Source organism: Petromyzon marinus, unplaced genomic scaffold (assembly GCF_048934315.1).
Source record: "Petromyzon marinus isolate PM22_M1 ecotype Great Lakes invasive population unplaced genomic scaffold, UKy_Petmar_22M1.pri1.0 PM_Scaffold_215, whole genome shotgun sequence".
NCBI classification, from domain to species: Eukaryota; Metazoa; Chordata; class Hyperoartia; order Petromyzontiformes; family Petromyzontidae; genus Petromyzon; species Petromyzon marinus.
The window spans coordinates 11,074-153,623 of record NW_027423186.1 but is presented as its reverse complement, the minus strand read 5'-3'; the positions used below and the strand labels follow the sequence as shown (position 1 = coordinate 153,623).

The following is a 142,550-nucleotide window of genomic DNA, read 5'->3' as shown; positions in this document are numbered from 1 at the left end:
ACACACAGTACATTCACATACACACATACCACACGCACACACATACACATGACACTCACATTCACACATTCACATACACATACACACATTCATACACATACACGCACACACATACACACATACACACACACTCACATTCACACATTCACATACACATACACACACATACACTCACATACACACATTCACACATTCATACATTCACATATACACATACACACATACACATACACTCACATTCACACATTCATATACACATATACACATACACACTCATACACACACTCACATACACACATACACATACACTCACATACACACACTCACATACACACACACTCACATTCACACATACACATACACACACATACACATACACTCACATACACACACACATTCATACACTCACATACACACATACACACACACTCACATACACACATTCACATACACACACACATTCATACACTCACATACACACATACACACACACTCACACACACACATTCATATACACATACACACACGCACACACATACACATACACTCACATTCACACATTCATATACACATATACACGCACACACATACACGCACATACACACATACACTCACATACACACATTCATACACACACACGCACACTCATACACATACACTCACACACACACATACACTCACATACACACATTCATATACATACATACACACACACACATACACACACTCACATACACACATTCATACACACATACACATACACTCACACACACACATACACTCACATACACACATTCATATACATACATACACACACACACATACACACACTCACATACACACATTCATACACACATACACATACACTCACACACACACATACACTCACATACACACATTCATATACATACATACACACACACACATACACACACTCACATACACACATTCATATACACACATACACACACACTCACATACACACACGCACTCACATACACATACACTCACATACACACATACACATACACTCACATACACACATTCATACGCACACACATACACATACACTCACACACACACATACACTCACATACACCATTCATATACATACATACCACACCACACATACACACACTCACATACACACATTCATATACACACATACACCACACACTCACATACACACACGCACTCACATACACATACACTCACATACACACATACACATACACTCACATACACACATACACATACACTCACACACACACATTCATATACACACATACACACATTCATATACATACACATACACACACTCACATACACACATACACATACACTCACATACACACATACACTCACATACACACATTCATATACACACATTCACATACATACACACACACTCACACACACACATTCATATACACTCACATACACACATTCATATACACTCACATACACACATTCACATACACACATTCACATACACACATACACACACACTCACATACACATACACTCACACACACACATTCACATACATTCACATACACATACACTCACATACACACATACACTCACACACACACATTCATATACACACACACACTCATACACACACACACATACACTCACATACATACATTCATACACACATACACTCACACACACACACATTCATACACACACATTCATACACACACACACATACACACTCACACACACACATTCATATACACATACACACACACTCACATACACACACTCACATACACACATACACATACACTCACATACACACACACATTCATATACACATACACTCACACACACACATTCACACACACACACTCACATACACGCACACACATACACATACACTCACACACACACATTCATACATTCACATATACACATACACACATACACTCACATACACACATTCACACACACACATACACTCACACACACACATACACTCACACACACACATTCATATACACACTCACATATACACTCACATACACACATTCATATACACATACACTCACACACATTCATATACATACACACATTCACATACATACACATACACTCACACACACATTCACACACACACTCACACATTCACATACACTCACATACACACATTCATATACACACACACTCACATACACATACACTCACACACACACATTCATACACACACTCACACATTCACATACACTCACATACACACATTCATATACACACACTCACATACACATACACTCACACACACACATTCATACACACACTCACACATTCACATACACTCACATACACACATTCATATACACACACACTCACATACACATACACTCACACACACACATTCATACACACACTCACACATTCACATACACTCACATACACACATTCATATACACACACACTCACATACACACATTCATATACACATACACTCACACACATACACTCACATACACACATTCATACACACACATACACACACACACATACACATACACTCACATACACATTCATATACACACATTCATACACACATACACATACACTCACATACACATTCATACATTCACATATACACATACACACATACACATACACTCACATACACACACACTCACATACACACATTCATATACATACACATACACACACTCACATACACTCACATACATACATTCACATACACTCACACACACATACATACACTCACACACACTCACATACACACATTCACATACATTCACATACACACACTCACATACACACATTCATATACATACACACACTCACATACACACATTCATATACATACACACACATACACTCACATTCACATACACTCACATACACTCACATACACACATTCATACACACTCACACATACACACACTCACATACACACATTCACATACACTCACACACACACATTCACATACATACACACATTCACATACACACATTCATACACACATTCATATACACACATTCACATACATACACACTCACATACACACATTCATACACACACGCACACACATAACAACAACAACAACCGCCATTCGCCACTAAGTGGCGGTGACGTCACCACGACGCTTGTGCCAGGCTATGTGCACCCTGAGGCCACGTGAAGTGTCGAACGCCCGCTGGCAGGAGGTCACGGGGCAGACCCAGCAGGTGCCACGGGTCGACTGACTGAGATGACTGGCTGATGCACCACCTGTGCGCCCTACTGTGCCAACCTGCTGTGCTTTAGCCACCCGGCGCTCCGCTCGCTGTTGTGAGCGTCGCTCCTCCGCCCTCCGTTGTTGTTGGAGGGCGACTGCCTCCAACTGCCCAGTAGCATCCTTCACGAGCCTCCTCTACAGAGGCCGATCTTGACACCGCTGGTACCAGTCATCGGCAAGTCCACTCAGCTCCACGTCCTCCTGTACCACATCACTCCATCTCTTCTCTAGCCCGTGCCGCGCCCGCTTAGCCCCCTCGATCCGGCCAAACAAAAGCTGTTTCGGCATGCGGTGGCTGGGCATGCGGGCTACATGACCCAGCCATCGCAGCCTTGCCTGCCGGAGGAGCTCACCGATGGGACCCTGCCCAGATCTTTCAAGGATTTGTGAGCTCCTCACACAATCCAGTCTGGTTAAACCCAGGATGGATCGTAGGCAGGCCAGCCTAAATGTTTCTAACCGGCGAAGATGTTCCATTAGGGGGGTCCACGTTTCGCAAGCGTAGAGAAGGGAGGGAATGACCGTGGCCGAGAAGACCTGAAGCTTAGTGCGGAGCGACAGACCAGGTAGCTTCCACACAGCGTTACGCAACCGATGAAAAGATATTGCCGCTCGACTGATTCGGAGTGAGACCTCCGCTGTTAAACTGGAGCCAGTCATAAGCACACTGCCCAGGTATGGGAAACTCTCCACTCTCTCCACAACTGCCCCATCACCGATTGGGAGTTGTGGGGGTGGAGTGTCCGATGGTACAAAATACCCAGGCAGGTGCTTAGTTTTGGTGGGGCTGATGGTATGGCCCCACCTATTAGTGGCACGCTCCAGTCTCAGCAGCAGCGTCTCCAACTCCTCCTCTGACTGAGCAGCTATTACCAAGTCATCAGCATACATAACGTGGTTGAGCAATAGGGAGCCATCCCTTGACCGCACCCGGGCATCGATTAGCCTCCCATTATATCTGTACCATATGGAGATTCCCCCGGTATAGCTATTGAAGGCTTCACGAACTACGTGGTCAAAATAGATGTTAAATAATGTGGGAGCCAGAGGACATCCCTGTCGCACCCCAAGGTGTACAGGGAATGGCTCTGACTCCCGGCCACGTAGTTTTACCCAGGCCCGCTCACCATCATGAAGGTCCTTAATGATCGTGAGCAGAGGGTCAGGTACTCCAAAAGCACGAAGAACGACCCAGAGCCCAGGCCTACTGATGGTATCATAGGCCTTGACCAGGTCAATAAAGCAGAGATGTAGGTCTTGTTGCAATTCCCTACACCTCTGCTGTAGCAGACGGACAGAAAATATGGCATCTGTGCAGGACCGCCCTTTCCTGAAACCGCATTGGGGCTCCGCAAGCCTCTCCTCAGCGTGCCTGGCAAGGCGATGCTGAATAATCCTTGCCAGGACCTTTCCCGGCACACTGAGGAGTGAGATGCCCCTGTAGTTGTTACAGTCTGTGCGGTCCCCCTTCTTAAAAAGGGGGACCACCAGGGCATCCTTCCAATCCTGCGGAACCCGTCCAGTGGTCCAGACTGTTGTTATGATGTCATATAGGGCAGTCTGTGCACAAACGCCACCCTCCCTCAGCATTTCGCTTGGGAGATCATCTCTGCCCGCTGCCTTTCCTGGTCTCAGACTCCGGATCGCCTTCAATACTTCCTCAGCAGATGGCACCTCAGCCAGCCACTCACAGGGGGTGACTTCATTCAATATTTGAGGCACTGCAGCCTCAGCAGGGTCATCCTCACTTTGTGCCACGATGTTTTCCTGGCTGAGGGATTTTCCCTCCCCCAGGACCTCACAGAAATGCTCAGCAAATCTGCGAACCTGTTCCTGGGGGTCGGAAATTGGATCACCGTTTTTTCCCCTAATGATGGTAATAGGTGTGGCGCTGCAGGTTACTTTTTTGATGGAGTTAAATAGAGATTTGTGATCACGGGCCACTGAGGCAGACTCCATCTCCTCAGCAACCCGCGACCACCACCCATCCTTGCAGCGCCTCACGGCTCTCCGAACCTCCGAGCGAAGGCTGCGGTAAGCCTCCTCATTCTCTGACGTGGGATTCTGTAGCCGATGACAGTGGGCCTGTCGCTTTTTCTCAACCATCCTGAACAACTCCTCTGTCATCCAGGGTGTCTGGGGAGGTCTGGACCGCGTACCCAAAGCAGCCATTGCAGCTGCATGAGTCACAGTCCTAAACCTCGCCCATTTACCCTCGACATCAGGAGGAGTCGGGGACGATGCCAATCCCAGCCGCAAGCGATGATGAAATTCTCGCTTGCAACTTTCATCAGATAACTGAGACCAGGCCACTTTAGGTTGGAATGGGGTCCTGGGTGTACACCCACCACCGGAGTGGAAGAATGGCAGGCGCATCTTACAGATGACTAGTCGATGGTCAGAGGGCAGATCAGCTCCACGGTAGGTCCTGGTGTCAAGGACATGGGCTCGCATTCGCTGGTCCGTCACTATGTAGTCCAGCAGATGTTCTTGCTTGGACCCGGCATGCATCCATGATGTTGTGTGGATGCGCCGATGCCGGAACAGCGTGTTGGTAATTACAAGCCCATGGGCTGCACAAAAATCTAGCAGCCTCCTACCGTTGTTATTGAGCTGATCTGGCCCATGCCCTCCAATCACTCCAGACCAGGTGCCAGTATCATGACCAACTCGGGCATTGAAGTCACCCAACATGATGACTCTATCCCGAGGGGCCACTTTAGCCAGCACCTGTGACAGGAGGTCATAGAAGGCATCTGACTCATCGGCCTTGCCTGCATCCCTCCACGGATGTTCGTCTTCGGTGGGGGCATAAGTAACCACGACCACCACTCCTCGCCTATGGTTGATGGGAAGGCGAGCCCAAAGTAGCCTGGGGCTTACAGCTTCCCACACCTCACCGCCACGCTCACACGCCCCCTTCATTCTTTTGTTCAAAAGAAGACCCACACCCTGTTGTTTGGCAGTCTGCTGCCCCGAGTAGAGGACTGTCCACCCCTCATGGTGGCAGGAGCCAGAGCCGGTCCACCGGATCTCCTGAATGCCGCATAGATCCAGGCGGTACCGGTCCAGCTCCCGACAGAGGAGTGGCAGCCTCTCCTCTGCAGTGAGCGTTCGAACATTCCACGTGGCCACCCGTAGTGGCTTTTCGTTGTTTCTGGAGTAGCCCCGAGGGTAGTTATTCAATCTCCTGGCTCCGCCAATTGGGGTTTGGCCAGGAGACATCATAGACGCCTGGCCCCCCGGGGCCTCCGGCACAAGCTTAGTTGTTACATATTTCAGTTTAATTCGTGGTTTCGTGGTAATTAATTGAAGGTGGAGGGGTTACCAGCCCCTCGCACCCGTCCAGAGCCCCCGTTTAGCCCCTGTGGTGGACACATATGCCATGAGGGGAGGAGCCAATCAAAATTGGATCTCCCCCCACAGCGCTGTCCACGACAGAGTTGCCTGTCCGGCACCGCGAGGAGGTAGGGGGTTGTTTTGCCGGACACACATACACATACACTCACATACACACACTCACATACACACACACTCACATACACACACACTCACATACACACATTCATATACACACATTCACACACACTCACATACACACACTCACACACACACACACAACAACAACAACAACCGCCATTCGCCACTAAGTGGCGGTGACGTCACCACGACGCTTGTGCCAGGCTATGTGCACCCTGAGGCCACGTGAAGTGTCGAACGCCCGCTGGCAGGAGGTCACGGGGCAGACCCAGGTGCCACGGGTCGACTGACTGAGATGACTGGCTGATGCACCACCTGTGCCCCCTACTGTGCCAACCTGCTGTGCTTTAGCCACCCGGCGCTCCGCTCGTTGTTGTGAGCGTCGCTCCTCCACCCTCCGTTGTTGTTGGAGGGCGACTGCCTCCAACTGCCCAGTAGCATCCTTCACGAGCCTCCTCCACAGAGGCCGATCTTGACACCGCTGGTACCAGTCATCGGCAAGTCCACTCAGCTCCACGTCCTCCTGTACCACATCACTCCTGTACCACATCACTCCATCTCTTCTCTAGCCCGTGCCGCGCCCGCTTAGCCCCCTCAATCCGGCCAAACAAAAGCTGTTTCGGCATGCGGTGGCTGGGCATGCGGGCTACATGACCCAGCCATCGCAGCCTTGCCTGCCGGAGGAGCTCACCGATGGGACCCTGCCCAGATCTTTCAAGGATTTGTGAGCTCCTCACACAATCCAGTCTGGTTAAACCCAGGATGGATCGTAGGCAGGCCAGCCTAAATGTTTCTAACCGGCGAAGATGTTCCATTAGGGGGGTCCACGTTTCGCAAGCGTAGAGAAGGGAGGGAATGACCGTGGCCGAGAAGACCTGAAGCTTAGTGCGGAGCGACAGACCAGGTAGCTTCCACACAGCGTTACGCAACCGATGAAAAGATATTGCCGCTCGACTGATTCGGAGTGAGACCTCTGCTGTTAAACTGGGGCCAGTCATAAGCACACTGCCCAGGTATGGGAAACTCTCCACTCTCTCCACAACTGCCCCATCACCGATTGGGAGTTGTGGGGGTGGAGTGTCCGATGGTACAAAATACCCAGGCAGGTGCTTAGTTTTGGTGGGGCTGATGGTAAGGCCCCACCTCTTAGTGGCACGCTCCAGTCTCAGCAGCAGCGTCTCCAACTCCTCCTCTGATTGAGCAGCTATTACCAAGTCATCAGCATACATAACGTGGTTGAGCAATAGGGAGCCATCCCTTGACCGCACCCGGGCATCGATCAGCCTCCCATTATATCTGTACCATATGGAGATTCCCCCGGTACAGCTATTGAAGGCTTCACGAACTACGTGGTCAAAATAGATGTTAAATAATGTGGGAGCCAGAGGACATCCCTGTCGCACCCCAAGGTGTACAGGGAATGGCTCTGACTCCCGGCCACGTAGTTTTACCCGGGCCCGCTCACCATCATGAAGGTCCTTAATGATCGTGAGCAGAGGGTCAGGTACTCCAAAAGCACGAAGAACGACCCAGAGCCCAGGCCTACTGATGGTATCATAGGCCTTGACCAGGTCAATAAAGCAGAGATGTAGGTCTTGTTGGAATTCCTCTGCTGTAGCAGACGGACAGAAAATATGGCATCTGTGCAGGACCGCCCTTTCCTGAAACCGCATTGGGGCTCCGCAAGCCTCTCCTCAGCGTGCCTGGCAAGGCGATGCTGAATAATCCTTGCCAGGACCTTTCCCGGCACACTGAGGAGTGAGATGCCCCTGTAGTTGTTACAGTCTGTGCGGTCCCCCTTCTTAAAAAGGGGGACCACCAGGACATCCTTCCAATCCTGCGGAACCCGTCCAGTGGTCCAGACCGTTGTTATGATGTCATATAGGGCAGTCTGTGCACAAACGCCACCCTCCCTCAGCATTTCGCTTGGGAGATCATCTCAGCCCGCTGCCTTTCCTGGTCTCAGACTGCGGATCACCTTCAATACTTCCTCAGCAGATGGTACCTCAGCCAGCCACTCACAGGGGGTGACTTCTTCCAATATTTGAGGCACCGCAGCCTCAGCAGGGTCATCCTCACCTTGTGCCACGATGTTTTCCTGGCTGTGGGATTTCCCCTCGCCCAGGACCTCACAGAAATGCTCAGCAAATCTGCGAACCTGTTCCTGGGGGTCGGAGATTGGATCACCGTTTTTTCCCCTAATGATGGTAATAGGTGTGGCGCTGCAGGTTACTTTTTTGATGGAGTTAAATAGAGATTTGTGATCATGGGCCACTGAGGCAGACTCCATCTCCTCAGCAACCCATGACCACCACCCATCCTTGCAGCGCCTCACAGCTCTCCGAACCTCCGAGCGAAGGCTGCGGTAAGCCGCCTCATTCTCTGACGTGGGATTCTGTAGCCGATGACAGTGGGCCTGTCGCTTTTTCTCAACCATCCTGAACACCTCCTCTGTCAGCCAGGGTCTCTGGGGAGGTCTGGACCGCGTACCCAAAGCAGCCATTGCAGCTGCATGAGTCACAGTCCTAAACCTCGCCCATTTACCCTCGACATCAGGAGGAGTCGGGGACGATGCCAATCCCAGCCGCAAGCGATGATGAAATTCTCGCTTGCAACTTTCATCAGATAACTGAGACCAGGCCACTTTAGGTCGGAATGGGGTCCTGGGTGTATACCCACCACCGGAGTGGAAGAATGGCAGGCGCATCTTACAGATGACTAGTCAATGGTCAGAGGGCAGATCAGCTCCACGGTAGGTCCTGGTGTCAAGGACATGGGCTCGCATCCGCTGGTCAGTAACTATGTAGTCCAGCAGATGTTCTTGCTTGGACCCGGCATGCATCCATGATGTTGTGTGGATGCGCCGATGCCGGAACAGCGTGTTGGTAATTACAAGCCCATGGGCTGCACAAAAATCTAGCAGCCTCTTAGCGTTGTTATTGAGCTGATCTGGCCCATGCCCTCCAATCACTCCAGACCAGGTGCCAGTATCATGACCAACTCGGGCATTGAAGTCACCCAACATGATGACTCTATCCCGAGGGGCCACTTTAGCCAGCACCTGTGACAGGAGGTCATAGAAGGCATCTGACTCATCGGCTTTGCCTGCATCCCTCCACGGATGTTCATCTTCGGTGGGGGCATAAGTAACCACGACCACCATTCCTCGCCTCCGGTTGATGGGAAGGCGAGCCCAAAGTAGCCTGGGGCTTACAGCTTCCCACACCTCACCACCACGCTCCCACGCCCCCTTCATTCTTTTGTTCAAAACAAGACCCACACCCTGTTGTTTGGAAGTCTGCTGCCCCGAGTAGAGGACTGTCCACCCATAATGGTGGCAGGAGCCAGAGCCGGTCCACCGGACCTCCTGAATGCCACAGAGATCCAGGCGGTACCGGTCCAGCTCCCGACAGAGGAGCGGCAGCCTCTCCTCCGCAGTGAGTGTTCGAACATTCCACGTGGCCACACGAAGCGGCTTTTCGTTGTTTCTGGAGGAGCCCCAAGGGTAGAGATTCAGTCTCCTGGCTCCTGACCTAGACACACACACACATAAACACACACACACAGACACACACATAGACACACACACACATAGACACACACACACACATAGACACACACACACATAGACACACACAGACACACACACATAGACACACACACAGACACACACACACATAGACACACATACACACACATGAACACACAGACACACACACACAGACACACACACAGACATAGACACACACACAGACACACATAGACACACACACATCGACACACACACACATAGACACACACAGACATAGACACACACACAGACATAGACACACACACAGACATAGACACACACACAGACACACACACACATAGACACACACACAGACACACACATATACACACACAGACATAGACACACACATAGACACAGACATAGACACACACATAGACACAGACATAGACACACACACAGACACACACACAGACACACACACACATAGACACACACACACAGACACACAGACATAGACACACACACACACACATAGACACACACACACATAGACACACAGACACACACACATAGACACACACACATAGACACACACAGACATAGGCACACAGACACACACAGACATAGACACACACACAGACATAGACACACACACAGACACACACACAGACACACACACAGACACAGACACACACACAGACACACACACACATAGACACACACAGACATAGACACACACACAAACACACACACATAGACACACAAACAGACACACACACAGACACACACACACATAGACACACAGACACACACACAGACACACACACACACATAGACACACACACAGACACACACAGACACACATAGACACACACACAGACACACACATAGACACACACACACAGACACACACATTCATCCTCTCCCCCCCTCCCCCACCTCTCCGCCACTACGGCATGCCGCCAGTAGGAGCAGCAGCAGCAGCAGCAGGAGGAGGAGTAGCAGGAGGTGGTGGAGGTGGTGGTGGTGGTGCAACAGTGATGAAGTCTCAGCAGGTGAACCTCCTGAAACCACAGCTGCTGAAGCAACAACAACAACAGCAACAACAACAACAGCAACAACAACAACAGCAGCAGCAGCTGCTGGCTGTTGCTGGTGGTGGTGGCGTTGGTGGTGGCACAGCGGCACACTTGCAGGCGGTGGCGCAGCTGCAGCTGCAGGCGGTGGGCAAGGGTGGAGCAGCAGCAGCAGCAGCAGCACGCACGGCGCACACCACCACACTCGCCACGCTCAAGGTGATGGTGGTGGTGGTGGTGATGGTGGTGATGGTGGTGGTGGTAGTGGTGGTGGTGGTGATGGTGGTGGTGATGATGATGGTGGAGGTGGTGGTGGTGGTGGTGATGGTGGTGGTGATGGTAGAGGTGGTGGTAGTGGTGGTGGTGGTGGTGATGGTGGAGGTGGTGGTGGTGCTGGTGATGGTGGTGCTGGTGATGGTGGTGATGGTGGTGGTGGTGATGGTGATGGTGGTGATGGTGGTGGTGGTGATGGTGGTGGTGATGGTGATGGTGGTGATGGTGGTGGTGGTGATGGTGGTGGTGGTGATGGTGGTGGTGGTGATGGTGGTGGTGGTGATGGTGGTGGTGGTGATGGTGGTGGTGGTGATGGTGGTGGTGGTGGTGATGATGGTGGAGGTGGTGGTGATGGTGGTGGAGGTGGTGGTGGTGGTGGTGGTGATGGTGATGGTGGTGGTGGTGATGGTGGTGGTGGTGGTGGAGGTGGTGATGGTGGTGGTGGTGGAGGTGGTGGTGGTGGAGGTGGTGATGGTGGTGGTGGTGGTAGTGGTGGTAGAGGTGGTGGTGGTGGTGGTGGTAGTGATGGTGGTGGTGATGGTGATGGTGGTGGTGGTAGTGATGGTGGTGGTGATGGTGGTGGAGGTGGTGGTGGTGGAGGTGGTGATGGTGGTGGTGGTGGTAGTGGTGGTAGAGGTGGTGGTGGTGGTAGTGATGGTGGTGGTGATGGTGGTGGAGGTGGTGGTGGTGGTGATGGTGGTGATGGTGGTGGTGGTGGTGATGGTGATGGTGGTGGTGATTGTGATGGTGGTGATGTTGGTGGCTGGGGGAGGGGTGTGTAGTGAGTGAGTGACCCCCTCTACCCCTCTCTGCCCCCCTCTGCCCCCCTCTGCCCCCCCCCCCGCCCCTCCCCCCAGGTGGCAGCAGCAGGCCAGCAGCTGGCTCTGGCTCCACACAAGGCGGTGGCATTCACTGTCACCACCACCGCCACCACCACGCTGAGCCCCCCTGCCGGTGGTGGTGCCGGTGGTGGTGCCGGTGGTGCCGGTGGTGGTGGTGGTGGTGCTGTGAGCCAGGGGGGGGGCTCCCTGAAGGGGGGCCCGCCGACCCCCACTGCTGGGGGGGGGGCGGTGACCGTGGGGGGCCCCCAGGCGCTGCCCACTCAGCTGCAGCTTGCACAGGTAGACACCCAGACACTCACTCAGACACTCACTCAGACACCCACTCAGACACTCAGACACTCACTCAGACACTCACTCACTAAGACACTCACTCAGACACTCACTCAGACACTCACTCAGACACTCACCCAGACACTCACTCAGACACTCACTCACTCAGACACTCACTCAGACACTCACTCAGACACTCACCCAGACACTCACTCAGACACTCAGACACTCACTCAGACACTCACTCACTAAGACACTCACTCAGACACTCACTCAGACACTCACTCAGACACTCACCCAGACACTCACTCAGACACTCACTCACTCAGACACTCACTCAGACACTCACTCAGACACTCACCCAGACACTCACTCAGACACTCACTCACTCAGACACTCACTCAGACACTCACTCACTCAGACACTCACTCACTCAGACACCCACTCGCTCAGACACTCACTCACTCAGACACCCACTCACTCAGACACTCACTCAGACACTCACTCACTCAGACACTCACTCACTCAGACACTCACTCACTCGCTCAGACACTCACTCACTCAGACTCTCACTCAGACACTCACTCAGACACTCACTCAGACACTCACTCAGTCACTCACTCAGACACTCACTCACTCAGACACTCACTCAGACACCCACTCACTCAGACACTCACTCACTCAGACACTCACTCACTTAGACACTCACTCACACACTCAAACACTCACTCAGACACTCACTCACACACTCAGACACTCACTCAGACACTCACTCAGACACTCACTCACTCCTAGACACTCTCTCCCCGTGTCTCTCTACCCGTGTCTCTCCCCGTGTCTCCCCCCGTGTCTCCCCCCGTGTCTCCCCCCGTGTCTCCGTGTCTCCGTGTCTCCGTGTCTCTCCCCGTGTCTCCCCCCGTGTCTCCGTGTCTCCATCGTGTCTCCATCGTGTGTCTCTCTCTCCGTGTCTCTCCCCGTGTCTCTCTCCGTGTCTCTCTCCGTGTCTCCGTGTCTCTCTCCGTGTCTCCGTGTCTCTCCCCGTGTCTCCCCCATGTCTCCGTGTCTCCCCCCGTGTCTCTCTCCGTGTCTCCCCCCGTGTCTCTCCCCGTGTCTCCGTGTCTCTCTCCGTGTCTCCCCCCGTGTCTCTCTCCGTGTCTCTCTCTCCGTGTCTCCCCCCTTGTCTCTCTCCGTGTCTCTCTCTCCGTGTCTCCCCCCGTGTCTCTCTCCGTGTCTCCATCATGTCTCCATCGTGTGTCTCTCTCCGTGTCTCTCTCCGTGTCTCCCCCCGTGTCTCCCCCCGTGTCTCTCCCCGTGTCTCCCCCCGTGTCTCCGTGTCTCTCCCCGTGTCTCTCTCCGTGTCTCCCCCCGTGTCTCTCTCCGTGTCTCCCCCCGTGTCTCTCTCCGTGTCTCCCCCCGTGTCTCTCCCCCGTGTCTCTCCCCGTGTCTCCATCGTGTGTCTCTCTCCGTGTCTCCGTGTCTCTCCCCGTGTCTCTCTCCGTGTCTCTCCCCCGTGTCTCTCCCCGTGTCTCCATCGTGTGTCTCCCTCCGTGTCTCTCCCCGTGTCTCCGTGTCTCTCCCCGTGTCTCTCCGTGTCTCTCCCCGTGTCTCTCCCCGTGTCTCTCTCTGTGTCTCCGTGTCTCTCCCCGTGTCTCCCCGTGTCTCTCCCCGTGTCTCCCCCCGTGTCTCTCCCCGTGTCTCTCCCCGTGTCTCCATCGTGTGTCTCTCCCCGTGTCTCTCCCCGTGTCTCCCCCCGTGTCTCTCTCCGTGTCTCCCCGTGTCTCTCCCCGTGTCTCTCCCCGTGTCTCCATCGTGTGTCTCTCCCCGTGTCTCTCCCCGTGTCTCCCCCCGTGTCTCTCTCCGTGTCTCTCCCCGTGTCTCTCTCCGTGTCTCTCCCCCCGTGTCTCTCTCCGTGTCTCTCCGTGTCTCCCCCCGTGTCTCTCTCCGTGTCTCTCTCCGTGTCTCTCTCCGTGTCTCCCCCCGTGTCTCTCTCCGTGTCTCCGTGTCTCCATCGTGTGTCTCTCTCTCCGTGTCTCTCTCCGTGTCTCCCCCCGTGTCTCTCTCCGTGTCTCTCTCCGTGTCTCTCTCCGTGTCTCCCCCCGTGTCTCTCTCCGTGTCTCCGTGTCTCTCCGTGTCTCTCCCCCGTGTCTCTCCGTGTCTCTCTCCGTGTCTCCAGGTGTCCAAGTTGTCTCAGCAGGCTGCAATGCTCCAGCTGGTGTCTGCATCGACTCAGCACGTAAGTCCGCACACAGACACAGACAAAGCTCCCCCAGGTAGCCTCTAGCAGGACTGTAGGGGCAAGTGCTGTTAGCTAGCGAGTAGCAGCAGCAGTGTCTATGTACTACACACACCACACACAGACAAAGCTACTCCAGGTAGCTTCTAGCAGGAATGTAGGGGCAAGTGCTGTTAGCTAGCGAGTAGCAGCAGCAGTGTCTATGTACTACACACACCACACACAGACAAACCTCCCCCAGGTAGCCTCTAGCAGGCTGTAGGGGCAAGTGCTGTTAGCTAGCGAGTAGCACCACCTATGATGTACACAGACACAGACAAAGCTCCCCCAGGTAGCCTCTAGCAGGGCTGTGGGGGCAAGTGCTGTCAGCTCGCGAGTAGCACCACCTATGATGTACACAGACACAAACAAAGCTCCCCCAGGTAGCCTCTAGCAGGGCTGTAGGGGCAAGTGCTGTTAGCTAGCGAGTAGCACCACCTGTGATGTACACAGACACAGACAAAGCTGCCCCGTGTCTCCCTCTCCTCCTCCTCCTCAGGGACAGACCCACACCATCGCTCTCTCCCAGGGCTCCCAGCCTCTGATCGTCTCGCACAGCCGCTCCATACAGCAGCTCAACCAGCAGATCCTGCACGTTCAGCAGCAGCAGCAGCAGCAGCTACAACAGCAGCAGCTGCAGCAGCAGCAGCAGCTACAACAGCAGCAGCAGCAACAGCAGCTGATAGCCAGCCTGACTCCTCCGCAACAAATCCATACACCTCCATTACAGCTGCAGCTGCAGCAGCAGCAGCAGCAGCAGGCTGACTCAGAAGCTCGGGCTCAAGGGGTGACAGCTACAGCAGCTACAGCAGCTGCACCTGCAGCTACACCTGCAGCTACAGCAGCTACACCTGCAGCAACAGCAGCAGCGGCGGCGGCAGCAGCAGCAGCACGCGTTCGTAACAACAGCAAGTCGTGACGATGATCACTCACTCGGATCCTGCATGTGCAGCTACAGCAGCTACAGCAGCTACAGCTGCTACAGCAGCAGCTACAGCTGTTACAGCAGCTACATTGGCGTGAGAACACATTCCTGCCGGAGGGAGCCGGTGGGGAACGTTGGGTTGAGTTTTATAAGGGCACCACGGGGTGACCAGCCCCTCCCCAACCAGGCCCACCCCTAGCTGCTACAGCTGCTACAGCAGCTACAGCAGCTGTAGTAGCTGTAGCAGCTACAACAGCTACAGCTGCTACAGCAGCTACAGCTGCTACAGCTACAGCTGCTACTGCTACAGCAGCTGTAGTAGCTGTAGCTGCTACAACAGCTACAGCTACAGCTGCTACAGCTACAGCTGCTACAGCTACAGCTGCTACAGCTACAGCTGCTACAGCTACAGCTGCTACAGCTACAGCTGCTACAGCTGCTACAGCTGCTACAGCTACAGCTGCTACAGCTACAGCTGCTACAGCTGCTACAACTGCCACGCAGTCGTACTGACAGTGTGTCGTGAGGACCCGCTTCAGTTAGGCCCGTGGACCGAAACGTCGGGCCCACGTCCCGTAACCTCGGTGGCTACCCTCGCCCACGCTGGGGCAACGCAGGCAGAGTGCCACTCTGATGACCCCTCACCCCTGCCCCCCCTGCCCCTCCCCCCTGCCCCCTGCCCCTAGCCCCCCTGCCCCCCCCCTCCCCCCCGTATCCCCTTAATTACTGTCCAAGGCACCGCTGTGAACAGTGGGGACCCTCCAGACCCCCTCCCACCCTACCCAGGGACCGCGGACATTTTACACCCCCACCCCCCCGCACAGCCAACCCTTGCTGGGTACACTTTGACTTTAGACCCCTGACTGCGCTTTGTAAACTTGCAGTAGTGATAGTGGTAGTAGTGGTGGTAGTAGTGATAGTGGTAGTAGTGGTGGTAGTGGTAGTAGTAGTAGTGGTGGTAGTAGTGGTAGTAGTAGTGATAGTGGTGGTAGTTATAGTGGTAGTAGTAGTGCTAGTAGTAGTAGTGATACTAGTAGTGATAGTAGTAGTAGTGGTAGTGATACTAGTAGTAGTGGTGGTAGTGGTAGTGGTGGTAGTGGTGGTAGTAGTGGTGGTAGTGATAGTAGTAGTGGTGGTAGTAGTAGTGGTGGTAGTAGTGGTGGTAGTAGTGGTGGTAGTAGTGATAGTGGTAGTAGTGATAGTGGTAGTAGTAGTGGTAGTAGTGATAGTGGTAGTAGTAGTGGTAGTAGTAGTGGTAGTGATAGTGGTAGTAGTAGTGGTAGTGATAGTGGTAGTAGTAGTGGTAGTGGTGGTAGTGGTAGTAGTAGTGCTGGTAGTAGTGGTGGTAGTAGTGGTAGTGGTAGTAGTGGTGGTAGTAGTGGTGGTAGTGGTAGTGATAGTGGTAGTAGTGGTGGTAGTAGTAGTGGTGGTAGTGGTAGTAGTGGTAGTGGTAGTGATGGTGGTAGTAGTGGTAGTAGTGGTAGTAGTAGTGATAGTAGTGATAGTGGTAGTAGTGATAGTAGTGGTAGTAGTAGTGGTGGTAGTAGTGGTAGTAGTAGTAGTGGTAGTAGTGATAGTGGTAGTAGTAGTGGTAGTAGTAGTGGTAGTAGTAGTGGTGGTGATAGTGGTGGTGGTAGTAGTGTTAGTGGTGGTAGTAGTGGTAGTAGTAGTGGTAGTAGTGGTAGTAGTAGTGGTAGTGATAGTGGTAGTAGTGATAGTGGTAGTAGTAGTAGTAGTGATAGTAGTAGTGGTGGTAGTAGTAGTGGTGGTAGTAGTAGTGGTAGTAGTAGTGGTAGTAGTGATAGTGATACTAGTAGTGATAGTGGTAGTAGTAGTGGTGGTAGTAGTAGTGGTAGTAGTGATAGTGATACTAGTAGTGATAGTGGTAGTAGTAGTGGTGGTAGTAGTGGTGGTAGTAGTAGTGGTAGTAGTAGTGGTAGTGATAGTGGTAGTAGTAGTAGGGATAGTAGTAGTGGTGGTGGTAGTAGTGGTAGTAGTGATAGTGATACTAGTAGTGATAGTAGTAGTGGTGGTAGTAGTAGTGGTAGTAGTGATAGTGATACTAGTAGTGATAGTGGTAGTAGTAGTGGTGGTAGTAGTAGTGATAGTAGTGGTAGTAGTGATAGTGGTAGTAGTGGTAGTAGTGATAGTGGTAGTAGTGGTAGTAGTAGTGATAGTGGTAGTAGTAGTGGTGGTAGTGGTAGTAGCAGTGATAGTAGTAGTGGTAGTAGTGATAGTGGTAGTAGTAGTGGTGGTAGTAGCAGTGGTGGTAGTAGTAGTGATAGTAGTAGTGGTAGTAGTGATAGTGATACTAGTAGTGATAGTGGTAGTAGTAGTGATAGTGGTAGTAGTAGTGGTAGTAGTAGTGGTGGTAGTAGTGGTAGTGATAGTGGTGGTGGTAGTAGTGGTGGTAGTAGTGGTAGTAGTAGTAGTAGTGGTGGTAGTAGTAGTGATAGTAGTGGTGGTAGTAGTAGTGATAGTAGTGGTGGTAGTGCTAGTAGTTGTAGTGGTAGTAGTGGTGGTAGCAGTGGTAGTAGTAGTGATAGTGGTAGTAGTGGTGGTAGTAGTAGTGGTGGTAGTAGTGGTAGTAGTAGTGGTGGTAGTAGTGGTGGTAGTAGTAGTGGTGGTAGTAGTGGTGGTAGTAGTAGTGGTAGTAGTGGTAGTAGTGATAGTAGTGGTAGTGGTAGTAGTGGTGGTAGTAGTAGTAGTTATAGTAGTAGTAGTTATAGTAGTAGTTATAGTAGTAGTGGTGGTAGTGGTAGTGGTAGTAGTGGTGGTTGTGGTGATGGTGGTAGTTGTGGTGATGGTGGTTGTGGTGATGGTGGTTGTGGTGATGGTAGTTGTGGTGGCTGTGGTGTTGGTGATTGCTGTCGTGGTTATATTCTAAACGCCCCTTCCCCTGTGTCGTCTGTGTGGTTGTGGTTGTGGTTGTTGTTGTGGTTGTTGTTGATGTTGTGGTGGTTGTTGTGGTTGATGTTGCTGCCCCGTCGACGTGCCCCCCCCCCCCTCATCGCAGTCTTGAAGGCACTGGGGGCGCCTGAATGCCCCCGGGGCACCTGAATGCCCTCAGGGCGCCTGAATGCCCCCGGGGCACTGGGGACGCCTGAATGCCCCCGGGGCACTGGGGACGCCTGAATGCCCCCGGGGCACCTTCACGCTGTTGAGGCGGCCGCGTTGTTAAGTCGGTAGCATAAATAAATAAATAAAGGCGCCCTCGGTTCGCTCGGCAGTGGAACGACTCCTTGGTGGTGGTGGTGGTGATAGTGATGGTGGTGACAGTGGTGGTGGTGATAGTGATGGTGGTGACAGTGGTGGTGGTGATAGTGATGGTGGTGACAGTGGTGGAGGTGGTGGTGATGATGGTGGTGGTGGAGGTGGTGGTGATGATGATGATGATGGTGGTGGTGGTGATGATGATGGTGGTGGTGATGATGATGGTGGTGGTGATGATGATGGTGGTGGTGATGATGGAGGTGGTGATGATGGTGGTGGTGATAGTGATGGTGGTGGAGGTGGTGGTGGTGATGATGGTGACAAAGATGATGATGATGGTGGTGGTGGTAATGATGGTGGTAGTGATAGTGATGGTGGTAGTGATAGTGATGGTGGTGGAGGTGATGATGATGGTGGTGGAGGTGGTGATGGTGGTGGAGGTGATGATGTTGATGGTGATGATGGAGGTGTGGTGATGATGATGGTGGTGATGATGGAGGTGTGGTGATGATGGTGGTGATGGTGGTGATGATGATGGAGGTGGTTATGGTGGTGATGATAGTGATGGTGGTGTTGGTGGTGGTTATGATCTTGACACCGCTGGTACCAGTCATCGGCAAGTCTACTCAGCTCCACCTGTACCACATCACTCGATCTCTTCTGTAGCCCGTGTCACCCACTCAACCACTCACCCACTCACTCAACCACCCACTTATCCACTCAACCACCCACTCATCCACTCAACCACCCACTCATCCCCCCACTCACCCACTTATCCACTCACCCACTCATCCACCCACTCATCCACTCACTCATCCACCCACTCAACCACCCACTTACCCACTCACCCACCCACTTATCCACCCACTCACTCAACCACCCACTTTCCCACCCATTCACCCACTTACCCACTCAACCACCCACTCACCCACCCACTCACTCAACCACTCAACCACCCACTTACCCACTCAATCACTCAACCACCGACTCACCCACCCACTCATCCACCCACTCATCCACTCATTCATCCACCCACTCAACCACCCACTTACCCATCCACCCACTCACCCACCCATTTATCCACCCACTCACCCACCCACTCATCCACTCACTCAACCACCCACTTACCCACCCACTCAATCACCCATCCACCCACTTATCCACCCACTCACCCACCCACTTATCCACTCAATCACTCAACCACCCACTTACCCACTCACCCACCCACTTATCCATCCACTCACCCACCCACTCACCCACTCAACCACCCACTTACCCACCCACTTACCCACTCGCCCATCCACTCATTCACCCCCCCCCCCCACTCACCCCCCACTCATCCACCCACCCACTCAGCCACCCCCTCACCCACCCACTCACCCACTCACCGACCCACTCACCCACTCAATCACTCAACCACCCACTTACCCACTCACCCACTCAATCACTCAACCACCCACTTACCCACCCACTTCCCACTTACCCACTCAACCACCCACTTATCCACTCAATCACTCAACCACCCACTTACCCACTCACCCACCCACCCACTCATCCACTCACTCATCCACTCACCCACCCACCCACTCATCCACTCACTCATCCACTCACTCAACCACCCACTCGCCCACCCACTCATTCACCCCCCCCACTCACCCCCCACTCATCCACCCACCCACTCACCCACCCCCTCACCCACCCACTCACCCACTCACTCACCCACCCACTTAGGCAGATCCTCTGCGTGCCAGGAGTCAGAGTGACTCTGTGTGATTGTCTCCAAGCAAACAGACAGGATGGTCCAAATGTCAGGACACATCGGGGTTGTTGTTATACAGCCCATTGGCATACAGGGTATGTGTAGGTGTGTGTCGTTGCCGCCGCTGGAGAGACAAAGGCGGCCGGGCGTGGCGGTGCTGGGCACCCACCCCATCTGTGTGTGCCACAGTGCCGGTAGCCTTCATAGGTGCTCGCTAACAGCACTTGCCCCCTACAGCCTGTTAGAGGCTACCTGGTGGAACTTTGTCTGTGTGGTGTGTGTAGTACATAGACACTGCTGCTGCTACTCGCTAGCTAACAGCACTTGCCCCTACAGCCCTGCTAGAGGCTACCTGGGGGAGCTTTGTCTGTGTGTGGTGTGTGTAGTACATAGACACTGCTGCTGCTACTCGCTAGCTAACAGCACTTGCCCCTACAGCCCTGCTAGAGGCTACCTGGGGGAGCTTTGTCTGTGTGTGGTGTGTGTAGTACATAGACACTGCTGCTGCTACTCGCTAGCTAACAGCACTTGCCCCTACAGTCCTGCTAGAGGCTACCTGGGGGAGCTTTGTCTGTGTGTGGTGTGTGTAGTACATAGACACTGCTGCTGCTATTCGCTAGCTAACAGCACTTGCCCCTACACCTCTAGAGGCTACCTGGGGGCGCTTTGTCTGTGTGTGGTGTGTGTAGTACATAGACACTGCTGCTGCTACTCGCTAGCTAACAGCACTTGCCCCTACAGCCTGCTAGAGGCTACCTGGGAGAGCTTTGTCTGTGTGTGGTGTGTGTAGTACATAGACACTGCTGCTGCTACTCGCTAGCTAACAGCACTTGCCCCTACAGCCTGCTAGAGGCTACCTGGGGGAGCTTGTGTGTGGTGTGTGTAGTACATAGACACTGCTGCTGCTACTCGCTAGCTAACAATACTTGCCCCTACAGCCTGCTAGAGGCTACCTGGGGGAGCTTTGCCTGTGTGTGGTGTGTGTAGTACATAGACACTGCTGCTGCTACTCGCTAGCTGCTGCTGCTACTCGCTAGCTAGCAGCACTTGCCCGTACAGCCCTGCTGGAGGCTACCTGGGGGAGCTTTGTCTGTGTGTGGTGTGTGTAGTACATAGACACTGCTGCTGCTACTCGCTAGCTTACAGCACTTGCCCCTACAGCCCTGCTAGAGGGTACCTGGGGTAGCTTTGTCTGTGTGTGGTGTGTGTAGTACATAGACACTGTTGCCGCTACTCGCTAGCTAACAGCACTTGCCCCTACAGCCTGCTAGAGGCTACCTGGGGGAGCTTTGTCTGTGTGTGGTATGTGTAGTACATAGACACTGCTGCTGTTACTCGCTAGCTAACAGCACTTGCCCCTACAGCCCTGCTAGAGGCTACCTGGGGGAGCTTTGTCTGTGTGTGGTATGTGTAGTACATAGACACTGCTGCTGCTACTCGCTAGCTAACAGCACTTGCCCCTACAGCCCTGCTAGAGGCTACCTGGGTGAGTTTTGTCTGTGTGTGGTGTGTGTAGTACATAGACACTGCTGCTGCTACTCGCTAGCTAACAGCACTTGCCCCTACAGCCCTGCTAGAGGCTACCTGGGTGAGCTTTGTCTGTGTGTGGTGTGTGTAGTACATAGACACTGCTGCTGCTACTCGCTAGCTAACAGCACTTGCCCCTACAGCCCTGCTGGAGGCTACCTGGGGGAGCTTTGTCTGTGTGTGGTGTGTAGTACATAGACACTGCTGCTGCTACTCGCTAGCTAACAGCACTTGCCCCTACAGCCCTGCTAGAGGGTACCTGGGGTAGCTTTGTCTGTGTGTGGTGTGTGTAGTACATAGACACTGCTGCTATTCGCTAGCTAACAGCACTTGCCCCTGCAGCCCTGCTAGAGGCTACCTGGGGGACCTTTGTGTGTGGTGTGTGTAGTACATAGACACTGCTGCTGTTACTCGCTAGCTAACAGCACTTGCCCCTACAGCCCTGCTAGAGGCTACCTGGGGGAGCTTTGTCTGTGTGTGGTATGTGTAGTACATAGACACTGCTGCTGCTACTCGCTAGCTAACAGCACTTGCCCCTACAGCCCTGCTAGAGGCTACCTGGGTGAGCTTTGTCTGTGTGTGGTGTGTGTAGTACATAGACACTGCTGCTGCTACTCGCTAGCTAACAGCACTTGCCCCTACAGCCCTGCTAGAGGCTACCTGGGGGAGCTTTGTCTGTGTGTGGTGTGTAGTACATAGACACTGCTGCTGTTACTCGCTAGCTAACAGCACTTGCCCCTACAGCCCTGCTAGAGGCTACCTGGGGGAGCTTTGTCTGTGTGTGGTGTGTGTAGTACATAGACACTGCTGCTGCTACTCGCTAGCTAACAGCACTTGCCCCTACAGCCCTGCTAGAGGCTACCTGGGGGAGCTTTGTCTCTATCTGTGTGCTGAGCCCGGACGCAACTGTAGCCACGCCTACCCTCAGTTCACTTCCGGCCGGGGTGGGAGGGGGGCGGAGCCTGGTGGGATAGGGGGCGGGGCCTGGTGTGATTGGGGGTTGGTCGGGTAGGGGACGTGGGTGACTGGTGAGGGGGGCGGGGCTTGGTGTGGTAGGGGGCGGGGCTTGGTGTAGTAGGGGGCGGGGCTGATGATCATCACCACAATCACTTCCATCCCCAGCACCACCACTACCATCACCGACACCATCATAGTCGGGTAGGATGTTTGTGTGTCTGTCTGTGTGTGTGTGTCTGTGTGTGTGCCTGTGTGTGTGCGCCTGTGTGTGTCTGTGTGTGTGTCTGAGTGTGTGTCTGTGTGTGTGTCTGTGTGTGTCTGTGTGTGTGCCTGTGTGTGTGTCTGTGTGTGTGTCTGTGTGTGCGTGTGTGTGTGTCTGTGTGTGTGCCTGTGTGTGTGTCTGTGTGTGTGTCTGTGTGTGTGTGTGCCTGTGTGTGTCTGTGTGTGTGTGTGCCTGTGTGTGCCTGTGTGTGTAGTGTGTGTGTGCCTGTGTGTGTAGTGTGTGTGTGTGCCTGTGTGTGTGTCTGTGTGTGTGTCTGTGTGTGTGTGTATGTCTGTGTGTATGTCTGTGTGTGTGTCTGTGTGTGTCTGTGTGTGTCTGTCTGTCTGTGTATGTGTCTGTGTGTGTGTGCCTGTGGTTAGCGCGCTGCGCTATGAACCTGGCGACCCGGGTTCGATTCCCGCTCACGGCCAACACCAGTGACGATTATCTGAACCGGTCCCGGGCCTCCCCTAGGTCGACTCAGCCTCAATTGAGTACCTGGTGCGGTGTGTAAACATCGCCACTAGGGAGACAAAGGCGGTCGGGCGTGGTGCTGGCCACCCACCCCCTCGTGTACCGTTCCGGCCTTCATAGGTGCTCGCTAACAGCACTTGCCCCTACAGTCTGTTAAGGCTATATGGGGGATCTTTGATCTTTGATGTCTGTGTGTGTGTGTATGTCTGTGTGTGTGTGTATGTCTGTGTGTGTGTGTCTGTGTGTATGTCTGTCTATGTTTATGTCGGTGTGTGTGTATGTGTCTGTGTGTGTGTCTGTGTGTGTGTGTCTGTGTGTGTGTCTGTGTGTGTGTGTGTCTGTGTGTATGTCTGTCTATGTTTATGTCGGTGTGTGTGTGTCTGTGTGTGTGTGTAAAAACAACCCCCTACCTCCTCGCGGTGCCGGACGGGCAACTCTGTCGTGGACAGTGCTGTGGGGGGAGGTCCAATTCCGATTGGCTCCTCCCCTCATGGCGTCTGTGTCCACCACAGGGGCTAAACGGGGGCTCTGGACGGGTGCGAGGGGCTGGTAACCCCTCCACCTTCAATTAATTACCACGAAACTACGAATTAAACTGAAATATGTAACAACTAAGCTTGTGCCGGAGGCCCCGGGGGGCCAGGCGTCTATGACGTCTCCTGGCCAAACCCCAATTGGCGGAGCCAGGAGATTGAATATCTACCCTCGGGGCTCCTCCAGAAACAACGAAAAGCCACTACGTGTGGCCACGTGGAATGTTCGAACGCTCACTGTGGAGGAGAGGCTGCCACTCCTCTGTCGGGAGCTGGACCGGTACCGCCTGGATCTCTGTGGCATTCAGGAGGTCCGGTGGACTGGTTCTGGCTCCTGCCACCATGAGGGGTGGACAGTCCTCTACTCGGGGCAGCAGACTGCCAAACAACAGGGTGTGGCTCTTCTTTTGAACAAAATAATGAAGGGGGCGTGGGAGCGTGGCGGTGAGGTGTGGGAAGCTGTAAGCCCCAGGCTACTTTGGGCTCGCCTTCCCATCAACCGGAGGTGAGGAGTGGTGGTCGTGGTTACTTATGCCCCCACCACCGAAGATGAACATCCGTGGAGGGATGCAGGCAAAGCCGATGAGTCAGATGCCTTCTATGACCTCCTGTCACAGGTGCTGGCTAAAGTGGCCCCTCAGGATAGAGTCCTCATGTTGGGTGACTTCAATGCCCGAGTTGGTCATGATGCTGGCACCTGGTCTGGAGTGATTGGAGGGCATGGGCCAGATCAGCCCAATAACAACGGTAGGAGGCCGCTAGACTTTTGTGCAGCCCATGGGCTTGTAATTACCAACACGCTGTTCCGGCATCAGCGCATCCACACAACATCATGGATGCATGCCGGGTCCAAGCAAGAACATTTGCTGGACTACATAGTGACGGACCAGCGGATGCGGGCCCATGTCCTTGACTCCAGGACCTACCGTGGAGCTGATCTGCCCTCTGACCATCGACTAGTCATCTGTAAGATGCGCCTGCCATTCTTCCACTCCGGTGGTGGGTGTACACCCAGGACCACATTCAAACCCACAGTGGCCTGGTCTCAGCTAGCTGATGAAAGTTGCAAGCGAGAATTTCATCATTGCATTCTGGACCCTGACGATGCCTGTTGCTGCTTTCTATGTGGAGTCTACATCTCTCTCTCATCATCATCATCACGGTGGCTATCAGATGTTAACTACCTCACCTGGTATACAGGAGGTCGTGGGTTTAATACCAACCCTGACGATGCCTGCTGCTGTTGCCTATGTGGAGTCTGCGTCTGTCTCTCTGTCTGTCTCTCTGTCTGTCTCTGTTTGTCTCTGTCTCTCTCTCTCTGTCTCTCTCTCTGTCTCTCTCTCTGTCTCTTAGAGTGGGTATCTATTAGTCTATGGGTCTCTGTGGATCTGTGTGGTTCTTTATGGGTCTCTGTGAGTCTCTGATTATGGGTTTCTATGGGTCTCTGTGAGTCTCTGAGTATGGGTTTCTATGGGTCTCTGTGAGTCTCTGTGGGTCTCTATGCTTCTATATGGGTCTCTGTGAGGCTCTTGGAGTGGGTATCTGTGGGTCTGTGTGGTTCTTTATGCGTCTATGGGTCTCTGTGAGTCTCTGAGTATGGGTCTCTATGGGTCTCTGTGAGTCTCTGAGAATGGGTCTCTATGGGTCTCTGTGGGTCTCTGGTTGTATTTATGAGTCTATGGGTCTATGTGAGTCTCTGTGGGTCTCTTTATTGCTCTATGGGTCTCTAGATTTCTGTGGGCCTCTATGAGAATGGGTCTCTATGAGTCTCTGTGGGTCTCTATGAGTATGGGTCTCTATGGGTCTCTGTGGGTCTCTGTGGGTCTCCGTGTGTCTCTGTGCGTTCAGATGATTTGTCTGCTGCTATAAATCCCCAACGTGGTAATGACATGGGCGGCTCGGGGTTAGCGTCGGGGTAGGAGCGTTCGGTCTCACGAAGGAGTCGTGGGGAGACCATCACCAGCATCACCTCTACCACCACCACCATCATCACCATCACCTCTACTACCACCATCACCTCTACCACCACCATCACCTCTACCACCACCATCACCTCTACCACCACCACCACCATCACCTCTACCACCACCACCACCACCATCACCTCTACCACCACCACCACCATCACAACCATCACCTCTACCACCACCACCTCTACCACCACCACCACCATCATCACCACTATCACCATCACAACCATCACCATCATCACCACCATCACAACCACCACCTCTACCACCACCACCACCATCACCACCACGTGACGCGATGCGGGCGGAGATGGTGGACTCAGGGTGGAGATGGTGGACTCAGGGTGGACATGGTGGACTCAGGGTGGAGATGGTGGACTCAGGGTGGAGATGGTGGACTCAGGGTGGAGATGGTGGACTCAGGGTGGACATGGTGGACTCAGGGTGGAGATGGTGGACTCGGGGTGGAGATGGTGGACTCAGGGTGGAGATGGTGGACTCAGGGTGGAGATGGTGGACTCGGGGTGGAGATGGTGGACTCGGGGTGGAGATGGTGGACTCAGGGTGGAGATGGTGGACTCAGGGTGGAGATGGTGGACTCAGGGTGGAGATGGTGGACTCAGGGTGGAGATGGTGGACACAGGGTGGAGGTGGTGGACTCAGGGTGGAGATGGTGGACTCGGGGTGGAGATGGTGGACTCGGGGTGGAGATGGTGGACACAGGGTGGAGGTGGTGGACTCAGGGTGGAGATGGTGGACTCAGGGTGGAGATGGTGGACTCAGGGCGGAGATGGTGGACTCAGGGTGGAGATGGTAGACTCAGGGCGGAGATGGTGGACGTAGGGTGGAGATGGTGGACTCGGGGTGGAGATGGTGGACGTAGGGTGGAGTTGGTGGACTCGGGGTGGGGATGGTGGACTCGTGGTGGGGATGGTGGACTCGGGGTGGAGATGGTGGACGTAGGGTGGAGTTGGTGGACTCAGGGAGGAGATGGTGGACTCAGGGTGGAGATGGTGGACTCAGGGTGGAGTTGGTGGACTCAGGGAGGAGATGGTGGACTCAGGGTGGAGATGGTGGACTCAGGGTGGAGATGGTGGACTCAGGGTGGAGATGGTGGACTCAGGGTGGAGTTGGTGGACTCAGGGTGGAGATGGTGGACTCAGGGTGGAGATGGTGGACTCGGGGTGGAGATGGTGGACTCAGGGTGGAGTTGGTGGACTCAGGGTGGAGTTGGTGGACTCAGGGTGGAGATGGTAGACTCAGGGAGGAGATGGTGGACTCAGGGTGGAGATGGTGGACTCAGGGTGGAGATGGTGGACTCGGGGTGGAGATGGTGAACTCAGGGTGGAGATGGTGGACTCCGGGTGGAGATGGTGGACTCAGGGTGGAGATGGTGGACGTAGGGTGGAGATGGTGGACTCAGGGTGGAGATGGTGGACGTAGGGTGGAGATGGTGGACTCAGGGTGGAGATGGTGGACTCAAGGTGGAGATGGTGGACTCAGGGTGGATATGGTGGACTCAGGGTGGAGATGGTGGACTCAGGGCGGAGATGGTGGACTCAGGGTGGAGATGGTGGACTCAGGGTGGAGATGGTGGACTCAGGGTGGAGATGGTGGACTCAAGGTGGAGATGGTGGACTCAGGGTGGAGATGGTGGACTCAGGGTGGAGATGGTGGACTCGGGGTGGAGATGGTGGACTCGGTGTGGAGATGGTGGACTCGGTGTGGAGATGGTGGACTCAGGGTGGAGATGGTGGACTCGGGGTGGAGATGGTGGACTCAGGGCGGAGAAGGTGGACTCAGGGTGGAGATGGTGGACTCGGGGTGGAGATGGTGGACTCAGGGTGGAGATGGTGGACTCAGGGTGGAGATGGTGGACTCAGGGTGGAGATGGTGGACATAGGGCGGAGATGGTGGACTCAAGGTGGAGATGGTGGACTCAGGGTGGAGATGGTGGACTCAGGGTGGAGATGGTGGACTCAGGGTGGAGATGGTGGACTCAGGGTGGAGATGGTGGACACAGGGTGGAGGTGGTGGACTCAGGGTGGAGATGGTGGACTCGGGGTGGAGATGGTGGACTCGGGGTGGAGATGGTGGACTCGGGGTGGAGATGGTGGACACAGGGTGGAGGTGGTGGACTCAGGGTGGAGATGGTGGACTCAGGGTGGAGATGGTGGACTCAGGGCGGAGATGGTGGACTCAGGGTGGAGATGGTAGACTCAGGGCGGAGATGGTGGACGTAGGGTGGAGATGGTGGACTCGGGGTGGAGATGGTGGACGTAGGGTGGAGTTGGTGGACTCGGGGTGGGGATGGTGGACTCGTGGTGGGGATGGTGGACTCGGGGTGGAGATGGTGGACGTAGGGTGGAGTTGGTGGACTCAGGGAGGAGATGGTGGACTCAGGGTGGAGATGGTGGACTCAGGGTGGAGTTGGTGGACTCAGGGAGGAGATGGTGGACTCAGGGTGGAGATGGTGGACTCAGGGTGGAGATGGTGGACTCAGGGTGGAGTTGGTGGACTCAGGGTGGAGATGGTGGACTCAGGGTGGAGATGGTGGACTCGGGGTGGAGATGGTGGACTCAGGGTGGAGTTGGTGGACTCAGGGTGGAGTTGGTGGACTCAGGGTGGAGATGGTAGACTCAGGGAGGAGATGGTGGACTCAGGGTGGAGATGGTGGACTCAGGGTGGAGTTGGTGGACTCAGGGAGGAGATGGTGGACTCAGGGTGGAGATGGTGGACTCAGGGTGGAGATGGTGGACTCAGGGTGGAGTTGGTGGACTCAGGGTGGAGATGGTGGACTCAGGGTGGAGATGGTGGACTCGGGGTGGAGATGGTGGACTCAGGGTGGAGTTGGTGGACTCAGGGTGGAGTTGGTTGTACTCAGGGTGGAGATGGTAGACTCAGGGAGGAGATGGTGGACTCAGGGTGGAGATGGTGGACTCAGGGTGGAGTTGGTGGACTCAGGGAGGAGATGGTGGACTCAGGGTGGAGATGGTGGACTCAGGGTGGAGTTGGTGGACTCAGGGAGGAGATGGTGGACTCAGGGTGGAGATGGTGGACTCAGGGTGGAGTTGGTGGACTCAGGGAGGAGATGGTGGACTCAGGGTGGAGATGGTGGACTCAGGGTGGAGATGGTGGACTCAGGGTGGAGATGGTGGACTCGGGGTGGAGATGGTGGACTCGGGGTGGAGATGGTGGACTCAGGGTGGAGTTGGTGGACTCAGGGTGGAGTTGGTGGACTCAGGGTGGAGATTTCGTCGTTTGAATAAGGCGGTCGGGGGGGGTGATAGCATCCGGTCGGCTTCTGACGTGCGGGTTTACGGAACTCGTGACCTTTCAGTGACCCTTCAGTGACCCTTCAGTGACCCTTCAGTGATCCTTCAGTGACCCTTCTGGTAACCCTTCTGCTGACCCTTCAGTGACCCTTCTGTGACCCTTCTGGTGACCCTTCAGTGACCCTTCAGTGACCCTTCAGTGATCCTTCAGTGATCCTTCAGTGACCCTTCAGTGACCCTTCTGGTGACCCTTCAGTGACCCTTCTGGTGACCCTTCAGTGACCCTTCTGGTGACCCTTCAGTGATCCTTCAGTGACCCTTCTGGTAACCCTTCTGCTGACCCTTCAGTGACCCTTCTGTGACCCTTCTGGTGACCCTTCAGTGCCCCTTCAGTGACCCTTCAGTGATCCTTCAGTGATCCTTCAGTGACCCTTCAGTGACCCTTCTGGTGACCCTTCAGTGACCCTTCTGGTGACCCTTCAGTGACCCTTCTGGTGACCCTTCAGTGATCCTTCAGTGACCCTTCAGTGACCATTCTGGTGACCCTTCAGTGACCCTTCAGTGACCCTTCTTGTGACCCTTCAGTGACCCTTCAGTGACCCTTCAGTGACCCTTCAGTGACCATTCTGGTGACCCTTCAGTGACCCTTCAGTGACCATTCTGGTGACCCTTCAGTCACCCTTCAGTGACCATTCTGGTGACCCTTCAGTGACCCTTCAGTGACCCTTCTGGTGACCCTTCAGTGACCCTTCATTGACCCTTCTGTGACCCTTCAGTGACCCTTCAGTGACCCTTCTGGTGACCCTTCAGTGAACCTTCAGTGACCCTTCAGTGACCCTTCTGGTAACCTTTCAGTGACCCTTCAGTGACCCTTCAGTGACCCTTCAGTGACCCTTCTGTGACCCTTCTGGTCACCCTTAAGTGACCCTTCTGTGACCCTTCTGGTGACCCTTCAGTGACCCTTCATTGACCCTTCTGTGACCCTTCAGTGACCCTTCAGTGACCCTTCTGGTGACCCTTCAGTGAACCTTCAGTGACCCTTCAGTGACCCTTCTGGTAACCTTTCAGTGACCCTTCAGTGACCCTTCAGTGACCCTTCTGTGACCCTTCTGGTCACCCTTAAGTGACCCTTCTGTGACCCTTCTGGTGACCCTTCAGTGACCCTTCAGTGACCCTTCAGTGACCATTCTGGTGAGCCTTCAGTGACCCTTCAGTGACCCTTCTGGTCACCCTTCAGTGACCCTTCAGTGACCCTTCAGTGACCCTTCAGTGACCCTCCTGGTAACCCTTCTGGTCACCCTTCAGTGACCCTTCAGTGACCCTTCAGTGACCCTTCAGTGACCCTTCTGGTGACCCTTCAGTGACCCTTCAGTGACCCTTCTGTGACCCTTCTGGTGACCCTTCAGTGACCCTTCAGTCACCCTTCAGTGACCATTCTGGTGACCCTTCTGGTGACCTTTCAGTGACCCTTCAGTGACCATTCTGGTGACCCTTCTGGTGACCCTTCAGTGACCCTTCAGTCACCCTTCAGTGACCATTCTGGTGACCCTTCTGGTGACCTTTCAGTGACCCTTCAGTGACCCTTCAGTGACCATTCTGGTGACCCTTCAGTGACCCTTCAGTGACCCTTCTGGTGACCCTTCAGTGACCCTTCAGTGACCCTTCAGTCACCCTTCAGTGACCATTCTGGTGACCCTTCTGGTGACCTTTCAGTGACCCTTCAGTGACCCTTCAGTGACCATTCTGGTGACCCTTCAGTGACCCTTCAGTCACCCTTCAGTGACCTTTCAGTGACCCTTCAGTGACCCTTCAGTGACCATTCTGGTGACCCTTCAGTGACCCTTCAGTCACCCTTCAGTGACCTTTCAGTGACCCTTCAGTGACCCTTCAGTGACCATTCTGGTGACCCTTCAGTGACCCTTCAGTGACCCTTCAGTGACCCTTCAGTGACCCTTCAGTGACCCTTCCTCCCAGGGTAAACTCGCCGCGTCTGCGGTCTAAATGTCGTGTGCCGTCTCGAGTAGTCCCAGAGCCCCCCACCCCCACCACCCCCCCACCACCCCCCCCACCACCACCACCCCCCCACCACCACCCCCCCACCACCACCACCACCACCCCCCCCCCACCAAACAGTCACAGCGTCGAGGATTTCCCCTTTGCATGGACTCCTCTGTGCCCACCTCTCGCTGTGTCCTCGCGAGAGGCGGTGGTCTCCGGGGACGTTCCCGAAGCCTCCGACGGCGACGTTTAGCAGCGGCTCGGCGAGAGGCCCCACGTGGCCACGGCCTCGGCCCGGCCCACGATTGGTCCAATTCGTCATCCGGCTCCTCCCACCGGCCCGTTTGAGGCCGGGCTGAGCGGCCGCCCATCGCTTCCGGGAGGCGAGAGGACGGATCGGGTGGTGGGTGGGTGGGTGGTGGTGGTGTTGGGCGATCTTTGTCCGTGTGCGTCTCTCACCCGTGTCCCGTCTGCAGGAGCGAGGGACGGGCGATGTCTCTGCGCTGGCTGTGCCTGTCCGCCTCCGCCGCTGTCTGCCTCGCTTTGGGGGTGCTCTCCCTCGTCTACTTCAGGCAGATCATGCGGCGGGAACTTGAAAAGGTGAGAAGGGTCGGTGGCCCCCGTGTCTCTCTCCCGTGTGTCTCTTGTCTCTCTCTCGTGTCTCTCTCTCTGTCTCTCTCTGTCTCTCTCTCGTGTCTCTCTCTCTGTCTCTCTCTCTGCCTCTCTCTCTCTGTCTCTCTCTGTCTCTCTCTCGTGTCTCTCTCTCGTGTCTCTCTCGTGTCTCTCTTGTCTCTCTCTCTCATGTCTCTCTCTCTTGTCTCTCTCTCTGTCTCTTGTGTGTCTCTCTCTCTCTTATCTCTCTCTCTTATCTCTCTCTTATCTCTGTCTCTGTCTCTCTCTCGTGTCTCTCTCTCGTGTCTCTCTCGTGTCTCTCTTGTCTCTCTCTCGTGTCTCTCTCTCTTGTCTCTCTCTCTGTCTCTTGTGTGTCTCTCTCTCTCTTATCTCTCTCTCTTATCTCTCTCTCTCTTATCTCTGTCTCTGTCTCTCTCTCGTGTCTCTCTCTCTGTCTCTCTCTCTGTCTCTCTCTCGTGTCTCTCTCTCATGTCTCTCTCTCTTATCTCTCTCGTGTCTCTCTCTCTCGTGTCTCTCTCTCGTGTCTCTCTTTCTGTCTCTCTCTCTGTCTCTCTCTCGTGTCTCTCTCTCGTGTCTCTCTCTCGTGTCTCTCTCTTGTGTCTCTCTTTCTGTCTCTCTCTCTGTCTCTCCCTCGTGTCTCTCTCTCGTGTCTCTCTCTCTTATCTCTCTCGTGTCTCTCTCTCTCGTGTCTCTCTCTCGTGTCTCTCTCTCTGTCTCTGTCTCTCTCTCTCTCTGTCTCTCTTTCTCTGTCTCTTTCTCTCGTGTCTCTCTCTCGTGTCTCTCTCTCGTGTCTCTCTCTCGTGTCTCTCTCTTTTTCTGTCTCTCTCTCTCTCGTGTCTCTCTCTCTCATCTCTCTCTCTCTCATCTCTCTCTCTGTCTCTCGTGTCTCTCTCGTGTCTCTCTCTCTCTCTCTGTCTCTCTGTCTCTCTCTCTCGTGTCTCTCTCTCTCTGTCTGTCGTGTCTCTCTCTCTGTCTCTCTCTCTGTCTCTCTCTCTGTCTCTCTCTCTCTCTCTGAGCGTGCTGGGGGGAGTCCGCGCCCAGGTGGAGCTCCCGAGCTCTCTCCTGGCGCACACTGGAGGCCCGGCTCTTTTCAGCGTCGCCATACCGAGAGAGGCTCCGCGGAGAAACTCGCAGCGGCTCCTTCCCCTCTTCCTTTCACTCCCCTTCTTTAGTTTTATTTCCTTTCATTTGGCTCACCGAGCCCGGCGAGCGATAGACCGCGGGCGATCGGCACGTGAGCGTTTCCCCGGCGTCGTCACCGGCGCACGGCGCGGGTGGTGGTGAGGACGGCAGAGGCAGCGGCAGCGGCACCGGGACGGAGAACCTCGCGAGGAGTGAACGGCGTGGTCACCGTTCACTCACCACGCTACGTCACACTACGTCACACTACGTCACACTACGTCACAATACGTCACACTACGTCACACTACGTCACACTCACCACGCTACGTCACACTCACCACACTACGTCACACTACGTCATGCTACGTCACACTACGTCACACTACGTCACACTACGTCACACTACGTCACACTCACCACACTACGTCACACTACGTCACACTACGTCACACTACGTCACACTACGTCACACTCACCACACTACGTCACGCTACGTCACACTACGTCACACTACGTCACACTACGTCACACTACGTCACACTCACCACACTACGTCACACTACGTCACAATATGTCACACTACGTCACACTCACCACACTACGTCACACTACGTCACACTCACTACACTACGTCACACTACGTCACACTACGTCACGCTACGTCACACTACGTCACACTACGTCACACTCACCACACTACGTCACACTACGTCACACTACGTCACGCTACGTCACACTACGTCACACTACGTCACACTACGTCACACTACGTCACGCTACGTCACACTACGTCACACTCACCACACTACGTCACACTACGTCATGCTACGTCACACTACGTCACACTACGTCACACTACGTCACACTCACCACACTACGTCACACTACGTCACAATATGTCACACTACGTCACACTCACCACACTACGTCACACTACGTCACACTCACTACACTACGTCACACTACGTCACACTACGTCACGCTACGTCACACTACGTCACACTATGTCACACTCACCACACTACGTCACACTACGTCACACTACGTCACGCTACGTCACACTACGTCACACTACGTCACACTCACCACACTACGTCACACTACGTCACACTACGTCACACTACGTCACACTATGTCACACTCACCACACTACGTCACACTACGTCACACTACGTCACACTACGTCACACTACGTCACACTCACCACACTACGTCACACTACGTCACACTCATCACACTACGTCACACTCACCACACTACGTCACACTACATCACACTACGTCACACTACGTCACACTACGTCACACTCACCACACTACGTCACACTACGTCACGCTACGTCACACTACGTCACACTCACCACACTACGTCACACTCACCACACTACGTCACACTACGTCACACTACGTCACGCTACGTCACACTACGTCACACTACGTCACAATATGTCACACTACGTCACACTACGTCACGCTACGTCACACTACGTCACACTACGTCACACTATGTCACACTACGTCACACTACGTCACACTACGTCACACTCACCACACTACGTCACACTACGTCACGCTACGTCACACTACGTCACACTACGTCACACTACGTCACACTACGTCACACTACGTCACGCTACGTCACACTCACCACGCTACGTCACACTACGTCACACTACGTCACACTACGTCACACTACGTCACACTACATCACACTCATCACACTACGTCACACTCACCACACTACGTCACACTACGTCACACTCACCACACTACGTCACACTACGTCACGCTACGTCACACTACGTCACACTACGTCACGCTACGCCACACTACGTCACACTACGTCACACTACGTCACGCTACGTCACACTACGTCACACTACATCACACTACGTCACGCTACGTCACACTACGTCACACTCACCACACTACGTCACACTACGTCACACTACGTCACACTACGTCACACTACGTCACGCTACGTCACACTACGTCACACTCACCACACTACGTCACACTACGTCACACTACGTCACACTACGTCACACTACGTCACGCTACGTCACACTACGTCACACTACGTCACGCTACGTCACACTCACCACACTACGTCACACTACGTCCCGCTACGTCACACTCACCACACTACGTCACACTATGTCACACTACGTCACACTACGTCACACTACGTCACACTACGTCACACTACGTCACACTCACCACGCTACGTCACACTACGTCACACTACGTCACACTCACCACACTACGTCACACTACGTCACACTCACCACGCTATGTCACACTACGTCACACTACGTCACACTACGTCACGCTACGTCACACTCACCACACTACGTCACACTACGTCACACTACGTCACGCTACGTCACACTACGTCACACTACGTCACACTACGTCACACTCACCACACTACGTCACACTACGTCACGCTACGTCACACTCACCACACTACGTCACACTACGTCATGCTACGTCACACTACGTCACACTACGTCACACTACGTCACACTACGTCACACTCACCACACTACGTCACACTACGTCACACTACGTCACACTACGTCACACTACGTCACACTCACCACACTACGTCACGCTACGTCACACTACGTCACACTACGTCACACTACGTCACACTACGTCACACTCACCACACTACGTCACACTACGTCACAATATGTCACACTACGTCACACTCACCACACTACGTCACACTACGTCACACTCACTACACTACGTCACACTACGTCACACTACGTCACGCTACGTCACACTACGTCACACTACGTCACACTCACCACACTACGTCACACTACGTCACACTACGTCACGCTACGTCACACTACGTCACACTACGTCACACTACGTCACACTACGTCACACTACGTCACGCTACGTCACACTACGTCACACTCACCACACTACGTCACACTACGTCATGCTACGTCACACTACGTCACACTACGTCACACTACGTCACACTCACCACACTACGTCACACTACGTCACAATATGTCACACTACGTCACACTCACCACACTACGTCACACTACGTCACACTCACTACACTACGTCACACTACGTCACACTACGTCACGCTACGTCACACTACGTCACACTATGTCACACTCACCACACTACGTCACACTACGTCACACTACGTCACGCTACGTCACACTACGTCACACTACGTCACACTCACCACACTACGTCACACTACGTCACACTACGTCACACTACGTCACACTATGTCACACTCACCACACTACGTCACACTACGTCACACTACGTCACACTACGTCACACTACGTCACACTCACCACACTACGTCACACTACGTCACACTCATCACACTACGTCACACTCACCACACTACGTCACACTACATCACACTACGTCACACTACGTCACACTACGTCACACTCACCACACTACGTCACACTACGTCACGCTACGTCACACTACGTCACACTCACCACACTACGTCACACTCACCACACTACGTCACACTACGTCACACTACGTCACGCTACGTCACACTACGTCACACTACGTCACAATATGTCACACTACGTCACACTACGTCACGCTACGTCACACTACGTCACACTACGTCACACTATGTCACACTACATCACACTACGTCACACTACGTCACACTACGTCACACTCACCACACTACGTCACACTACGTCACGCTACGTCACACTACGTCACACTACGTCACACTACGTCACACTACGTCACACTACGTCACGCTACGTCACACTCACCACGCTACGTCACACTACGTCACACTACGTCACACTACGTCACACTACGTCACACTACATCACACTCATCACACTACGTCACACTCACCACACTACGTCACACTACGTCACACTCACCACACTACGTCACACTACGTCACGCTACGTCACACTACGTCACACTACGTCACGCTACGCCACACTACGTCACACTACGTCACACTACGTCACGCTACGTCACACTACGTCACACTACATCACACTACGTCACGCTACGTCACACTACGTCACACTACGTCACACTACGTCACGCTACGTCACACTACGTCACACTCACCACACTACGTCACACTACGTCACACTACGTCACACTACGTCACACTACGTCACGCTACGTCACACTACGTCACACTACGTCACGCTACGTCACACTCACCACACTACGTCACACTACGTCCCGCTACGTCACACTCACCACACTACGTCACACTATGTCACACTACGTCACACTACGTCACACTACGTCACACTACGTCACACTCACCACGCTACGTCACACTACGTCACACTACGTCACACTCACCACACTACGTCACACTACGTCACACTCACCACGCTATGTCACACTACGTCACACTACGTCACACTACGTCACGCTACGTCACACTCACCACACTACGTCACACTACGTCACACTACGTCACGCTACGTCACACTACGTCACACTACGTCACACTACGTCACACTCACCACACTACGTCACACTACGTCACGCTACGTCACACTCACCACACTACGTCACACTATGTCACACTACGTCACACTACGTCACACTACGTCACACTCACCACGCTACGTCACACTACGTCACACTACGTCACACTCACCACACTACGTCACACTACGTCACACTCACCACGCTATGTCACACTACGTCACACTACGTCACACTACGTCACACTACGTCACACTACGTCACACTACGTCACACTCACCACACTACGTCACGCTACGTCACACTACGTCACACTACGTCACGCTACGTCACACTACGTCACACTACGTCACACTCACCACGCTACGTCACGCTACGTCCCGCTCGTCACACTACGTCACACTACGTCACACTACGTCACACTACGTCACACTCACCACGCTACGTCACACTCACCACACTACGTCACACTACGTCACACTACGTCACACTCACCACACTATGTCACACTACGTCACACTCACCACACTACGTCACACTACGTCACACTCACCACACTACGTCACACTACGTCACACTACGTCACACTACGTCACACTCACCACGCTACGTCACACTACGTCACACTACGTCACACTACGTCACACTACGTCACGCTACGTCACACTACGTCACACTACGTCACACTACGTCACACTCACCACGCTACGTCACACTACGTCACACTACGTCACACTACGTCACACTACGTCACACTACGTCACACTACGTCACGCTACGTCACACTCACCACACTACGTCACACTACGTCACACTCACCACACTACGTCACACTACGTCACACTCACCACACTACGTCACACTACGTCACACTCACCACACTACGTCACACTACGTCACACTACGTCACACTCACCACACTACGTCACACTACGTCACACTACGTCACACTCACCACACTACGTCACACTACGTCACACTCACCACACTACGTCACACTACGTCACACTACGTCACACTCACCACACTACGTCACACTACGTCACACTACGTCACACTCACCACACTACGTCACACTACGTCACACTACGTCACACTACGTCACACTCACCACACTACGTCACACTACGTCACACTACGTCACACTCACCACACTACGTCACACTACGTCACACTACGTCACACTCACCACGCTACGTCACACTACGTCACACTACGTCACGCTACGTCACACTACGTCACACTACGTCACACTCACCACACTACGTCACACTACGTCACACTACGTCACACTACGTCACACTACGTCACACTACGTCACACTACGTCACACTACGTCACGCTACGTCACACTCACCACACTACGTCACACTACGTCACACTACGTCACACTACGTCACACTACGTCACGCTACGTCACACTCACCACACTACGTCACACTACGTCACACTACGTCACACTCACCACACTACGACCTGCAGGGGGCTCTGTGTCGGTGTCGTGCGTCTCCACGTGGCCCCCGTGCACGAGGGGGCCCCAGCTCGTGTCTCTACGGCGCCGCCTGCCTGCGGGCTTAGGGGACGGGAGCCCCGAGCCCGACGCCGCCCTAGACCACACGCTAGGCGGTCCGTGCACGGGGTGGGCGCCTGCACGGTCGGCCTGCGGTGCTACGGGGGTGTGGCGGAGCGGGACGCCTGCCGCGGAGCAGCCGGAGCAGCGACGGCAGCCAAAGGGCACAGCAGCAGCAGCAACATCAGCAGCGGCAGCTGTTGTTGTTGCTGCTGCTGTTGCTGCTGCTGCTGCTGCCGCAGCAGCTGCTGCCGCAGCAGCAACAACAACAACAGCAGCAGCAGCAACAGCAGCAGCAGGAACAGCAGCAGCAGCAACAGCAGCAGCAGCCGCAGCAACAGCAGCAGCAACAACAACAGCAGCAGCAGCAACAGCAGCAGCAGGAACAGCAGCAGCAGGAACAGCAGCAGCAGCCGCAGCAACAGCAGCAGCAACAACAACAGCAGCAACAGCTGCAGCAGCAGCTGCAGCAACAGCCGACGCAGCAGCTGCAACATCAGCAGCAGCTGCAACATCAGCAGCAGCAACAGCAGCAGCAACAGCCGACGCAGCAGCTGCAACATCAGCAGCTGCAGCTGCAGCTGCAGCTGCTGCAGCACCAGTGGCGGGGGCAGCGAGAGGACCTCGTCGTCCCAGAATCCGGCTGCGAAGTTCCGATGCTGGAGGACGAGCAAGGTGGCTCCAAGGTGGCTCCAAGGTGGCTCCAAGGTGGCTCCAAGGTGGCTCCAAGGTGGCTCCAAGGTGGCTCCAAGGCGGCTCCAAGGTGGCTCCAAGGTGGCTCCAAGGTGGCTCCAAGGTGGCTCCAAGACGGCTCCAAGGTGGCTTCAAGGTGGCTCCAAGGTGGCTCCAAGGTGGCTCCAAGGTGGCTCCAAGACGGCTCCAAGGTGGCTTCAAGGTGGCTCCAAGGTGGCTCCAAGGTGGCTCCAAGGTGGCTCCAAGGTGGCTCCAAGGTGGCTCCAAGGTGGCTCCAAGGTGGCTCCAAGGTGGCTCCAAGGCGGCTCCAAGGTTGCTCCAAGGTGGCTCCAAGGTGGCTCCAAGGTGGCTCCAAGGTGGCTCCAAGGTGGCTCCAAGGTGGCTCCAAGGTGGCTCCAAGGTGGCTCCAAGGTGGCTCCAAGGTGGCTCCAAGGTGGCTCCAAGGTGGCTCCAAGGTGGCTCCAAGGCGGCTCCAAGGTGGCCCCAAGGTGGCTCCAAGGTGGCTCCAAGGTGGCTCCAAGGTGGCTCCAAGGTGGCTCCAAGGTGGCTCCAAGGTGGCTCCAAGGTGGCCCCAAGGTGGCTCCAAGGTGGCTCCAAGGCGGCTCCAAGGTGGCTCCAAGGTGGCTCCAAGGCGGCTCCAAGGTTGCTCCAAGGTGGCTCCAAGGTGGCTCCAAGGCGGCTCCAAGGTGGCTCCAAGGCGGCTCCAAGGTTGCTCCAAGGTGGCTCCAAGGTGGCTCCAAGGTGGCTCCAAGGTGGCTCCAAGGTGGCTCCAAGGTGGCCCCAAGGTGGCTCCAAGGTGGCTCCAAGGTGGCTCCAAGGCGGCTCCAAGGTGGCTCCAAGGTGGCTCCAAGGTGGCTCCAAGGTGGCTCCAAGGTGGCTCCAAGGCGGCTCCAAGGTTGCTCCAAGGCGGCTCCAAGGTGGCTCCAAGGCGGCTCCAAGGTGGCTCCAAGGCGGCTCCAAGGTTGCTCCAAGGTGGCTCCAAGGTGGCTCCAAGGTGGCTCCAAGGTGGCTCCAAGGTGGCTCCAAGGTGGCTCCAAGGTGGCTCCAAGGTGGCTCCAAGGTGGCTCCAAGGTGGCCCCAAGGTGGCTCCAAGGTGGCTCCAAGGCGGCTCCAAGGTGGCTCCAAGGCGGCTCCAAGGTGGCTCCAAGGCGGCTCCAAGGTGGCTCCAAGGTGGCTCCAAGGCGGCTCCAAGGCGGCTCCAAGGTGGCTCCAAGGTGGCTCCAAGGTGGCTCCAAGGCGGCTCCAAGGCGGCTCCACCCCGGCCCAGCCCCGAAAGCGAAAGGCCGGGGCCGGCCCCTCAGGAGCGGGAAGCGTCGGGACCCCCTCCAAGCGGCGCCGTCGTCGCCGGCGCGCCGGAGGGCCGCGCGGACGCCACAGCGGCGACGACGATGGGGAGCGACGACGACGACGACGACGACGACGATGGGGAGCCCGAGCCACGGGACGAGATGGGGGGCGACGACGGCGACCTCCGCGAGCCCGGACCCGGCCCCGGCCGCGCCGGAGTCACGGACCGCCACCGCCACTGCCACCACCGCCACCGCCGCCACCGGGGAGCCACCCGCCTCGAGCCGGGGGAGACCCCGGCCACCGAGGGGCACGACGGAGGCGACGACCGCCGAGCTCCCTGAGAGCCCGCCGGCTCGCACGCCGGGCCGGCGTGACGGGGACTCGAGGCCCAGGAGACCACCGGGGCTGCCCGCGGGACGCCTTCGGGCGGCGACGCGTCCGGGCCTAGGGCTGCTTCCCCCGACGGCGGCGGAGGAGGAGGAGGAGGAGGAGGAGGAGGAGGAGGAGGAGGAGGAGGCGGCTTGCCGTGCCGAGGGCGAAAGCGGCCTCGAGGGAGACGGACGGGATGAAGCTGCTCGTCCGGAAGCTCGGACGCCCGCGGGGCCCCGGCACCACGTGAATAATCGTCGCGACGGCTGGGGGCGTCAAGACGGTGCCGGTGCGGTGGCCAAGGGCGGCTCGGCCGCCCCTCTGCGTCGACGCCGAAGGGGCCAACTCGATCATCGGCGAGGCCAGCGTCGTTCCGACCGGGTTCCCGGACCACCACCTGGTGACCGTGCGCCTTACACCCCACCCACCCCCCCCCCACCCCACCCACCCCACCCACCCACCCCCCCAGCGCGGCCCCGACCGGAGGCTCGACCTGCAACCGCTGGAGAACGCGGACTTGAAGGGCGCCTCCCGGGCCTTCTGGAGGGGCTGGGTAGCGCGGGAGGGCGCGTTTGAATCCCCGCCGGCGGTTCACGAACCTGCACGCCGCAGCTAGGAGGGGGAGCAGGAGGAGCGGCTGCCGGGGGGAGCTGCCGGGGGGAGCTGCCGGGGCTCGTCCCAGCCTGGGAGCAGCCAGCGGCTGTTACGATCGGTGTCGGACCAAGAAGCCCCGCAGGGCCTTCAGCAACGGTGAAAATGCAGCAAATGTTGCAGATGGATGCGCCCACCAAACAGGGGCAACCGGTGACCAGGGACCTCATGTCCAGCCTGCAGGCCCCGAGCGGTGAGGTACACTCCGAGCGACGGGAACCATCGCCCGGGGTCGTCAGGAGGTTCTATGAAACGTTGCCGACGTCAGAAGGTCCTCGGGGGGGGGGGATTGCTCGCGAGGGACTGCTAAGGGGATGTGCCCAGACTGCCCCCCCTCCCCCACCCCACCGAGGTGGGGCAGCTGGCAGGGTTAGGGGCCTCGCTAGAGGGAAGGCGCCCGGGAATGGTGGCCTGGGACCCTCCCTGGGCGAGGTGTTGAACGTCAGTCTGACGAGGGGGCAGTTGCCGCGGAGCTTGCAGACGAGCGGTGGTTACCCTGCTGCCTAAGAAGGGGGGCGGCCGGTGTCCGTGCAACGCGCGGACTTCGAGATTATCGCGAAGGAGCTGAAGATGATCCAGCCAGAGCGGACGTGCTGCGTCTCGGGGCACACCACCCATGACGGTATCGGGGTGGTCAGGGACGTCACCGACCCGGCGGACACCCATTGGAAGGGGAGCGGGCCTCCCTCTTCCTTGATCGGGGGAAGGCGTTCGATGATGAGGTCGACCACGGCCATATTCGCGCCGGTGCTGCGAGCCTTTGGGGTTGGCGGAGGGCTTGCCGCCCACGTGAGGCTCCTGCAGACTAACGTTGCCGGCCTCGTGAAGCTGAGCAACGGGCCCCCGCGCCCCGCTGGGGGTCACGAGGGGGGTTAGGCAGGGCCGACCCCGCGCGCCCTGCGTAGGGCCGCTGTTAATGAGGCTCCGGCGGTCCCTGCCTCCGCGAGAGGGCCTCCCTCCGCGAGAGGGCCTCCCTCCGCGAGAGGGCCTCCCTCCGCGAGAGGGCCTCCCCCCGCGAGAGGGCCTCCCTCCGCGAGAGGGCCTCCCTCCGCGAGAGGGCCTCCCTCCGCGAGAGGGCCTCCCTCCGCGAGAGGGCCTCCCACCGCGAGAGGGCCTCCCTCCGCGAGAGGGCCTCCCCCCGCGAGAGGGCCTCCCTCCGCGAGAGGGCCTCCCTCCGCGAGAGGGCCTCCCACCGCGAGAGGGCCTCCCACCGCGAGAGGGCCTCCCTCCGCGAGAGGGCCTCCCTCCGCGAGAGGGCCTCCCTCCGCGAGAGGGCCTCCCTCCGCGAGAGGGCCTCCCTCCGCGAGAGGGCCTCCTCCGCGAGAGGGCCTCCTCCGCGAGAGCGACCCGGGCAGAGTGCGAGGCGCCGTGCCCGGGGCCGCGGGGCGAGCGCCTTGGCGCTCCCAGGGGCACAGAAGGCACCGAGCACCTGGTGCACCTGGGCAACCCGGCCCACCGTGAAGAAGAACCGGGACGACCCAACAACAAAAACAACAACGACAACGACAACAACAACAACGACAACAACAACAACAACGACAACAACAACAACGACAACAACAACGACAACAACGACAACAACAACAACAAAAACGACAACGACAACGACAACAACAACAACGACAACAACAACAACAACGACAACAACAACAACGACAACAACAACGACAACAACAACAACAACGACAACAACAACAACAACGACAACAACAACAACAAAACAACAACGACAACAACAACAACAACAAAACAACAACGACAACAACAACAACAACAAAACAACAACGACAACAACAACAACAAAAACAACGACAACAACAACAACAAAAACAACAACAACGACAACAACAACAAAAACAACAACGACAACAACAACGACAACAATAACAACGACAACAACGACAACAACGACAACAACAACGACAACAATAACAACGACAACAACGACAACAACGACAACAACGACAACAACAACAACAACAACAACAACGACAACAACGACAACAACGACAACAACAACAACAACAACAACAACGACAACGACAACAACGACAACAACGACAACAACAACAACAACAACAACGACAACAACAACAAAAATAACAACGACAACAACGACAACAACGACAACAACAACGACAACAATAACAACGACAACGACGACGGGCGGTTAGAGTCCGACATTGTTGTTGTTGTTGTTATTTCGCTCCAGATTTGCCCCTAAATTCCATAGTAATGCGTTAATTAATCTGGAGGGATGGTGGTGGGGTGGTGGTGGAGGGATGGTGGAGGGATGGTGGTGGGATGGTGGTGGAGGGATGGTGGAGGGATGGTGGTGGGATGGTGGTGGAGGGATGGTGGAGGGATGGTGGTGGGATGGTGGTGGAGGGATGGTGGAGGGATGGTGGTGGGATGGTGGTGGAGGGGTGGTGGAGGGGATGGTGGAGGGATGGTGGTGGGGTAGTGATGGGATGGTGGAGGGGTGGTGGAGGGGTAGTGGTGGGGTGGTGGTGATGGGGTAGTGATGGGATGGTGGAGGGGTAGTGATGGGATGGTGGAGGGGTGGTGGTGGTGAGGCGTTCCCCCTGTCCGGTCGAGTCCTCTCCGCCCCGTTCTTCCCTCCCGGTGTGACTCTCTTTTACCTCTCACGAGGGTGGGTGGGTGGGTGGGTGGTGGGTGTGTTGAGGCTTTCGAAGTGAAACATTTCATCATCTTCTTTGGTTGATTCGGTAAAGTCACCACCACCACCACCACCACGTGGAACGAGAATAAAACAACAAATTGATAAAATAAAATAACACTATAAAATCCTCGCGACGTTTCGGCCACGACACAAGCGGCCTTCATCAGGTGGGGGGGACGAGACTGTCTGGAGGACAGCCGCTGGAGCGAACGCAGCCACGCTCAGATCCTCCGCGACCTTTAAGCTGCGTGAGATGAAAAATCGTGGTGAGAATTTTTACTGCGCCATTCTATTTGATCAATGTATTGTTTTACTCTCATGCCACGTGTTTTTTTTACCGGAAGAGCCAAAGAAGATGATGAATCCTTGCAGTCGCGAAAGATTCAAATCGAAATTTAATGCATTTTATTTCACCTCGTACAGCCTGACCCCGTACCACTTTTGTAGCTGTGATTCTGCACGTGACTCAAGCTATGCTTGCAGCAGTGTGGCGATTTCTATTTTTATTTTTAACAGGGGTTGCCTGCATATGCCAATTCTCATCACGTGCTGTTGGAAGACAAAGGCGGTTGGGAAACTCTCTATCTCTCTTGGTTGTGTAAGACCGACCTATTTCGCCTCATCTCTTCAGGATAACCCTCGGTTCAATGCCCCGTAATTAATTGCTCGGTTGATATTTCGCCAGATTCGCGATTTGACGTGATCATCACCACGTATTTCCTAGGGTTTTATTAACCATCTTCCGTCCTCGTCTGTGTCCGGTGGACACGTGCGGTTACGCCCGAGTTTGACCTTTGACGTCCTGAGGTTTAGCGGTATAACCAAGTTTCGGTGGAGCTTCCTGACTGCTGGAATTCTCACATTCCTTGCGTTTGTGTTAAGTCACGTAGACGGCAAGAGTGTAATAGAATTTTAGCGTTAATAGCGTGCATGAGAAGCGATAACCCACTCTGTGGATTGCGGTCCGGTTCTTTCCCTTTGCCACCGTGGCGGGCGTGTTTACGGTCTATGGCGTCGACCCATTTTGCCGCTAAGCTCTGAACTTGAACCGTTGCAATCAGGGAAACGAGGGGGGGAAATTTATCGTAGAATTTGCCTGTGCTGGTGGCGCCTCTGGTTGTCTGTGCTCTTCAAACGGGGGGGGGGGGGGCCTTTGAGGCTGCGGATATTTCCTCCGTTCTCTTTGGTTTTTGAGGATTGTTGTCCTTTGCGCCTTATCTCCGTCCCTCGGTTGTGTGTGGGGATGGCAGCTGATGTGAGTCGTGGGGGCGCTTCGTAGCCCCCACCCCCTTGGGCCCCAAGCGACGTCACGATTGATTGAGAAAAATTGTATTGGCAAATTCATTCTTAATGTCAATTTGTCAAAAGGCCTCTATATATATACAACACTCTCTCCGTGTCTCTCCGTCTCTCCGTGTCTTCCTCTACCCGTGTCTCCCTCCGTGTCTCTCTCTCTCTGTTTTTCTCTCCCCGTGTCTCTCTCCGTGTCTCTTTCTCCACGTCTCTCCCTCTCTCCGTGTCTCTCCCCGTGTCTCTCTCTCTCCGTGTCTCTCTCTGTGTCTCTCCCTCCACGTCTCTCCCTCCGTGTCTCTCTCTCTCCGTGTCTCTTTCTCCACGTCTCTCCCTCTCTCCGTGTCTCTCCCCGTGTCTCTCTCCGTGTCTCTCTCCGTGTCTCTCCCTCCGTGTCTCTCTCCGTGTCTCTCCCTCCGTGTCTCTCTCCGTGTCTCTCCCTCCGTGTCTCTCTCTCTCCGTGTCTCTCCCTCCGTGTCTCTCTCTCTCCCTCCGTGTCTCCCTCTCTCCGTGTCTCTCTCTGTGTCTCTCCCTCCACGTCTCTCCCTCCGTGTCTCTCTCTCCGTGTCTCTCCCTCCATGTCTCTCTCCCTCCGTGTCTCTCCCTCCGTGCCTCCCTCCGTGTCTCCCTCCGTGTCTCCCTCTCTCTGTGTCTCTCTCTGTGTCTCTCCCTCCACGTCTCTCCCTCCGTGTCTCTCTCTCCGTGTCTCTCCCTCCATGTCTCTCTCCCTCCGTGTCTCTCCCTCCGTGCCTCCCTCCATGTCTCCCTCCGTGTCTCTCTCCCTCCGTGTCTCTCCCTCCGTGCCTCCCTCCGTGTCTCTCTCCCTCCGTGTCTCCCTCTCTCCCTCTCTCTGTGTCTCTCTCTCTCCGTGTCTCCCTCTCCCCCTGTGTCTCCCTCTCCGTGTCTCTCCCTCCGTGTCTCTCCCTCCGTGTCTCTCTCTCTCCGTGTCTCTCCCTCCGTGTCTCTCCCTCCGTGTCTCTCCCTCCGTGTCTCCCTCTCTCCGTGTCTCGCCCTCCGTGTCTCTCTCTCCGTGTCTCTCTCTCCACGTCTCTCCCCGTGTCTCTCTCCGTGTCTCTCCCTCCACGTCTCTCCCTCCGTGTCTCTCTCTCTCCGTGTCTCTCCCTCCGTGCCTCCCTCCGTGTCTCTCTCCCTCCGTGTCTCCCTCTCTCCCTCTCTCTGTGTCTCTCTCTCTCCGTGTCTCCCTCTCCCCCTGTGTCTCCCTCTCCATGTCTCTCCCTCCGTGTCTCTCCCTCCATGTCTCCCTCCGTGTCTCTCCCTCCGTGTCTCTCCCTCCGTGTCTCTCCCTCCGTGTCTCTCCCTCCGTGTCTCCCTCTCTCCGTGTCTCGCCCTCCGTGTCTCTCTCTCCGTGTCCCTCTCTCCACGTCTCTCCCCGTGTCTCTCTCCGTGTCTCTCCCTCCACGTCTCTCCCTCCGTGTCTCTCTCTCTCCGTGTCTCTCCCTCCGTGCCTCCCTCCGTGTCTCTCTCCGTGTCTCTCCCTCCACGTCTCTCCCTCCGTGTCTCTCTCTCCGTGTCTCTCTCCCCACGTCTCTCCGCGTCTCTCTCTGCGTGTCTCTCCCTCCACGTATCTCCCTCCGTGTCTCCCTCTCTCCGTGTCTCTCTCTCCGTGTCTCTCCCTCCACGTATCTCCCTCCGTGTCTCCCTCTCTCCGTGTCTCTTTCTCCACGTCTCTCCCCGTGTCTCTCTCCGTGTCTCTCCCTCCATGTGTCTCCCTCCGTGTCTCCCTCTCTCCGCGTCTCTCTCTCCGTGTCTCTCCCTCCACGTATCTCCCTCCGTGTCTCCCTCTCTCCGTGTCTCTTTCTCCACGTCTCTCCCCGTGTCTCTCTCCGTGTCTCTCCCTCCATGTGTCTCCCTCCGTGTCTCCCTCTCTCCGCGTCTCTCTCTGTGTCTCTCCCTCCACGTCTCTCCCTCCGTGTGTCTCCCTCCGTGTCTCTCTCTCCGTGTCTCTTTCCCCACGTCTCTCCGCGTCTCTCTCTCCGTGTCTCTCCCTCCACGTCTCTCCCTCCGTGTCTCCCTCTCTCCGTGTCTCCCTCTCCCCATGTCTCTCTCCGTGTCTCTCCCTCCGTGTCTCCCTCCGTGTCTCCCTCTCCGTATCTCTCCCTCCACGTCTCTCCCTCCGTGTGTCTCCCTCCGTGTCTCTCTCTCCGTGTCTCTCTCTCCGTGTCTCTCTCTCCGTGTCTCTCTCCCCACGTCTCTCCGCGTCTCTCTCTGCGTGTCTCTCCCTCCACGTATCTCCCTCCGTGTCTCCCTCTCTCCGTGTCTCTTTCTCCACATCTCTCCCCGTGTCTCTCTCCGTGTCTCTCCCTCCACGTGTCTCCCTCCGTGTCTCCCTCTCTCCGCGTCTCTCTCCCCACGTCTCTCCCTCCACGTCTCTCCGCGTATCTCTCTCCGTGTCTCTCTCTCCGTGTCTCTCTCTCCACGTCTCTCTCTCCGTGTCTCTCTCTCCGTGTCTCTCCCTCCGTGTCTCCCTCTCCCCGTGTCTCTCTCCGTGTCTCCCTCTCCCCATGTCTCTCTCCGTGTCTCTCCCTCCACGTCTCTCTCCGTGTCTCTCCCTCCACGTCTCTCCCTCCGTGTCTCCCTCTCTCCGTGTCTCCCTGCAGCGTCTGTCCCTGCGGGAGGACGGAGGGGAGACGTTCCGGGCCTGGCATGATGTCCCAGTGCCGTTCTACTTGAGCGTCTATCTCTACCACGTGGACAACCCGGAGGACATCGTCCAGCGCGGGGATAAGCCACGGGTGACCCAGCGTGGACCCTACACATACAGGTAGACACACAGCACAGAGAGACACAGCACAGTGAGACACACATACAGGTAGACACACAGCACAGAGAGACACAGCACAGTGAGACACAGCACAGTGAGACACACAGTGAGACACACATACAGGTAGACACACAGCACAGTGAGACACAGCACAGTGAGACACACAGCACAGAGAGACACAGCACAGTGAGACACACATACAGGTAGACACACAGCACAGAGAGACACAGCACAGTGAGACACAGCACAGTGAGACACACAGTGAGACACACATACAGGTAGACACACAGCACAGTGAGACACAGCACAGTGAGATACACATACAGGTAGACACACAGCACAGAGAGACACAGCACAGTGAGACACAGCACAGTGAGACACACAGTGAGACACACATACAGGTAGACACACAGCACAGTGAGACACAGCACAGTGAGACACACAGTGAGACACACATACAGGTAGACACACAGACACAGTGAGACACAGCACAGTGAGACACACAGTGAGACACACATACAGGTAGACACACAGCACAGAGACACACAGCACAGTGAGACACACAGCATAGTGAGACACAGCACAGTGAGACACACATACAGGTAGACACACAGCACAGAGAGACACAGCACAGTGAGACACACATACAGGTAGACACACAGCACAGTGAGACACAGCACAGTGAGACACACAGTGAGACACACAGTGAGACACACAGACACACAGTGAGACACACAGACACACAGTGAGACACACAGTGAGACACACAGACACAGTGAGACACACAGTGAGACACACAGACAAAGTGAGACACACACAGTGAGACACACAGTGAGATACACAGACACAGTGAGACACACAGCACAGTGAGACACACAGTGAGACACACAGACACAGTGAGACACACAGTGAGACACACAGTGAGACACACAGACACAGTGAGACACACAGACACAGTGAGACACACAGTGAGACACACAGTGAGACACACAGCACAGTGAGACACACAGTGAGACACACAGACACAGTGAGACACACAGTGAGACACACAGTGAGACACACAGTGAGACACACAGACACAGTGAGACACACAGACACAGTGAGACACACAGACACAGTGAGACACAGCACAGTGAGACACACAGTGAGACACACAGTGAGACACACAGACACAGTGAGACACACAGTGAGACACACAGTGAGACACACAGACACAGTGAGACACACAGACACAGTGAGACACACAGCACAGTGAGACACACAGTGAGACACACAGAGAGACACACAGACACAGTGAGACACACAGACACAGTGAGACACACAGTGAGACACACAGCACAGTGAGACACACAGTGAGACACACAGACACAGTGAGACACACAGCACAGTGAGACACACAGTGAGACACACAGTGAGACACACAGACACAGTGAGACACACAGTGAGACACACAGTGAGACACACAGACACAGTGAGACACACAGCACAGTGAGACACACAGCACAGTGAGACACACAGTGAGACACACAGACACAGTGAGACACACAGCACAGTGAGACACACAGTGAGACACACAGTGAGACACACAGACACAGTGAGACACACAGTGAGACACACAGTGAGACACACAGACACAGTGAGACACACAGCACAGTGAGACACACAGTGAGACACACAGTGAGACACACAGCACAGTGAGACACACAGTGAGACACACAGCACAGTGAGACACACAGTGAGACACACAGTGAGACACACAGACACAGTGAGACACACAGTGAGACACACAGTGAGACACACAGTGAGACACACAGCACAGTGAGACACACAGTGAGACACACAGTGAGACACACAGTGAGACACACAGACACAGTGAGACACACAGTGAGACACACAGTGAGACACACAGACACAGTGAGACACACAGCACAGTGAGACACACAGTGAGACACACAGTGAGACACACAGCACAGTGAGACACACAGTGAGACACACAGCACAGTGAGACACACAGTGAGACACACAGTGAGACACACAGACACAGTGAGACACACAGTGAGACACACAGTGAGACACACAGACACAGTGAGACACACAGTGAGACACACAGCACAGTGAGACACACAGTGAGACACACAGACACAGTGAGACACACAGCACAGTGAGACACACAGTGAGACACACAGTGAGACACACAGCACAGTGAGACACACAGTGAGACACACAGTGAGACACACAGCACAGTGAGACACACAGTGAGACACACAGTGAGACACACAGTGAGACACACAGACACAGTGAGACACACAGTGAGACACACAGTGAGACACACAGCACAGTGAGACACACAGTGAGACACACAGTGAGACACACAGTGAGACACACAGTGAGACACACAGACACAGTGAGACACACAGTGAGACACACAGTGAGACACACAGCACAGTGAGACACACAGTGAGACACACAGTGAGACACACAGTGAGACACACAGACACAGTGAGACACACAGTGAGACACACAGTGAGACACACAGCACAGTGAGACACACAGTGAGACACACAGTGAGACACACAGTGAGACACACAGACACAGTGAGACACACAGTGAGACACACAGCACAGTGAGACACACAGTGAGACACACAGACACAGTGAGACACACAGCACAGTGAGACACACAGTGAGACACACAGACACAGTGAGACACACAGTGAGACACACAGCACAGTGAGACACACAGACACAGTGAGACACACAGTGAGACACACAGTGAGACACACAGACACAGTGAGACACACAGCACAGTGAGACACACAGTGAGACACACAGTGAGACACACAGACACAGTGAGACACACAGACACAGTGAGACACACAGTGAGACACACAGTGAGACACACAGACACAGTGAGACACACAGACACAGTGAGACACACAGTGAGACACACAGACACAGTGAGACACACAGACACAGTGAGACACACAGACACAGTGAGACACACAGTGAGACACACAGTGAGACACACAGACACAGTGAGACACACAGACACAGTGAGACACACAGTGAGACACACAGACACAGTGAGACACACAGTGAGACACACAGTGAGACACACAGTGAGACACACAGCACAGTGAGACACACAGTGAGACACACAGCACAGTGAGACACACAGTGAGACACACAGTGAGACACACAGTGAGACACACAGACACAGTGAGACACACAGTGAGACACACAGTGAGACACACAGTGAGACACACAGTGAGACACACAGCACAGTGAGACACACAGTGAGACACACAGTGAGACACACAGTGAGACACACAGACACAGTGAGACACACAGTGAGACACACAGTGAGACACACAGTGAGACACACAGACACAGTGAGACACACAGTGAGACACACAGTGAGACACACAACACACACAGACCAGTGTGTATTTGTGTGTGTCTGTGTGTGTGTTTGTATCTGTGTGTGTGTGTGTCTGGGTGTGTGTGTCTGTATGTGTCTGTGTGTGTGTGTGTCTCTGTGTGTGTCACTGTGTCTGTGTGTGTGTGTCTATGTGTGTGTGTCTGTGTATGTGTCACTGTGTCTGTGTGTGTGTCTGTGTGTGTGTCTGTGTGTGTGACTATGTGTGTGTGTGTGTCTGTGTATGCATCACTGTGTCTGTGTGTATGTCTGTGTGTGTGTGTCTGTGTGTGTCTCTGTCTGTGTGAGTGTGTCTCTGTCTGTGTGTGTGTCTATGTGTGTGTGTGTCTGTGTGTGTCTCTGTCTGTGTGAGTGTGTCTCTGTCTGTGTGTGTGTGTGTCTATGTCTGTGTGTCTGTGTGTGTGTGTCTCTGTGTGTGTGTCTGTGTGTGTGTGTCTGTGTGTGTGTGTCTATGTGTGTGTGTGTCTGTGTGTCTATGTGTGTGTGTCTATGTGCTGTGTGTCTGTGTGTGTGTCTCTGTGTGTGTGTCTGTGTGTGTGTGTCTATGTGTGTGTGTGTCTGTGTGTCTATGTGTGTGTGTCTATGTGTGTGTGTCTATGTGCTGTGTGTCTGTGTGTGTCTATGTGTGTGTGTCTATGTGCTGTGTGTCTATGTAGAGAAGAGAGACACAAGGTCGATCTCCGCTTCTACGACCTCCCCGCGGTGTCTTTCCGTGAGCGTCGAGTTTACCAATTCTGTCCGGAGTTGTCCGTCGGTTCGGAGAGAGACTCCATCACCACTCTCAATATACCAGCACTGGTGAGCTCACCACTCACTCACCACTCACTCACTCACCACTCACTCACAACTCACTCACCACTCACTCACCACTCACTCATTCACTCACCACTCACTCACTCACTAACACACTCACTCACCACTCACTCACTCACCACTCACTCACCACTCACTCACCACTCACTCACTCACCCACTCACTCACTCACCACTCACTCACTCACCACTCACTCACCACTCACTCACTCACTCACCCACTCACTCACCACTCACTCACCACTCACTCACCACTACTCACTCACCACTCACTCACCACTCACTCACCACTCACTCACTCACTCACCCACTCACCCACTCACTCACTCACCACTCACTCACCACTCACCACTCACTCATTCACTCACCACTCACTCACTCACCACTCACTCACCACTCACTCACTCACCACTCACTCACCACTTACCACTCACTCACCCACTCACCACTCATTCAGCACTCCCTCACCACTCACTCACCACTCACTCACCACTCACCACAAACTCACCACTCATTCAGCACTCACTCACCACTCACTCACCACAAACTCACCACTCACTCACCACTCACTCACCACTCACTTGGTGTGTGTCTGTGTATCTGTGTGTCTCTGTGTGTCTGTGTCTCTGTCTGTATGTCTCTCTGTGTCTCTGTGTCTCTGTGTCTGTGTGTCTGTGTGTCTGTATGTCTCTGTGTGTCTGTGTATCTCTGTGTGTCTGTGTCTCTGTGTCTCTCTGTCTCCGTGTGTCTGTGTGTCTGTGTATCTGTGTCTCTGTGTGTCTGTGTGTGTCTGTGTCTCTGTGTATCTCTGTGTGTCTGTGTCTCCGTGTGTCTGTGTGTCTCTGTGTGTCTCTGTGTGTCTGTGTGTCTGTGTCTCTGTCTGTATGTCTCTCTGTGTATCTGTGTGTCTCTGTGTCTCTGTGTTTCTGTGTCTCTGTGTGTCTCTGTGTGTCTGTGTGTCTGTGTGTCTCTGTGTGTCTGTGTCTCTGTGTCTCTGTGTCTCCGTGTCTCTGTGTGTCTGTGTGTCTGTGTCTCTGTGTATCTCTGTGTGTCTGTGTCTCCGTGTGTCTGTGTGTCTGTGTATCTCTGTGTGTCTGTGTCTCCGTGTGTCTGTGTCTCTGTGTGTCTCCGTGTGTCTGTGTGTCTCTGTGTCTCTGTGTCTCTGTCTGTATGTCTCTCTGTGTATCTGTGTGTCTCTGTGTCTCTGTGTTTCTGTGTCTCTGTGTGTCTCTGTGTGTCTGTGTGTCTGTGTGTCTCTGTGTCTCTGTGTGTCTCTGTGTCTCTGTGTGTCTGTGTATCTGTGTGTCTCTGTGTGTCTGTGTGTCTGTATGTCTGTGTCTCTGTGTCTCTGTCTCCGTGTGTCTGTGTCTCTGTGTCTCTGTGTCTCCCCGTGTCCCCGTCCGTGTCTGCCGCAGGCGGCCGCGATGCTGTCCGAGCGTCTGTCCCCGCGCCTGCGCTTGGCTGTGTCCTTGCTGCTGTCCGCAGTGGGCGAGGGCTCTGCCGTGGTCTCGCTGGCCGTGGGAGACTTCCTCTGGGGATACTCCGACCCTCTGGCCCGGGCGCTTCACTCGCTCAGCCCCACGCTGTGGCCCTCGCCGCGGTTTGGACTCCTCGCTGGGGTGAGGAGAGCTCGCACGTCGCTCGCCCATCGCTCGCTCACTCGCTCACTCGCTCACCCACTCACCCATCACTCGCACGTCGCTCGCTCGCTCGCACGTCGCTCGCTCACTCGCTCACTCGCTCACTCGCTCACCCACTCACCCATCGCTCTCACGTCGCTCGCTCGCTCGCACGTCGCTCGCTCACTCGCTCGCTCACTCCTCGCTCGCTCGCACGTCGCTCGCTCACTCGCTCGCTCACTCGCTCGCTCGCTCACCCACTCACCCATCGCTCTCACGTCGCTCGCTCGCTCGCACGTCGCTCGCTCACTCGCTCGCTCACACCTCGCTCGCTCGCACGTCGCTCGCTCACTCGCTCGCTCACACGTCGCTCGCTCGCTCACTCACCCATCGCTCACTCACACGTCACTCGCTCACCCACTTACCCATCGCTCTCATGTCGCTCGCTCGCTCACTCGCTCACTCGCACGTCGCTCGCTCGCACGTCGCTCACCCATCGCTCGCTCGCACGACGCTCGCTCACCCACCCACTCACTCACCCATCGCTCGCTCACTCGCTCGCTCACCCATCGCTCGCTCACTCGCTCACTCTCACGTCGCCCGCTCGCTCGCACGTCGCTCACCCGCTCGCTCGCTCACCCATCGCTCGCTCACTCACACGTCGCTCGCGCACTCACACGTCGCTCACCCATCGCTCGCACGTCGCTCGCTCGCTCGCTCGCTCACCCGCTCACCCATCGCTCGCTCACTCGCTCACTCACACGTCGCTCGCTCACCCACTCACCCATCGCTCTCATGTCGCTCGCTCGCTCGCACGTCGCTCACCCGCTCGCTCGCTCACCCATCGCTCGCTCGCTCACTCGCTCACTCACACGTCGCTCGCTCGCTCTCACGTCGCTCGCCCACCCACCCACTCGCTCACCAATCGGTCGCTCACCAATCACCCACTCACTCACCAATCTGTCACTCACTCTCCGTGTCTCTCTCCGTGTCTCTCTCCCCGTGTCTCTCCCCGTGTCTCTCTCCCCGTGTCTCTCCCCCGTGTCTCTCCCCGTGTCTCTCCCCCATGTCTCTCCCCGTGTCTCTCCCGGTGTCTCTCCCTGTGTCTCTCCCCGTGTCTCTCCCCCCCGTGTCTCTCCCCCCCGTGTCTCTCCCCCGTGTCTCTCCCCGTGTCTCTCTCTCCGTGTCTCTCCCCCGTGTCTCTCCCCGTGTCTCTCCCGGTGTCTCTCCCCCGTGTCTCTCCCCCGTGTCTCTCCCCGTGTCTCTCCCCATGTCTCTCCCCGTGTCTCTCCCCCGTGTCTCTCCCCGTGTCTCTCCCCCGTGTCTCTCCCCCCCGTGTCTCTCCCCCATGTCTCTCCCCGTGTCTCTCTCCCCGTGTCTCTCCCCCGTGTCTCTCCCCGTTTCTCTCCCCCGTGTCTCTCCCCGTGTCTCTCCCCCGTGTCTCTCCCCCGTGTTTCTCCCCGTGTCTCTCCCCGTGTGTCTCCCCGTGTCTCCCCGTGTCTCCCCGTGTCTCTCTCCCCGTGTCTCTCCCCCGTGTCTCTCCCCGTGTCTCTCTCCCCGTGTCTCTCCCCCGTGTCTCTCCCCCGTGTCTCTCCCCCGTGTCTCTCCCCGTGTCTCTCCCGGTGTCTCTCCCCCGTGTCTCTCCCCCGTGTCTCTCCCCGTGTCTCTCCCCGTGTCTCTCCCCGTGTCTCTCCCCCGTGTCTCTCCCCGTGTCTCTCCCCCGTGTCTCTCCCCCCCGTGTCTCTCCCCCATGTCTCTCCCCGTGTCTCTCTCCCCGTGTCTCTCCCCCGTGTCTCTCCCCGTGTCTCTCCCCCGTGCCTCTCCCCCGTGTCTCTCCCCGTGTCTCTCCCCGTGTGTCTCCCCGTGTCTCTCTCCCCGTGTCTCTCTCCCCGTGTCTCTCCCCCGTGTCTCTCCCCGTGTCTCTCCCCGTGTCTCTCCCCGTGTCTCTCCCCGTGTCTCTCCCCGTGTCTCCCCGTGTCTCTCCCCGTGTCTCTCTCCCCGTGTCTCTCCCCATGTCTCTCCCCCGTGTCTCTCTCCCCGTATCTCTCCCCCGTGTCTCTCCCCATGTCTCTCCCCCGTGTCTCTCCCCGTGTCTCTCCCCCGTGTCTCTCCCCGTGTCTCTCCCCCGTGTCTCTCCCCCGTGTCTCTCCCCCGTGTCTCTCCCCATGTCTCTCCCCCGTGTCTCTCCCCGTGTCTCTCCCCGTGTCTCCCCGTGTCTCTCCCCGTGTCTCTCCCCGTGTCTCTCCCCGTGTCTCTCCCTGTCGCGATAGTTCAACAACTCTGACTCTGGGGAGTTTGTAGTGGAAACCGGCGTCACGGACATCAGCCAGGTCCACCGAGTGGTCTCGTGGAACGGCATGACCAAGGTACCGCCCCCGTGTCTCCCCGTGTCTCTCCGTGTCTCCCCGTGTCTCCACGTGTCTCCCTTGTCTCTCCGTGTCTCCCCTGTCTCTCCGTGTCGCTCCACGTGTATCCCGGCGTCTCCCCGTGTCTCCCCGTGTCTCTCTCCCCGTGTCTCTCTCCCCGTGTCTCTCCCCCGTGTCTCCCCTGTCTCTCCGTGTCTCTCCGTGTCTCCACGCGTCTCCCCGTGTCTCCCCGTGTCTCTCTCCCCGTGTCTCTCCCCGTGTCTCTCCCCCGTGTCTCCCCTGTCTCCCCGTGTCTCCCCCGTGTCTACCCCGTCTCTCCCCATGTCTCTCTGTGTCTCCCCCGTCTCTCCCCGTGTCTCCCCGTGTCTCCCCCGTGTATCCCCCGTGTCTCCCCGTGTCTCCCCCGTATCTCCCCCATGTCTCTCTGTGTCTCCCCCGTGTCTCTCTCTGTCTCCACGTGTCTCCCCCGTGTCTCTCTGTCTCCCCATATCTCTCTGTGTCTCCCCGTGTCTCCCCCGTCTCTCCCCGTGTCTCCCCATATCTCCGCGTGTCTCCCCGTGTCTCCCCCGTGTCTCTCCCCCGTATCTCCACCGTCTCTCCCCGGTGTCTCCCCCGTGTCTCCCCCGTGTCTCCCCCGTGTCTCCCCGTGTCTTCCCCATGTCTCCCCGTGTCTCTCTGTGTGTCTCCCCGGTGTCTCCGCGTGTCTCCCCGTGTCTCCCCGTGTCTCTCCCGTGTCTCTCCCGTGTCTCCCCCGTGTCTCTCTGTGTCTCCCCGTGTCTCTCTGTGTCTCCCCCGTGTCTCTCTGTGTCTCCGCGTGTCTCCCCGTGTCTCCCCCGTGTCTCTCTGTGTCTCCCCGTGTCTCTCTGTGTCTCCCCGTGTCTCCCCCGTCTCTCCCCGTGTCTCCCCCGTGTCTCCCCGTATCTCCGCGTGTCTCCCCATGTCTCCCCCGTGTCTCTCCCCCGTGTTTCCACCGTCTCTCCCCGGTGTCTCCGCGTGTCTCCCCGTGTCTGTCCGTGTCTCCCCGTGTCTCCGCGTGTCTCCCCGGTGTCTCCCGCGTGCAGCTGCCCTACTGGCGCTCTGCACGCTGCAACCAAATATCTGGCACGGCGGGGGAGATGTGGCCACCCCTGGTGAACCAGAGCCTGCCTCTCACCTTCTTCAGTCCAGACACGTGCAGGTAGACACGGGGGAGAGAGACACGGGGAGAGAGAGACACGGGGAGAGAGAGACACGGGGAGAGACACGGGGAGAGACACGGGGAGAGACACGGAGAGAGAGACACGGCGGGGGAGATGTGGCCACCCCTGGTGAACCAGAGCCTGCCTCTCACTTTCTTCAGTCCAGACACGTGCAGGTAGACACGGGGAGAGACACGGGGAGAGAGAGACACGTGGAGAGAGAGACACGGGGAGAGACACGGGGAGAGACACGGGGAGAGACACGGGGAGAGACACGGAGAGAGAGACATGGCGGGGGAGATGTGGCCACCCCTGGTGAACCAGAGCCTGCCTCTCACTTTCTTCAGTCCAGACACGTGCAGGTAGACACGGGGAGAGACACGGGGAGAGAGAGACACGTGGAGAGAGAGACCCGGGGAGAGAGACACAGGGAGAGAGAGAGACACGGGGAGAGAGAGAGACACGGGGAGAGAGAGACACGGGGAGAGAGACACGGGGAGAGACACGGGGAGAGACACGGGGAGAGACACGGAGAGAGAGAGAGACACGGGGAGAGAGAGACACGGGGAGAGAGACACGGGGGGAGATGTGGCCACCCCTGGTGAACCAGAGCCTGCCTCTCACCTTCTTCAGTCCAGACACGTGCAGGTAGACACGGGGAGAGAGAGACACGGAGAGAGAGAGACACGGGCAGAGAGAGAGACACGGGGGGAGAGAGACACGGGGAGAGAGAGAGACACGGGGAGAGAGAGAGACACAGGGAGAGAGAGAGACACGGGGAGAGAGACACGGGGAGAGAGACACGGGGGGAGATGTGGCCACCCCTGGTGAACCAGAGCCTGCCTCTCACTTTCTTCAGTCCAGACACGTGCAGGTAGACACGGGGGAGAGAGACACGGGGAGAGACACGGGGAGAGACACGGGGAGAGAGACACGGGGAGAGAGAGAGACACGGGGAGAGAGAGAGAGACACGGGGGGAGACACGAGGAGAGAGAGACACGGGGAGAGAGAGAGAGAGACACGGGGAGAGAGAGAGAGACACGGGGAGAGAGAGACACGGAGAGAGAGAGACACGGGGAGAGAGAGACCCGGGGAGAGAGACACAGGGAGAGAGAGACACGGGGAGAGATACACGGGGAGAGAGAGAGACACGGGGAGAGAGAGACACGGGGAGAGAGACACAGGGAGAGACACGGGAAGAGACACGGGGAGAGACACGGGGAGAGAGACACGGGGAGAGAGAGACACGGGGAGAGACACGGGGGGAGACACGGAGAGAGAGAGACATGGGGGGAGAGAGACACGGAGAGAGACACGGGGAGAGAGACACGGGGAGAGAGAGACACGGGGACAGACATTGGGGGAGAGAGACACGGAGAGAGAGAGACACGGCGGGGGAGATGTGCCCACCCCTGGTGAACCAGAGCCTGCCTCTCACTTTCTTCAGTCCAGACACGTGCAGGTAGACACGGGGGAGAGAGAGACACGGAGAGAGAGAGACATGCGGAGAGAGAGAGACATGGCTGGAGACACGGGGAGAGAGAGACACGGGGAGAGAGAGACACGGGGAGAGAGAGAGAGCCACGGGGAGAGACACGGGGAGAGAGAGACATGGGGAGAGAGAGACACGGGGAGAGACACGGGGGAGAGAGAGACACGGGGACAGACACGGGGAGAGAGAGACACGGGGAGAGAGAGACACGGGGGGGAGACACGGGGGAGAGAGAGACACGGGGACAGACACGGGGAGAGAGAGACACGGGGGAGAGAGAGACACGGGGACAGACACGGGGAGAGAGAGACACGGGGAGAGAGAGACACGGGGGGGAGACACGGGGGAGAGAGAGACACGGGGACAGACACGGGGAGAGAGAGACACGGGGGAGAGAGAGACACGGGGACAGACATGGGGAGAGAGAGACACGGAGAGAGAGAGACACGGCGGGGGAGATGTGGCCACCCCTGGTGAACCAGAGCCTGCCTCTCACTTTCTTCAGTCCAGACACGTGCAGGTAGACACGGGGAGAGAGAGACACGGAGAGAGAGAGACATGCGGAGAGAGAGAGACATGGGGGGAGACACGGGGAGAGAGAGACACGGGGAGAGAGAGACACGGGGAGAGAGAGAGAGCCACGGGGAGAGACACGGGGAGAGAGAGACATGGGGAGAGAGAGACACGGGGAGAGACACGGGGGAGAGAGAGACACGGGGACAGACACGGGGAGAGAGAGACACGGGGAGAGAGAGACACGGGGGGGAGACACGGGGGAGAGAGAGACACGGGGACAGACACGGGGAGAGAGAGACACGGGGGAGAGAGAGACACGGGGACAGACACGGGGAGAGAGAGACACAGGGAGAGAGAGACACGGGGGGGAGACACGGGGGAGAGAGAGACACGGGGACAGACACGGGGAGAGAGAGACACGGGGGAGAGAGAGACACGGGGACAGACATGGGGAGAGAGAGACACGGAGAGAGAGAGACTAGGGGGGGAGATGTGGCGACCCCTGGTCAATCAGAGCCTGCCTCTCGCCTTCTTCAGTCCAGACACGTCCAGGTAGACATGGGGAGAGAGACACGGGGAGAGAGAGACACGGGGAGAGAGAGACACGGGGAGAGAGACACGGGAAGAGAGAGACACGGGGAGAGAGAGACACGGAGAGAGAGAGACACGGAGAGAGAGACACGGGGAGAGAGAGAGACACGGGGAGAGAGAGACACGGGGAGAGAGAGACACGGGGAGAGAGAGACATAGAGAGAGAGAGACAAGGGGAGAGAGAGACACGGCGGGGGAGACACGGGGGAGAGAGACACGGGGAGAGACACGGGGAGAGAGACACGGGGAGAGACACGGGGAGTGACACGGGGAGAGAGAGACACGGGGAGAGAGAGAAAGACACGGGGAGACTGAGACACGGGGAGAGAGAGACACGGGGAGAGAGAGACACGGGGAGAGAGAGACACGGAGAGAGAGAGACACTTAGAGAGAGACACGGGGAGAGACACGGGGAGAGAGAGACACGGGGAGAGAGAGAGAGACACGGGGAGAGAGAGACACGGAGAGAGAGACACAGAGAGAGACACGGGAAGAGAGAGACACGGGGAGAGAGAGATACGGGGAGAGAGATACGGGGAGAGAGAGAGACACGGGGAAAGAGAGAGACACGGGGAGAGAGACACGGGGAGAGACACGGGGAGAGACACGGGGAGAGAGAGACACGGCGGGGGAGATGTGGCCACCCCTGGTCAATCAGAGCCTGCCTCTCGCCTTCTTCAGTCCAGACACGTGCAGGTAGACACGGGGAGAGAGAGACACGGGGAGAGAGAGACACGGGGAGAGACACGGGGGAGAGAGACACGGGGAGAGAGAGAGACACGGGGAGAGAGAGACACGGGGAGAGAGAGACACGGGAAGAGAGAGAGACACGGAGAGAGAGACACGGAGAGAGACACGGGGAGAGAGAGAGACACGGCGAGCGAGAGAGACACGGGGAGAGAGAGACACGGGGAGAGAGAGAGACACGGGGAGAGAGAGACACGGAGAGAGAGAGACACGGGGAGAGAGAGACACGGAGAGAGAGAGACACGGGGAGAGAGAGACACGGAGAGAGAGAGACACGGGGAGAGAGACACGGGGAGAGAGAGACACGGGGAGAGAGAGACACGGGGAGAGAGAGACACGGGGGGGAGAGACACGGGGAGAGAGAGACACGGAGAGAGAGAGACACGGGGAGAGAGATACACGGGGAGAGATAGAGACACGGAGAGAGAGAGACACGGGGAGAGAGAGACACGGGGAGAGAGAGACGAGAGAGAGAGACACGGGGAGAGAGAGACACGGGGAGAGAGAGACACGGGAAGAGAGACACGGAGAGAGAGACACGGGGAGAGAGAGAGACACGGGGAGAGAGAGAGACACGGGGAGAGAGAGACACGGGGAGAGAGAGAGACACGGGGAGAGAGAGAGAGACACGGGGAGAGAGAGAGAGAGACACGGGGAGAGAGACACGGGGAGAGAGAGACACGGGGAGAGACACGGGGAGAGAGAGACACGGCGGGGGAGATGTGGCCACCCCTGGTCAATCAGAGCCTGCCTCTCGCCTTCTTCAGTCCAGACACGTGCAGGTAGACACGGGGAGAGAGACACGGGGAGAGAGAGACACGGGGAGAGAGAGACACGGGGAGAGACACGGGGGAGAGAGACACGGGGAGAGAGAGAGACACGGGGAGAGAGAGACACGGGAGAGAGAGACACGGGAAGAGAGAGAGACACGGAGAGAGCGACACGGGGAGAGAGAGAGAGACACGGGGAGAGAGAGACACGGAGAGAGAGAGACACGGGGAGAGAGAGACACGGCGGGGGAGACACGGGGGAGAGAGACACGGAGAGAGAGAGACACGGGGAGAGAGAGACACGGCGGGGGAGACACGGGGGAGAGAGACACGGGGAGAGACACGGGGGAGAGAGACACGGGGAGAGACACGGGGAGAGAGAGACACGGGGGGGAGAGACACGGGGAGAGAGATACACGGGGAGAGAGAGACACGGGGAGAGAGATACACGGGGAGAGAGAGACACGGGAAGAGAGAGAGAGACATGGAGATAGAGAGACACGGAGAGAGAGACACGGAGGGAGAGAGACACAGGGGGAGAGAGACACGGGAGCTCTTTGTAACCCCCCACCCCCCCGTGCCCCCCCCCGTGCCCCCCCCCCAGGACCCTGGATCTGTGGTTCTCTGAGTGCCGCTGGCCGGGCGGTGTCCCCGTGTGGAGGTTCCGTGTGGACCCGTCGCTGTTCGCCAACGGATCCTCCTACCCCCCCAACGAGGGCTTCTGTCCCTGCATTCAGTCGGGGGCGCTCAACCTCAGCTCCTGCCGCTCCGGTGGGGGGCAGGGGGGGCATGGGGGGCAGGGGGGGGGCAGGGGGGGGGCAGGGGGGGGGCAGGGGGGGGTGACGTGGTCGTGGCCATGGAGTCATTTTCTGATGATGATGATGAGGGCCTCAATGTCTCTCCCCGTGTCTCTCTCCCCCGTGTCTCCCCCCGTGTCTCTCCCCGTGTCTCTCCCCCCGTGTCTCCCCCCGTGTCTCTCCCCGTGTCTCTCTCCCCCGTGTCTCCCCCCGTGTCTCTCCCCGTGTCTCTCCCCCCGTGTCTCCCCCCGTGTCTCTCCCCGTGTCTCTCTCCCCCGTGTCTCCCCCCGTGTCTCCCCCCGTGTCTCTCCCCCCGTGTCTCCCCCCGTGTCTCCCCACGTCTTTCCCCGTGTCCCTCTCCCCGTGTGTCTCTCCCCGTGTCTCTCCCCGTGTCTCTCCCCCGTGTCTCCCCCCGTGTCTCTCCCCCGTGTCTCTCCCCATGTCTCCCCATGTCTCCCCGTGTCTCTCCCCGTGTCTCTCTCACCGCATCTCCCCGTGTCTCTCCCCGTGTCTCCCCCGTGTCTCTCCCCCGTGTCTCCCCCCGTGTCTCTCCCCCGTGTCTCTCCCCATGTCTCCCCATGTCTCCCCGTGTCTCTCCCCGTGTCTCTCTCACCGCATCTCCCCGTGTCTCTCCCCGTGTCTCCCCCGTGTCTCTCCCCGTGTCTCCCCCCGTGTCTCCCCGTGTCTCTCTCCCTCCCCCGTGTCTCCCCCCGTGTCTCTCTCCCCGTATCTCCCCCCGTGTCTCCCCCCGTGTCTCTCCCCATGTCTCCCCCGTGTCTCCCCGTGTCTCTCTCCCTCCCCCCGTGTCTCCCCCCGTGTCTCCCCCTGTCTCTCCCCGTGTCTCTCTCCCTCCCCCCGTGTCTCCCCCCTTGTCTCTCCCCGTGTCTCCTCCGTGTCTCCCATGTCTCTCTCCCTCCCCCCGTGTCTCCCCTCCCCCCGTGTCTCCCTCCCCCCGTGTCTCCCTCCCCCCGTGTCTCCCTCCCCCCGTGTCTCCCCCCGTGTCTCCCTCCCCCCGTGTCTCCCTCCCCCCGTGTCTCCCTCCCCCCGTGTCTCCCCCGTGTCTCCCTCTCCCGTGTCTCTCCCCGTGTCTCCCCGTGTCTCTCTCCCTCCCCCCGTGTCTCCCCGTGTCTCCCCCCCCGTGTCTCCCCAGGTGCTCCGGTCTTCGTGTCTCAGCCACATTTCTTCCAGGGCGATCCGTCGTTGGTCTCCGCCGTGATAGGACTCCCCCGTGTCTCTCCCCCCGTGTCTCCCCCGTGTCTCCCCCGTGTCTCCCCGTGTCTCTCTCCCTCCCCCCGTGTCTCCCCGTGTCTCCCTCCCCCCGTGTCTCCCCAGGTGCTCCGGTCTTCGTGTCTCAGCCACATTTCTTCCAGGGCGATCCGTCGTTGGTCTCCGCCGTGATTGGACTCCGACCAGACGCCAAACTCCACGAGACGTTCGTGGACGTTCATGCGGTGGGAGACACGGGGGGGGGAGACACGGGGGGGGAGACACGGGGAGACATGGGGGGAGGGAGAGAGACACGGGGGGAGACACGGGGTGGTGGGAGACACGGGTGGGAGACACGGGGGGAGACACGGTGGGAGACACGGGGGGAGACACGGGGGGAGACATGGGGGGAGGGAGAGAGACACGGGGGGGAGACACGGGGTGGTGGGAGACACGGGGGGGAGACACGGGGGGAGACACGGTGGGAGACACGGGGGAGACACGGGGGGAGACATGGGGGGAGGGAGAGACACGGGGGGAGAGAGACACGGGGGGAGAGACACGGGGAGACACGGGGGTGACACGGGGGGGAGACACGGGGGGAGACACGGGGGGGGAGACACGGGGAGACACGGGGAGACACGGGGAGACACGGGGGGAGACACGGGGGGAGACACGGGGGGGGGAGACACGGGGGGAGACACGGGGGGAGACACGGGGGGGGGAGACACGGGGGGAGACACGGGGGGGGAGAGACACGGAGGGAGACACGGGGAGACACGGGAGACACGGGGAGACACGGGGGGAGACACGGGGGGAGACACGGGGGGAGACACGGGGAGAGACATGGGGGGGGGGGAGACACGGGGGGGAGACACGGGGAGACACGGGGGGAGACACGGGGGGGAGACACGGGGAGACACGGGGGAGAGACACCGGGGGAGACACGGGGAGACACGGGGGGAGACACGGGGGGAGACACGGGAGGAGACGCGGTGGGAGACACGGGGGGAGACACGGGGGGAGAGAGACACGGGGAGACATGGGGGGAGACACGGGGAGACATGGGGGGAGGGAGAGAGACACGGGGAGACACGGGGGAGACATGGGGAGAGACACGGGGGGAGACACGGGGAGAGACACGGGGGGAGACACGGGGAGACACGGGGGGAGACACGGGGGAGACACGGGGGGAGACACGGGGAGAGACACGGGGAGACACGGGGAGACACGGGGAGGAGAGACACGGGGGGAGACACGGGGAGAGACACGGGGGGGGGGAGACACGGGGGGGAGACACGGGGGGAGACACGGGGGTGAGACACGGGGGGGAGACACGGGGGGAGACACGGGGGAGACACGGGGAGACACGGGCGGAGACACGGGGGGAGACACGGGGAGACACGTGGAGACACGGGCGGAGACACGGGGAGACACGGGGGGAGACACGGGGGGAGACACGGGGAGACACGGGCGGAGACACGGGGAAACACGGGGGGAGACACGGGGGGAGACACGGGGGAGAAACGGGGAGAGAGACACGGGGAGACGCGGGGGGAGAGACACGGGGAGAGACACGGGGGAGAGAGAGACACGGGGGGGGGAGACATGGGGGGAGACACGGGGGAGAGACATGGGGAGATACGGGGGGAGACACGGGTAGAGGCACGGGGAGAGACACGGGGGGAGAGAGAGACACGGGGAGACACGGGGAGAGAGAGACACGGGGGAGAGAGAGACACGGGGAGAGAGAGAGACACGGGGAGAGAGAGAGACACGGGGAGAGAGAGAGACACGGGAGAGAGAGACACGGGTAGAGAGAGACACGGGTAGAGAGAGACACGGGTAGAGAGAGACACGGGGAGAGAGAGACACGGGGAGAGAGAGACACGGGGGGAGACACGGGGGGGAGAGAGACACGGGGAGAGAGAGACACGGGGGGAGACACGGGGGGAGAGAGACACGGGTAGAGAGAGACACGGGTAGAGAGAGAGACACGGGTAGAGAGAGACACGGGTAGAGAGAGACACGGGGAGAGAGAGACACGGGGAGAGAGAGAGACACGGGGAGAGAGAGAGAGACACGGGTAGAGAGAGACACGGGTAGAGAGAGACACGGGGAGAGAGAGACGGGGAGAGAGAGACATGGGGGGGAGACACGGGGAGACACGTGGGGAGACACGGGGGGGGGGAGACACGGGGGGAGACACGGGGGGGGACACGGGGGAGACACGGGGGGAGACGGGGGGAGACACGTGGGAGACACGTGGGGAGACACGGGGGAGACACGGGTGGAGACACGGGGAGAGACACGGGGGGAGACACGGGGAGAGACACGGGGGGAGACACGGGGGGGAGACACGGGGAGACACGGGGAGAGACACGGGGAGACACGGGGAGACACGGGGGGAGACACGGGGGGGTGGGAGACACGGGGGGGTGGGAGACACGGGGGGGGAGACACAGGGAGACATGGGGGGAGACACGGGGGGAGACACGGGGTGGTGGGAGACACGGGGGGGAGACACAGGGAGACACGGGGGGAGACACGGGGGGGGGGAGACACGGGGGGAGACACGGGGGGAGACACGGGGGGGTGGGAGACACGGGGGGGAGACACGGGGAGACACGGGGGGAGACACGGGGAGACACGGAGGAGACACGGGCGGAGACACGGGGGGAGACACGGGGGGGGGAAGACACAGGGGGGAGACACGGGGAGACACGGGGAGACACGGGGGGGGGAGACACGGGGAGACACGGGGGGGAGACACGGGGAGACACGGGGGGGAGACACGGGGGGAGACACGGGGGGAGACACGGGGAGACACGGGGAGACACGTGCGGAGACACGGGGGGGAGACACGGGGTGGTGGGAGACACGGGGGGGAGACACAGGGAGACACGGGGGGAGACACGGGGGGAGACACGGTGGGAGACACGGGGGGGGGGGAGACACGGGGGGAGACACGGGGAGACACGGGGGGGTGGGAGACACGGGGGGGAGACACGGGGAGACACGGGGGGAGACACGGGGGGAGACACGGGGAGACACGGAGGAGACACGGGGGGAGACACGGGGGGAGACACGGGGGGGGGAAGACACGAGGGGGAGACACGGGGAGACACGGGGAGACACGGGGGGGGGAGACACGGGGAGACACGGGGGGAGACACGGGGAGACACGTGGGGGAAACACGGGGGGAGACACGGGGGGAGACACGGGGAGACACGGGGAGACACGGGGAAACACGGGGGGAGACACGGGGAGAAACGGGGAGAGAGACACGGGGAGACGCGGGGGGAGAGACACGGGGAGAGACACGGGGGAGAGAGAGACACGGGGGGGAGACACGGGGGGAGACACGGGGGAGAGACATTGGGAGATACGGGGGGAGACACGGGTAGAGGCACGGGGAGAGACACGGGGGGAGAGAGAGACACGGGGAGACACGGGGAGAGAGAGACACGGGGAGAGAGAGACACGGGGAGAGAGAGAGACACGGGGAGAGAGAGAGACACGGGGAGAGAGAGACACAGGGAGAGAGAGACACGGGTAGAGAGAGACACGGGTAGAGAGAGACACAGGGAGAGAGAGACACGGGGGGAGACACGGGGGGAGAGAGACACGGGGAGAGAGAGACACGGGGGGAGACACGGGGGGAGAGAGACAAGGGTAGAGAGAGACACGGGTAGAGAGAGAGACACGGGTAGAGAGAGACACGGGTAGAGAGAGACACGGGGAGAGAGAGACACGGAGAGAGAGAGACACGGGGAGAGAGAAACACGGGGAGAGAGAGACACGGGTAGAGAGAGACACGGGTAGAGAGAGACACGGGTAGAGAGAGACATGGGGAGAGAGAGACACACGGGGAGAGAGAGACACGGGAAGAGAGACACGGGGAGAGAGAGAGAGACACGGGGAGAGAGAGACACGGGGAGAGAGAGACACGGGGGGAGAGAGACACGGGTAGAGAGAGACACGGGGAGAGAGAGACACGGGGGAGAGAGAGACACGGGGGGAGAGAGACACGGGGAGAGAGAGACACGGGGAGAGACACGGGTAGAGAGAGACACGGGGAGAGAGAGACACGGAGAGAGAGACACGGGGAGAGAGAGACACGGGGAGAGAGAGACACGGGTAGAGAGAGACACGGGGAGAGAGAGACACGGAGAGAGAGAGACACGGAGAGAGAGAGACACGGGTAGAGAGAGACACGGGGAGAGAGAGAGACACGGGGAGAGAGAGACACGGGGAGAGACACGGAGAGAGAGACACGGGTAGAAAGAGACACGGGGAGAGAGAGAGACACGGGGGAGAGAGAGATACGGTGAGAGAGAGAGACACGGGGAGAGAGAGAGACACGGGTAGAGAGAGACACGGGGAGAGAGAGAGACACGGGGAGAGAGACACACACGGGGAGAGAGAGACACGGGGAGAGAGACACGGGGAGAGACACGGGTAGAAAGAGACACGGGGAGAGAGAGAGACACGGGAAGAGAGAGAGACACGGGGAGAGAGAGAGACACGGGGAGAGAGAGACACGGGGAGAGAGAGACACGGGGAGTGACAGTGGTAGAGAGAGACACGGGGAGAGAGAGACACGGAGAGAGAGAGACACGGGGAGAGAGAGACACGGGGAGAGAGAGACACGGGGAGAGAGAGACACGGGTAGAGAGAGACATAGAGACACGGGTAGAGAGAGACATGGGGAGAGAGAGACACGGAGAGAGAGAGACACGGGTAGAGAGAGACACGGGGAGAGAGACACACACGGGGAGAGAGAGACACGGGGAGAGAGAGACACGGGGAGAGACACGGAGAGAGAGACACGGGGAGAGAGAGAGACACGGGGAGAGAGAGAGACACGGGTAGAGAGAGAGACACGGTGAGAGAGAGAGACACGGGGAGAGAGAGAGACACGGGGAGAGACAGACACGGGTAGAGAGAGAGACACGGTGAGAGAGACACACGGGTAGAGAGAGAGAGACACGGGTAGAGAGAGAGACACGGTGAGAGAGACACGGGGAGAGAGAGAGACACGGGGAGAGAGAGAGACACGGGGAGAGAGAGAGACACGGGGGGTAACATCATTATCCACGTGTCTCCCCCCCCGTGTCTCCCCCCCCCCCCCCCCCGTGTCTCCACAGGAATCTGGTGTCCCAGTCAACGTCTCCATCCGTCTCCAGATCAACCTCCACATACACTCTGTTACAGGCATAGCGTATGTCATCATCATCAACATCACTACCATCATCATCACTACCATCATCATCACTACCAGATCAACCTCCACATTCACTCTGTTACAGGCATAGCGTATGTCACCATCATCATCATCACTACCATCACCATCACTACCATCACCATCACTACCATCACTACCATCACCATCACTACCATCATCACTACCATCACCATCACTACCAGATCAACCTCCACATTCACTCTGTTACAGGCATAGCGTATGTCACCATCACTAACATCATCATCACTACCATCATCATCACTACCATCATCACCACTACCAGATCAACATCCACATACACGCTGTTACAGGCATAGCGTATGTCATCACTACCATCATCATCACTACCATCACCAGCATCATCATCACTACCAGATCAACCTCCACATACACTCTGTTACAGACGTAGCGTATGTCACCATCATCAACATCATCACCATCATCATCATCACTATCATCATCACTATCATCACCATCACTACCATCACCATCACTACCAGTACTACCATCATCATCATCACTACCAGATCAACCTCCACATACACTCTGTGACAGGCATAGCGTATGTCACCATCACTACCATCACCATCACTACCATCACTACCATCATCATCACTACCATCACTACCATCATCATCACTACCAGATCAACCTCCACATACACGCTGTGACAGGCATAGCGTATGTCACCATCACTACCATCACCATCACTACCATCACTACCATCATCATCACTACCACTACTACCATCATCACTACCATCATCATCACTACCAGATCAACCTCCACGTACACTCTGTGACAGACAGCGTATGTCATCATCATCATCATCACTATCATCACCATCACTACCATCATCACTACCATCATCATCATCACTACCAGATCAACCTCCACATACACTCTGTGACAGGCATAGCGTATGTCACCATCACTAACATCACCATCACTAACATCACCATCACTACCATCATCATCACTAGCATCACTACCAGCATCATCATCACTACCAGATCAACCTCCACATACACTCTGTGACAGGCATAGCGTATGTCACCATCATCATCATCAACATCACTACCATCATCACTACCATCACCATCACTACCATCACTACCATCATCATCACTACCATCACTACCATCATCATCATCACTACCAGATCAACCTCCACATACACGCTGTGACAGGCATAGCGTATGTCATCACTACCATCACTACCATCACTACCATCATCACTACCATCACCATCACTACCAGTACTACCATCACCATCACTACCATCACTACCATCATCATCACTACCAGATCAACCTCCACATACACGCTGTTACAGACATAGCGTATGTCACCATCACTAACATCACCATCACTACCATAACTACCATCATCATCACTACCATCACTACCATCATCATCACTACCAGATCAACATCCACATACACGCTGTTACAGGCATAGCGTATGTCATTACTACCATCACCATCACTACCATCACTACCATCACCATCATCAACATCATCACTACCATCACTACCAGTACTACCATCATCATCACTACCAGATCAACATCCACATACACGCTGTTACAGACATAGCGTATGTCATCACTACCATCACCATCACTACCATCACCATCACTACCATCATCACTACCATCATCATCACTACCAGATCAACTTCCACATACACGCTGTTACAGGCATAGCGTATGTCATCACTACCACTGCCATCTCCCACGTGTCTCCCCACGTGTCTCACCACGTGTCTCTCCACGTGTCTCCCCACGTGTCTCACCACGTGTCTCACCACGTGTCTCACCACGTGTCTCCCCACGTGTCTCACCACGTGTCTCTCCACGTGTCTCCCCACGTGTCTCACCACGTGTCTCACCACGTGTCTCACCACGTGTCTCACCACGTGTCTCACCACGTGTCTCCCCACGTGTCTCCCCACGTGTCTCCCCACGTGTCTCACCACGTGTCTCACCACGTGTCTCACCACGTGTCTCACCACGTGTCTCACCACGTGTCTCACCACGTGTCTCACCACGTGTCTCACCACGTGTCTCACCACGTGTCTCACCACGTGTCTCACCACGTGTCTCACCACGTGTCTCACCACGTGTCTCTCCACGTGTCTCCCCACGTGTCTCACCACGTGTCTCACCACGTGTCTCCCCACGTGTCTCACCACGTGTCTCACCACGTGTCTCACCACGTGTCTCACCACGTGTCTCCCCACGTGTCTCACCACGTGTCTCACCACGTGTCTCACCACGTGTTTCACCACGTGTCTCACCACGTGACTCACCACGTGTCTCACCACGTGTCTCACCACGTGTCTCCCCACGTGTCTCACCACGTGTCTCACCACGTGTCTCACCACGTGTCTCACCACGTGTCTCACCACGTGTCTCACCACGTGTCTCCCCACGTGTCTCACCACGTGTCTCACCACGTGACTCCCCACGTGTCTCCCCAGGCTGACAGGTCGCATCAAGCCGGTTTTGTTTCCTCTGATGTGGTTCTCTGAGGTGAGCATCACCACAACCACCACCACCACCATCACCACCATCAACATCACCACCACCACCACCACCATCATCACCACAACCACCACCACCATCACCATCACCACCACAACCATCACCACCACCATCACCACCACCATCACCATCCGCCACCACCATCACCATCACCACCACCATCACCACCATCACCACCATCACCACCATCACCACCAACATCACCACCACCACCATCACCACCACCACCAACACCATCACCACCACCATCACCACCACCACCACCACAACCATCACCACAACCATCACCACAACCATCACCACCACCATCACCACCACAACCATCACCACCACCATCACCACCACAACCATCACCACCACCACCACAACCATCACCACCACTATCACCACCACAACCATCACCACCATCACCACCACCACCATCACCACCCCCACCATCACCACCATCACCATCATCACCACCACCACCACCACCACCACCCCCACCAACACCACCATCACCACCACAACCATCACCACCACCATCACCACCACCATCACCATCACCACCACCATCACCACCATCACCACCACCACCACCACCACCACCACAACCATCACCACAACCATCACCACCAAAACCATCACCACCATCACCACCAACATCACCACCATCACCATCACCACCACCATCACCACCACCATCACCACCATCACCACCACCATCACCACCATCACCACAACCATCACCACAACCATCACCACCACCATCACCACCACCACCACCATCACCACCACCATCACCACCACCACCAACACCATCACCACCACCATCACCACCACCACCAACACCATCACCACCACCATCACCACCACAACCATCACCACAACCATCACCACAACCATCACCACCACCATCACCACCACAACCATCACCACCACCATCACCACCACAACCATCACCACCACCACCACAACCATCACCACCACTATCACCACCACAACCATCACCACCACCACCATCACCACCACCACCATCACCACCCCCACCATCACCACCATCACCATCATCACCACCACCACCACCACCCCCACCACCACCACCACAACCATCACCACCACCATCACCACCACCATCACCATCACCACCACCATCACCACCATCACCACCATCACCATCACCACCACCATCACCACCACAACCATCACCACCATCACCACCACAACCATCACCACAACCATCACCACCAAAACCATCACCACCATCACCACCATCACCACCATCACCATCACCACCACCATCACCACCACCATCACCACCATCACCACCACCATCACCACCATCACCACAACCATCACCACAACCATCACCACCACCATCACCACCACCACCACCACCATCACCACCACCACCAACACCATCACCACCACCATCACCACCACCACCAACACCATCACCACCACCATCACCAACACCACCACAACCATCACCACAACCATCACCACCACCATCACCACCACAACCATCACCACCACCATCACCACCACAACCATCACCACCACCACCACAACCATCACCACCACTATCACCACCACAACCATCACCACCACCACCACCATCACCACCACCACCATCACCACCACCATCACCACCACCATCACCATAACCACCACCACCACCACCACAACCATCACCATCACCACCATCACCACCATCATCATCACCACCACCACCATCACCACCATCACCACCACTATCACCACCACCATCACCACCACCATCACCACCACCATCACCACCATCACCACCATCACCACCAACATCACCACCACCACCATCACCACCACCACCAACACCATCACCACCACCATCACCACCACCATCACCACCACCACCACCACCACAACCATCACCACAACCATCACCACCAAAACCATCACCACCATCACCACCATCACCACCAACATCACCACCATCACCATCACCACCACCATCACCACCACCATCACCACCATCACCACCACAACCATCACCACAACCATCACCACCAAAACCATCACCACCATCACCACCATCACCACCATCACCACCAACATCACCACCATCACCATCACCACCACCATCACCATCATCACCACCACCATCACCACCACCATCACCACCATCACCACAACCATCACCACAACCATCACCACCACCATCACCACCACCACCACCACCATCACCACCACCATCACCACCACCACCAACACCATCACCACCACCATCACCACCACCACCAACACCATCACCACCACCATCACCACCACAACCATCACCACAACCATCACCACAACCATCACCACCACCATCACCACCACAACCATCACCACCACCATCACCACCACAACCATCACCACCACCACCACAACCATCACCACCACTATCACCACCACAACCATCACCACCACCACCATCATCACCACCCCCACCATCACCACCATCACCATCATCACCACCACCACCACCACCACAACCATCACCACCACCATCACCACCACCATCACCACCACCATCACCACCATCACCACCATCACCATCACCACCACCATCACCACCACCACAACCATCACCACAACCATCACCACCAAAACCATCACCACCATCACCACCATCACCACCATCACCACCAACATCACCACCATCACCACCACCACCATCACCACCATCACCACCACCATCACCACCATCACCACAACCATCACCACAACCATCACCACCACCATCACCACCACCACCATCACCACCACCATCACCACCACCACCAACACCATCACCACCACCATCACCACCACCACCAACACCATCACCACCACCATCACCACCACCACCACCACCACAACCATCACCACAACCATCACCACAACCATCACCACCACCATCACCACCACAACCATCACCACCACCATCACCACCACAACCATCACCACCACCACCACAACCATCACCACCACTATCACCACCACAACCATCACCACCACCACCACCATCACCACCACCACCATCACCACCACCACCATCACCACCACCACCATCACCACCACCATCACCATAACCACCACCACCACCACCACAACCATCACCATCACCACCATCACCACCACCATCATCATCACCACCATCATCATCACCACCACCATCATCACCACCACCACCACCATCACCACCATCACCACCATCACCACCACTATCACCACCACCATCACCACCACCATCACCCTCACCACCATCACCACCATCACCACCATCACCACCAACATCACCACCACCATCACCACCACCACCATCACCACCACCACCATCACCACCACCATCACCATCACCACCATCACCACCACCACCATCACCATCACCACCACCCTCACCACCACCACCACCCTCACCATCATCACCACCACCACCATCACCACCACCATCACCACCACCACCATCACCACCACCATCACCACCATCACCATCACCACCACCACCAGCACCACCACCACCATCATCACCATCACCACCATCACCACCACCACCACCATCACCACCACCATCACCACCATCACCACCATCACCACCACCACCATCACCACCACCATCACCACCATCACCATCACCACCACCACCAGCACCACCATCACCACCAAAACCATCACCACCATCACCACCAACATCACCACCATCACCACCATCACCATCACCACCACCATCACCACCACCATCACCACCATCACCACCACCATCACCACCATCACCACAACCATCACCACAACCATCACCACCACCATCACCACCACCACCACCATCACCACCACCATCACCACCACCACCAACACCATCACCACCACCATCACCACCACCACCAACACCATCACCACCACCATCACCACCACAACCATCACCACAACCATCACCACCACCATCACCACCACAACCATCACCACCACCATCACCACCACAACCATCACCACCACCACCACAACCATCACCACCACTATAACCACCACAACCATCACCACCACCACCATCACCACCACCACCATCACCACCCCCACCATCACCACCATCACCATCATCACCACCACCACCACCACCACCCCCACCACCACCACCACAACCATCACCACCACCATCACCACCACCATCACCATCACCACCACCATCACCACCATCACCACCATCACCATCACCACCACCATCACCACCACAACCATCACCACCATCACCACCACAACCATCACCACAACCATCACCACCAAAACCATCACCACCATCACCACCATCACCACCATCACCATCACCACCACCATCACCACCACCATCACCACCACCATCACCACCATCACCACAACCATCACCACAACCATCACCACCACCATCACCACCACCACCATCACCACCACCATCACCACCACCACCAACACCATCACCACCACCATCACCACCACCACCAACACCATCACCACCACCATCACCACCACCACCACAACCATCACCACAACCATCACCACCACCATCACCACCACAACCATCACCACCACCATCACCACCACAACCATCACCACCACCACCACAACCATCACCACCACTATCACCACCACAACCATCACCACCACCACCACCACCATCACCACCACCACCATCACCACCACCACCATCACCACCACCATCACCATAACCACCACCACCACCACCACCACAACCATCACCATCACCACCATCACCACCATCATCATCACCACCATCACCACCATCACCACCATCACCACCACTATCACCACCACCATCACCACCACCATCACCATCACCACCACCATCACCACCATCACCACCAACATCACCACCACCACCATCACCACCACCACCAACACCATCACCACCACCATCACCACCACCATCACCACCACCACCACCACAACCATCACCACAACCATCACCACCAAAACCATCACCACCATCACCACCATCACCACCAACATCACCACCATCACCATCACCACCACCATCACCACCACCATCACCATCACCACCACCATCACCACCATCACCACCACAACCATCACCACAACCATCACCACCAAAACCATCACCACCATCACCACCATCACCACCATCACCACCAACATCACCACCATCACCATCACCACCACCATCACCATCATCACCACCACCATCACCACCACCATCACCACCATCACCACAACCATCACCACAACCATCACCACCACCATCACCACCACCACCACCATCACCACCACCATCACCACCACCACCAACACCATCACCACCACCATCACCACCACCACCAACACCATCACCACCACCATCACCACCACAACCATCACCACAACCATCACCACAACCATCACCACCACCATCACCACCACAACCATCACCACCACCATCACCACCACAACCATCACCACCACCACCACAACCATCACCACCACTATCACCACCACAACCATCACCACCACCACCATCATCACCACCCCCACCATCACCACCATCACCATCATCACCACCACCACCACCACAACCATCACCACCACCATCACCACCACCATCACCACCATCACCATCACCACCACCATCACCACCACCACAACCATCACCACAACCATCACCACCAAAACCATCACCACCATCACCACCATCACCACCATCACCACCAACATCACCACCATCACCATCACCACCACCATCACCACCACCATCACCACCATCACCACCACCATCACCACCATCACCACAACCATCACCACAACCATCACCACCACCATCACCACCACCACCATCACCACCACCATCACCACCACCACCAACACCATCACCACCACCATCACCACCACCACCAACACCATCACCACCACCATCACCACCACCACCACCACCACCACAACCATCACCACAACCATCACCACAACCATCACCACCACCATCACCACCACAACCATCACCACCACCATCACCACCACAACCATCACCACCACCACCACAACCATCACCACCACTATCACCACCACAACCATCACCACCACCACCACCACCATCACCACCACCACCATCACCACCACCACCATCACCACCACCATCACCACCACCATCACCATAACCACCACCACCACAACCATCACCATCACCACCATCACCACCACCATCATCATCACCACCATCATCATCACCACCACCATCATCACCACCACCACCATCACCACCACCACCACCATCACCACCATCACCACCACCACCATCACCACCACCACCATCACCACCACCACCACCATCACCACCATCACCACCACCATCATCACCACCACCATCACCACCACCACCATCATCACCACCACCATCACCATCACCACCATCACCACCACCACCATCACCACCACCACCACCCTCACCACCATCATCACGTGACGTGTGTAGTCTGGTCACATGACCTTGCCGGAGCTGTCCATGCTCTGGCGATCTCTGGTGCTCACCCCGCTGGTGGTGGAGGTGGTGAGCATCCTGCTGGTCCTCACCGGGGCCACGCTCACCCTCGCCCTGCTGCTAACCGCCGCTCACCAGCGCCGGAGCCGCTCACCGCCCGGGGGAGGGGACGGGAAGAGGTGAGCGGTGACCGCTCACCAATCACTCACCAATCACTCACCACTCACTCACTCACTCACCACTCACTCACTCACCCACTCACCCACTCACTCACTCACCAATCACTCACCACTCACTCACTCACCACTCACTCACCACTCACCACTCACTCACCACTCACTCACTCACTCACCACTCACCACTCACTCACCACTCACTCACTCACTCACCACTCACTCACTCACCACTCACTCACTCACCACTCACTCACTCACCACTCACTCACCACTCACTCACTCACTCACCACTCACTCACTCACTCACCACTCACTCACTCACCACTCACTCACTCACCACTCACTCACTCACCACTCACTCACCACTCACTCACCACTCACTCACCTCTTACTCACCACTCACTCACCACTCACTCACCACTCACTCACCACTCACTCACTCACCACTCACTCACCACTCACTCACCACTCACTCACTCACCACTCACTCACTCACTCACCACTCACTCACTCACCACTCACTCACCACTCACTCACTCACTCACCACTCACTCACTCACCACTCACCACTCACTCACCAATCACTCACTCACCACTCACTCACCACTCACTCACCAATCACTCACTCACCACTCACTCACCACTCACTCACCACTCACTCACTCACTCACCACTCACTCATTCACTCACTCACCACTCACTCACCACACACTCACCACTCACTCACTCACCACACACTCACCAATCACTCACCACTCACTCACTCACTCACCACTCACTTCCACTCACTCACCACTACTCACCACTACTCACCACCACTACTCGCCACTACTCACCACCACTCACCACTACTCACTCACTCACCACTACTCACCACTCACTCACCACCACTCACTACTCACCACTACTCACCACTACTCACCACTCACTCACCACTACTCACCACTACTCACTCACCACTACTCACCACCACTCACCACTACTACTCACCACTACTCACTCACCACTACTCACCACTACTCACCACTACTCACTCACCACTACTCACCACTACTCACCACTACTCACCACCACTACTCACTACTACTCACCACTACTCACTCACCACTCACTCACCACTCACTCACCACTCACTCACCTCTTACTCACCACTCACTCACCACTCACTCACCACTCACTCACTCACTCACCACTCACTCACTCACCACTCACTCACTCACCACTAACTCACCACTCACTCACCACTCACTCACTCACCACTCACTCACTCACTCACCACTCACTCACCACTCACTCACTCACTCACCACTCACTCACTCACCACTCACCACTCACTCACCAATCACTCACTCACTCACTCACCACTCACTCACCACTCACTCACCACTCACTCACTCATTCACTCACTCACTCACTCACCACTCACTCACCACACACTCACCACTCACTCACTCACCACACACTCACCAATCACTCACCACTCACTCACTCACTCACCACTCACTTCCACTCACTCACCACTACTCACCACTACTCACCACCACTACTCGCCACTACTCACCACCACTCACCACTACTCACTCACTCACCACTACTCACCACTCACTCACCACCACTCACTACTCACCACTACTCACCACTACTCACCACTCACTCACCACTACTCACCACCACTACTCGCCACTACTCACCACCACTCACCACTACTCACCACTCACTCACCACCACTCACTACTCACCACTACTCACCACTACTCACCACTCACTCACCACTACTCACCACTACTCACTCACTCACCACTACTCACCACTACTCACTCACCACCACTCACCACCACTCACCACTACTCACTACTACTCACCACTACTCACCACCACTCACCACCACTCACCACTACTCACCACTACTCACCACCACTCACCAATACTCAGCACCACTCACCACCACTACTCGCCACTACTCACCAATACTCACCACCACTCACCACCACTACTCACCACTACTCACCACCACTACTCACTCACTCACCACTACTCACCACTGCTCACCACCACTCACCACCACTCACCACCACTACTCACCACCACTCACCACTACTCACCACTACTCACCACCACTCACCACTACTCACCACTACTCACCACCACTCACCACTACTCACCACTACTCACCACCACTCACCACTACTCACCACTACTCACCACCACTACTCACCACTACTCACCACCACTCACCACTACTCACCACTACTCACTCACCACTACTCACCACTACTCACTCACTCACCACTACTCACCACTACTCACCACTACTCACTCACCACATCTCACTCACCACTACTCACCACTACTCACTCACCACCACTCACCACCACTCACCACTACTCACCACTACTCACCACTACTCACTCACTCACCACTACTCACCACTCACTCACCACCACTCACCACTCACTCACCACTACTCACCACTACTCACCTCTGCTCACCACTACTCACCACCACTCACCACTACTCACCACTACTCACTCACTCACCACTACTCACCACTACTCACCACCACTCACCACTACTCACCACTACTCACCACTACTCACTCACTCACCACTACTCACCACTCACTCACCATCACTCACCACTCACTCACCACTACTCACCACTACTCACCACTACTCACCACCACTCACCACTACTCACTCACCACTACTCACCACTACTCACTCACTCACCACTGCTCACCACTACTCACCACTACTCACCACCACTACTCACCACCACTCACCACCACTCACCACTCACCACTACTCACTCACTCACCACTACTCACCACTACTCACCACTACTCACCACGACTCACCACCACTCACCACCACTCACCACTACTCACTACTCACCACTACTCACCACTACTCACCACCACTCACCACCACTCACCACTACTCACCACTACTCACCACCACTCACCAATACTCAGCACCACTCACCACCACTACTCACCACTACTCACCATTACTCACCACCACTCACCACCACTACTCACCACTACTCACCACCACTACTCACTCACTCACCACTACTCACCACTGCTCACCACCACTCACCACCACTACTCACCACCACTCACCACTACTCACCACTACTCACCACCACTCACCACTACTCACCACTACTCACCACCACTCACCACTACTCACTCACCACTACTCACCACTACTCACTCACTCACTCACCACCACTCACCACTCACTCACCACTACTCACCACCACTACTCACCACTACTCACCACCACTCACCACTACTCACCACTACTCACTCACCACTACTCACCACTACTCACCACTACTCACTCACTCACCACTACTCACCACTACTCACCACTACTCACTCACCACCTCTCACTCACCACTACTCACCACTACTCACTCACCACCACTCACCACCACTCACCACTACTCACCACTACTCACCACTACTCACTCACTCACCACTACTCACCACTCACTCACCACCACTCACCACTCACTCACCACTACTCACCACTACTCACCACTACTCACTCACTCACCACTACTCACCACTACTCACCACTACTCACTCACCACTACTCACCACTACTCACTCACTCACCACTACTCACCACCACTCACCACTACTCACCACTGCTCACCACCACTCCTCACCACTACTCACCACTACTCACCACTACTCACTCACTCACTCACCACTACTCACCACTATTCACCACTATTCACTCACTCACCACTACTCACCACTACTCACTCACTCACCACTACTCACCACTACTCACCACCACTCACCACTTACTCACCACTACTCACCACTACTCACCACTACTCACTCACTCACCACTACTCACCACTCACTCACCACCACTCACCACTCACTCACCACTACTCACCACTACTCACTCACTCACCACTACTCACCACTACTCACCACCACTCACCACTACTCACCTCACCACTACTCACCACTACTCACTCACTCACCACTACTCACCACTACTCACCACTACTCACCACCACTACTCACCACCACTCACCACTCACCACTACTCACTCACTCACCACTACTCACCACCACTCACCACTACTCACCACAACTCCTCACCACTACTCACCACTACTCACCACTACTCACCACCACTCACCACTACTCACCACTACTCATGACTACTCACTCACCACTACTCACCACTACTCACCACCACTCACCACTACTCACCACTACTCACCACTACTCACCACGACTCACCACTACTCACCACTACTCACCACTCACTCACCACCACTCACTACTCACCACTACTCACCACTCACTCACCACTACTCACCACTACTCACTCACTCACCACTACTCACCACTACTCACCACCACTCACCACTACTCACTCACCACTACTCACCACTACTCACTCACCACTACTCACCACTACTCACCACTACTCACCACCACTCACCACCACTACTCACTACTACTCACCACTACTCACTCACCACTCACTCACCACTCACTCACCACTCACTCACTCACCACTCACTCACTCACTCACCACTCACTCACTCACCACTAACTCACCACTCACTCACCACTCACTCACTCACTCACCACTCACTCACTCACTCACCACTCACCACTCACTCACTCACTCACCACTCACTCACTCACTCACCACTCACTCACCAATCACTCACTCACTTACTCACCACTCACTCACCACTCACTCACTCACTCACCACTCACTCACTCACCACTCACCACTCACTCACCAATTACTCACTCACCACTCACTCACCACTCACTCACCACTCACTCACTCACTCACCACTCACTCATTCACTCACTCACTCACCACTCACTCACCACACACTCACCACTCACTCACTCACCACACACTCACCAATCACTCACCACTCACTCACTCACTCACCACTCACTTCCACTCACTCACCACTACTCACCACTACTCACCACCACTACTCGCCACTACTCACCACTACTCACCACTACTCACTCACTCACCACTCACTCACCACCACTCACTACTCACTCACCACTACTCACCACTACTCACCACTCACTCACCACTACTCACCACCACTACTCGCCACTACTCACCACCACTCACCACTACTCACCACTACTCACCACTCACTACCACCACTCACTACTCACCACTACTCACCACTACTCACCACTCACTCACCACTACTCACCACTACTCACCACCACTCACCACTACTACTCACCACTACTCACTCACCACTACTCACCACTACTCACCACCACTCACCACTACTCACTACTCACCACTACTCACCACTACTCACCACCACTCACCAATACTCAGCACCACTCACCACCACTACTCACCACTACTCACCAATACTCACCACCACTCACCACCACTACTCACCACTACTCACCACCACTACTCACTCACTCACCACTACTCACCACTACTCACCACCACTCACCACCACTACTCACCACTACTCACCACCACTACTCACCAACACTCACTCACCACCACTACTCACCACTACTCACCACTACTCACTCACCACTACTCACTCACTCACCACTACTCACCACTACTCACCACCACTCACCACTACTCACCACCACTACTCACCACTACTCACTCACCACTCCTCACCACTACTCACCACTGCTCACCACCACTCACCACCACTACTCACCACCACTCACCACTACTCACCACTACTCACCACCACTCACCACTACTCACCACTACTCACCACTACTCACCACCACTACTCACCACTACTCACCACCACTCACCACTACTCACTTACTCACCACTACTCACCACCACTACTCACCACTACTCACTCACCACTCCTCACCACTACTCACCACTGCTCACCACACCACTCACGACCACTTACTCACCACCACTCACCACTACTCACCACTACTCACCACCACTCACCACTACTCACCACCACTCACCACCACTCACCACTACTCACCACCACTACTCACACCACTACTCACCACCACTCACCACTACTCACCACCACTACTCACCACCACTCACCACCACTCACCACTACTCACTCACCACTACTCACCACTACTCACTCACTCACCACTACTCACCACTACTCACCACTATTCACTCACTCCACCAACACTCACCACTACTCACCACTACTCACCACTACTCACACACTCACTCACCACTACTCACCACTCACTCACCACCACTCACCACTCACTCACCACTACTCACCACTACTCACTCACTCACCACTACTCACCACTACTCACCAACACTCACCACTACTCACTCACCACTACTCACCACTACTCACCACTATTCACTCACTCACCACCACTCACCACTACTCACCACTACTCACTCACTCACCACTACTCACCATTCACTCACCACCACTCACCACACACTCACCACTACTCACCACTACTCACTCACTCACCACTAGTCACCACTACTCACCACTACTCACCAACACTCACCACTACTCACTCACTCACCACTACTCACCACTACTCACCACTACTCACTCACCACTACTCACCACTACTCACTCACTCACCACTACTCACCACCACTCACCACTACTCACCACTACTCACCACCACTACTCACCACTACTCACCACTACTCACCACCACTCACCACCACTCACCACCACTCACCACCACTCACCACTACTCACTCACTCACCACTACTCACTCACTCACCACTACTCACCACTACTCACCACCACTCACCACCACTCACCACTCACCACTACTCACTCACTCACCACCACTCACCAACACTACTCACCACTACTCACTCACTCACTCACCACTACTCACCACCACTCACCACTACTCACCACCACTCCTCACCACTACTCACCACGACTCACCACTACTCACCACCACTCACCACTACTCACCACTACTCACCACTACTCACTCACCACTACTCACCACTACTCACCACTACTCACCACCACTCACCACTACTCACCACTACTCACCACTACTCACTCACTCACCACCACTCACCACTCCTCACCACTACTCACTCACCACTACTCACCACTACTCACCACTACTAACCACTCACCACTACTCACCACCACCACTCACCACTACTCACCACTACTCACCACTACTCACTACTACTCACTCACTCACCACTACTCATCACTACTCACTCACCACTCACTCACCACTACTCACCACCACTCACCACTACTCACCACCACTCACCACCACTCACCACCACTCACCACTACTCACCACCACTCACCACTACTCACCACTACTCACCACGACTCACCACCACTCACCACTACTCTCCACCACTCACCACTACTCACCACTACTCACCACTACTCACCACGACTCACCACGACTCACCACTACTCACCACTACTCACCACTACTACTCACCACCACTACTCACCACACACTCACCACTACTCACCACTACTCACCACCACTACTCACCACTCACTCACCACTACTCACCACTACTCACCACTACTCACCACCACTCACCAACACTCACCACTACTCACCACCACTCACCACCACTCACCACTACTCACCACCACTACTCAACACCACTCACCACTACTCACCACCACTCACCACCACTCACCACCACTCACCAATACTCACCAACACTCACCACCACTCACCACTACTCATCACCACTCACCACCACTACTCACCACCACTACTCACCACCACTACTCACCACTCACCACTACTCACCACTACTCACCACCACTCACCACTACTCACCAACACTCACCACTACTCACCACTACTCACCACTACTCATCACTACTCACCACTACTCACCAACACTCACCACTACTCACCACTACTCACCACTACTCACCAACACTCACCACTACTACTCACCACTACTCACCACTACTCACCACTACTCACCACCACTCACCACTACTCACCACCACTCACCACTACTCACCACCACTCACCACCACTACTCACCACCACTCACCACCACTCACCACTACTCACCACCACTCACCACTACTCACCACTACTCACTCACTCACCACTACTCATCACTACTCACCACCACTCACCACTACTCACCACCACTCACCACTACTCACCACCACTCACCACCACTACTCACCACCACTCACCACTACTCACCACTACTCACCACCACTCACCACCACTCACCACTACTCACCACCACTCACCACCACTCACCACTACTCACTCACTCACCACTACTCACCACTACTCACCACTACTCACTCACTCACCACCACTCACCACGACTCACCACCACTCACCACTACTCACCACTACTCACCACCACTCACCACCACTCACCACCACTCACTCACTCACCACTACTCACTCACTCACCACTACTCACCACTACTCACCACCACTACTCACCACCACTCACCACCACTCACCACTCACCACTACTCACTCACTCACCACCACTCACCAACACTACTCACCACTACTCACTCACTCACCACTACTCACCACCACTCACCACTACTCACCACCACTCCTCACCACTACTCACCACGACTCACCACTACTCACCACCACTCACCTCTACTCACCACTACTCACCACTACTCACTCACCACTACTCACCACTACTCACCACCACTCACCACTACTCACCACTACTCACCACTACTCACTCACTCACCACCACTCACCACTACTCACCACTACTCACTCACTCACCACTACTGACCACTACTCACCACTCACCACTACTCACCACCACCACTCACCACTACTCACCACTACTCACCACTACTCACTACTACTCACTCACTCACCACTACTCTCCACTACTCATCACTACTCACTCACCACTCACTCACCACTACTCACCACGACTCACCACCACTCACCACTACTCACCACCACTCACCACCACTCACCACTACTCACCACCACTCACCACTACTCACCACTACTCACCACTACTCACCACTACTACTCACCACCACTACTCACCACTACTCACCACCACTACTCACCACCACCACTCACCACTACTCACCACTACTCACCACCAGGTAGTCTACTCACTCACCACTACTCACCACTACTCACCACCAGGTACTCTACTCACTCACCACTACTAACCACTACTCACCACCACTCACCACCAGGTAGTCTACTCACTCACCACTACTCACCACTACTCACCACTACTCACCACCACTCACCAACACTCACCACTACTCACCACCACTCACCACCACTCACCACTACTCACCACCACTCACCACTACTCACCACTACTCACCACCACTCACCACTACTCACCACCACTACTCACCACTACTCACCACTACTCACCACTACTACTCACCACCACTCACCACCACCGCTGTGTGTGTCTGTGCGCAGTGCGAGTGAGACAACACCACTGCTGCAGGGCTGAAGGAGACACGGAGAGAGACACGGAGACACGTGGAGACACGGAGACACACGGAGACACAAAGAGAGACACACGGAGACAGAGAGTGAGACAGAGAGACACACAGAGACACGGAGAGAGACATGGAGACACACGGAGACACACGGAGACATGGAGACACACGGAGACACGCGGAGACACGGAGAGAGACACGGAGACACACAAAGAGACGTGGAGACACACGGAGACACAGAGAGACACGGAGAGACACAGAGACACGTGGAGAGACACGGAGAAACGGAGACACACAGAGAGACACGGAGACACACGGAGACACGAGGAGAGACGAGGACACACACGGAGACACGGAGAGACACGGAGACACACAGAGAGACACGGAGACACACGGAGACACAAGGAGAGACGAGGAGACACACGGAGACACAGAGAGAGACACACGGAGACAGAGAGAGAGACAGAGAGACATGGAGAGAGACACGGAGACACACGGAGAGAGACACGGAGACACCCGGAGACACGTGGAGAGACAGAGAGACATGGAGAGACACGCGGAGACACGGAGACACGCGGAGACACGTGGAGACATGGAGACACGTGGAGAGACACGGAGAGAGACAGAGACAGAGAGAGACACGGAGAGAGACAGAGACAGAGAGAGACAGAGAGACGCGGAGACACGTGGAGAGACGCGGAGACACACGGAGACACACAGAGAGACACGGAGACACACGGAGACACAAGGAGAGACGAGGAGACACACGGAGACACACGGAGACACAGAGAGAGACACACGGAGACAGAGAGAGAGACAGAGAGACATGGAGCGAGACACGGAGACACACGGAGAGAGACACGGAGACACCCGGAGACACGTGGAGAGACATGGAGAGACACGCGGAGACACGGAGACACGCGGAGACACGTGGAGACATGGAGACACGTGGAGAGACAGAGACAGAGAGAGACACGGAGAGAGACAGAGACAGAGAGAGACAGAGACAGAGAGAGACAGAGAGACGTGGAGACACGTGGAGAGACACGGAGACACACGGAGACAGAGAGAGACACGGAGAAACACGGAGAGAGACAGAGACAGAGAGAGACAGAGAGAGACAGAGAGAGACAGAGACAGAGACAGACAAAGAGAGACAGAGAGACGCGGAGACACGCAGAGACACGTGGAGAGACACGGAGACACGTGGAAACACACGGAGACACACGGAGACACGAGGAGAGACACGAGGAGAGACACGGAGACACAGAGAGAGACAGAGAGACACGGAGAGAGACACGGAGAGACACAGAGAGAGACAGAGAGACGCGGAGACACGCGGGGAGACGCGGAGACACGTCGTGAGAATTCTATTGTTTTAAATTTTTATTATTTTATTGTTTCCCTTCTACGTGGTGACTTTACTGAAAGAGCCAAGAGTGTGATAGGACACCCCTCCCGCTGATATACCCCTCCTGTTGATATACCCCTCCTGTTGATATATCCCTCCTGTTGATATACCCCTCCTGTTGATATACCCCTCCTGTTGATATACCCCTCCTGTTGATATACCCCTCCTGTTGATATACCCCTCCTGTTGATATACCCCTCCTGTTGATATACCCCTCCTGTTGATATACCCCTCCTGTTGATATACCCCTCCTGTTGATATAATCCTCCTGTTGATACACCCCTCCTGTTGATTTACCCCTCCTGTTGATACACCCTGCCGCTGATACACCCTGCCGCTGATACACCCCTCCTGTTGATATACCCTGCCTCTGATATACCCCTGCCGCTGATATACCCCTCCTGTTGATATACCCCTCCTGGTGATATACCCCTGCCGCTGATACACCCCTGCCGCTGATACACCCCTCCTGTTGATATACCCCTCCTCGCTGATACACCCCTCCTGTTGATATACCCCTGCCGCTGATATACCCCTGCCGCTGATACACCCCTCCTGTTGATATACCCCTCCTGTTGATATACCCCTGCCGCTGATATACCCCTGCCGCTGATACACCCCTCCTGTTGATATACCCCTCCTCGCTGATAAACCCCTCCTGTTGATATACCCCTGCCGCTGATATATCCCTCCTGTTGATATACCCCTGCCGTTAATATACTCCTCCTGTTGATATACCCCTCCTGTTGATACACCCCTCCTGTTGATACACCCCTCCTGTTGATATACCCCTGCCGCTGATACACCCCTCCTCGCCACGAGTCCTCACTGAAGCTGCCGCACTCGTTCATCCCAAATCGTCACCCCCATCGCCTGACACCTCAGCGCTAACCCCCTGCCCCAACACACACACACACACGTACACACACACACACGTACACACACACACAGACACACACATGTACACACACACATGTACACACACAAACACGTACACACACACGTACACACACAACAACAACAACCGCCATTCGCCACTAAGTGGCGGTGACGTCACCACGACGCTTGTGCCAGGCTATGTGCACCCTGAGGCCACGTGAAGTGTCGAACGCCCGCTGGCAGGAGGTCACGGGGCAGACCCAGGTGCCACGGGTCGACTGACTGAGATGACTGGCTGGTGCACCACCTGTGCCCCCTACTGTGCCAACCTGCTGTGCTTTAGCCACCCGGCGCTCCGCTCGTTGTTCTGAGCGTCGCTCCTCCGCCCTCTGTTGTTGTTGGAGGGCGACTGCCTCCAACTGCCCAGTAGCATCCTTCACGATCCTCCTCCACAGAGGCCGATCTTGACACCGCTGGTACCGGTCATCGGCAAGTCCACTCAGCTCCACGTCCTCCTGTACCACATCACTCCATCTCTTCTCTAGCCCGTGCCGCGCCCGCTTAGCCCCCTGAATCCGGCCAAACAAAAGCTGTTTCGGCATGCGGTGGCTGAGCATGCGGGCTACATGACCCAGCCATCGCAGCCTTGCCTGCCGGAGGAGCTCACCGATGGGACCCTGCCCAGATCTTTCAAGGATTTGTGAGCTCCTCACACAATCCAGTCTGGTTAAACCCAGGATGGATCGTAGGCAGGCCAGCCTAAATGTTTCTAACCGGCGAAGATGTTCCATTAGGGGGGTCCACGTTTTGCAAGCGTAGAGAAGGGAGGGAATGACCATGGCCGAGAAGACCTGAAGCTTAGTGCGGAGCGACAGACCAGGTAGCTTCCACACAGCGTTACGCAACCGATTAAAAGATATTGCCGCTCGACTGATTCGGAGTGAGACCTCTGCTGTTAAACTGGAGCCGGTCATAAGCACACTGCCCAGGTATGGGAAACTCTCCACTCTCTCCACAACTGCCCCATCACCGATTGGGAGTTGTGGGGGTGGAGTGTCCGATGGTACAAAATACCCAGGCAGGTGCTTAGTTTTGGTGGGGCTGATGGTAAGGCCCCACCTCTTAGTGGCAAGCTCCAGTCTCACACACACACACGTACACACACACGTACACACACGTACACACACACACCTGCTTGTCCTCCATTGCACCCGCTCAACTGCGTACACTGCGTACATCTCTACAGTAGTGTCAGATACTATCTGACTACTATGGAATCAGTAGTATTATTACTATTGCGTCAGGAGCATCTACTGACTATAGTAGTATTTACTGACTATAGTCGTATATACTGACTCTATAGTAGTATATACTGACTCTATAGTAGTATCTACTGACTATAGTAGTATATACTGACTCTATAGTAGTATATACTGACTCTATAGTAGTATCTACTGACTCTATAGTAGTATCTACTGACTATAGTAGTATTTACTGACTATAGTAGTATATACTGACTCTATAGTAGTATCTATTGACTCTATAGTAGTATATTCTGACTCTACAGTAGTATCTACTGACTCTATAGTAGTATCTACTGACTCTATAGTAGTATATACTGACTATAGTAGTATCTACTGACTCTATAGTAGTATCTACTCTCACTACAGTAGTATCTACTGACTCTACAGTAGTATCTACTGACTCGATAGTAGTATCTACTGACTCTATAGTAGTATCTACTGACTCTATAGTAGTATCTAGTGACTCTATAGTAGTATCTACTGACTCTATAGTAGTAACTACTGACTCTACAGTAGTATCTACTGACTCTACAGTAGTATATACTGACTCTATAGTAGTATCTACTGACTCTACAGTAGTATCTACTGACTCTAAAGTAGTACCTACTGACTCTATAGTAGTATCTACTGACTCTACAGTAGTATATACTGACTCTACAGTAGTATCTACTGACTCTATAGTAGTATCTACTGACTCTACAGTAGTATCTACTGACTCTATAGTAGTAACTACTGACTCTATAGTAGTATCTACTGACTCTATAGTAGTATCTACTCTCACTACAGTAGTATCTACTGACTCTACAGTAGTATCTACTGACTCTATAGTAGTATCTACTGACTCTATAGTAGTATCTACTGACTCTATAGTAGTATCTACTGACTCTAAAGTAGTACCTACTGACTCTATAGTAGTATCTACTGACTATAGTAGTATCTACTGACTCTACAGTAGTATATACTGACTCTATAGTAGTATCTACTGACTCTACAGTAGTATCTACTGACTCTATAGTAGTAACTTCTGACTCTACAGTAGTATATACTGACTCTATAGTAGTATCTACTGACTATAGTAGTATCTACTGACTCTACAGTAGTATATACTGACTCTACAGTAGTATCTACTGACTCTACAGTAGTATATACTGACTCTATAGTAGTATCTACTGACTCTATAGTAGTATATACTGACTAGTAGTATTTACTGACTATAGTAGTATCTACTGACTCTATAGTAGTATCTACTGACTCTATAGTAGTATCTACTGACTCTAAAGTAGTACCTACTGACTCTATAGTAGTATCTACTGACTCTACAGTAGTATATACTGACTCTACAGTAGTATCTACTGACTCTACAGTAGTATATACTGACTTTATAGTAGTATCTACTGACTCTATAGTAGTATATACTGACTAGTAGTATTTACTTACTATAGTAGTATATACTGACTCTATAGTAGTATCTACTGACTCTATAGTAGTATCTACTGACTCTATAGTAGTATCTACTGACTCTAAAGTAGTACCTACTGACTCTATAGTAGTATATACTGACTCTATAGTAGTATCTACTGACTCTATAGTAGGATCTACTGACTATAGTAGTATCTACTGACTCTACAGTAGTATCTACTGACTCTACAGTACTAACTAGTGACTCTATAGTAGTATATACTGACTCTATACTAGTATCTACTGACTCTACAGTAGTATCTACTGACTCTACAGTAGTATATACTGACACTATAGTAGTATCTACTGACTCTATAGTAGTAACTAGGGACTCTATAGTAGTAACTAGTGACTCTATAGTAGTATATACTGACTCTACAGTAGTATATACTGACTATAGTAGAATCTACTGACTCTATAGTAGAATCTACTGACTCTATAGTAGTATCTACTGACTCTACAGTAGTATCTACTGACTCTATAGTAGTAACTAGTGACTCTATAGTAGTATATACTGACTCTACAGTAGTATATACTGACTATAGTAGAATCTACTGACTCTATAGTAGAATCTACTGACTCTATAGTAGTATCTACTGACTCTACAGTAGTATCTACTGCCTCTATTATAGTATCGAATGTCCTCAATTGTAGTAGCTACTGATTCTATGGTATGTAGGGTGTTTGTTGATTGTGTAGTGTTTATAATGACTAATAAACTTCTTATGAGGCACACTCTGTTTATTGTTATACTTCTTTTGACACAGTCCTTAACACACAGAGGGGTATACGGTCCCTTCACCTGATACCCTAGGAAGCTAAAGCCTCCGGACTTAGCGTGACCTACACACATGTCTCTTGATACCTAAGGAGGTACTTAGCGTGACCTACACACAGTTCTCTTGATACCTAAGGAGGTACTTAGCGTGACCTACACACAGGTCAACTTGATACCTGAGGAGGTACTTAGCGTGACCTACACACAGGTCTCTTGATACCTAAGGAGGTACTTAGCGTGACCTACACACAGTTCTCTTGATACCTAAGGAGGTACTTAGCGTGACCTACACAAAGGTCTCTTGATACCTAAGGAGGGACTTAGCGTGACCTACACACAGGTCTCTTGATACCTAAGGAGGTACTTAGCGTGACCTACACACAGGTCAACTTGATACCTAAGGAGGTACTTAGCGTGACCTAGACACAGGTCGCTTGATACCTAAGGAGGTACTTAGCGTGACCTACACACAGGTCTCCTTGATACCTAAGGAGGTACTTAGCGTGACCTACACACAGGTCAACTTGATACCTAAGGAGGTACTTAGTGTGACCTACACACAGGTCAACTTGATACCTAAGGAGGTACTTAGCGGGACCTACACACAGGTCTCTTGATACCTAAGGAGGTACTTAGTGTGACCTACACACAGGTCAACTTGATACCTAAGGAGGTACTTAGCGTGACCTACACACAGGTCGCTTGATACCTAAAGAGGTACTTAGCGTGACCTAGACACAGGTCAACTTGATACCTAAGGAGGTACTTAGTGTGACCTACACACAGGTCTCTTGATACCTAAGGAGGTACTTAGTGTGACCTACACACAGGTCTCTAGATACCTAAGGAGGTACTTAGCGTGACCTACACACAGGTCTCATGATACCTAAGGAGGTACTTAGCGTGACCTACACACAGGTCTCATGATACCTAAGGAGGTACTTAGCGTGACCTACACACAGGTCTCTTGATACCTAAGGAGGTACTTAGCGTGACCTACACACAGGTCAACTTGATACCTAAGGAGGTACTTAGCGTGACCTATACACAGGTCTCTTGATACCTAAGGAGGTACTTAGTGTGACCTACACACAGGTCAACTTGATACCTAAGGAGGTACTTAGCGTGACCTACACACAGGTCTCTAGATACCTAAGGAGGTACTTAGCGTGACCTACACACAGGTCAACTTGATACCTAAGGAGGTACCGCCTCCAGACTCAGCGAGACCTACACCCAGGTCTCTTGATACCTAAGGAGGTACTTAGCGTGACCTACACACAGGTCTCGTGATACCTAAGGAGGTACTTAGCGTGACCTACACACAGGTCTCGTGATACCTAAGGAGGTACTTAGCGTGACCTACACACAGGTCTCTTGATACCTAAGGAGGTACTTAGCGTGACCTACACACAGGTCAACTTGATACCTAAGGAGGTACTTAGCGTGACCTACACACGTCTCTTGATACCTAAGGAGGTACTTAGCGTGACCTACACACAGGTCTCTTGATACCTAAGGAGGTACTTAGCGTGACCTAGACACAGGTCTCTTGATACCTAAGGAGGTACTTAGCGTGACCTACACACAGGTCAACTTGATACCTAAGGAGGTACTTAGCGTGACCTACACACAGGTCAACTTGATACCTAAGGAGGTACTTAGCGTGACCTACACACAGGTCTCTTGATACCTAAGGAGGTACTTAGCGTGACCTACACACAGGTCAACTTGATACCTAAGGAGGTACTTAGCGTGACCTACACACAGGTCTCTTGATACCTAAGGAGGTACTTAGCGTGACCTACACACAGGTCAACTTGATACCTAAGGAGGTACTTAGCGTGACCTACACACAGGTCAACTTGATACCTAAGGAGGTACTTAGCGTGACCTACACACAGGTCTCTTGATACCTAAGGAGGTACTTAGCGTGACCTACACACAGGTCAACTTGATACCTAAGGAGGTACTTAGCGTGACCTACTCACAGGTCTCTTGATACCTAAGGAGGTACTTAGCGTGACCTACACACAGGTCTCATGATACCTAAGGAGGTACTTAGCGTGACCTACACACAGGTCAACTTGATACCTAAGGAGGTACTTAGCGTGACCTACACACAAGTCTCTTGATACCTAAGGAGGGACTTAGCGTGACCTACACACAGGTCTCATGATACCTAAGGAGGTACTTAGCGTGACCTACACACAGGTCAACTTGATACCTAAGGTGGTACTTAGTGTGACCTACACACAGGTCTCATGATACCTAAGGAGGTACTTAGCGTGACCTACACACATGTCTCTTGATACCTAAGGAGGTACTTAGCGTGACCTACACACAGGTCTCTTGATACCCTAAGGAGGTACTTAGTGTGACCTACACACAGGTCAACTTGATACCTAAGGAGGTACTTAGCGTGACCTACACACAGGTCGCTTGATACCTAAGGAGGTACTTAGCGTGACCTACACACAGGTCTCATGATACCTAAGGAGGTACTTAGCGGGACCTACACACAGGTCAACTTGATACCTAAGGAGGTACTTAGCGTGACCTACACACAGGTCTCTTGATACCTAAGGAGGTACTTAGTGTGACCTACACACAGGTCTCCTGATACCTAAGGAGGTACAGCCTCCTATCTTGGCGGGACTTACTCACACGTCTACCGCTATCCTAGAGTCCTCCGGCTGGGACCTAGGGGAGGCTGTCTGACCCACCGCTGGCCCGGCGGGTCCTGACCGCTGGATGTGCCGAGCCTTAGCCCTCAGAAGGGCCGGAAGGCTGGGCCCAGGGTCCTGGCTGTCTTGGGCCCGGGCTTCCGTCTTCGTGTAGGGAGAGAACTCACCCTTCTTATATACCCGTTCGTGGACAGGTGTAACCAATCACACACTCACACGTGGAACCGTCTGATTGGTTCTTACCCAACTGTGGCTGCGATCCACTTCACCTCGTCTGACCCCACCCGTTACTCACACACAGAGAGAGGTGACGCTGTACTGACCCTTTCATTACCCGGTGGCAATGCAGGTTACCAAACAGTGAGTAGTTAACACCTATAATAATATGGGTTTTCCCCCTTTTTTCTGGCAACAAAACTGAAGCCTTTTTACGAGGATTCATTTTTACTGCATTAACCACAATGCCCGCAGTCAAAATGCAAACAAAACACACACTATGATATACTATGATAAAATGATGATGATGCATTGTCCTTGAGACTGATTGGTCCACATCAGAGACGGCTTTCCTCTTGAGCCTCGACCCAATTAGTGCTCGACCAGATGACACCAGAAGGCGTCACACAGCTCAAAGACAATGCCACTAATCAAAGTAATGAGGGCTCGGGGTGAGAATCTACATCATCATTAGACTTCCTTAGCCAGTACCAAAATGTAATGATAGGATTTTCTCCCTTTTTTCTGGCAACAAATCCGAAATCTTCTTACGAGGATTCATGTTTACTGTGTTAACCACAATACCCACAGTCAAAATGCCAAAAAACACCACACTATGATAATAAATGTCCTTGAAACTGATTGGTCCACACCAAGGGACGCCTTCTGGCGTCATCCGGTCGAGCACCAATTGGGTCGAGGCTCAAGAGGAAAGCCGTCTCTGGTGTGGACCAATCAGTTTCAAGGACATTGCCCAATTTCTTGTCATAGTATATCATAGTGTGTGTGTTTTGTTTGTATTTTGACTGCAGGTATTGTGGTTAACACAGTAAACATGAATCCTCGTAAGAAGATTTCGGTTTTGTTGCCAGAACAAAGGGGGAAACCCCTATAATTATTATTATATTTTGGTACTGGCTAAGGAAGTCTAATGATGATGTAGATGCTCACCCCGAGCCCTCATTACTTTGATTAGTGGCATTGTCTTTGAGCTGTGGTGACGCCTTCTGGCGTCATCCGGTCGAGCACCAATTGGGTCGAGGCTCAAGAGGAAATCCGTCCCTTGGTGTGGACCAATCAGTCTCAAGGACAATGCATCATCATCATTTTATCATAGTATATCATAGTGCGTGTGTTTTGTTTGTGTCTGCATTTTGACTGCAGGTGTTGTGGTTCATGCAGTAAACGTGAATCCTCGTCAAAAAAAAGGTTTTAGTTTTGTTGCCAGAAAAAAGGGGGGAACCCCCCCCCTATTATTACATGTTGGTACTGGCAAAGGGGGGCCTAATGATGTAGTTAACACCTCTACACTACGATACACTACACTGCTGTAATAGATTTGTGTGTCTCGAGAGATCAATTCTATTTTAAATTTCGATTTAAAGCTTTCGTGACTGCAATGATTCATCTTCTTTGGTTCTTTCGGTAAAGTCACCACGTAGAATGAGAATAAAATAATAAATTGATAAAATAAAATAACGCAATAATATTCTCAGCTCCAGCGCTGTCCTACCAGACAGTCTCGTCCCTTCACCTGATGAAGGCCGCTTGTGTTGTGGCCGAAACGTCGTGAGAATATTATTGTGTTGTTTTATTTTATCAATTTATTATTTTATTCTCATTCTACGTGACTTTACCGAAAGAACCAAAGAAGATCAATTCTAGATTTGAAGCTTTCGTGACTGCAAGGATCCATACTCTTTGGTTCTATTGGGTAAAGTCACCACGTAGGTAAAAAAATAAAATAACAAAAATCACGACGTTTCGACCACAACACAAGCGGCCTTCATCAGGTGAAGGGACGAGACTGTCCGGAGGACAGCGTTGGAGTGAAAAAAGTCAAGAGCAGGTCGCCTCCTTTAAGCTGTGAGTGGCTAAACAGAAAAAAACGCCTTGACAAAGGAATTAACATAAAATGTACAGCTGTGCAAACTCGCAAATAGAATCAAAGATACATTAGCACCACCGTGAGAGTTTGGGATGCCACTAATTGAATGAATATACTGTACCATTAAACATTCATTTAACGTTTGGTTCGATTTAGAACATCTTTCCAATGGTTGCTTAATTTGAAGCCATCTTCTCGTTTGAAATTGTGTCTGCGTTTGTAGATCTGAATTGCCTCGTGAACAAATCTCTGATAAAAGCCCGTGGGTTTGTAAAGAACCTTGGTACTGGAGAAAATTATATCGTGATCACCCACAGCGTTGTAACAGTGATCAGCCACGGCAGAAGAATTCGTTTTGCCGTGTTTCAAATCTGATTTGTGCTCGCGAATTCGGTCAGAGACATGTCGCTTTGTCTCCCCGATATAGCAATCACCGCAGGTACAACTCAATTTGTAAACCCCAGGGTACTGTAAGTCAGGAATGACATCCTTCACGGATGGGATCAGATCACGAATTTTGTGTACTGTATTGAACCGGACCTGGATCTTGTGTTTGTTTAGAATTTTGGAAATCTTTTTAGTAACGCCTGCTATATATGTGGTAGTGTGATGGTTTTGACCGGAGTATCAAGTGGTTGTTTCTGTATGGAGGGAGAGACAGCTTGGCGGATGGTACGGTCAGAGTATCCATTCCTTTTGAGGGCCAGGTGTACATGTTTTAATTCACTGGTCAGGTGGTGTTGGTCCGAAATGCAATGAGAGATCATTGTCGGGCCTTACGGCGTCAGCGGCGTTTCCATCGCAACACAACGCCCCCTGGCGGTGGTGGTGGTGACGGTGACGAGCGCTTTGCTTTGCGATCGAAACGTCGAATTATCTAATTGTTAAATTTTTATTTAAAGCTTTCGTGACTGCAGCAATTCATATTCTTAGTTCTTTCGGTAAAGTCACCACGTTGAAGGGAAACAACAAAATAATAAAATATATATAAAACAATAAAAATTCTCACGACGTTTCGACCATAACTCAAACGGTCATCTTCAGGTGTGTTGGTACAACAGGCGTGTTGGTACAACAACAGGCGTGTTGGTACAACAACAGGCGTGTTGGTACAACAACAGGCGTGTTGGTACTACAACAGGCGTGTTGGTACTACAACAGGCGTGTTGGTACAACAACAGGCGTGTTGGTTTTTCACATCTGAAGACGACCGTTTGTGTTATGGTCGAAACGTCGTGAGAATTTTTATTGTTTTATATACATTTTATTATTTTGTTGTTTCCCTTCAACGTGACTTTACCGAAAGAACTAAGTATATATCTAATTGTTATTTTCCTTTGGCTCTCGAGTCGAAGTGTCCGTGACTGCGGCCGGCGATCACGCAATTTGTGCTGTTGCCAGCTACACCTGAGCTTGCGTTGCCTCCGAAACGTCGTGCAATTTAATTTCGTTGTTTTCCATCGCTGTGCCGCTTAACTTTGATGTTTGACTTTCAATTTTTTTTTACTCCAACGTGGCTTTTTCCAAAGTCACGAAAGCTTTAAAGTCGTCACCGTCATCGGGAGAATTGTTAGAATATTCGTGTGGGATTAAGTTATAAAGGGGGGCCCCCTAAATTAAAATTAAAAATAAAACCCCCCACTTTAATGTTTAACAAAAACAATGTTTTCACTTGCACCGTAAAGTAATTGTACTTAGGAATAGGTTTTACCCTTTTAACTGGCACAAAAACTAACACCTTTTTTTCAAGGCATCGTGTTTGCAATAGCCACAACACAAGCAGTCAAAATGCAAACAAAAAGAGACAACTCTGATAATAATATTGGCACTGTCCTTGAATTTGATTGGTCCACACCCGAGACGGCTTTTCTTAGAGCCCTTTAGTCTCTCCACTGGTGTTGGACCAGAAGACGCCACAAGGCGTACAACTCAAAAACAGCGCACCATCAGAGTATTGAGGGCTCGGGGTGAGCCTTTACATTATGAGACCTCCTTTGCCAGTAACAAGATATAGGAATAGGTTTTACCCTTTTAACTGGCACCACAAAAACTGACACCTTTATTCAAGGCATCGTGTTTGCAATAACCACAACACAAGCAGTCAAAATGCAAACAAAAAAAGACAACTCTGATAATGATATTGGCACTGTCCTTGAATTTGATTGGTCCACACCCGAGACAGCTTTGACAGTGCGCTGTTTTTGAGTTGTACGCCTTGTGGCGTCTTCTGGTCCAACACCAATGGAGAGACTAAAGGGCTCTAAGAAAAGCCGTCTCGGGTGTGGACCAATCAAATTCAAGGACAGTGCCAATATTATTATCAGAGTTGTCTATTTTGTTTGCATTTTGACTGCTTGTGTTGTGGTTATTGCAAACACGATGCCTTGTATAAAGGTGTCAGTTTTTGTGCCAGTTAAAAGGGTAAAACCTATTACTATATCTTGTTTCTGGCAAAGGAGGTCTCATAATGTAAAGGCTCACCCCGAGCCCTCAATACTCTGATGGTGCGCTGTTTTTGAGTTGTACGCCTTTTGGCGTCTTCTGGTCCAACACCAATGGAGACTAAAGGGCTCTAAGAAAAGCCGTCTCTGGTGTGGACCAATCAAATTCAAGGACAGTGCCAATATTATCATTTTGACTGCTTGTGTTGTGGTTATTGCAGACACGATGCCTTGAATAAAGGTGTCAGTTTTTGTGCCAGTTAAAAGGGTAAAACCTATTACTATATCTTGTTTCTGGCAAAGGAGGTCTCATAATGTAAAGGCTCACCCCGAGCCCTCAATACTCTGATGGTGCGCTGTTTTTGAGTTGTACGCCTTTTGGCGTCTTCTGGTCCAACACCAATGGAGACTAAAGGGCTCTAAGAAAAGCCGTCTCTGGTGTGGACCAATCAAATTCAAGGACAGTGCCAATATTATCATTTTGACTGCTTGTGTTGTGGTTATTGCAGACACGATGCCTTGAATAAAGGTGTCAGTTTTTGTGCCAGTTAAAAGGGTAAAAACTTATTCCTACATCTTGTTTCTGGCAAAGGAGGTCTCATAATGTAATTGTACTTTTTTAATTTGCTACACGCCGAGATGATAGGACACTTTTGATCTAAAGCTTTCGTGACTGCAGGGATTCATATTCTTGGTTCATTCGGTAAAGCCACCGCCACGTAGAAGGGAAACAATAAAATAATAAAAATATAAAACAATAAAATTATTATTCTTGGTTCTTTCGGTAAAGTCACCACCGCCACGTAGAAGGGAAACAATAAAATAGTAAAAATATAAAACAATAAAATTATTATTCTTGGTTCTTTCGGTAAAGTCACCACCACGTAGAAGGGAAACAATAAAATAATAAAAATATAAAACAATAAAATTATTATTCTTGGTTCTTTCGGTAAAGTCACCACCACGTAGAAGGGAAACAAAATAATAAAAATATAAAACAATAAAATTATTATTCTTGGTTCTCTCGGTAAAGTCACCGCCACGTAGAAGGGAAACAATAAAATAATAAAAATATAAAACAGTAAAATCCTCACGACGTTTCGATTGCAACGCAAGCAACCATCATCAGCAGGTGTGAAAACTACAGCAAGACAACTTTGAAAAAAAAGTGGCGGTTTTTTTTGTTTGTTAAAGGTTATAGCACCACGGACATTAAGTTGGGAAAAAAAATCGCCAATTTTTTTACATTTTCCTGATGATGGGTGTGTTGTGTTGCAGTCGAAACGTCGTGAGAATATTTATTGTTTAATATATATATTTTTTATTATTTTATTGTTTCCCTTCTTCGTGGTGGTGACTTTACCGAAAGAACCAAGAATATGAATCCCTGCAGTCACGAAATACTTTAAATCGACAGTTATGATTGTTATTGTTATTATTCTTGTTATTGTTATTATTACGAGGCTTAGCAATGGAGGTGTCCAGCCTTCGTTAGGCCCCGAGGCGGCCATCTTACTCAGGGTAGTGGGCCCGCCCCCCCGTGGAATCGACAAAACAGCGACCCCATGGCTGGTTGGACCGCCGCAAGATATCGGATTTAAAGCAAACCCCTCTACCCCACGCCTCCCTACCTAACATGGCCGACTCAGATCGCACATTCACACCCCTCCCACCCCCATGTAAGATGTCCGCCAGCAGTGACGCAAACCTCACCTAACATGTCCGCCACAAATGACGTAATCCCCATGTAAGATGTACGCCGCTCGTGATGTATGTGCCACGCAAGATGTCCGCCACAAATGTCGCCATCCCCACGTAAGATGTCCGCCAGCGGTGACGTGACCGCCCACGTAAGATGTCCGCCAGCAGTGACGTGTTCCCCACGTAAGATGTCCGCCACCGATGACATAACCCCCATCGAACATGTCCGCCACCATTAACGTTTATTTTTTCCCGTTCACGAAACAAACCAAAATCCTTTACGCGCCAAATTGACGATTTAATAATCATTCACCACCCACCTCCTCCTCCTCCCCAGAAGATTATCTCTATTTAATCTGTAATGTTTACGATAAATTATTAAATTATTCACAGATTTAACTCCGTTTCCGCCTCTCTCGCGGCGCTTCCGGTGGCCGTGGTCGCCATGGAGACCGTGGGGGCGGAGCGGGGGGACGGTGGTTGCCAAGGAGACCGTGGGGGCGGGGGCGGGTGGGGGGGTGGTCGCCATGGAGACCGCACGGGGGGTGGGGGGGAGGGGCTGTTGTGGTGGTGGTCGCCATGGAGACCGCGCCGGTGGCGTTGCACTCGAAGTGCACCCAGCCTGGCACCGCCACTCAGTGGTGACTGGGTGAGTGACTGTGTGGGTGACTGTGTGGGTGACTAGGTGAGTGACTGTGTGGGTGACTGTGTGGGTGACTGTGTGGGTGACTGTGTGGGTGACTAGGCGGGTGACTGTGTGGGTGACTGTGTGGGTGACTAGGCGGGTGACTGGGTGAGTGACTGTGTGGGTGACTGTGTGGGTGACTAGGCGGGTGACTAGGCGGGTGACTAGGCGGGTGACTGGGTGAGTAACTGTGTGGGTGACTGTGTGGGTGACTGTGTGGGTGACTAGGCGGGTGACTAGGCGGGTGACTAGGCGGGTGACTGTGTGGGTGACTGTGTGGGTGACTAGGCGGGTGACTAGGCGGGTGACTGTGTGGGTGACTAGGCGGGTGACTAGGCGGGTGACTGGGTGAGTGACTGTGTGGGTGACTGTGTGGGTGACTGTCTGGGTGACTAGGTGAGTTACTGTGTGGGTGACTGTGTGGGTGACTAGGCGGGTGACTAGGCGGGTGACTAGGCGGGTGACTGTGTGGGTGACTGTGTGGGTGACTAGGCGGGTGACTGTGTGGGTGACTGTGTGGGTGACTGTGGGTGACTGTGGGTGACTGTGTGGGTGACTAGACGGGTGACTGTGTGGGTGACTAGGCTGGTGACTGTGTGGGTGACTGTGTGGGTGACTGTGTGGGTGACTAGGCGGGTGACTAGGCGGGTGACTGGGTGGGTGGCTAGGCGGGTGACTAGGAGGGTAACTAGGCGGGTGACTTTGTGGGTGACTGTGTGGGTGACTGTGTGGGTGGCTAGGCGGGTGACTGTGGGTGACTGTGTGGGTGACTAGACGGGTGACTGTGTGGGTGACTGTGTGGGTGACTGTGTGGGTGACTAGGCGGGTGACTGTGTGGGTGACTGGGTGGGTGACTGTGTGGGTGACTGGGTGGGTGGCTAGGCGGGTGACTAGGCGGGTGACTGTGTGGGTGACTGTGTGGGTGACTGTGTGGGTGACTAGACGGGTGACTGTGTGGGTGACTAGGCTGGTGACTGTGTGGGTGACTGTGTGGGTGACTGTGTGGGTGACTAGGCGGGTGACTAGGCGGGTGACTGGGTGGGTGGCTAGGCGGGTGACTAGGAGGGTAACTAGGCGGGTGACTTTGTGGGTGACTGTGTGGGTGACTGTGTGGGTGACTAGGCGGGTGACTGTGGGTGACTGTGTGGGTGACTAGACGGGTGACTGTGTGGGTGACTGTGTGGGTGACTGTGTGGGTGACTAGGCGGGTGACTGTGTGGGTGACTGGGTGGGTGACTGTGTGGGTGACTGGGTGGGTGGCTAGGCGGGTGACTAGGCGGGTGACTAGGCGGGTGACTGTGTGGGTGACTGTGTGGGTGACTAGGCGGGTGACTGTGTGGGTGACTGTGTGGGTGACTGTGGGTGACTGTGTGGGTGACTGTGTGGGTGACTAGACGGGTGACTGTGTGGGTGACTAGGCTGGTGACTGTGTGGGTGACTGTGTGGGTGACTGTGTGGGTGACTAGGCGGGTGACTAGGCGGGTGACTGGGTCGGTGACTGTGTGGGTGACTGTGTGGGTGACTAGGCGGGTGACTGTGTGGGTGACTAGGCTGGTGACTGTGTGGGTGACTGTGTGGGTGACTAGGCGGGTGACTGTGTGGGTGACTAGGCGGGTGACTGTGTGGGTGACTGTGTGGGTGACTGTGTGGGTGACTAGGCGGGTGACTGTGTGGGTGACTAGGCGGGTGACTGTGTGGGTGACTGTGTGGGTGACTGTGTGGGTGACTAGGTGGGTGACTGTGTGGGTGACTAGGCGAGTGACTAGGTGGGTGACTGTGTGGGTGACTAGGCGGGTGACTTTGTGGGTGACTGTGTGGGTGACTAGGTGGGTGACTGTTTGGGTGACTAGGCGGGTGACTGTGTGGGTGATTGTGTGGGTGACTGTGTGGGTGAATGCGTGGGTGACTAGGCTGGTGACTGTGTGGGTGACTAGGCGGGTGACTAGGCGGGTGACTGTGTAGGTGACTAGGCGGGTGACTAGGCGGGTGACTAGGCGGGTGACTGTGTGGGTGACTGTGTGGGTGACTAGGCGGGTGACTAGGCGGGTGACTGTGTGGGTGACTGTGTGGGTGACTAGGCGGGTGACTGTGTGGGTGACTGTGTGGGTGACTGTGTGGGTGACTAGGTGGGTGACTGTGTGGGTGACTAGGCGGGTGACTAGGTGGGTGACTGTGTGGGTGACTAGGCTGGTGACTGTGTGGGTGACTGTGTGGGTGACTGTGTGGGTGACTAGGCGGGTGACTAGGCGGGTGACTGGGTCGGTGGATAGGCGGGTGACTAGGAGGGTAACTAGGCGGGTGACTTTGTGGGTGACTGTGTGGGTGACTGTGTGGGTGGCTAGGCGGGTGACTGTGGGTGACTGTGCGGGTGACTAGACGGGTGACTGTGTGGGTGACTGTGTGGGTGACTAGGCGGGTGACTGTGTGGGTGACTGGGTGGGTGACTGTGTGGGTGACTGGGTGGGTGGCTAGGCGGGTGACTAGGCGGGTGACTGTGTGGGTGACTGTGTGGGTGACTGTGTGGGTGGCTAGGTGGGTGACTAGGCGGGTGAATAGGTGGGTGACTAGGCGGGTGACTGTGTGGGTGACTAGGTGGGTGACTGTGTGGGTGACTGTGTAGGTGACTAGGCGGGTGACTGTGTGGGTGACTAGGCTGGTGACTGTGTGGGTGACTGTGTGGGTGACTAGGCGGGTGACTGTGTGGGTGACTAGGCGGGTGACTGTGTGGGTGACTGTGTGGGTGACTGTGTGGGTGACTAGGCGGGTGACTGTGTGGGTGACTAGGCGGGTGACTGTGTGGGTGACTGTGTGGGTGACTGTGTGGGTGACTAGGCGAGTGACTAGGTGGGTGACTGTGTGGGTGACTAGGCGGGTGACTTTGTGGGTGACTGTGTGGGTGACTAGGTGGGTGACTGTTTGGGTGACTAGGCGGGTGACTGTGTGGGTGACTGTGTGGGTGACTGTGTGGGTGAATGCGTGGGTGACTAGGCTGGTGACTGTGTGGGTGACTAGGCGGGTGACTGTGTAGGTGACTAGGCGGGTGACTAGGCGGGTGACTAGGCGGGTGACTGTGTGGGTGACTGTGTGGGTGACTAGGCGGGTGACTAGGCGGGTGACTGTGTGGGTGACTGTGTGGGTGACTAGGCGGGTGACTGTGTGGGTGACTGTGTGGGTGACTGTGTGGGTGACTAGGTGGGTGACTGTGTGGGTGACTAGGCGGGTGACTAGGTGGGTGACTGTGTGGGTGACTAGGCTGGTGACTGTGTGGGTGACTGTGTGGGTGACTAGGTGGGTGACTGTGTGGGTGACTGGGTGGGTGACTGTGTGGGTGACTAGGCGGGTGACTAGGCGGGTGACTGGGTGGGTGACTGTGTGGGTGACTGTGTGGGTGACTAGGCGGGTGACTAGGCGGGTGACTGTGTGGGTGACTGTGTGGGTGACTAGGTGGCTGACTGTGTGGGTGACTAGGCGGGTGACTGTGTGGGTGACTGTGTGGGTGACTGTGTGGGTGACTAGGTGGGTGACTGTGTGGGTGACTAGGCGGGTGACTAGGTGGGTGACTGTGTGGGTGACTAGGCGGGTGACTGTGTGGGTGACTGTGTGGGTGACTAGGTGGGTGACTGTGTGGGTGACTAGGCGGGTGACTAGGTAGGTGACTGTGTGGGTGACTAGGCGGGTGACTGTGTGGGTGACTGTGTGGGTGACTAGGTGGGTGACTGTGTGGGTGACTGTGTGGGTGACTGTGTGGGTGACTAGGCGGGTGACTGTGTGGGTGACTGTGTGGGTGACTGTGTGGGTGACTGTGTGAGTGACTGGGTGGGTGACTGTGTGGGTGACTGTGTGGGTGACTAGGCGGGTGACTGTGTGGGTGACTGTGTGCGTGACTGTGTGGGTGACTGTGTGAGCGACTGGGTGGGTGACTGTGTGGGTGACTGTGTGGGTGACTGTGTGGGTGACTAGGCGGGTGACTGTGTGGGTGACTGTGTGGGTGACTGTGTGGGTGACTGTGTGAGCGACTGGGTGGGTGACTGTGTGGGTGACTGTGTGGGTGACTAGGCGGGTGACTGTGTGGGTGACTGTGTGGGTGACTGTGTGGGTGACTGTGTGGGTGACTAGGCGGGTGACTGTGTGGGTGACTAGGCGGGTGACTAGGCGGGTGACTGTGTAGGTGACTAGGCGGGTGACTGTGTGGGTGACTGTGTGGGTGAATGTGTGGGTGGCTGTGTGGGTGACTGCGTAGGTGACTATACCGAGTGACTATGGGTGACTGTGTGGGTGACTATGGGTGAATATGAGTGACTATACCGAGTGACTATGGGTGACTATACCGAGTGACTATACCGAGTGACTACGGGTGACTATACCGAGTGACTATGGGTGACTAGTGCCCCCTCCCCCCCCCCTAGCCCATGGACGAGTCCCTGCACAGGATGGTGCTGGAGGGCCACACTGCCGCCCTGCGCCGCCTGGCGGACGCCGTTGCCGGGCCCACCGTGCCCACCGGGGCCACCGTGCCCACCGGGGCTGTGCCCGCCGTGCCCGCCGTGCCCACCGGGCCCACCGGGGCCGCCGGGGCCGCGTGCGTCCGCGACGGCCACGGCAAGTCGCCCCTCGACCTCGCGGCCATCTTGGGGCGCGACGACGTCATAGCCCAGCTGCTGAGGCTGGGGGCGGAGCCTAATGCGCGCAGCACGAGGGGTGTGTACCACGTGTCTCTGTGTGTGTGTGTACCACGTGTCTGTGTGTGTGTGTGTACCACGTGTCTCTGTGTGTGTGTGTACCACGTGTCTGTGTGTGTACCACGTGTCTCTGTGTGTACCACGTGTCTCTGTGTGTGTGTGTACCACGTGTCTCTGTGTGTGTACCACGTGTCTGTGTGTGTGTACCACGTGTCTCTGTGTGTGTGTACCACGTGTCTCTGTGTGTGTGTACCACGTGTCTCTGTGTGTGTGTGTACCACGTGTCTGTGTGTGTGTGTGTACCACGTGTCTCTGTGTGTGTGTACCACGTGTCTCTGTGTGTGTGTGTACCACGTGTCTCTGTGTGTGTGTGTACCACGTGTCTCTGTGTGTGTACCACGTGTCTGTGTGTGTACCACGTGTCTCTGTGTGTACCACGTGTCTCTGTGTGTGTACCACGTCTGTGTGTGTACCACGTGTCTCTGTGTGTACCACGTGTCTCTGTGTGTGTACCACGTGTCTCTGTGTGTGTACCACGTGTCTCTGTGTGTGTGTACCACGTGTCTCTGTGTGTGTGTGTAACACGTGTCTCTGTGTTTGTACCACGTGTCTGTGTGTGTACCACGTGTCTCTGTGTGTGTACCACGTGTCTCTGTGTGTGTGTACCACCTGTCTCTGTGTGTGTACCACGTGTCTCTGTGTGTGTACCACGTGTCTCTGTGTGTGTGTACCACGTGTCTCTGTGTGTGTGTACCACGTGACTCTGTGTGTGTACCACGTGTCTCTGTGTGTGTGTACCACGTGTCTCTGTGTGTACCACGTGTCTCTCTGTGTGTGTACCACGTAACTCTGTGTGTGTACCACGTGTCTCTGTGTGTGTGTACCACGTGTCTCTGTGTGTACCACATGTCTGTGTGTGTGTGTGTACCACGTGTCTCTGTGTGTGTGTACCACGTGTCTCTGTGTGTGTGTACCACGTGACTCTGTGTGTGTACCACGTGTCTCTGTGTGTGTGTACCACGTGTCTCTGTGTGTACCACATGTCTGTGTGTGTGTGTACCACGTGTCTCTGTGTGTGTGTACCACGTGTCTCTGTGTGTGTGTACCACGTGTCTCTGTGTGTACCACGTGTCTCTGTGTGTGTGTACCACGTGTCTCTGTGTGTACCACGTGTCTCTGTGTGTGTGTACCACGTGTCTGTGTGTGTGTGTGTGTACCACGTGTCTGTGTGTGTACTACGTGTCTCTGTGTGTGTACCACGTGTCTCTGTGTGTGTGTACCACGTGTCTGTGTGTGTGTGTGTACCACATGTCTGTGTGTGTGTGTACCACGTGTCTGTGTGTGTACCACGTGTCTCTGTGTGTGTGTGTACCACGTGTCTCTGTGTGTGTGTACCACGTGTCTCTGTGTGTGTTTACCACGTGTCTCTGTGTGTACAACGTGTCACTGTGTGTACCACGTGTCTGTGTGTGTGTGTACCACGTGTCTCTGTGTGTGTACCACGTGTCTGTGTGTGTGTGTGTACCACGTGTCTCTGTGTGTGTGTACCACGTGTCTGTGTGTGTGTGTACCACGTGTCTCTCTGTGTGTGTACCACGTGTCTCTGTGTGTGTACCACGTGTCTGTGTGTGTGTGTGTATCACGTGTCTGTGTGTATACCACGTGTCACTGTGTGTACCACGTGTCTCTGTGTGTGTACCACGTGTCTATGTGTGTGTACCACGTGTCTCTGTGTGTGTACCACGTCTGTGTGTGTACCACGTGTCACTGTGTGTACCACGTGTCTATGTGTGTGTACCACGTGTCTCTGTGTGTGTACCACGTGTCTGTGTGTGTGTGTACCACGTTTGTGTGTGTACCACGTGTCACTGTGTGTACCACGTGTCTCTGTGTGTGTACCACGTGTCTATGTGTGTGTACCACGTGCCTCTGTGTGTGTGTACCACATGTCTCTGTGTGTGTACCACGTGTCTCTGTGTGTGTGTACCACGTGTCTGTGTGTGTGTACCACGTGTCTCTGTGTGTGTACCACGTGTCTCTGTGTGTGTACCACGTGTCACTGTGTGTGTACCACGTGTCTCTGTGTGTGTGTGTACCACGTGTCTCTGTGTGTGTGTACTACGTGTCTCTGTGTGTGTGTACCACGTGTCTCTGTGTATGTGTACCACGTGTCTCTCTGTGTGTACCACGTGTCTCTGTGTGTGTGTGTACCACGTGTCTCTGTGTGTGTACCACGTGTCTCTGTGTGTGTGTACCACGTGTCTCTGTGTGTGTGTACCACGTGTCTCTGTGTGTGTACCACGTGTCTGTGTGTGTACCACGTGTCTCTGTGTGTGTGTGTACCACGTGTCTCTGTGTGTACCACGTGTCTCTGTGTGTGTGTGTACCACGTGTCTCTGTGTGTGTGTACCACGTGTCTCTGTGTGTGTGTGTGTACCACGTGTCTCTGTGTGTGTACCACGTGTCTCTGTGTGTGTGTACTACGTGTCTCTGTGTGTGTGTACCACGTGTCTCTGTGTGTGTGTGTACCACGTGTCTCTGTGTGTGTGTACCACGTGTCTCTGTGTGTGTGTGTAACACGTGTCTCTGTGTGTGTACCACGTGTCTCTGTGTGTGTGTACCACGTGTCTCTGTGTGTGTACCACGTGTCTCTGTGTGTATCACGTGTCTCTGTGTGTGTACCACGTGTCTCTGTGTGTGTGTGTACCACGTGTCTCTGTGTATGTGTACCACGTGTCTCTGTGTGTGTGTACCACGTGTCTCTGTGTGTGTGTATCACGTGTCTCTGTGTGTGTACCACGTGTCTCTGTGTGTGTGTGTATCACTTGTCTCTGTGTGTGTGTACCACGTGTCTCTGTGTGTGTGTACCACGTGTCTGTGTGTGTACCACGTGTCTCTGTGTGTGTACCACGTGTCTGTGTGTGTACCACGTGTCTCTTTGTGTGTGTACCACGTGTCTCTCTGTGTGTGTACCACGTGTCTCTGTGTGTGTGTGTGTACCACGTGTCTCTGTGTATGTACCACGTGCCTCAGTGTGTGTGTGTACCACGTGTCTCTGTGTGTGTACCACGTGTCTCTGTGTGTGTGTGTACCACGTGTCTCTGTGTGTGTACCACGTGTCTCTGTGTGTGTATCACGTGTCACTGTGTGTGTACTACGTGTCTGTGTGTGTGTGTGTACCACGTGTCTCTGTGTGTGTACCACGTGTCTGTGTGTGTGTGTACCACGTGTCTCCGTGTGTTTACCACGTGTCTGTGTGTGTGTGTACCACGTGTCTCTGTGTGTGTACCACGTGTCTCAGTGTGTGTGTGTGTACCACGTGTCTCTGTGTGTGTGTACCACGTGGCTGTGTGTGTACCACGTGTCTCTGTGTATGTACCACGTGTATCTGTGTGTGTGTACCACGTGTCTCTGTGTGTGTGTACCACGTGTCTCTGTGTGTGTACCGCGTGTCTCTGTGTGTGTACCACGTGTCTCTGTGTGTGTATCACGTGTCTCTGTGTGTGTACCACCTATCTCTGTGTGTAGCCACGTGGAATGTTCGAACGCTCACTGCGGAGGAGAGGCTGCCACTCCCCTGTCGGGAGCTGGACCGGTACCGCCTGGATCTCTGTGGCATTCAGGAGGTCCGGTGGACTGGCTCTGGCTCCTGCCACCATGAGGGGTGGACAGTCCTCTACTCGGGGCAGGAGACTGCCAAACAACAGGGAGTGGCTCTTCTTCTGAACAAAAGAATGAAGGGGCCGTGTTAGTATGGCAGTGAGGTGTGGGAAGCAGTAACCCCCAGGCTACTTTGGGCTCGCCTTCCCATCAACCGGAGGCGAGGAGTGGTGGTCGTGGTTACTTATTCCCCCACCGAAGACGAACATCCGTGGAGGGATGCAGACAAGGCCGATGAGTCAGATGCCTTCTATGACCTCCTGTCACAGGTGCTAGCTAATGTGGCCCCTCGGGATAGAGTCATCTTGGTGGCTGACTTCAATGCCCGAGTTGGTCATGATGCTGGCACCTGGTCTGGAGTGATTGGAGGGCATGGGCCAGATCAGTTCAATAACAACGGTAGGAGGCTGCTAGATTTTTGTGCAGCCCATGGGCTTGTAATTACCAACACGCTGTTCCGTCATCGGCGCATCCACACAACATCATGGATGCATGCCGGGTCCAAGCAAGAACATCTGCTGGACTACATAGTGACGGAACAGCGGATGCGAGCCCATGTCCTTGACTCCAGGACCTACCGTGGAGATGATCTGCCCACTGATCATCGATTAGTCATCTGTAAGATGCGCCTGCCATTCTTCACTCCAGTGGTGGGTGTACACGCATTACCCTATTCCAACCTAAGGTGGCCTGGTCTCAGCTAGCTGATGAAAGTTGCAAGCGAGAATTTCATCATCGCTTGCGGCTGGGGTTGGCATCGTCCCCGACTCCTCCTGATGTCGAGGGTAAATGGGCGAGGTTTAGGACTGTGACTCATGCAGCTGCAATGGCTGCTTTGGGTATGCGGTCCAGACCTCCCCAGAGACTCTGGCTGAAAGAGGAGGTGTTTAGGATGGTTGAGAAAAAGCGACAGGTCCACTCTCATCATCTGCAGCATCCTACGTCAGAGAATGAGGAGGCTTACCGCAGCCTTCGCTCGGAGGTTCAGAGAGCCGTGAGGCGCTGCAAGGATGGGTGGTGGTCGCGGGTTGCTGAGGAGATGGAGTCTGCCTCAGTGGCCCGTGATCACAAATCTCTATTTAACTCCATAAAAAAGTAACCTGCAGCTCCACGCCTATTAACATCATTAGGGGGAAAAACGGTGATCCAATCTCCGACCCCCAGCAACAGGTTTGCAGATTTGCTGAGCATTTCTGTGAGGTCCTGGGGGAGGGGAAATCCCTCAGCCAGGAAAACATTGTGGCACAAAGTGGGAATGACCCTGCTGAGGCTGCGGTGCCTCAAATTTTGGAAGAAGAAGTCACCCCTTGTGAGTGGCTGGCTGAGGTGCCATCTGTTGAGGAAGTACTGAAGGCGATCCAGAGTCTGAGACCAGGAAAGGCAGCGGGCAGAGATGATCTCCCAAGCGAAATGCTGAGGGAGCGTGTCGTAGGGAATTCCAACAAGACCTACATCTCTGATTTATTGACCTAGTCAAGGCCTATGATACCATCAGTAGGCCTGGGTTCTGGGTTGTTCTTCGTGCTTTGGGAGTCCCTGACCCTCTGCTCACGATCATTAAGGACCTTCATGATGGTGAGCAGGCCCGGGTAAAACTACATGGCTGGGAGTCAGAGCCATTCCCTGTACACCTTGGGGTGCGACAGGGATGTCCTCTGGCTCCCACATTATTTAACATCTATTTTGACCATTTAGTTTGTGAAGCCTTCAATAGCTGTACTGGGGAATTTCCATTTGGTATAGATATAATGGGAGGCTGATCGATGCCCGGGTGCGGTCAAGGGATGGCTCCCTATTGCTCAACCACGTTATGTATGCCGATGATTTGGTAATAGCTGCTCATTCAGAGGAGGAGTTGGAGACGCTGAGACTGGAGCTTGCCACTAAGAGATGGGGCCTTACCATCAGCCCCATCAAAACTAAGCACCTGCCTGGGTATTTTGTACCATCGGACACTCCACCGCCACAACTCCCAATCGGTGATAGGGCAGTGGTGGAGAGAGTGGAGAGTTTCCCATACCTGGGCAGTGTGCTCATAAACGGCTCCAGTTTAACAGCAGAGGTCTCACTCCTAATCAATCGAGCGGCAATATCTTTTCATCGGTTGCTTAACGCTGTGTGGAAGCTACCTGGTCTGTCGCTCCGCACTAAGCTTCAGGTCTTCTCGGCCACGGTCATTCCCTCCCTTCTCTACGCTTGCGAAACGTGGACCCCCCTAATGGAGCATCTTCCGCAGTTAGAAACATTTAGGCTGGCCTGCCTACGATCCATCCTGGGTTTAACCAGACTGGATTGTGTGAGGAGCTCACAAATCCTTGAAAGATCTCGGCACGGTCCCATCGGTGAGCTCCTCCGGCGGGCAAGGCTGCGATGGCTGGGTCATGTAGCCCGCATGCCCAGCCACCGCATGCCGAAACAGCTTTTGTTTGGCCGGATCGAGGGGGCTAAGCGGGCGCGGCACGGGCTAGAGAAGAGATGGAGTGATGTGGTACAGGAGGACATGGAGCTGAGTGGACTTGCCGATGACCGGTACCAGCGGTGTCAAGATCGGCCTCTGTGGAGGAGGCTCGTGAAGGACGCCGCTACTGGGCAGTTGGAGGCAGTCGCCCTCCAACAACAACGGAGGGCGGAGGAGCGACGCTCACAACAACGAGCGGAGCGCCGGGTGGCTAAAGCACAGCAAGGTTGGCACAGTAGGGGGGCACAGGTGGTGCATCAGCCAGTCATCTCAGTCAGTCGACCCGTGGCACCTGCTGGGTCTGCCCCGTGACCTCCTCCTGCCCGCGGGCATTCGACACTTCACGTGGTAGCCTCAAGGTGCACGTGGCCTGGCACAAGCGTCGTGGTGACGTCACCGCCACTTGGTGGTGACGTCACCGCCACGTGGTTGTTGTTGTTGTTGTTGTTGTGTCACTGCAGGCTACTCTGCACTCCACCACGCCGCGCTGTGGGGCCGTCCCCGCTGCGTCTCTGCGCTGCTTCGAGCAGGCGCCGACCCCTCGGCTCGCAGCTTCAGCGGCGAGACCCCTCGCGGGGCCGGCAGCAGGCTGAGACACGAAGCCTGCACCCGGCCGCTCCTCACTGCCGGTAGTCACCCACTCGGTCACTCAGTCAGTCAGTCAGTCAGTCACTCAGTCAGTCACTCAGTCACTCAGTCACTCGGTCAGTCAGTCACTCGGTCAGTCAGTCACTCGGTCAGTCACTCACTCAGTCACTCAGTCACTCACTCAGTCAGTCAGTCACCCACTCGGTCACCCACTCAGTCAGTCACTCAGTCACTCAGTCACTCGGTCAGTCAGTCACTCGGTCAGTCAGTCACTCGGTCAGTCAGTCACTCAGTCAGTCAGTCACTCAGTCAGTCACTCACTCAGTCACTCAGTCAGTCAGTCACTCAGTCACTCACTCAGTCAGTCAGTCACCCACTCGGTCACCCACTCAGTCAGTCACTCAGTCACTCACTCAGTCACTCACTCAGTCAGTCAGTCAGTCACTCAGTCACTCACTCAGTCACTCACTCAGTCAGTCACTCAGTCACTCAGTCAGTCACTCACTCAGTCACTCGGTCAGTCAGTCACTCGGTCAGTCACTCAGTCACTCAGTCAGTCAGTCAGTCACTCAGTCACTCAGTCACTCAGTCACTCAGTCAGTCAGTCAGTCACTCAGTCACTCAGTCAGTCACCCACTCAGTCACTCAGTCAGTCAGTCACTCAGTCAGTCACTCAGTCAGTCAGTCACTCAGTCACTCACTCAGTCACTCACTCAGTCAGTCAGTCACTCAGTCAGTCAGTCACTCACTCAGTCACTCGGTCAGTCAGTCACTCGGTCAGTCACTCAGTCACTCAGTCAGTCAGTCAGTCACTCAGTCACTCAGCCAGTCAGTCACTCACTCAGTCAGTCAGTCAGTCACTCAGTCAGTCAGTCAGTCAGTCACTCAGTCAGTCACTCAGTCAGTCAGTCAGTCACTCACTCAGTCACTCAGTCAGTCACCCACTCAGTCACTCAGTCAGTCAGTCACTCAGTCAGTCACTCAGTCACTCAGTCACTCAGTCAGTCAGTCACTCAGTCAGTCAGTCACTCAGTCACTCAGTCGGTCAGTCACTCAGTCAGTCACTCACTCACTCAGTCAGTCACTCAGTCACTCAGTCAGTCACCCACTCGGGCACTCACTCACTCACTCAGTCACTCAGTCACTCACTCAGTCACCCACTCAGTCACTCAGTCAGTCACTCAGTCAGTCAGTCACTCGGTCACTCAGTCAGTCACCCACTCGGTCACTCACTCAGTCACTCACTCAGTCAGTCACTCAGTCAGTCACTCACTCAGTCAGTCACCCACTCAGTCAGTCACTCACTCAGTCACTCACTCAGTCACTCAGTCACTCAGTCACTCACTCAGTCACCCACTCAGTCACTCAGTCACTCAGTCAGTCACTCAGTCAGTCAGTCACTCGGTCACTCAGTCAGTCACCCACTCAGTCACTCACTCAGTCACTCAGTCAGTCACTCACTCACTCAGTCACTCACTCAGTCACTCACTCACTCACTCAGTCACTCAGCCACTCACTCAGTCACTCACTCAGTCAGTCACTCACTCAGTCAGTCACTCAGTCACTCACTCACTCAGCCACTCACTCACCCACTCAGTCACTCACTCACTCACTCAGTCACTCACTCACTAACGCACTCACCCACTCACTCAGTCACTCACTCAGTCAGTCACTCACTCGCTCAGTCACTCACTCACTCAGTAAGTCACTCACTCAATCACTCACTCAGTCACTCAGTCACTCAGCCACTCACTCAGTCACTCACTCACTCACTCAGTCACTCACTCAGTCATTCACTCACTCACTCAGTCACTCACTCAATCGCTCAGGCACTCACTCGCTCGCTCCTCACTGCCGGTACTCACCCACTCACTCACTCAGTCACCCAGTCACTCAGCCACTCACTCACTCACCTACACACCCACCCACTCACCCACTCACTCACCCACACACTCATCCACTCACCCACTCACCCACCCACTCACTCACCCACCCACTCACCCACTCACTCACTCACCCACTCACTCACCCACTCACACTCACCCACTCACCCACCCACCCATCCACCCAATCATCCACCCACATACTCACACACCCACCTACACACTCACCCACCACTTGTGTGTGTTAGTGAGTGAGTGTGTGAGTGTGTGTATGAGTGTGTGAGTGAGTGTGTATGAGTGAGTGTGTGAGTGAGTGTGTGTGAGTGTGGGTGAGTGAATGTGAGTGAATGATAGTGTGTGAGTGTGTGTGGGTGAGTGTGTGTGGGTGAGTGTGTGAGTTTGTGTGTGAGTGAATGAGAGTGTGAGTGTGTGGGTGTGTGTGTGAGTGAGTGGGTGAGTGAGTGTGTGTGGGTGAGTGAATGTGAGTGAATGATAGTGTGTGAGTGTGTGTGGGTGAGTGTGTTGGTGAGTGTGTGAGTTTGTGTGTGAGTGAATGAGAGTGTGAGTGTGTGAGTGTATGTATGGGTGAGTGAGTGTGTGTGAGTGTGTGAGTGAGTGTGTGTGTGAGTGCGTGAGTGTGCGTGTGGGTGATTGTGTGTGTGTTTGTGTGTGAGTGAATGAGAGTGTGTGTGTGAGTGTGTGAGTGTGAGTAGGTGAGTGTGTGGTTGTGTGAGTGTGTGTGTGAATGAGTGTGGGTGAGTGTGTGAGTGAGTAGGTGTGTGTGTGAGTATGGGTGAGTGTGTGTGTGGGTGAGTGTGAGTAGGTGAGTGTGTGGTTGTGTAAGTATAGGTGTGGGTGAGTGTGTGAGTGTGTGAGTGACTAGGTGTGTGTGTGAGTGTGGGTGAGTGTGTGGGTGAGTGTGTGTGTGAGTGTGTGAGTGAGTGTGTGTGTGGGTGAGTGAGTAGGTGAGTGTGTGGTTGTGTGAGTGTGGGTGAGTGAGTATGTGTGGGTGAGTGAGTGTGTGAGTGTGTGTGGGTGAGTGAGTGAGTGTGTGAGTGAGTAGGTGAGTGGGTGAGTGAGTGAGTGTGGGTGAGTGAGTATGTGTGGGTGAGTGTGTGAGTGAATGTGTGGGTGTGAGTGAGTGTGTGTGGGTGAGTGAGTGAGTGTGTGTGGGTGAGTGAGTGAGTGAGTGTGTGGGTGTGTGGGTGAGTGAGTGAATGAGAGTGAATGAGTGTGTGTGGGTGAGTGAGTGAGTGTGTGAGTGTGTGTGGGTCAGTTATTGAATGAGAGTGTGTGTGGGTGATTGTATTTATTGAACTGGTCAAGGCCTATGATATCATCAGTAGGCCTGGGCTCTGGGTTGTTCTTGGTGCTTTTGGAGTCTCTGAGAATGATGATGGTGATGGAGAGAGAGAATGATGGTGACAATGGTGATGATGATGGTGAGAGATAGAGAGAATGATGGTGATGATGAGGAGGGGGAGTATGGGGAGTGTATTGGGGGTGTGTGAGTAGTGGTCTCTATGGGTGTGTGTGTGTGTGGGTCACTGTGATTGTGTGGGTGTGTGTCTCTGTGTGTTGGGTGTGTGGTGTGATGTGTGTGTTGTGTACGTGGTGTGTGGTGGTTGTGTGTGCTGTGGATATGTGGTGTCTGTCTGTGTGTGTGTTGTGTGTGTGGGGTGATGTGTGTGTTGCGTGGTGTGTGTGGTGGTTGTGTGCTGTGGATATGTGGTGTCTGTCTGTGTGTGTTGTGTGTGGTGTTTCTGTGTGTGGTGTGTGTGTTGTGTGTGTGGTGTCTCTGTGTGTGGTGTGTGTGTTGTGTGTGTGGTGTCTCTGTGTGTTGTGTGTGTGGTGTCTCTGCGCCTCTGTGTGTCTGTGAAGCCCCAATGCGGTTTCAGGAAAGGGCGGTCCTGCACAGATGCCATATTTTCTGTCCGTCTGCTACAGCAGAGGTGTAGGGAATTCCAACAAGACCTACATCTCTGCTTTATTGACCTGGTCAAGGCCTATGATACCATCAGTAGGCCTGGGCTCTGGGTTGTTCTTCGTGCTTTTGGAGTACCTGACCCTATGCTCACGATCATTAAGGACCTTCATGTTGGTGAGCGGGCCCGGGTAAAACTACGTGGCCGGGAGTCAGAGCCATTCCCTGCACACCTTGGGGTGCGACAGGGATGTCCTCTGGCTCCCACATTATTTAACATCTATTTTGACCACGTAGTTCGTGAAGCCTTCAATAGCTGCACCGGGGGAATCTCCATATGGTACAGATATAATGGGAGGCTGATCGATGCCCATGTGCGGTCAAGGGATGGCTCCCTATTGCTCAACCACGTTATGTATGCCGATGATTTGGTAATAGCTGCTCATTCAGAGGAGGAGTTGGAGACGCTGCTGCTGAGACTGGAGCTTGCCACTAAGAGATGGGGCCTTACCATCAGCCCCATCAAAACTAAGCACCTGCCTGGGTATTTTGTACCATCGAACACTCCACCGCCACAACTCCCAATCGGTGATGGGGCAGTGGTGGAGAGAGTGGAGAGTTTCCCATACCTGGGCAGTGTGCTTATGACTGGCTCCAGTTTAACAGCAGAGGTCTCACTCCGAATCAGTCGAGCGGCAATATCTTGTGTGAATGTGTGTGTGTGTGAATGTGTGTGTGTGTGGTGTGTGTGTCTGTGTGTGTGTAGAGCTGAAGCAAGCTCTGCTGCTGCGCGTCTCAGAGATTGAGTCGCTGGTTCAGAATCCTCAGCAGTGTCACGTGAGGCTTAGCAAGGAAGACAAGGTGTGTGTCTCTGTCTCACTCTGTCTCTCTGTCTCACCCTGTGTCTCTGTCTCACTCTGTCTCTCTGTCTCACCTTGTCTCACTCTGTGTCACTGTCTCACTCTGTCTCTCTGTCTCACTGTCTCACCCTGTGTCTCTGTCTCACTCTGTCTCACTCTGTCTCTCTGTCTCACCTTGTGTGTCTCACCTTGTCTCACTGTCTCACTCTGTCTCACTCTGTCTCACTGTGTCTCACCTTGTCTCTCTGTCTCACTCTGTCTCACTCTGTGTGTCTCTGTCTCACTCTGTCTCACTCTGTGTCTCTGTCTCACCCTGTGTCTCTGTCTCAACCTGTGTGTGTCTGTCTCACTGTCTCACTGTATCACTCTGTGTGTCTCTGTCTCACTGTCTCTCTGTCTCAGTGTCTCACTGTCTCACTGTCTCACTCTGTGTGTCTCACCCTGTGTCTCTGTCTCACTGTCTCACTGTATCACTCTGTGTGTCTCTGTCTCACTCTGTCTCACTGTCTCACCTTGTCTCACTGTCTCACTCTCTCTCTCTGTCTCACCCTGTCTCTCTGTCTCACTCTGTCTCTCTGTCTCACCCTGTCTCACTGTCTCACTCTGTCTCTCTGTCTCACCCTGAGTGTCACTGTCTCACTCTGTCTCACTGTCTCACCTAGTCTCACTGTCTCACCCTGTCTCACCCTGTCTCACTCTGTCTCACTGTCTCACTGTCTCACTCTGTGTGTCTCACCCTGTGTGTCTCACCCTGTGTGTCTCACTCTGTGTGTCTCTGTCTCTGTGTGTCTCACCCTGTGTGTCTCTGTCTCACTCTGTGTGTCTCTGTCTCTGTGTGTCTCACCCTGTGTGTCTCTGTCTCACTCTGTGTGTCTCTGTCTCTGTGTGTCTCTGGCTCACCCTCTGTGTAAGTCTCTGTGTGTGTCTCTGTGTGTGTGTCTCTGTGTGTGTCTAAGTGTGTGTCTCTGTGTGTGTCTAAGTGTGTGTCTCTGTGTGAGTCTCTGTGTGTGTCTCTGTGTGTCTCTCTGTGTGTGTGTCTCTGTGTGTGCGTCTCTGTGTGATTCTCTGTGTGTCTCTGTGTGTCTCTGTGTGTCTCTGTGTGTTTCTGTGTTTCTCTCTGTGTGTGTCTCTGTGTGTGTGTCTATGTGTGTCTCTGTGTGTGTCTCTGTGTGAGTCTCTGTGTGTGTCTCTCTGTGTGTGTCTCTGTGTGAGTCTCTGTGTGTGTCTCTGTGTGTGTCTCTGTGTGTGTGTCTCTGTGTGTCTCTGTGTGTGTGTCTGTGTGTGTCTTTGTGTGTCTCAGTGTGTGTCTCTGTGTGTGTGTCTCTTTGTGTGTGTCTCCGTGTGTCTCTGTATGTCTCTGTGTGTTTCTGTGTTTCTCTGTGTGTGTGTCTCTGTGTGAGTCTCTGTGTGTCTCTGTGTGTGTGTCTCTGTGTGTGTCTCTGTGTGTGTGTCTCTGTGTGTGTCTCTGTGTGTGTGTCTCCGTGTGTCTCTGTGTGTCTCAGTGTGTCTCTGTGTGTGTCTCTGTGTGTGTGTATCTGTGTGTCTCTGTGTGGGTCTCTGTGTGTGTCTCTGTGTGTCTCTGTGTGTGTCTCTGTGTGTGTGTCTCTGTGTGTGTCTCTGTGTGTGTCTCTGTGTGTCTCTGTGTGTGTGTCTCTGTGTGTGTCTCTGTGTGTGTGTCTCTGTGTGTGTCTCTGTGTGTGTCTCTGTGTGTGTCTCTGTGTGACAGCGCTTCCTCCTAGGAGCGTGTGTGTCTCTGTGTGTGTCTCAGTGTGTGTCTCTGTGTGTGTGTCTCTGTGTGTGTGTCTCTGTGTGTGTCTCTGTGTGTGTGTCTCTGTGTGTGTCTCTGTGTGTGTCTGTGTGTGTGTGTCTCTGTGTCTCTGTGTGTGTGTCTCAGTGTGTGTGTCTCTGTGTGTGTCTCTGTGTGTCTCTGTGTGTCTCTGTGTGTGTCTCTGTGTGTCTTTGTGTGTGTGTCTCTGTGTGTCTCTGTGTGTGTGTCTCAGTGTGTGTCTCTGTGTGTGTGTGTCTCTGTGTGTGTGTCTCTGTGTGTCTCTGTGTGTGTGTCTCAGTGTGTGTCTCTGTGTGTCTCTGTGTGTGTGTCTCTGTGTGTGTCTCTGTGTGTGTCTCTGTGTGTGTGTCTCTGTGTGTGTCTCTGTGTGTGTCTCTGTGTCTGTGTGTCTCTGTGTGTCTCTGTATGTGTGTCTCTGTGTGTCTCTGTGTGCGTGTCTCTGTGTGTCTCTGTGTGTCTCTGCGTGTGTCTCTGTGTGTGTCTCTGTGTGTGTGTCTCTGTGTGTCTCTGTGTGTGTGTCTCTGTGTGTGTCTCAGTGTGTGTCTCTGTGTGTGTGTCTCTGTGTGTATCTCTGTGTGTGTGTCTCTGTGTGTGTCTCTGTGTGTGTCTCTGTGTGTGTCTCTGTGTGACAGCGCTTCCTCCTAGGAGCGTGTGTGTCTCCGTGTGTCTCTGTGTGTCTCAGTGTGTCTCTGTGTGTGTCTCTGTGTGTGTGTCTCTGTGTGTCTCTGTGTGGGTCTCTGTGTGTGTCTCTGTGTGTCACTGTGTGTGTCTCTGTGTGTGTGTCTCTGTGTGTCTCTGTGTGTGTCTCTGTGTGTGTCTCTGTGTGTCTCTGTGTGTGTGTCTCTGTGTGTGTCTCTGTGTGTGTGTCTCTGTGTGTGTCTCTGTGTGTGTCTCTGTGTGTGTCTCTGTGTGACAGCGCTTCCTCCTAGGAGCGTGTGTGTCTCTGTGTGTGTCTCAGTGTGTGTCTCTGTGTGTGTGTCTCTGTGTGTGTGTTTCTGTGTGTGTCTCTGTGTGTGTGTCTCTGTGTGTGTCTCTGTGTGTGTCTGTGTGTGTGTGTCTCTGTGTCTCTGTGTGTGTGTCTCAGTGTGTGTGTCTCTGTGTGTGTCTCTGTGTGTCTCTGTGTGTGTCTCTGTGTGTCTTTGTGTGTGTGTCTCTGTGTGTCTCTGTGTGTGTGTCTCAGTGTGTGTCTCTGTCTGTGTCTCTGTGTGTGTGTGTCTCTGTGTGTGTGTCTCTGTGTGTCTCTGTGTGTGTGTCTCAGTGTGTGTCTCTGTGTGTCTCTGTGTGTGTGTCTCTGTGTGTGTCTCTGTGTGTGTCTCTGTGTGTGTGTCTCTGTGTGTGTCTCTGTGTGTGTCTCTGTGTCTGTGTGTCTCTGTGTGTCTCTGTATGTGTGTCTCTGTGTGTCTCTGTGTGCGTGTCTCTGTGTGTCTCTGTGTGTCTCTGCGTGTGTCTCTGTGTGTGTCTCTGTGTGTGTGTCTCTGTGTGTCTCTGTGTGTGTGTCTCTGTGTGTGTCTCAGTGTGTGTCTCTGTGTGTGTGTCTCTGTGTGTCTCTGTGTGTATCTCTGTGTGTGTGTCTCTGTGTGTGTCTCTGTGTGTGTCTCTGTGTGTGTCTCTGTGTGACAGCGCTTCCTCCTAGGAGCGTGTGTGTCTCTGTGTGTGTGTCTCTGTGTGTGTCTCTGTGTGGCTCTGCGTGTGTGTCTCAGTGTGTGTCTCTGTGTGACAGCGCTTCCTCCTAGGAGCGTGTGTGTGTCTGTGTGTGTCTCTGTGTGTGTCTCTGTGTGTGTGTCTCTGTGTGTCTCTGTGTGCGTCTCTGTGTGTGTCTCTGTGTGTGTCTCTGTGTGTGTGTCTCTGTGTGTCTCTGTGTGTGTCTGTGTGTGTGTGTCTCTGTGTGTCTCTGTGTGTGTCTCTGTGTGTGTCTCTGTGTGTGTGTCCCTGTGTGTCTCTGTGTGTGTGTCTCAGTGTGTGTCTCTGTGTGACAGCGCTTCCTCCTAGGAGCGTGTGTGTGTCTGTGTGTGTCTCTGTGTGTGTCTCTGTGTGTGTGTCTCTGTGTGTCTCTGTGTGCGTCTCTGTGTGTGTCTCTGTGTGTGTCTCTGTGTGTGTGTCTCTGTGTGTCTCTGTGTGTGTCTCTGTGTGTGTGTCTCTGTGTGTCTCTGTATGTGTGTCTCTGTGTGTCTCTGTGTATGTGTCTCTGTGTGTCTCTGTGTGTGTGTCTCAGTGTGTGTCTCTGTGTGACAGTGCTTCCTCCTAGGAGCGTGTGTGTCTCTGTGTGTGTCTCTGTGTGTCTCTGTGTGTATCTCTGTGTGTGTCTCTGTGTGTGTCTCTGTGTGTGTGTCTCAGTGTGTGTCTCTGTGTGACAGCGCTTCCTCCTAGGAGCGTGTGTGTCTCTGTGTGTCTCTGTGTGTGTCTCTGTGTGTGTCTCTGTGTGTGTCTCTGTGTGTGTGTCTCAGTGTGTGTCTCTGTGTGACAGCGTTTCCTCCTAGGAGCATGTGTGTCTCTGTGTGTGTCTCTGTGTGTGTCTCTGTGTGTGTCTCTGTGTGTGTGTCTCAGTGTGGGGAGCGGTAGTGTAGCGGTTAGCGCGCTGCGCTATGAACCTGGCGACCCGGGTTCGATTCCCGCTCACGGCCAACACCAGTGACGATTATCTGAACCGGTCCCGGGCCTCCCCTAGGTCGACTCAGCCTAAAATGAGTACCTGGTGTAGCGGTGTGTAAACATCGCCACTAGGGAGACAAAGGCGGTCGGGCGTGGTCCTGGCCACCCACCCCCTCGTGTACCGTTCCGGCCTTCAAAGGTGCTCGCTAACAGCACTTGCCCCTACAGTCTGTTAAGGCTATATGGGGGATCTTTGTCTTTGTGTCTCAGTGTGTGTCTCTGTGTGACAGCGCTTCCTCCTAGGAGCGTGTGTATCTCTGTGTGTGTCTCTGTGTGTGTCTCTGTGTGTGTCTCTGTGTGTGTCTCTGTGTGTATCTCTGTGTGTGTCTGTGTGTGTGTGTCTCTGTGTGTTTCTGTGTGTGTGTCTCAGTGTGTGTCTCTGTGTGACAGCACTTCCTCCTAGGAGCGTGTGTGTCTCTGTGTGTGTGTCTCTGTGTGTGTGTCTCTGTGTGTGTGTCTCTGTGTGTGTGTCTCTGTGTGTGTGTCTCTGTGTGTCTCTGTCTGTGTGTCTCTGTGTGTGTGTCTCTGTGTGTGTGTCTCTGTGTGTGTGTCTCTGTGTGTGTGTCTCTGTGTGTGTGTCTCTGTGTGTGTGTCTCTGTGTGTGTGTCTCTGTGTGTGTGTCTCTGTGTGTGTGTCTCTGTGTGTGTGTCTCTGTGTGTGTGTCTCTGTGTGTGTGTCTCTGTGTGTGTGTCTCTGTGTGTGTGTCTCTGTGTGTGTGTCTCTGTGTGTGTGTCTCTGTGTGTGTGTGTCTCTGTGTGTGTGTCTCTGTGTGTGTGTCTCTGTGTGTGTGTCTCTGTGTGTGTGTCTCTGTGTGTGTGTCTCTGTGTGTGTGTCTCTGTGTGTGTGTCTCTGTGTGTGTGTCTCTGTGTGTGTGTCTCTGTGTGTGTGTCTCTGTGTGTGTGTCTCTGTGTGTGTGTCTCTGTGTGTGTGTCTCTGTGTGTGTGTCTCTGTGTGTGTGTCTCTGTGTGTGTGTCTCTGTGTGTGTGTCTCTGTGTGTGTGTCTCTGTGTGTGTGTCTCTGTGTGTGTCTCTGTGTGACAGCGCTTCCTCCTAGGAGCGTGTGTGTCTCTGTGTGTGTCTCTGTGTGTGTCTCTGTGTGTGTCTCTGTGTGTCTCTGTGTGTGTGTCTCAGTGTGTGTCTCTGTGTGACAGCGCTTCCTCCTAGGAGCGTGTGTGTCTCTGTGTGTGTCTCTGTGTGTGTCTCTGTGTGTGTCTCTGTGTATCTCTGTGTGTGTGTCTCAGTGTGTGTCTCTGTGTGACAGCGCTTCCTCCTAGGAGCATGTGTGTCTCTGTGTGTGTCTCTGTGTGTGTCTCTGTGTGTGTCTTTGTTTGTGTCTCTGTGTGTCTCTGTGTGTGTGTCTCAGTGTCTGTCTCTGTGTGTGTGTCTCTGTGTGTGTGTCTCTGTGTGTGTGTCTCTGTGTGTGTGTCTCTGTGTGTGTGTCTCTGTGTGACAGCGCTTCCTCCTAGGAGTGTGTGTGTGTCTGTGTGTGTGTCTGTGTGTCTCTGTGTGTGTGTCTCTGTGTGTGTCTCTGTGTGTGTCTCTGTGTGTGTCTCAGTGTGTGTCTCTGTGTGTTTCTGTGTGTGTCTCTGTGTGTGTCTCTGTGTGTGTGTCTCTGTGTGTGTCTCTGTGTGTGTGTCTCAGTGTGTGTCTCTGTGTGACAGCACTTCCTCCTAGGAGCGTGTGTGTGTCTGTGTGTGTGTCTGTGTGTCTCTGTGTGTGTGTCTCTGTGTGTATATCTGTGTGTGTGTCTCTGTGTGTCTCTGTGTGTGTCTCTGTGTGTGTCTGTGTGTGTGTCTCTGTGTGTGTGTCTCAGTGTGTGTCTCTGTGTGACAGCGCTTCCTCCTAGGAGCGTGTGTGTCTCTGTATGTGTCTCTGTGTGTGTATCTGTGCGTGTTTCTGTGTGTGTCTCTGTGTGTGTCTCAGTGTGTGTCTCTGTGTGTGTCTCTGTGTGTCTATGTGTGTGTCTCTGTGTGTGTCTCTGTGTGTGTCTCTGTGTGTGTGTCTCTGTGTGTGTCTCTGTGTGTGTCTCTGTGTGTGTCTCTGTGTGTGTGTCTCTCTGTGTGTCTCTGTGTGTGTGTCTCAGTGTGTGTCTCTGTGTGACAGCGCTTCCTCCTAGGAGCGTGTGTGTCTCTGTGTGTCTCTGTGTGTCTCTGTGTGTGTGTCTCTGTGTGTGTCTCTGTGTGTGTGTCTCTTTGTGTGTCTCTGTGTGTGTGTCTCAGTGTGTGTCTCTGTGTGACAGCGCTTCCTCCTAGGAGCGTGTGTGTCTCTGTGTGTCTCTGTGTGTCTCTGTGTGTGTGTCTCTGTGTGTCTCTGTGTGTGTCTCTGTGTGTGTGTCTCTGTGTGTCTCTGTGTGTGTGTCTCAGTGTGTCTCTGTGTGACAGCGCTTCCTCCTAGGAGCGTGTGTGTCTCTGTGTGTCTCTGTGTGTGTGTCTCTGTGTGTGTTTCTGTGTGTGTGTCTCTGTGTGTGTCTCTGTGTGTGTGTGTCTCAGTGTGTGTCTCTGTGTGACAGCGCTTCCTCCTAGGAGCGTGTGTGTCTCTGTGTGTGTCTCTGTGTGTGTCTCTGTGTGTGTGTCTCTGTGTGTGTCTCTCTGTGTGTGTCTCTGTGTGTGTCTCTGTGTGTGTGTCTCAGTGTGTGTCTCTGTGTGACAGCGCTTCCTCCTAGGAGCGTGTGTGTCTCTGTGTGTGTCTCTGTGTGTGTCTCTGTGTGTGTCTCTGTGTGTCTCTGTGTGTGTCTCTGTGTGTGTCTCTATGTGTCTGTGTGTGTGTGTCTCAGTGTGTGTCTCTGTGTGACAGCGCTTCCTCCTAGGAGCGTGTGTGTCTCAGTGTGTGTCTCTGTGTGTGTCTCTGTGTGTGTCCCTGTGTGTCTCTGTGTGTGTGTCTCAGTGTGTGTCTCTGTGTGACAGCGCTTCCTCCTAGGAGCGTGTGTGTCTCTGTGTGTGTCTCTGTGTGTGTCTCTGTGTGTGTCTCTGTGTGTGTGTCTCTGTGTGTCTCTGTGTGTCTCTGTGTGTGTGTCTCTGTGTGTGTCTCAGTGTGTGTCTCTGTGTGTGTCTCTGTGTGACAGCGCTTCCTCCTAGGAGCGTGTGTGTCTCAGTGTGTGTCTCTGTGTGTGTCTCTGTGTGTGTCTCTGTGTGACAGCGCTTCCTCCTAGGAGCGTGTGTGTCTCTGTGTGTCTCTGTGTGTGTGTCTCTGTGTGTGTCTCTGTGTGTGTCTCTGTGTGTGTGTCTCTGTGTGTGTCTCTGTGTGTGTGTCTCAGTGTGTGTCTCTGTGTGACAGCGCTTCCTCCAAGGAGCGTGTGTGTCTCGCCGGGAGTGGCTCCGCGTCTCTGCGGACGCAGCGAGTGATGGGGGACTGCGAGAGCAGAAGCAGAGTCTGGAGGAGGCCCTTGACTCCATCCTCAGCCGGCCCACCAACCCCTGTGAGTGTGTATGTGAGTGTGTCTGTGTGTGTGTCTGTGTGTGTATCTGTGCGTGTGTTTGAGTGTGTGTCTGTGTGTGTTTCTGTGTGTGTCTGTGTGTGTGTTTCTGCGTGTATCTGTGTCTGTGAGTGTGTCTGTGTGTGTATGTATGTCTGTGTGTGTATCTGTGTGTGTGTCTGTGAGTGTGCCTGTGTGTCTGTGTGTCTCTGTGTGTATCTGTGTCCGGCAAAACAACCCCCTACCTCCTCGCGGTGCCGGACGGGCAACTCTAAACTACGATTAAAATATGAAACTAATAAGCTTGTGCCGGAGGCCCCGGGGGGCCAGGCGTCTATGACATCTCCTGGCCAAACCCCAATTGGCGGAGCCAGGAGATTGAATCTCTACCCTCGGGGCTCCTCCAGAAACAACGAAAAGCCACTACGGATGGCCACGTGGAATGTTCGAACGCTCACTGCGGAGGAGAGGCTGCCACTCCTCTGTCGGGAGCTGGACCGGTACCGCCTGGATCTCTGCGGCATTCAGGAGGTCCAGTGGACCGGCTCTGGCTCCTGCCACCATGAGGGGTGGACAGTCCTCTACTCGGGGCAGCAGACTGCCAAACAGCAGGGTGTGGCTCTTCTTCTGAACAAAAGAATGAAGGGGGCGTGGGAGCGTGGCGGTGAGGTGTGGGAAGCTGTAAGCCCCAGGCTACTTTGGGCTCGCCTTCCTATCAACCGGAGGCGAGGAGTGGTGGTCGTGGTTACTTATGCCCCCACCGAAGACGAACATCCGTGGAGTGATGCAGGCAAAGCCGATGAGTCAGATGCCTTCTATGACCTCCTGTCACAGGTGCTGGCTAAAGTGGCCCCTCGGGATAGAGTCATCTTGTTGGGTGACTTTAATGCCCGAGTTGGTCATGATGCTGGCACCTGGTCTGGAGTGATTGGAGGGCATGGGCCAGATCAGCCCAATAACAACGGTAGGAGGCTGCTAGACTTCTATGCAGCCCATGGGCTTGTAATTACCAACACGCTGTTCCGGCATCGGCGCATCCACACAACATCATGAATGCATGCCGGGTCCAAGCAAGAACATCTGCTGGACTACATAGTGACGGAACAGCGGATGCGAGCCCATGTCCTTGACACCAGGACCTACCGTGGAGCTGATCTGCCCTCTGACCATCAACTTGTCATCAATAGCATGGTCTCAGCTAGCTGATGAAAGTTGCAAGTGAGAATTTAATCATCGCTTGCGGCTGGGGTTGGCATCGTCCCCCACTCCTCCTGATGTCGAGGGGAAATGGGTGAGGTTTAGGACTGTGACTCATGCAGCTGCAATGGCTGTTTTGGGTGCACAGTCCAGACCTCCCCAGAGACCCTGGCTGACAGAGGAGGTGTTCAGGCTGGCTGAGAAAAAGCAACAGGCCCACTCTCATCGGCTACAGCATCCCACATCAGAAAATGAGGAGGCTTACCGCAGCCTTCGCTCGGAGGTTCGGAGAGCCGGGTTGCTGAATAGATGGAATCTGCTTCAGTGGCCTGCGATCACTCCATAAAATCGTAACCTGCAGCGCCACACCTATCACCATCATTAGGGGAAAGAATGGTGATCCAATCTCCGACCCCCAGGAACAGGTTAACAGATTTTTGAGCATTTCTGTGAGGTCTTGGGAGAGGGGAAATCCCTCCGCCTGGAAAACATCGTGGCACAAAGTGAGGATGACCCTGCTGAGGTTGCAGTGCCTCAAATATTGGGAGAAGTCACCCCCTGTGAGTGGCTGGCTGAGGTGCCATCTGTTGAGGAAGTACTGAAGGCGATCCAGAGTCTGAGACCAGGAAAGGCACCGGGCAGAGATGATCTCCCAAGCGAAATGCTGAGGGAGGGTGGCGTTTGTGCACAGACTGCCCTACATGACATCATAACAACAGTCTGGACCACTGGACGGGTTCCGCAGGATTGGAAGGATGCCCTGGTGGTCCCCCTCTTTAAGAAGTGGGACCACACAGACTGTAACAACTACAGGGGCATCTCACTCCTCAGTGTGCCGGGAAAGGTCCTGGCAAGGATTATTCAACATCGCCTTGCTAGGCACGCTGAGAAGAGGCTTGCGGAGCCCCAATGTGGTTTCAGGAAAGGGCGGTCCTGCACAGATGCCATATTCTCTGTCCGTCTGCTACAGCAGAATTTCAGCAAGACCTACATCTCTGCTTTATTGACCTGGTCAAGGCCTATGATACCATCAGTAGGCCTGGGCTCTGGGTTGTTCTTCGTGCTTTCAGAGTCCCTGACCCTCTGCTCACGATCATTACAGATCTTCATGATGGTGAGCGGGCCCGGGTAAAACTACGTGGCCGGGAGTCAGAGCCTTTCACTGTACATCTTGGGGTGCGACAGGGATGTCCTCTGGCTCCCACATTATTTAAAACCATCTTTGAACACTTTTTCTGATAAACTTTCTATGGCTATAAAGGAAGAATTTCCATCTGGTACAGATACAATGGGAGGCTGATCAATGCCCAGGTGCGGTCAAGGGATGGCTCCCTATTGCTCAACCACATTATGTATGCTGATGATTTGGTAATTGCTGCTCACTCAGAGGAGGAGTTGGAGGCGCTGCTGCTGAACCTGGAACTTGCCACTAAGAGGTGGGGCCTTACCATCAGCCCCACCAAAACTAAGCACCTGCCTGAGTATTTTGTACCATCGGACACTCCACCCCCACATTTCCCAATCGGTGATGGGGCAGTTGTGGAGCGAGTGGAGAGTTTCCCATACCTGGGCAGTTTGCTCATGACCGGCTCTGGTTTGACAGCAAAGGTCTCACTCCAAATCAGTCGAGCGGCAATATCTTTTCATCGGTTGCGTAACGCTGTGTGGAAGCTACCTGGTCTGTCGCTCCACACTAAGCTTCAGGTCTTCTCGGCCACGGTCATTCAATCCCTTCTCTACGCTGGCGAAACGTGGACCCCCCCTAATGGAGCATCTTCGCCAGTTAGAAACATTTAGGCTTACCTGCCTACGATCCATCCTGGGTTTAACCAGGCTGGATTGTGTGAGGAGCTCATAAATCCTTGAAAGATCTGGACAAAGTCCCATCGGTGAGCTCCTCCGGCAGGCAAGGTTTTGTTGGATGGGTCATGTAGCCCGTATGCCCAGCCACCGCATGCCGAAACAGCTTTTGTTCGGCCGGATCGAGGGGGCTAAACGGGCGCGGCATGGGCTAGAGAAGAGATGGAGTGATGTGGTACAGGAGGACGTGGAGCTGAGTGGACTTGCCGATGACTGCTACCAGCGGTGTCAAATCGGCCTCTGTGGAGGAGGCTCGTGAAGGATGCTGCTGGTCAGTTGGAGGCAGTCGCCCTCCAACAACAACGGAGGGCGGAGGAGCGATGCTCACAACAACGAGCGGAGCCCCGGGTAGCTAAAGCACAGCAGGTTGGCACAGTAGGGGGCACAGGTGGTGCATCAGCCAGTCATCTCAGTCAACCCATGGCACCTGGGTCTGCCCCGTGACCTCCTGCCAGCGGGCGTTCGATACTTCACGTGGCCTCAAGGTGCACATGGCCTGGCACAAGCGTCGTGGTGACGTCACCGCCACTTAGTGGCCAATGGCGGTTGTTGTTGTCTATCTGTGTGTGTCTGTCTTGGTGTATGTATCTCTCTTTGTCTGTCTATCTGTGTGTGTATCTCTCTCTCTGCCTCTATGTATCTGTGTCTCTCTCTGTGTCTCTATCTGTGTCTTTACCTGTGTCTCTCTGTATCTCTCTCTGTGTCTGTGTCTCTCTCTGTGTCTCTCCCTGTCTCTCTGTGTGTGTGTCTGTCAGTGTCTATCTGTCTGTGTCTCTCTATCTCTGTGTCTCTCTCTCTGTTTCTCTGTCAGTGTCTCTCTGTCTGTGTCTCTGTGTGTCTCTCTCTGTGTGTCTCTCTCTGTGTCTCTCTCTGTGTCTCTCTCTGTGTGTCTATGAGTGTCTCTCTCTCTGTATCTCTCTCTGTGTGTCTCTGTGTCTCTGTCAGTGCCTCTCTGTCTGTGTCTCTCTGTGTCTATGTGTGTCTCTGTGTGTCTCTGTGTCTCTGTGTGTGTCTCTCTCTGTGTCTCTGTCAGTGTGTCTCTCTGTGTGTCTCTGTGTGTCTCTCTGTGTGTGTCTCTATGTGTCTCTGTGTGTCTCTGTGTGTCTCTCTGTGTGTGTCTCTCTCTCTCTGTGTCTCTGTCAGTGTGTCTCTCTCTGTGTCTCTGTGTGTCTCTGTGTGTGTCTCTCTCTGTGTCTCTCTCTCTCTGTGTCTCTGTCAGTGTGTCTCTCTCTGTGTCTCTCTTTGTGTCTCTCTGTGTGGGTCTCTGTATGTTTCTCTCTGTGTCTCTCTCTCTCTGTGTGTCTCTCTCTGTGTGTCTCTCTCTGTGTGTTTCTGTGTGTCTCTCTGTGTCTCTGTCAGTGTCTCTCTGTCTGTGTCTCTGTGTGTCTCTCTGTCTGTGTCTCTCTCTGTGTCTCTGTTAGTGTGTCTCTCTCTCTCTGTGTCTCTCTGTGTGTGTCTCTCTGTGTCTCAGTGTGTCTCTCTCTGTCTGTGTCTCTCTGTGTGTCTCTCTGTGTGTCTCTGTGTGTCTCTGTGTGTCTCTCTCTGTGTCTCTGTGTGTCTCTGTGTGTGTGTCTCTCTGTGTCTCAGTGTGTCTCTCTCTGTGTCTCTGTGTGTCTCTGTGTGTGTGTCTCTGTGTGTCTCTCTGTGTGTCTCTTTCTGTGTCTCTGTGTGTCTCTCTGTGTGTGTCTCTATGTGTCTCTGTGTGTCTCTCTGTGTGTCTCTGTGTGTCTCTCTGTGTGTCTCTGTGTGTTACAGCCGTGTCTTCCAGACAGAGTGCCAAGAGGCGGTAGAAGATTCCTCACCAAAATCTGCTCACCACTGTCTCCTCACCACCACACACAGACAAAGCTCCCCCATGTAGCCTCATTCACTCTCCCACCCACTCACCCACTCACTCATTCACTTACTCATTCACTCTCCGACCCACTCACCCACTCACTCATTCACTTACTCATTCACTTACCCACCCACTCACTTACCCACCCACTCACTCACCCACTCACTCACCCACTCACTCACCCGCTCATTCACGAATTCATTCACCTCACTTAATCATTCACTCACTCAATCATTCACTCACTCACTCATTCACTTACTCATTCACTCTCCCACCCACTCACCCACTCACTCACTCATTCACTTACCCACTGACTCACTCATTCACTCACCCACTCACTCACCCACTCACTCACTCAACCATTCACTCACTCCATTCACTCACCCACTCACCCACTCATTCACGAACTCATTCACGAACACAGCCATTCACTCACTCACTCAATCATTCACTCACTCACTCAATCATTCACTCCATTCACTCACTCACTCATTCACTCACTCAATCACTTACTCACGCACTCATTCATCCACCCACTCATTCACTAACTGACTCATTCACTCACTAACTCATTCACTCACTAATTCACTCAATCATTCATTCACTCACTCACTCACTCAATCACTCACTCACTCATTCACTCACTCACTATCTAATTCACTCACTCAATCACTCACTCACTCATTCACTCACTCACTATCTAATTCACTCATTCACTCACTCAATCACTCACTCACTCACGAATTCATTCACTCAATCATTCACTCACTTACTCATTCACTCACTCATTTACTCACTCACTAACTCATTCACTCACTCATTAATTCACTCACTCAATCACTCATTCATTCACTCACCTATTCACTAACTCAATCATTCACTCCATTCACTCACTCACCCACTCATTCACTCACTCACTCATTCAGTCACTAAATCACTTACTCATGCACTCATTCATCCACCCACTCATTCACTAACTCACTCATTCACTCACTAATTCAATTACTCATGTACTCATTCATCCACCCACTCATTCACTAACTCACTCATTCACTAACTCACTCATTCACTCACTTGTTCACTCACTCACTAATTCACTCATTTACTAACTCACTCATTCACTCACTCGCTATCTCATTCACTCACTCATTCACACACTCACTATCTCATTCACTCACTCATTCACTCATTCACTAAACTCACTAATTCACTCACTCACTCATTCACTCACTGATTCACTCTCTCATTCACACACTCACTATCTCTATTCACTCACTCGTTCGCTCACTCATTGACTAAACTCACTCATTCACTCACTCACTCATTCACTCACTCATTCACTCACTGATTCACCCACTCATTGACTCACTAACTCATTCACTCACTAACTCATTCACTAACTCATTCATTCGTTCTGTTTGACACGTAAGCTTTCATCGACAAATATTACTCATAATAAAGGTGTTTGTTCTTGTTTGAGTGAGATCGTGTACGAATTAATGTTGTGTGTAGTGTAGTAGTGTATAGTGTAGTGTAGTAATGTATAGTGTAGTGTTTAGTGTAGTAGTGTGTAGTGTAGTAGTGTATAGTGTAGCGTAGTAATGTATAGTGTAGTGTTTAGTGTAGTAGTGTGCAGTGTAGTAGTGTATAGTGTAGTAGTGTATAGTGTAGTAGTGTATAGTGTAGTGTATAGTGTATTAGTGTAGTAGTAGTGTATAGTGTAGTAGAGTATAGTGTAGTAGTGTATAGTGTAGTGTATAGTATATTAGTGTAGTAGTAGTGTATAGTGTAGTAGTGTATAATGTAGTAGTGTATAGTGTAGTAGTGTATAGTGTAGTAGTGTTTAGTGTAGTAGTGTATACTGTAGTGTAGTAATGTATAGTGTAGTGTTTAGTGTAGTAGTGTTTAGTGTAGTAGTGTATAGTGTAGCGTAGTAATGTATAGTGTAGTGTTTAGTGTACTAGTGTGTAGTGTAGTAGTGTATAGTGTAGTAGTGTATAGTGTAGTAGTGTATAGTGTAGTGTATAGTGTAGTAGTAGTGTATAGTGTAGTAGTGTATAGTGTAGTAGTGTATAGTGTAGTAGTGTATAGTGAAGTGTATAGTGTATTAGTGTAGTAGTAGTAGTGTATAGTGTAGTAGTGTATAGTGTAGTAGTGTATAGTGTAGTAGTGTTTAGTGTAGTAGTGTATAGTGTAGTAGTGTATAGTTTAGTAGTATATAGTGTAGTAGTGTATAGTGTAGTAGTGTATAGTGTAGTAGTGTCTAGTGTAGTGTAGTAGTGTATAGTGTAGTGAAGTAATGTATAGTTTACAGTGTAGTGTAGTAGTGTATAGTGTAGTAGTGTATAGTGTAGTGTATAGTGTAGTAGTGTATAGTGTAGTAGTGTATAGTGTAGTAGTGTATAGTGTAGTAGTGTATAGTGTAGTAGTGTAGTGTACAGTGTAGTGGTGTATAGTGTAGAAGTGTATAGTGTAGTAGTATATAGTGTAGTAGTGTGTAGTGTAGTAGTGTGTAGTGTAGTAGTGTGTAGTGTAGTAGTGTATAGTGTAGTAGTGTATAGTGTAGTGTATAGTGTAGTAGTGTATAGTGTAGTAGTGTGTAGTGTAGTAGTGTAGTAGTGTATAGTGTAGTGTATAGTGTGTATAGTGTATAGTTTAGTAGTGTATAGTGTAGTAGTGTATAGTGTAGTAGTGTATAGTGTAGTGTAGTAGTGTATAGTGTAGTAGTGTCTAGTGTAGTGTAGTAGTGTATAGTGTAGTAGTGTATAGTGTAGTAGTGTATAGTGTAGTGTATAGTGTAGTAGTGTATAGTGTAGTAGTGTATAGTGTAGTAGTGTATAGTGTAGTAGTGTATAGTTTAGTAGTATATAGTGTAGTAGTGTATAGTGTAGTAGTGTATAGTGTAGTAGTGTATAGTGTAGTAGTGTATAGTGTAGTAGTGTCTAGTGTAGTGTAGTAGTGTATAGTGTAGTGAAGTAATGTATAGTTTACAGTGTAGTGTAGTAGTGTATAGTGTAGTAGTGTATAGTGTAGTAGTGTATAGTGTAGTAGTGTATAGTGTAGTAGTGTATAGTGTAGTAGTGTATAGTGTAGTAGTGTGTAGTGTAGTAGTGTATAGTGTAGTAGTGTATAGTGTAGTAGTGTATAGTGTAGTAGTGTATAGTGTAGTCGTGTGTAGTGTATAGTGTATAGTGTAGTAGTGTATAGTATAGTGTAGTAGTGTATAGTGTAGTAGTGTATAGTGTAGTAGTGTATAGTGTAGTAGTGTATAGTGTAGTAGTGTATAGTGTAGTGTAGTAGTGTAGTAGTGTATAGTGTAGTAGTGTGTAGTGTAGTAGTGTATAGTGTAGTAGTGTAGTAGTGTATAGTGTGGTAGTGTTTAGTGTAGTAGTGTATAGTGTAGTAGTGTGTAGTGTAGTAGTGTGTAGTGTAGCAGTGTATAGTGTAGTAGTGTATAGTGTAGTAGTGTATAGTGTAGTGGTGTATAGTGTAGTAGTTTAGTAGTGTATAGTGTAGTAGTGTGTAGTGTAGTAGTGTGTAGTGTAGCAGTGTATAGTGTAGTAGTGTATAGTGTAGTAGTGTATAGTGTAGTAGTGTATAGTGTAGTAGTGTATAGTGTAGTAGTGTATAGTGTAGTAGTGTATAGTGTAGTAGTGTATAGTGTAGTAGTGTGTAGTGTAGTAGTGTATAGTGTAGTAGTGTATAGTGTAGTAGTGTGTAGTGTAGTAGTGTGTAGTGTAGCAGTGTATAGTGTAGTAGTGTATAGTGTAGTAGTGTAGTGTATAGTGTAGTAGTGTATAGTGTAGTAGTGTATAGTGTAGTAGTGTATAGTGTAGTAGTGTATAGTGTAGTAGTGTGTAGTGTAGTAGTGTGTAGTGTAGCAGTGTATAGTGTAGTAGTGTATAGTGTAGTAGTGTATAGTGTAGTAGTGTATAGTGTAGTAGTGTATAGTGTAGTAGTGTATAGTGTAGTAGTGTATAGTGTAGTAGTGTATAGTGTAGTAGTGTATAGTGTAGTAGTGTATAGTGTAGTAGTGTATAGTGTAGTAGTGTATAGTGTAGTAGTGTATAGTGTAGTAGTGTATAGTGTAGTAGTGTGTAGTGTAGTAGTGTATAGTGTAGTAGTGTATAGTGTAGTAGTGTGTAGTGTAGTAGTGTGTAGTGTAGCAGTGTATAGTGTAGTAGTGTATAGTGTAGTAGTGTAGTGTATAGTGTAGTAGTGTATAGTGTAGTAGTGTATAGTGTAGTAGTGTATAGTGTAGTAGTGTATAGTGTAGTAGTGTATAGTGTAGTAGTGTATAGTGTAGTAGTGTATAGTGTAGTAGTGTATAGTGTAGTAGTGTATAGTGTAGTAGTGTATAGTGTAGTAGTGTATAGTGTAGTAGTGTATAGTGTAGTAGTGTATAGTGTAGTAGTGTATAGTGTAGTAGTGTACAGTGTAGTAGTGTATAGTGTAGTAGTGTATAGTGTAGTAGTGTATAGTGTAGTAGTGTAGTGTACAGTGTAGTGGTGTATAGTGTAGTAGTGTATAGTGTAGTAGTGTATAGTGTAGTAGTGAATAGTGTAGTAGTGTATAGTGTAGTAGTGTGTAGTGTAGTAGTGTGTAGTGTAGTAGTGTATAGTGTAGTAGTGGTAACCTGCAGCGCCACACCTATTACCATCATTAGGGGAAACAACGGTGAGCCAATCCCCGACCCCCAGGAACAGGTTTGCAGATTTGCTGAGCATTTCTGTGAGGTCCTGGTGGAGGGAAAATCCCTCAGCCAGGAAAACATCGTGGCACAAAGTGGGGATGACCCTGCTGAGGCTGCGGTGCCTCAAATATTGGAAGAAGTCACCCTCTGTGAGTGGCTGGCTGAGGTGCCATCTGTTGAGGAAGTACTGAAGGCGATCCGGAGTCTGAGACCAGGAAAGGCACCAGGTAGAGATGATCTCCCAAGCGAAATGCTGAGGAAGAGTGGCGTTAATGCACAGACTGCCCTATATGACATCATAACAACAGTCTGGACCACTGAACGGGTTCCGCAGGATTGGAAGGATGCCCTGGTCGTCCCCCTTTTTAAGAAGGGGGACCACACAGACTGTAACAACTACAGGGGCATCTCACTCCTCAATGTGCCGGGAAAGATCCTGGCAAGGATTATTCAACATCGCCTTGCCAGGCACGCTGAGGAGAGGCTTGCGGAGCCCCAATGCAGTTTCAGGAAAGGGTGGTCCTGCACAGATGCCATATTTTTCTGTCCGTCTGCTACAGCAGAGGTGTAGGGAATTCCAATAAGACCTACATCTCTGCTTTATTGACATGGTCAAGGCCTTTGATACCATCAGTAGGCCTGGGCTCTGGGTTGTTCTTCGTGCTTTTGGAGTACCTGACCCTCTGCTCACGATCATTAAGGACCTTCATGATGGTGAGCGGGCCCGGGTAAAACTCCATGGCCGGGAGTCAGAGCCATTCCCTGTACACCTTGGGGTGCGACAGTGATATCCTCTGGCTCCCACATTATTTAACATCTATTTTGACCACGTAGTTAGTGAAGCTTTCAATAGCTGTACCGGGGGAATCTCCATTTGGTACAGATATAATGGGAGGCTGATCGATGCCCGGGTGCGGTCAAGGGATGGCTCCCTATTGCTCAACCACGTTATGTATGCTGATGATTTGGTAATAGCTGCTCATTCAGAGGAGGAGTTGGAGACGCTGCTGCTGAGACTGGAGCGTGCCACTAAGAGGTGGGACCTTACCATCAGCCCCACCAAAACTAAGCACCTGCCTGGGTATTTTGTACCATCTGACACTCCACCCCCACAACTCCCAATCGGTGATGGGGCAGTTGTGGAGAGAGTGGAGAGTTTCCCATACCTGGGCAGTGTGCTTATGACTGGCTCCAGTTTAACAGCAAAGGTCTCACTCCTAATCAATCGAGCGGAAATATCTTTTCATCGGTTGCTTAACGCTGTGTGGAAGCTACCTGGTCTGTCGCTCCGCACTAAGCTTCAGGTCTTCTCGGCCACGGTCATTCCCTCCCTTCTCTACGCTTGCGAAACGTGGACCCCCCTAATGGAACATCTTCGCCGGTTGGAAACATTTAGGCTGGCCTGCCTACGATCCATTCTGGGTTTAACCAGACTGGATTGTGTGAGGAGCTCACAAATCCTTGAAAGATCTGGGCAGGGTCCCATCGGTGAGCTCCTCCGGCAGGCAAGGCTGCGATGGCTGGGTCATGTAGCCCGCATGCCCAGCCACCGCATGCCGAAACAGCTTTTGTTTGGCCGGATTGAGGGGGCTAAACGGGCGCGGCACGGGCTAGAGAAGAGATGGAGTGATGTGGTACAGGAGGACGTGGAGCTGAGAGGACTTGCCGATGACTGGTACCAGCGGTGTCAAGATCGGCCTCTGTGGAGGAGGCTCGTGAAGGACGCTACTGGGCAGTTGGAGGCAGTCGCCCTCCAACAACAACGGAGGGCGGAGGAGCGACGCTCACAACAACGAGCGGAGCGCCGGGTGGCTAAAGCACAGCAGGTTGGCACAGTAGGGGGCACAGGTGGTGCATCAGCCAGTCATCTCAGTCAGTCGACCCGTGGCACCTGCTGGGTCTGCCCCGTGACCTCCTGCCAGCTGGCGTTCGAAACTCCACGTGGCCTCAAGGTGCACATGGCCTGGCACAAGCGTCGTGGTGACGTCACCGCCACTTAGTGGCGAATGGCGGTTGTTGTTGTTGTTGTTGTGTGTCTATGTGTGTGTGTCTATGTATGTGTGTGTCTATGTGTCTGTGTGTGTCTGTGTCTATGTGTGTGTCTATGTATGTGTGTGTCTATGTGTGTGTCTGTGTGTGTCTGTGTGTGTGTCTGTCTGTGTATGTGTCTGTGTGTGTGTGTCTGTGTGTGTGTCTATGTGTATGTGTGTCTGTGTGTGTGTGTCTGTGTGTGTGTGTCTGTGTCTATGTGTGTGTCTATGTGTGTGTCTATGTGTGTGTCTGTGTGTGTGTCTGTGTGTCTATGTCTATGTGTATGTGTCTATGTGTCTATGTGTCTATGTGTGTGTCTATGTGTGTGTGTCTGTGTGTGTCTGTGTCTATGTGTGTGTCTATGTCTGTGTCTATGTGTGTGTCTGTGTGTGTGTGTCTGTGTGTGTGTCTATGTGTGTGTGTGTGTGTGTCTGTGTGTGTGTCTATGTGTGTGTCTGTGTGTGTGTCTGTGTGTGTGTCTATGTGTCTGTGTCTATGTGTGTGTGTGTGTCTATGTGTCTATGTGTGTGTGTGTGTCTGTGTGTGTGTCTATGTGTGTGTCTATGTGTGTGTCAGGCAAAACAACCCCCTACCTCCTCGCGGTGCCGGACGGGCAACTCTGTCGTGGACAGCGCTGTGGGGGGAGATCCAATTTTGATTGGCTCCTCCCCTCATGGCATATGTGTCCACCACAGGGGCTAAACGGGGGCTCTGGACGGGTGCGAGGGGCTGGTAACCCCTCCACCTTCAATTAATTACCACGAATTAAACTGAAATATGTAACAACTAAGCTTGTGCCGGAGGCCCCGGGGGGCCAGGCGTCTATGACGTCTCCTGGCCAAACCCCAATTGGCGGAGCCAGGAGATTGAATACCTACCCTCGGGGCTACTCCAGAAACAACGAAAAGCCACTACGGGTGGCCACGTGGAATGTTCGAACACTCACTGCAGAGGAGAGGCTGCCACTCCTCTGTCGGGAGCTGGACCGGTACCGCCTGGATCTATGCGGCATTCAGAAGGTCCGGTGGACCGGCTCTGGCTCCTGCCACCATGAGGGGTGGACAGTCCTCTACTCGGGGCAGCAGACTGCCAAACAACAGGGTGTGCGTCTTCTTTTGAACAAAAGAATGAAAGGGGCGTGGGAGCGTGGCGGTGAGGTGTGGGAAGCTGTAAGCCCCAGGCTACTTTGGGCTCGCCTTCCCATCAACCGGAGGCGAGGAATGGTGGTCGTGGTTACTTATGCCCCCACCGAAGATGAACATCCGTGGAGGGATGCAGGCAAAGCCGATGAGTCAGATGCCTTCTATGACCTCCTGTCACAGGTGCTGGCTAAAGTGGCCCCTCGGGATAGAGTCATCATGTTGGGTGACTTCAATGCCCGAGTTGGTCATGATGCTGGCACCTGGTCTGGAGTGATTGGAGGGCATGGGCCAGATCAGCTCAATAACAACGGTAGGAGGCTGCTAGATTTTTGTGCAGCCCATGGGCTTGTAATTACCAACACGCTGTTCCGGCATCGGTGCATCCACACAACATCATGGATGCATGACGGGTCTAAGCAAGAACATCTGCTGGACTACATAGTGACGGACCAGTGAATGCGAGCCCATGTCCTTGACACCAGGACCTACCGTGGAGCTGATCTGCCCTCTGACCATCGACTAGTCATCTGTAAGATGCGCCTGCCATTCTTCCACTCCGGTGGTGGGTGTACACCCAGGACCCCATTCCAACCTAAAGTGGCCTGGTCTCAGTTATCTGATGAAAGTTGCAAGCGAGAATTTCATCATCGCTTGCGGCTGGGATTGGCATCGTCCCCGACTCCTCCTGATGTCGAGGGTAAATGGGCGAGGTTTAGGACTGTGACTCATGCAGCTGCAATGGCTGCTTTGGGTAGGCGGTCCAGACCTCCCCAGACACCCTGGATGACAGAGGAGTTGTTCAGGATGGTTGAGAAAAAGCGACAGGCCCACTGTCATCGGCTACAGAATCCCACGTCAGAGAATGAGGAGGCTTACCGCAGCCTTCGCTCGGAGGTTCGGAGAGCCGTGAGGCGCTGCAAGGATGGGTGGTGGTCGCGGGTTGCTGAGGAGATGGAGTCTGCCTCAGTGGCCCGTGATCACAAATCTCTATTTAACTCCATCAAAAAAGTAACCTGCAGCGCCACACCTATTACCATCATTAGGGGAAAAAACGGTGATCCAATTTCCGACCCCCAGGAACAGGTTCGCAGATTTGCTGAGCATTTCTGTGAGGTCCTGGGGGAGGGAAAATCCCTCAGCCAGGAAAACATCGTGGCACAAAGTGAGGATGACCCTGCTGAGGCTGCGGTGCCTCAAATATTGGATGAAGTCACCCCCTGTGAGTGGCTGGCTGAGGTGCCATCTGCTGAGGAAGTATTGAAGGCGATCCGGAGTCTGAGACCAGGAAAGGCAGCGGGCAGAGATGATCTCCCAAGCGAAATGCTGAGGGAGGGTGGCGTTTGTGCACAGACTGCCCTATATGACATCATAACAACAGTCTGGACCACTGGACGGTTTCCGCAGGATTGGAAGGATGCCCTGGTGGTCCCCCTTTTTAAGAAGGGGGACCGCACAGACTGTAACAACTACAGGGGCATCTCACTCCTCAGTGTGCCGGGAAAGGTCCTGGCAAGGATTATTCAGCATCGCCTTGCCAGGCACGCTGAGGAGAGGCTTGCGGAGCCCCAATGCGGTTTC

The 142,550-nt window shown here is 53.9% G+C and overlaps 3 protein-coding genes across 3 annotated transcripts; all 3 read left to right on the top strand.

The window, feature by feature from the left end:
* Positions 1 to 10,143: 10,143 nt before the first annotated feature.
* Positions 10,144 to 19,137, top strand: LOC142922921 (uncharacterized). Its single transcript, XM_076063857.1, has 4 exons — positions 10,144 to 11,552; positions 12,464 to 12,727; positions 14,892 to 14,951; positions 15,490 to 19,137. Exons 1-4 carry the CDS (start codon positions 11,214 to 11,216, stop codon positions 15,907 to 15,909), a joined length of 1,083 nt encoding a protein of 360 aa, XP_075919972.1. The 5' UTR covers positions 10,144 to 11,213; the 3' UTR covers positions 15,910 to 19,137.
* Positions 19,138 to 23,503: 4,366 nt separating this feature from the next.
* Positions 23,504 to 94,653, top strand: LOC116958133 (scavenger receptor class B member 1-like). Its single transcript, XM_076063856.1, has 13 exons — positions 23,504 to 23,572; positions 32,360 to 32,483; positions 49,290 to 49,453; positions 53,548 to 53,689; positions 55,119 to 55,322; positions 57,593 to 57,688; positions 58,750 to 58,865; positions 63,588 to 63,754; positions 65,113 to 65,231; positions 70,137 to 70,210; positions 72,719 to 72,770; positions 79,213 to 79,397; positions 88,844 to 94,653. The coding sequence occupies exons 1-13, from the start codon at positions 23,505 to 23,507 to the stop codon at positions 88,875 to 88,877; spliced, it is 1,545 nt and encodes a 514-aa protein (XP_075919971.1). The 5' UTR covers position 23,504; the 3' UTR covers positions 88,878 to 94,653.
* Positions 94,654 to 104,182: 9,529 nt separating this feature from the next.
* Positions 104,183 to 133,307, top strand: LOC116958130 (uncharacterized). Its single transcript, XM_032980622.2, has 6 exons — positions 104,183 to 104,278; positions 108,721 to 109,012; positions 115,573 to 115,740; positions 120,273 to 120,367; positions 128,074 to 128,215; positions 133,025 to 133,307. The coding sequence occupies exons 2-6, from the start codon at positions 108,724 to 108,726 to the stop codon at positions 133,057 to 133,059; spliced, it is 729 nt and encodes a 242-aa protein (XP_032836513.2). The 5' UTR covers positions 104,183 to 104,278; positions 108,721 to 108,723; the 3' UTR covers positions 133,060 to 133,307.
* Positions 133,308 to 142,550: the final 9,243 nt, after the last annotated feature.

What these genes read in the sequence shown, in the direction of transcription:
- LOC142922921 (XM_076063857.1), top strand. Translation starts at nt 11,214, where the DNA reads ATGCCGCCAGTAGGAGCAGCAGCAGCAGCAGCAGGAGGAGGAGTAGCA. An exon ending in CTCAGCTGCAGCTTGCACAG is followed by an intron (nt 12,728 to 14,891) that starts GTAGACACCCAG and finishes CCGTGTCTCCAG; the next exon opens with GTGTCCAAGTTGTCTCAGCA. An exon ending in TGTCTGCATCGACTCAGCAC is followed by an intron (nt 14,952 to 15,489) that starts GTAAGTCCGCAC and finishes CCTCCTCCTCAG; the next exon opens with GGACAGACCCACACCATCGC.
- LOC116958133 (XM_076063856.1), top strand. Translation starts at nt 23,505, where the DNA reads ATGATCATCACCACAATCACTTCCATCCCCAGCACCACCACTACCATC. An exon ending in GGTTTGGACTCCTCGCTGGG is followed by an intron (nt 55,323 to 57,592) that starts GTGAGGAGAGCT and finishes CTGTCGCGATAG; the next exon opens with TTCAACAACTCTGACTCTGG. An exon ending in CACTCTGTTACAGGCATAGC is followed by an intron (nt 70,211 to 72,718) that starts GTATGTCATCAT and finishes GTGTCTCCCCAG; the next exon opens with GCTGACAGGTCGCATCAAGC.
- LOC116958130 (XM_032980622.2), top strand. Translation starts at nt 108,724, where the DNA reads ATGGACGAGTCCCTGCACAGGATGGTGCTGGAGGGCCACACTGCCGCC. An exon ending in TAATGCGCGCAGCACGAGGG is followed by an intron (nt 109,013 to 115,572) that starts GTGTGTACCACG and finishes GTGTCACTGCAG; the next exon opens with GCTACTCTGCACTCCACCAC. An exon ending in CAGCCGGCCCACCAACCCCT is followed by an intron (nt 128,216 to 133,024) that starts GTGAGTGTGTAT and finishes TGTGTGTTACAG; the next exon opens with CCGTGTCTTCCAGACAGAGT.